Here is a 144179-nt window from a genome sequence, read left to right on the forward strand (position 1 = left end):
AAAATACTTCCCAAAGGTCAGTGAATACCACGATCACAACACCAGAATCATGTTAAACCCAGATTCGGCTCAAATAAGGGACTAAACACATTTCGCAATTATGCCACATAAATGTGGAACGCCCTACCCAAAGCTGTAAAGGAATGTGGATCACTACCCACTTTCAAAACCACTCTCAAGGGACACCTACGGGAGACTGCAATTCAAAACTGGCCCCTGTAAATATCCTAACCCAACCCCCTCCAATGTACAGTCATTTACCTAGTATGGTTTTGTCAATAGTCCAATGTACAATTTTGCTTGTTTGTACAGTGTCTCCCCCCCCCCCCCCTCAATGTACAGTTTTGCTTGTTTATACAGTGTTTCTCCCCCCCCCACCCCAACCACCTCCAATGTAAATGACCCAGTATGGTTGTCAATATCCCAATGTACCCAACCCCCCCCACACAACCCCACCCAACCTCCTCCAATGTACAGTTTCTACGTCAAATGTATATACTCCCTTTTCTTGACTCCTTCTGTATCACAAACAGTACTGTATTTGCAAATATGGTATGTCATAAATGTATAGATGTAGCAGTACTGACTTTCTGTATGTCATGTATGTCATATATGTCCTGATGAATTGAAAATGGGGGACCCTGATGTAAACAAGATGAAAGTCTTTCTCTGGCCTGCATCCCCTTAACAATTGTGTGTATTGAGCTGTACTGTATTGTACCCATTCTGCAATCTGTTAATAAAGTTTTCAATCAATCAATCAATCAATTCAATCAATGGTATCTGTTTACTAACCAAGTTAACCTGAACCAAGCTAACCTGAACCAAGCCAAACTTACCTGAAATAGTAACTGCAGTCACACAGGAGGGCCTTGTGGGCATTCAACTCAGTGCTGTTGACTTTAATAACCACATCACATAACCTTCCCTCCAGATGCAGCTCATTAAGGATTGTACAGGACATTGTTTCCTTTTCCATATGGGGATTTTAAATTGTATCTACAGAATATATTCAAGCTTACAAACAAGTAGCCGGAAACAACAAGTGATATCTTCACTTGGTCTTCTGAGATCTGAGACCTTCTGAGAGAATTTTTAATATACTGTACACAAATGTTCTAGAATGTTCTATTATGACATCATACTGTGACATCACAAATGTTCTAGAATGTTTGATTATGACATCATACTGTGACATCACAAATGTTCTAGAATGTTTGATTATGACATCATACTGTGACATCACGAATGTTCTAGAATGTTTGATTATCATACTGTGACATCACAAATGTTCTAGAATGTTTGATTATGACATCATACTGTGACATCACAAATGTTCTAGAATGTTTGATTATGATCATACTGTGACATCACAAATGTTCTAGATTGTTTGATTATGACATCATACTGTGATATCACAAATGTTCTAGAATGTTTGATTATGACATCATACTGTGACATCACCCATGTTCTAGAATGTTTGATTATGACATCATACTGTGACATCACAACGGAACATGTTTGAGGTCATTTGAATAATATAAATAATATGTTGACATTAAAAAAGAACAAATAAAATGATAAAAAAAACTACATAAAACAATGATACAAATTATAATAAAATATTTAAGTAAAATGAATAGAAATAAAGAAAAATAAGACAATGAAATAAAGATAATAATTCATTTAAAAGCTATTTTAAAAAGGTAAGTTTTGAGCAGTGCCAACCGAGTCTGCTGTCCTAACAGACTTGGGGTCTGTAGGGTAAGCAGGCACTTATTCCCTCCGCCCTGAACATTTATGGAGATGTATGGGCCTTTTAAGTCAGTGATAAAAGTGTCTTTCAAGGATAAGTGAGCTCCTGCACTGATTATTATAGTTCAATATTCAATATTTGATCACCAAAAAACCCAAAAAAGCATAAAAAGGACCCTCCTCGCCCAAAAAGGGCCCCCAAAAATAGCACAGGCCCAGTGCCCTTTTCAGCATTTGAGCACCTGCCCCTCTAAAGTCCTGTGCACGTCCCTGCTGCTGGTCACAGCTAAAATAATAAACGAGATGAAACGGAAGATAAAAATAAAGCGAGAATAATTAGTTAAAACGATTAACATGCTGAAATAGAACGGTTTGTGGTCACAGTTCTTAACTGTCCAACAGTTATCTTGGGTAGCATTTTTACGCACGTGAATAGAAGGCTACAGGTTGGTTGGCGGGTTAAGAACGGAAGACCTCCACCTCACACACACCCTCTATTGGCTGCAACTAAAAGATCTGGAAAACCGCTTCATCAGGTTATCTGAAACTGATGAAGGTCCTTGTACTACCCAACTGTGTTTGAGTACACGGATTACAATATCCATTCAAAGAGAGTGCAGTGCTGGTTTTTAAAGCTGTACTATGTTGTCGAGGGAAGGAAATCCTGAAGCGTGTAGAAGAAAAAAGTATAGTAGATTTTCACAACTGAATAAACTAGCTGCCCTGAGATGAAAATATTCATCTCAAGTTTGATTGTTTGCTTACAGTTTCCCGTATTGTTTACATGTGCTGGGCCTACAACTTTAGTTTCTAATACATATATTTACTATACAAAGAGGTATCTTCTAGGCTTACATGTGTAGTTCACACTGTCTCAAAAAGATGTATCTTTTTATTCCCAATGACCTAAGATGATGATTCTAATACTGAGAATGTCCAAATGATTGTTCTATGAATATTCTTTTTTTAATCTTTTAAATTACAGAGGAGCTTTGAGACACACTTAGGCTCATGCATACCCTGTTGTATATGTGCATGCTTCCTCATACGCTAAATGTACACATTCAACAATCGGAACACACCAACACACACACACACACAACCTCGTCTTGAAACCAAGAACTCTCCTCTCAATCTGCAGGGACTTTAACCTAGACGAGGCACTAGATGGCGCCAATACCCAGATCTGCTGTGAGCTCAACAAGTCTCTTACCGAGAGGAACTATCCAGCGCTGAGCCCAGCACTGCAGGCCACTCTTAAATGGTCTGTGACATCTTCTTGTCTGACTCTGGAGAAGACGGTAAGCGCATTTCCTATAATGTTGGCGTGTTCCTTTAATATGCATGACATGTAGCCTATTAACCATGGTAAATGGCTGCATTTATATAACAGCTTTTATCCAAAGCGCTTTACGATTTGTTCCTCACATTTTACCCATTCATTCACACACCGATGGTGGAGGCGACCATGCAAGGTGCCAACCTGCTCATCGGGTTAGGGGTTAAGTGTCTTGCTCAAGGACACTTCGACACACTGCCCGGGAGGTGCGGGAATCGAACCGTGAACCTCCGGATCTACCTCCTGACCCACTGTCGCTCACTCACCTGGCTTCTGTGTGTGTGTTTGTTTTTGTGCATCCAGGATGTGGACCTGAGGAAGACGATGGACCAAGACCACCAGGATCCAGCGGGCCTACAGCCACTACTTCCACCTGACCACCAGGGGGCCTACAGCCACGACTTCCACCTGACCACCAGGATCCAGCTACCTTCCACCTGACCACCAGGGGGCCTACAGCCACGACTTCCACCTGACCACCAGGATCCAGCTACCTTCCACCTGACCACCAGGGGGCCTACAGCCACGACTTCCACCTGACCACCAGGATCCAGCTACCTTCCACCTGACCACCAGGGGGCCTACAGCCACGACTTCCACCTGACCACCAGGGGGCCTACAGCCACGACTTCCACCATCGCCAACGACAACTTGGACAAGGCCTTGGAGACGCTACAGGCTGCTGTGGACAGACTGCTCCGAGCCCCAGTGGGTCCCGGTCAACTGGGTGTACTGAGCGACCCGTGACCCCATGGCCGACCTCTCTTAAACTCAATCAGCGCCAGACCCGAGTATAGTCGGGTTTTCGTTATTTCTTTTATTCAATATTTCCATTCATTACAGGCACACAGACTCGGGGTTAACATGGGGAATCATCCTGAGAATGCAGTTAGCGGTTCAACCATGCAAGGTGCGGGGTCTCTTTGTCGGGAGGAGCCGGAATCAAACTGGGAACCTTCCGATTACCGGACGGCCTCTACCTCCGGGGCGACTGCCACCACTTTGTACAGGAACAAGTGAAATAATCTCACCCTTTTGGTAAATTTTCTCTTTCTTAAAAAAACAATAAACTAATTATTTTAAGACACATTATTTAATAGAAATAGATGTTTCTCTAGTGGATGGGAGACGTCACCTCAGTCTCCGGCAGCACAGCTGTGTGGCAGCGCAGTTTAGCTGCTTGTTCTGACCGCCTGTCAGAGTCTCTTATCAGCGTTACACCACGCTTATTAAAAGTACCGGAATATTTAATGGTATATAACATTCAGTTTTTGGTTCGATTTTCTTCATGTTTTTATGAAGGCAAAATAAAGTGTTTTTTGAAGTACGTTGGTCTCTGTGCCTGCTCACACAAATACCACAAAAACAACACAACTAGAATTAAATATAAAGAGAAATATAGAAATAAAGTAAATAGAAAATGTAAAACATGAAACAAGTGTAATTATATATAAAGATGTTTTGGAGGTATTGTGTTATTGGACTGAAGAGTGATTTACAGAAGATACAGTAACAGCAGCGTAATAAATACAACATTGTTTGCAGGGTTTAACCCTTTCACTGCGACAATACACAGAAGGTTAACCCTTTCACTGCCACACAACAGCAGGGTAGTTGATAGTAAAGGGCTAACCTTCTGTAGTGTGCCAGTGAAAGGGTTAAAAGAATATCTTTGCTGTACAGGATGTACCGGTGCATCTCAATGAATTAGAATCTTGAGGAAGTATATTGTTTGCCTCCATGCCACATTGATTCATGCAGAAGGAGCTCTGACCAAGTATTGAGTGCATAATATACTTTTCAGTAGGCCGGCATTTCTATAATGTATATATTTATTTACTTGAACTATGTAATATTCAAATTGTCTCAGATACTGATTTTGGGGTTACAGTTCCACCAGTGTGTAAACTTCAATGGAGGAGCTTTTGTCAGGTCACCATTTCTGATGAGTCACAGACGCCGGTGGCGTGTATCGCTTCCGCAACGGAATTCGGTTTCCGGGTTTGCCTGATTGGCCGCGACCGCCACCGCCACGTGACCCACGCCGCTACACGCCTCTCTGCCTCTGCCGCTGCCTGTGTGTTGACGCGCGCGCGGCATGGACTTCACTGCCGCTTTCCCAGAGCGCTCTTGTTTAATAATATTGTCGCGCCATCTTCTGAGTGCAGAAACGCTGCTGTTTAATGCTGCTGTCGCTTTTCACATAGTCATCTTGAGTCAAGAATCACTTTTCCCACTTCAATGACAGAGCTGCTGTTTAATGCTCACTTTTCCCACTTCAATGACTGATTGATTGATTGATTGATTGAAAACGTTATTAACAGATTGCAGAATGGGTACAATACAGTACAGCTCAATACACACAATTGTTAAGGGGATGCAGACCAGAGAAAGACTTTCGTCTTGTTTACATCAGGGTCCCCCATTTTCAATTCATCAGGACATATATGACATACATGACATACAGATAGTCAGTACTGCTACATCTATACATTTATGACATACCAGATTTGCAAATACAGTACTGTTTGTGATACAGAAGGAGTCAAGAAAAGGGAGTATATACATTTGACGTAGAAACTGTACATTGGAGGAGGTTGGGTGGGGGGGGATTGGGTACGTTGGGATATTGACAACCATACTGGGTAATTTACATTGGAGGTGGTTGGGGGGGGGGGGGCACACTGTATAAACAAGCAAAACTGTACATTGAGGGGGGGGGGGGGGTAGACACTGTACAAACAAACAAATTTGTACATTGGACTATTGACAACCATACTAGGTAAATGACTGTACATTGGAGGGGGTTGGGTTAGGATATTTACAGGGGCCAGTGTTGAATTGCAGTCTCCCGTAGGTGTCCCTTGAGAGAGGTTTTGAAAGTGGGTAGTGATCCACATTCTTTTACAGCTTTGGGTAGGGCGTTCCACATTGATGTGGCATAATTGCGAAACGTGTTTAGTCCCTTATTTGAGCCGAATCTGGGTTTAACATGATTTGTGGAGCTCCCTCTGGTGTTGTGATCGTGGTATTCACTGACCTTTGGGAAGTATTTTGACATGTACATGGGTACCTTGGTCGTGTAGTGTATCTTGTAGACCAGGCCCATTGCAAGTTGCTGTACTCTGTCGTCTACTCTAAGCCATCCTAGGTTGTCAAAGTGGGCAGGGGTGAGGTGGGTTCTAGGAGTAAGGTCAAGCAGTAGTCTGACCAGTTTGTTTTGAGATGTTTGTAATTTTGTTTTTAGCGCCTTTGAGGTGCTTTGGTACCATGAGGTGCAAGCATAGTCGTAGTACCCCTGAATGAGTGCTCCTGCCAGAGTCTTCAGGGTATTCTTGTTTACCAGAGAGGAGATCCGGTACAAGAATCGAGTTCGTTGGTTGACTTTTTTTTATTACATTGGATGCCATTTTGTCACAGGAGAGATTAGCCTCTAGGATGGAACCCAGGTAGGTAATTTCATCTTTCCTTGTTACAATATTGTCACCCACTGTAACTGAGAAGCCGTCGGTCTTGCTGAGTTTGTTATTTGAACCGAAGAGAATGGACTCTGTTTTGCCCATGTGTAATGATAGTTTGTTATCAGCGAGCCATATGCAGATTCTGCCTAGTTCCGAGCTGACAGAGCTGCTGTTTAATGCTATTGTCGCTTTTCACAGCTGACAGAGCTGCTGTTTAATGCTATTGTCGCTTTTCACATAGTCATCTTGAGTCAAGAATCACTTTTCCCACTTCAATGACAGAGCTGCTGTTTAATAATATTGTCGCGCCATCTTCTGAGTGCAGAAACGCTGCTGTTTAATGCTATTGTCGCTTTTCACATAGTCGCCTTGATTCAAGAATCACTTTTCCCACTTCAATGACAGAGCTCTTGCTTGTTTAATAATATTGTCGCGTTGTGGAAAGCAGGATGAGAGCGTAGATTTCAGTGTGTATCATTTAATCATTTAAAGGGGAACTATTTTACTATTTCTTTCACTATTTGGGCACTTTTACACAATTCCTGTGAGTCTATGGAACACCTCTGTAATATATATATTTTTTTTATTCATTGTTTTGTATTTCTAATCAAGTCCTCAAAAACAGCATTTTTCTACCTCAAGATCTCGAGCTGTTTTGAGCCTGGGCTCCTAAACCACTGTGTGTGGCCGTGTTCGCCTGAACATTAACATGCAGCGGTGACTATATGACATCACATATAGGCACATTTTCAAACGACTCAGTTCAGTGAGGGTGAATATTGTGAGAGGAGAATTGGAAGAATGCGCCAATATGAGAATTTTGAGACATAGATCATATTAATATAAGTTCACATAGCTAGGAAACAATGCTAAACACTCAAAAAGGCCATTTATAAGATAGTTCCCCTTTAACATTTGAAAGGCATACATTGTTGTCATACAGAAGTACAGAATACTTTTATCCAAAATGCTCTACTGTTACTGTTAGAGACTGTGCTAGACAAGATAAGTATGAAATAAAATAGTATAGCATGTAAAATAGAAGTAAAAATAGAGGTCACAGTGTTCAGTATAGACATATGTACAATGTTCGATGCAGAATAGAAGTAACTGAGTTACCATACAATATACTATGCAATGTACTAATATACAATACGCTATAGTGCAAAGCAGAAATGGGATGAGGTACAATTTACAGTAAGGTGTACGAGTTGCAGTGCAAATACTTCTTACTGTTGCGCTCCAGAGACTGTTACCATACAATATACAATATACTATGCAATGTACTAATATACAATACGCTATAGTGCAAAGCAGAAATGGGATGAGTAAGAAGCATTTGCACTGCAACTCGTACACCTTACTGTAAATTGTACCTCATCCCATTTCTGCTTTGCACTATAGCGTATTGTATATTAGTACATTGATGATGGTGGACTTCTTCAGACAGGTGGGGATGACAGCCTGTTCTAAGGACAGGTTAAAGATGATATTCCTGATATTCACTTTTTTAAAGATCCGCCTCACCTCATGCTCTGTTACCCTGAACACTGAGTCTCCATCAGCAGACCCCCCCCATTGCCGTGGCTTGTAGGCTGGTGTTATTCACAGCCTCAAACATCGCATAGAAGGTATTGAGATCATTTGCTAAGGAGATGTCACTGTTCAGTTTGAGGGAGGTGCCTTTGTAATCTGTCATTGTTCTGAGGCCCTGCCACATACCTCTAGAGTCAGCCTGTTCAAACTGAAGTTCAACTTTATCCCTGTAACACCGCTTTGCCTCTATTACCTATCCTAGTATCCTAGTTACACTGTCCTCGTATCCCTCCTAGTTACACTGTCCTCGTATCCCTCCTAGTTACACAGTCCTCGTATCCCTCCTAGTTACACTGTCCTCGTATCCCATAGTTACACAGTCCTCATATCCCTCCTACTGTAGTTACACTGTCCTCGTATCCCTCCTTGTTACACAGTCCTCATATCCCTCCAAGTTACACAGTCCTCATATCCCTCCTACTGTAGTTACACTGTCCTCGTATCCCTCCTTGTTACACAGTCCTCATATCCCTCCTAGTTACACAGTCCTCATATCCCTCCTAGTTACACAGTGAAAGGAATTCCCTCATAGTTCTTTTATTGAATGTCGGCGAGGCGAACAGAGAGACGAGACAGAGTCAGATGGCATTCTGCAGAGTTTTACTGAACCGTCACAGCACAAGTAGACCACAATCCGGACCACGCACCTCCGCACACCGAGCGAGCCAGTGCCAAGTGGTGGTTTCGTCAATACATCGTCACATCATTTATACATTTCTCGTCAGAATGGTGTGTGTATATCTCTCGGTGTGTATCCATGAATGTCTGTGTGGTGTGTGTGTGTGTGTGTGTGTGTGCTGGTGTTTGCTTAGATGGGGAAGAGGAGGGGCTGTATTCCTCTGCTCTCCTTATCAGATGGTGTGTGTATTTCTCTCGGTGTGTATGCATTGATGTCTGTGTGGTGTGTGTGTGTGTGCTGGTGTTTGCTTAGATGGGGGAAAGGAGGGGCTGATTCCTCCGCTCTCCTTATCAGATGCTTTTCTGTGTGTTCATGTGTGTTAGTGTGCTAGAGTGTGTGTGTGTGTGTGTGTGTGTGTGTTGGTGTGTTAGAGTGTGTGTGTGTCGGTGTGTGTGTGTGCTAAAGTGAGACACTCTCGACAGCACAAAAAGGGGGGGGGGTGTGTATGTCTCTCTATGTGTGTGCATTGATGTCTGAGATGACGGCATATAATTTGTGTGTGTGCATGTGTGTTGGTGTGTGTGTGTGTGAGTGTGTGTGTGTCGGTGTGTGTGTGGGCTTTTGCATGCTTCTGATATCATCATGCACCTGTGTCTAGAACTGTTTCATGGAGCCCTTATGTTTACACAGAGACCGTTTAATCGGGCCTGTGTTTACACAGAGACATCTGACGTCAGTGTACAGTCTGAATATATATAAGATATTGACAACAGATCAATGAATTAAAACTATCAATCCCCCTTTTGACATATAAATCTATATGTCAACACAACAATTCATTGTGCACCCAACAATATGACACAACCATCACCCGTGAAATACTAATTACAATCACACAATATAAATTCATAGAGGAATGAAAACACAAAAAAAATAACAATAAACTGACGTTGATTTAACCCCAACCAGGACCTGTAAAATATGGAAATGATGCTTGACCGCTTTCGCATGATGTACATGCCTGAAATACTATGTAAGACAGTTCAGACAGGTCAGTGTTATTCTGCACAATATCAATCATATTTCAAGACAGTTCAGTTTTAGTTCAGTCACATTTTGCATAATTTCAATCATATTTTAAGACAGTCCAGTTTTAGTTCAGTCACATTTTGCATAATTTCAATCAATTTATACTTTCTCATCTATTATTCTAATATTCTTATTTCAATTAATTATTTAAATTCAGTAATTTATTCAGTTGTTGAGTCCACCATTCAGTTGCTGTGTGGAGTCCACACAGTTCACACAATCCCCCTTTGAGACTGTGAATCTCACAGTCTCAACACCAATCCCCCGCAGGCCATCAGGCAGAGAGCGCTCCTCGTCAGTCAGCCATCACCTCCCCCAGAGGACACTGCATCATACTGAATTCAGGCCGAAGTCCTGTTGCCGGCCCCTCCCCCTCAATCCGGCACCAGCCCTACATTTTCAGGCGAGCAGCGAGCGACAGCTCGTGACATCGGCCGGGTTTCATTTCCACCCCACCACCGGCGGAGAAGGGCCTCGGTACGGTTCCCAGCATGACCACAGCGTCCCCAAGGAAGCGACAGCTGACCGTTCCCCATCGCGTCCATGGTCGCTCAGCCACCCGACAGCCCGTGGAAGAAACACAGAACACAGAACACCACATAGCTTACTTAACAACCAGTACAATGCATCCAGACTTATTTATGAGAAAACCCATTGATTGAAATACATAAAAAATGCGTAAAGAACCACTCAACTTTCAGATACACAGTTGGGGCATATCAGCGTCATACTCCGTCACCATCACCCAAACTCACAAATGAAAAAGAAGAACACATCAGAGATACATAAAAAATAATGCAATGATTTTCAATGGTTGCAATCTCTATGCCGAAGGATCATTAGAAAATCAGACTAAAATTCACATAAAACAAATCAAAACAAAACACACATTGTCCCATATCAGGGCATTCCCAACGCAGACCTAATCTATTGAGCATACATTAGTCTTTCGAGTATACAATATCCTAATGAGTATACATATTTTAATGAGTATACAGTATCCTACTGAGTTATACAGCATTCTATTGAGGTATACAGTATCCTACTGAGTTATACAGCATTCTATTGAGGTATACAGTATCCTACTGAGTTATACAGCATTCTATTGAGGTATACAGTATCCTACTGAGTTATACAGCATCCTATTGAGGTATACAGTATTCTACAGACCCACCCGGGACAGCTGTGTCCTCTGTGCTGAGCTTGAGAAGGGAGAGAGAGAGAGAGAGAGAGCTTGGGAGAGAGAATAGTCAGGTTGAGCGCGAATGTAATAGGGAGAGGGGGCACTGGTCAGACAACGGCCACAGGTCAAGCAAATGTTAAGTGCCCCACTCAAAGGGGCTGTGCACGCCTCTCGCGCCCCTCCCCCTTCGGCCCAGGTTGTCGTGCGCCGGTTCACCCTGTCTGGGCGATAGGTACGGAGCCCTGTTGGGACATTCTCGGGACCAATGACCAGGCATAGAACACGAGAAACAATTTTCAATATTCTAATGAGTATATAATATAAAATAAAAACAAAAAAACAATAATATCTTGTCTCCTACCACACCTCATACAACCTTCTAATACCTTCTCATACCACCTTCTCATACCACCTTCTAATCGCTTTGACCCTTTTAACCTCCTTCCAGTTAAGAGTACCCTCCTCCCGTTCGGATGCACTCCCTCCCCTACTTAGATGCACCTCCCCCCGTAAGGTTTAGGCAGTCCGCTACGACGCAACAACCAGCTCCTTTCTTAGGACTGCCTTGTCCGACGCCGGCCCCTCTCCCCCAACAGAGATGCAGGTCTCCACTTCCGGCGGTAAGGTCTCCTCTCATGAACGGAAAAAGTCCCCTTATTTTACCTTCAGGTGCAGTTTAAGGCTGGGTCCCTTTCCAATCTTAGGAGAGACAATCCAGATTCCTCTGAATTGACACCTCTCATTACACCTACTAATACCTTCTCATACCACCTACTAATACCTACTAATACCTTCTCATACCACCTACTAATAAACCGTGACAGTATTATTTATATAATTGTATTATATTTCCTGGTCAGAGTTGTTATTAGTTACACCATGAGAACGTTGAGGATTCTCTTCCCCTTGCAGTGTATGTAGTCTCTGTAACAAAACAACTTTGTTATGTATTTTGGTATCGTCTAATTACATCATGATTAAAGTGATGATGGCGATTATGATTTTTTAGAGTCGTGACCGACCAGACGGTCCACGTGGGGAACACCATAGAAACATGCAGTAATTGACTCCTCTATCACCACTCAGTCAAAAAATTCAAGGAAATATGAACCAAATTAAAACCATATATACGCTCCACACCCATACTCCAGGAACCATGACAAACAAAACCTATCACTCAAATACAACAACCTTCCACACCGGTACCAACACACACACATGTTTTAGTTGGAATTTAGTATCGTATTAGGCAAACAAACAGTGCCTAATACGCAGGGCTTCCTCCCTTTCTACCCCTAATCTCAGCTAATTCCAGTCTACATCCAGTCTACACCCACTCCCCCTTAGGCCTAAGAGAGAGGGAACACAAGATAGATTAATGGGGATTGAGGGGGGAAACGTAATCACCCTTCCTTCTCCTGCCCCATTTCGCAACATACCTTCTTTAAAAAATGCTACGTCACGGATTGACATCGACACAAATCTCTCTGCGCCCATTGATTGTAGCTGAGCTATAATGCCTGACCTAGACGTAAGGCCCATAGCCCCCAGTGGGGCTATCGGGTGTACGCCCATCGGGTGTACGCGTCGAGTAGTCCCCTCGGCACTGCTATCAGGAGCCATCGGACTCTCCATAGCCACTTTTACCTTGAAAGAGAGAGAGAGAGAGAGAGAAAAAAAAAAACGACCAGTAGACAAAAGAGAGCAGGCGACAAAAAAGAACAGAATGTCCATATTACATGTCACCTTATACACTCTTAGAAAGGGGAGGGGTGTGTGTGTGTGTGTGTGTGTGTGTGTGTGTGTGTGTGTGTGTGTGTGTGTGTGTGTGTGTGTGTGTGTGTGTGTGTGTGTGTGTGTGTGTGTGTGTGTGTGTGTGTGTGCGTGTGTGCGCGTGTGCGCGTGTGCGTGTGTGTGTGTGTGTGTGTGCGTGTGTGTGTGTGTGTGTGTGTGTGTGTGTGCGTGTGTGTGTGTGTGTGTGTGTGTGTGTGCGTGTGTGCCGAAAGGAAGGATTTTGCATGTTCTGCTACATGATGTAGGGGGAGGAGAGACACAGACTTCTAGGCATATTCTTCATTAAGGCCTTTAGATATATAGAGGATATTCGTCATCAATGAACTGAAAAACCTATCAGAGAGAGAGAGGGGGAACGCGAAAGAGAGAGAGAGAGAAAGAGAGAGAGAAGGAACGAGAGAGAGGGTGAGAAAGAGAAGGAGAGAGAGAGAGAGAACGAGAGAGAGAGAAAGGGAGCGAGAGAGAGAGAGGGAGAGGGAGGGAGAGAGCGTGCGAGTGGGGGAGAACACTCTGAATGGGTAGAGAACGAGAGAGTGAGAGAGAGAGACAGAGAGAGAGAGAGAGAGAGAGTGTTCAGCCGTGTTGTTGTAGAAAATGTTGTATCAATATGAAGTGTCTTTAGCAATGCAGAGTGCAGACCCATGTGATATTACGTGTGGTCCCGCACCGTTTACAGCAAGCGGCACCAACGAAATAATAATGATAATAACGGTGATCATGTGGAAATGAAAACGGGGACCCTGATGACGAAAGCTCCATCACTGGTCCGCATCCCCTTAACAGCACTATACCGTATTTCTGTGAACATGCTCGCCTCTACCAATATCCATATTTGTGGTAACAACGCAGATATCGAGTGTATTTCTGTGAACATGCACGTCTCTGAAGCGCTTCCACCCCTCAAGCCGCGCGCCCGTGGGGGGAGCGACGGCGGTGTTCAGAGCGGTTCATGCAAATAAACTAACCCCCACCTATATTTAATCAACTAGGTTGTCAATGCATAGTCTGAAACTGCAATGTGGAGAGAGACCTGTTCCCTCGCGCCGCGGCCGCATCCCTCTACCACAGAGCAGCACACTAATGCAATATGGACGATATTTATTTTAATAATAATATGTTGGCCTCCCTACCACTTATTCATTTTAACATAATGATAGTGGCCTCCTTATCAACAACATAACGCACTGGGTTTGTGTTCCGTGATGAATATTCATATATCCACTTGACTCGACTGGAGACATGGCTTCACTCATCATATGGAACTTCATACATGTGTTACACATTATTAATTCAACACACATATCAGCAACCATGAATAACTTTTTCGTACCACTTTCCTTCTAACTAATAGTGACCGTGACGACGGGGGCCACGTTGGAAAGGTGCTAACCCCTAACCAGGGACTTTAACCCGGGGACTCTAACCCCCCTAACCAGGGAACTTTAACCCGGGGACTCTAACCCCCCTAACCAGGGAACTTTAACCCGGGGACTCCAACCCCTCTTTCAGGACTCCAACCTCTCAGGACTTGACTCGATAAAAAAAATAAAAATAAAAATAAAAATAAAAAACTGCATGAAGTCCTATGTACAGTGTGTGGCCACAGATCTCGCAGACGCAGGCATATTTCATTCAAATGACAAACCTATTTTAAATTTGGAATTTCCAATTGCAGAAACTTGGTATTCTGCTCACCTTTCGTCATTGAAGAAACAGCCCCGGGGTCCGTCATCCGATCTGCCGCACACAGCCATTCAACGTCAGTCCGTCCCAGGAGAAATGCACGAAACGGACAAGAAGACAAACAACAACAAAAAAAAAAAAAAAAATACAGATTATGATCTACTCATCCTGTGCCAACTCTGCAGATAATCTACTCGGTCTCTGCTCACCTCTTTCCGATCACCAATCCCGGTCGAGCCCCCATTTGAAAGGAATTCCCTCATAGTTCTTTTATTGAATGTCGGCGAGGTGAACAGAGAGTGAGACAGAGTCAGATGGCAGTCTGCAGAGTTTTACTGAACCGTCACAGCACAAGTAGATCACAATCCGGACCACGCACCTCCGCACACCGAGCGAGCCAGTGCCAAGTGGTGGTTTCGTCAATACATCGTCACATCATTTATACATTTCTCGTCAGAATGGTGTGTGTATATCTCTCGGTGTGTATCCATGAATGTCTGTGTGGTGTGTGTGTGTGTGTGTGTGTGTGCTGGTGTTTGCTTAGATGGGGAAGAGGAGGGGCTGTATTCCTCTGCTCTCCTTATCAGATGGTGTGTGTATTTCTCTCGGTGTGTATGCATTGATGTCTGTGTGGTGTGTGTGTGTGTGTGTGTGTGTGTGTGTGCTGGTGTTTGCTTAGATGGGGGAAAGGAGGGGCTGATTCCTCCGCTCTCCTTATCAGATGCTTTTCTGTGTGTTCATGTGTGTTAGTGTGCTAGAGTGTGTGTGTGTGTGTGTGTGTGTGTTGGTGTGTTAGAGTGTGTGTGTGTCGGTGTGTGTGTGTGCTAAAGTGAGACACTCTCGACAGCACAAAAAGGGGGGGGGGTGTGTATGTCTCTCTATGTGTGTGCATTGATGTCTGAGATGACGGCATATAATTTGTGTGTGTGCATGTGTGTTGGTGTGTGTGTGTGTGAGTGTGTGTGTGTCGGTGTGTGTGTGGGCTTTTGCATGCTTCTGATATCATCATGCACCTGTGTCTAGAACTGTTTCATGGAGCCCTTATGTTTACACAGAGACCGTTTCATCGGGCCTGTGTTTACACAGAGACATCTGACGTCAGTGTACAGTCTGAATATATATAAGATATTGACAACAGATCAATGAATTAAAACTATCAACAGTCCTCATATCCCTCCTAGTTACACACTCCTCATATCCCTCCTTGTTACACACTCCTCATATCCCTCCTAGTTACACATCCAATATCGGCCATATTGGTCCAATGAGCATAACTGAGCCGACGCATACGGTGGTCATGTATAATAATAACAATAATGGTCACATGCTTAAATTACTTTTCATGTTTGTGTTACAGAATACACTATACACAGATGTGGATTGGACTGCAGACAAGGCTATCACTACCACTGCCCCTCCCCCTATACTGCCAGGCAACAATTCTAACAAAAAGAAATGCTTCGTACCATATATTATCATGCAAGCCCCTGCCCAGATGTGGATTGGACTGCAGACCAGACTATCATTACCACTGCCTCTACTGCCAGGCAACATTTGTAACAAAAATAAAGGCTTTGGTCCATGACCGTCCATATATCATCATGTAAGAGCCCTCCCCTCAACTGACTCTGCCAGCTCCTCAACCACCTCTGCCATCTCCTCAACCACCTCTGCCATCTCCTCAACTGACTCTGCCATCTCCTCAACCACCTCTGCCATCTCCTCAACTGACTCTGATTTTGTGGTGCAAAATATACTTTATTATATGCGTATGACGAGACATCATCAGAAATATAATGTTGACATGCTTGGATTCCAAGTCGCTCAAAGTACCATGTGCACGAAGAAAGACAGGTTGAATAATCTGTCTGAATCTGCTGTCTTGCATCTGATTGGTCTTGATTTTACGACCTAACTACGATAGCAACTAGCTATCACCTCGTATTTACCATTGGTCACACAATATATTTTCGAGTGGGCGAAGTTGACGCGGACCAACGGAATACTCCAAAAGCTTTTAGATATGTGGCCGCTAGGGGGCGGTATGACGCCAAAAGATAATGTGGAAAGTTACAAAGTAACTTCACAAGAAGAGAGGAGATGCCAGCGTTTTGGTGAGATTGTGGACATGGATGAGCTGATACTGATAGAGAAAGGTCACACAGTGCCTTTATTTTGTCTGTTGGACAAGCTCCAAAGACAAGACTATGATGAATTGAAAATGGGGGACCCTGATGTAAACAAGACGAAAGTCTTTCTCTGGTCTGCAGCATCCCATTAACAATTGTGTGTATTGAGCTGTCTCGAGCCGGGGCACACTGTTTACATTTACATTTACATTTAGTCATTTAGCTGACGCTTTTATCCAAAGCGACTTACAAGTTCTGTACGACAAGCCATCAGGAAGAGCACAACTCTATCAGCTGAGTAACAATGTTCATCAAAGTGTTGAGTGCTACAGTGTAGGTTAGTTTATTAGGACAAGTGCATGACAGTATGGTTAGTTACACTGTTGCCTCCAGCCCTTCACCTTGGCCGCCATCCCTGTCCAGTAATAGCCCCGCCCCATTAACCCTAGGGTCCCGCGTTCGCCCAAATGTCCCCCCAGGACATGTTGAATCTCGTATACGTGCCGCCGCAGCGCCCCCGGCACCATCAACTGTAGTTTCTCTTCTCCATCTCGAGGGTCACTAACTCGCCTGAATAGCACCTTATTCTTCAGACGGAACCGTTCCCACTGCCCGTAGAGCTTACGCATGAGCGGGCTCACCTCTTGCACCCCTTCATCACCGCCTCCCGTACGGGCCCCACCTCCGGGTCTTCCACTTGGAATTGCCGTATCTCGTCCCAGCTATATCCACCGTCTCCCTTCTGGACCGCTATCTGCCTTGCGCCGACCACTGGGAACCCCGCCGGATCGGTCCGCTTCTCGGGGCTCCGGCGAGCACGGACGGAGGCCGGTCGACCCCGCGCAGCCCGGAGCAAGCAAGCCCAAACTCCTTCCGCCGAGATCGTTACATAACCTTCGCTGTTGACTTCCGGCGGCTCCCGTGGGCTCACCTCTTCAGTTGGCCTTGCGACCAGGGCGGGGGCCTGCGGCGGGCACGAACGCCTTCCGCTGGGATCGCTAGAACGTCCTTTTCTGCGTCCACTACCTCTGGTCCTGGTCTCATTGGAATGGGCGACCGGGCACCAGCGCGTCCGTCGGGCCGGCCGCCTTGGTGGCGTATCATCCGGCACGTCACCACACCTCCCTCTCCGGCCCCTCGTCTGGCGGTCGCCAGGTCGGACGACCCGCCGGCTGCTGTGTGGGTGGCGCCCTGTACTTGTGGGAGAGGAACCTCACCGCCTGGTGCTTCCGTCGGGCGTGGTTCTCCCATCGCGCTGGGGCACTCGCGGCCGATATGGCCGGGCTGTTGACAGGTGTAGCAGATCAGTCTCCCATCCTCGCTCCGGCGGGGTAGTCTGCGCGGGGTAGAGGGCACGTCTCCCCTCCGTCGGCTTCCGGCGAAGCCTCTCTGGGGCGTGTCTCGCTCCTGTTGAAACGCCTGGAAAAGCTGCTCCAGGCTCGCGCCCAACCGCTCCTGGCCGGCGAAGAGCTGTCGGATGGACTCCTGGAGTGCGGCTATGTCCAGAGGTGGCTCTCGTCTCTCCACGACGACGGCGTGTATCATGCCCCGGGCGGCACCCCTCGCGGGGGGCAGGACCACCTCCTCTTCGGACCAATCGATCGCCGCTTTCAGTACCTGGGGGAACGCCCGGGTCCCGTCCTCCCTCATGTACTTCCTCATTTCCCGCCTTAGGGTCTCGTCTCGGAGGCCCACCACAAACTGTTCCTGCAGCAGGGCGGCGGCGGCGGTGACCTGGGTGGGCGCCCGACGTCGTAGGCGACGAATCCTCTCTAGCAGGTCGTAGGCGAATTGTCTCACAGTCTCCCCGGCGGCCTGCCTCCGGTCGTAGAACTCCCCCAGGCGGACACTGACAGGGGCCTTGTCCCCATAGGTCTCTTCGAGGAGCGCGAACAAGGCTTCTGTGTTGGGGGCGGTTCCCTCTGTCAGGAGGCGCACCGTCTGTTTCGCCTCGCCTTTCAGGTGGAGCTGTACGACCTCCACTTGTTCCTCCGCCGGCACTCGACTGGCACGGAGATGGGTCCTCATTGCCTGGATCCAGTCCTCCACAGGCAGCTCTCCCCTCTCCTTTTCTCCTCCAAACTCGCTGCACTTCCGCTGGACGTACACCACCGGGGGGGCCGCAGGGACTCCACTTGTGCGGCCAAGGTCCGCATCGTCTCGGCTTCCTCTCTTTCCTCCTTGAGAAGGGCCGGTGAGTCACCTCGTCGCTCCGCTGAGGACGACTCTGCTCTGACCTCCGGCTTCGGGGCGTCGCTCTCCAACATCGTAGGTCTCTTGGTCGTCACGTTCGAGGGAGTAGGTTAGGATGTTGATCCTGTTCGTGACGCCAAATGTAGCAGGCTGGATTATCCCTGCTTCGTGGGAACGGGTGTGCACAGCCACTGGGTAGCGAGACACAGTAGAACTCCGTCTGACTGCACCTTCGTCTTTGGGCCTGGAGCGTCAACTGGAGGCCGGCAGTGGGAGTGGATGGGGCCCGGGATTTACCAACCTGGTCTGGTACTCTGGTCTTCCTCGCCTTTCCGACCCAAATATAATATACTTCAATGTGCTTGACTCATCACCCACATCTGGGTTAGTACCAGGGATAATACCTCTCTCAGGCTTTAATTATATGGTAGTGATAATACCTCTCTAAGGCTTTACTTATAATACAACAGGTCGGTAACCTCCCCACAGGGGAAGGGTTAATTAGATGGGAAAATATTATTAAAGAACAAACACGTTATCACACTCAAAGAAAATGAAAAAGATGGGCCCACTTTACCAAACAAAAGTCCTATACTAATGCCGGCATGTAATGTTTATGGGGTACCCCTATGAACTGTAGTTAGAAACATTAGCTTCGCCCGTAGACCGCACCACACTGTGTACTGTGCAATAGGATCCTGAGCACCGAAGCGCTAATGTACTCAACCAAGATGGCGGACTTGCCGCACCACCACCGTCCGGGTGGTAAGATGGCGTCGAACGCTCTCGTCACAGGAGCTAGCAAGCGGTGTGGGGCAGAGGGAGCAGTAGCAGGCTGAAGGCGCGTGCTGGGTGATGGCGACCTCTGCTGGACGGGACGAACTCCCGTGCTGGGCTGACGACCGCCGGTGCAGAGCAGATGTAGAACGCCGGTGAAGACAGGCTGCTGGCTGCCGGTGCTGGGTTGACGCGCGATAATAATCTGGGCCCTACCTTAACTGAAGCTACTCTGTGGGTCCTAGACAGCCCTCCTGCTAGCCGAAACATACAACGACGCAGGGTGCCTCTAATCACCGGTCCTCTCCAAGCCACGCTGGCTGGGCACCTCACTGGAGGGGATAACGTTAACATAAGCCAACTCTTGGCTATACCGCCTTCTTCTGGGATAACTCGTTGTATCACTAGGGTTATTCAGTGGGGACATGCAACACGCTACTACGCTTATATTTCTAGTATAACCCGTAATATATTCAAGTTCAATACGTTCACCCGTGTGGTCCACAACAGGGCTCTTTCAAGACACGACCGACCAGGTCCAAGTCCAATGTCGAAGAGGCTGGCTCTCCCCACTTCCGTTTCAGTTGACTTGCTTCTCCACTCCTCTCTCGTGCGCTCCGCCTGCCACCTGCCGCCCCCTGCTGGTACCGCCAACTAGCCCCACAGGAAGAACTGAGTGGATTGAATGAGTCAGTTTACTGTTTATAATCCACATTCCAGCCGGTGAGAGAAGGAGAAACTCGCGTCATTGTTCGAGAGAATATCAATGGAAACTAGTTAAGATGTCTTTGTGCACAAAGGGGAGATAAAAGGCAAGTCAGCACTTCTGAATAATAGTCACATATTCAGGGTGCTACATTAGGATGGGGTTTGGCGGAGCCCAATAGCAGAACACAGGAGGAGAGAGAATGGAGCGTTTTAGGGTGGTTTTAATGTTATTCCCCAAGCAGACAGGTTACAGAGAATGCAGAAATGTGCAACAGGTACAAGAATGTATAATCGGCGAGAGCAGGAGCACTCCTTGTGCAGCATGGGGCAACAGACACAGGAATGTACAGTAGGTGAGAGCAGGTGCACTCCTTGTGTAGTACGGGGCAACAGGTACAGGAGTGTGCCGTAGATGAGAGCAAGTGCACTCCTTGTGCAGCACGGGGCAATAGGTACGTGAAGGTGTAATAGGCAAGAGCAGGAGCACTCCTTGTGCAGCACGGGACGTCCAGGTAGGAGGTGTACTGGAGCGGTGGTCCTGCATGGGCATATAGAGAACAAAGATTAGGACAAGGTATAACAACAAGGACAGGGTTGCAAGGCTAAGGTTCGTTGTCGTACCTAGGAAGTTAGGTTAACACTCCGACGAGGGTAGAGCAGGATCTGCGGGCTCAAGTATCCTCTCGCTGATGAGGGAATCCGTCACAGCCGTGTTGATTGATGTACTGGCAGCGTGGGAATCCGGGGATGTGTGAGAGGATGAGGGGTGAGGGAAGCTTCCGCCGTGATGGTGAGGAAGGAGGAGGAGAGGTGAAGAAGGCTCTCGCCGTGATTATGACACCATATTGGTAGACTATAGTTTGAGGTAGGTAGTTATGATTATATCGAAGGCATAGATTGAGTATATGCAACAGAGTTTAGAGTTCATGGTAGCAAAGCCTATATTGTGTAGGTTGATAATCTTTGACTGAGGTATTATTTAAACTTGTTAGTGTTACACAGTACAACCAATAAAGGTAAATAAATGTATTAACTTAATCTATGAGAAAATGTGTTTTATACCATAATCTTTACCGTTTCCATGGTAACTATTAGATACCATGTACTAGTACCCATAAACCTTTGTTGTTGCTTATCTTTATAAACCTTGCCAATCTTCCAATCACAAGAGCACTACTCTGACATCAGTATTCTTGACATTCTAGTTGGTTATTGCAGCATTCACCATCGTATTTGTTTTCATTTTAGACATCAATAAAACGTTCAAAACATAAAAACTACGATGTTTTAAAACAAACACGTCAGGTAATCATGAGTATATATAATTCCATTTGTGTATTATGTCTGTTTTTACTATTTTGGTTTCATAACGTCGTCCTCAGCGTGGCAGAGTTCGCCCGAGACTGATGGTCCAATACAATTAACCCTTTCCTGGAAATATGTAGTTTTGCATCAGGTACACAGTCTTGTACCCATGACTTGTCTCGTTTTTCCTCAAATGTAAAATGGCAGATCTAATTTAAGTATGCTCAACTCTGCTCCTGTCAAATGTCAGACCAAGTGGAACCTGATATATATCTATGAGTGGAACCATATCACAGAACACATCCTAGCCTTCTACAAAAACCTAAGGTCCGCAAGGACGACTTCAAACTAGAAATGGTAACAACAGATGAGGTGCTCAAAAAACTGAGTGCCCTCCAACCTAACAAGGCCACTGGCAGTCTGGCCATGACAATATCCCCTCCAAATTCCTCCGAGACTCAGCAGCCACCATCACCCGTCATCACCCACATAATAAACCTCTCCATAAAACAGGGATACATCCCCAAAGACTTCAAAATTGCGAGAGTGACCCCCCTGCACAAAAAAGGCAGCAAATTAGACCCAGGCAACTACCGCCCTGTTTCTATTCTTACCTCCATCTCAAAAGTCATGGAAAAAATAGCCTATGAACAGGTCGAAAAGTACCTTGCGGAAAAAAACCGAATCTACGAATTCCAATCTGGCTTCAGAACATCCCACTCCACTGACACATGCCTTCTCTATTTGAATGACCACATCAAACAAGAGGTGGACGCGGGCAAATACTGTGGCATGGTCATGCTGGACCTCCAAAAGGCCTTCGACACTGTCAATCACACCATTCTGATTGACAAGCTAAAAGCAATTGGTTTTGATAGTTCATCAGTGAGCTGGATGCAATCCTACCTGGAGGGGAGAGAACAGATGGTGGAGGTAAACAGCACACTATCCCCCCCCCTCACAGTGAGCTGTGGTGTTCCACAAGGAAGCATATTAGGACCGTTACTCTTCCTAATTTATGCAAATGATATGTCATCAGCTTGTGACTGCAACTTGTTCCTGTTCGCGGACGACTCAGCCCTGCTGGTCTCTGACAGGGACAAGTTGCAGGTTGAAAAAGCCCTCAGCTCTGAACTCGGCAGAATCTGCACATGGCTCGCTGAACTATCATTACACCTGGGTAAAACAGAGTCCATTTTTTTTGGATCAAATAACAAACTCAGCAAGGCCAACGGCTTCTATTGTCACAAGGAAAGATGAAATTACCTACCTGGGTTCCATCCTAGAGGCAAATCTTTCCTGTGACAAAATGGCAACCAATGTAATAAAAAAAGTCAACCAACGAACAAAATTCTTGTACCTGATCTCCTCTCTGGTAAACAAGAATACCATGAAGACTCTAACAGGAGCACTCATTCAAGGGTACTACGACTATGCTTGCACCGCATGGTACCAAAGCACAGCAAAGGCCCTAAAAACAAGACTACAAACATCACAAAACAAACTGGTCAGACTGCTGCTTGACCTTACTCCTAAAACCACCTCACCCCTGCCCATTTTGACAACCTAGGATGGCTTTTAGAGTAGACGACAGAGTACAGCAACTTGCAATGGGCCTGGTCTACAAGATACACTACACCACTAAGATACCCATGTACATGTCGAAATACTTCCCAAAGGTCAGTGATTCCACGACCACAACACCAGAGGGAGTTCCACAAATCATGTTCAACCCAGATTCGGCTCAAACAAGGGACTAAACACGCTTCGCAATTATGCCACAACAATGTGAAACGCCCTACCCACAGCTGTAAAATTATGTGAATCCCTAGCCTCCTTCAAAACCGCTCTCAAAGAGCAACCACGGGAAGCTGCAATTCGAAACTGGCCCCGGTAAATGTACAGTATCTTCCCCCTCGAATGTATATATTTTCTTTTATGTATGTTTTATGTATATATTGTCTTCTATTTTACAGTACTGTATATTTGTATATCTTGTATGAATGTCTGGATGTAACAGTACTGTATATCTGTATGTCATAAATGTCATGATGAATTGAAAATGGGGGACCCTGATGTAAACAAGACGAAAGTCTTTCTCTGGTTTGCATCCCCTTAACAACTGTGTGTATTGAGCCATACTGTATTGTATTGTATTGATTGATTGATTGATTGATTGATTGATTGATTGATTGATTGATTGATTGATTGATTGAAAATGTTATTAACAGATTGCAGAATGGGTACAATACAGTACAGCTCAATACACACAATTGTTAAGGGGATGCAGACCAGAGAAAGACTTTCGTCTTGTTTACATCAGGGTCCCCATTTTCAATTCATCAGACATACATGACATATAGACAGTACTGCTACATCTATACATTTATGACATACCAGATTTACAAATACAGTACTGTTTGTGATACAAAAAGAGTCTAAAAAATAGACTCTTTTTGTACCCATTCTGCAATCTGTTAATACAATTTTCAATCAATCAATCAATCAATAAATCAACCAATCAATCAATCAATCAATCAATCAATCAATCAATCAATCAATCAATCAATCAATCAATATAAACGCTCTACATTGAGAAACACAGGCACAAAATGTGTCAGGAACCAGGCGGGTCTTAAAAAACTATCACGTGACTCCCCGAGTCTCTATTGGTCCATCGAGCATCTCACTGCACAGTACGCGCTTTTGATATCGATCCGCCGCGGAGTAGAGACCAGAGAGCGCGCATCAGATGATCGATTCTGTGGAGCAGCGGGTGAACGTTGTGTTGACACCTGTTGCAACGCCACACGCAGACGAAGAAGAAATAAACAAACAAACAAACAAACGTGAATACTTTGAAAAGGAGAAGGCAACAACAAGACTTGTTTGTAAAGACCTCAACCGCAGTTTATGGGAGTCCACTGCCCCCTTGACAACATGGATGTCGTTGACTACAGAGACGGACTAAGAGTTTCAGCTGGTAAAATGAAGTGGTTTGACAAGGAGGTGAGCCACGGACCAGGGACCCTGATGTAAACAAGACGAAAGTCTTTCTCTGGTCTGCATCCCCTTAACACGTGTGTGTATTGAGCTGTACTGTATTGTATTGATTGATTGATTGATTGAATTGATTGAAAACTTTATTAACAGATTGCAGAATGGGTACAATACAGTACAGCTCAATACAATTGTTAAGGGGATGCAGACCAGAGAAAGACTTTCGTCTTGTTTACATCAGGGTCCCCCATTTTCAATTCATCATATATGACATACATGACATACAGATAGACAATACTGCTACATCTATACATTTATGACATACCAGATGTGCAAATACAGTACTGTTTGTGATACAAAAAGAGTCCAGAAAAGAGAGTACATACATTTGACGTAGAAACTGTACATTGGAGGTGGTTGGGTGGGTGGGGTGGGGGGAGGGGGACCCATTGTACCCATTCTGAAATCTGTTAATACAATTTTCAACCAATCAATCAATCAGGAGGAGGTGAAACTTGTGGAGGTCCTTCTTAAAGGAAGGGCGCCCTGGGGGTTCACCCTGAGAGGGGGTCGCGAGCACCGAGAGCCCCTGGTCATCACAAAGGTAACCTAACTGATTGATGATGATGATGATGATGATGATGATGATGATGGTGTTGTTGATAATGATGATGATGAAGGTTGGGGTGGTTTTCATAATGATGGTGATAACATTGAATCTTTCTAACATACTAGAAGCTACTCTGAGAGTCTTAATCATGACTGCATTTTCTAATATTCATAACCACTCAGTATTTATCTACTGGGTTTTATCTAAGCAAGCCTATAACTGAATGGCAGGATAAAAGCCAAAACACAGACCTACGGCTGGGCCATATGTCCAGCTTACTAAGTACTAAGTAATTACTATTTATTAATTTGTATAAATTAGTTTACATTAGTACAAATGTCATTATGTTATGATAAAATATTGTCATGGTGCTATTTCATAAAACATTTTCTTTTATGTTTTGTATGTCTTATTTTAATACTGCTGCAAGGAATTCGTTTTGATTAATTTAGAAATATATGTATATATATATTTTATTACAATAAGTATATCAATGAATAATGATCTTGTAAAAATCTACCTTTGCATGGATCCATGACTATATATATATATACCTTCATATTCAATATACCTTCATATTCAGTAGACCTTCATATTTGACATGCCTCCCAGTCCTGCATGAATCCAGTACAGAACTATTCTCTAAGGAAACCTCTACTCTGTCAGCTCAGAGGGCTGAGAAGATGCTCTTATGTAAGAAATCCTAGTTGTACCAGGAACTAATGAGGAATGTTGAAGATGAGTCTCCAAATATACTTAATTTCCCCTGACAGTCCTTTGGGAACCCAATCGTGCCTGGTCCTGGATCAGAAAGACGACTTGTGTACACAGGTGGAAAGTAAAAAAAAAAGTAGTACTCAACAGTTCTGCGGCAGGGCTGGGTGTTAAAAGAACACAGCAACATTTTGGGAAATTGGCTCACCGTCTTCTCCAGAGAGAGACAAGAAGATAGATTTCCTCTCTGTGCATTCAGTAGAAAGCTATCTGGCTGCATGTTAGCCTAGCTTAGCACAATGAATGGAAGTGGACATGACCGGTTAGCGGTTAGCCTAGGCATTGTCCAATTAACACCTCTCCCGAAGGCTAACCGGTCCTGTCCGCTTCCATTCATTGTGCTTAGCTAGGTGGTTTACAATTGTAACTTGTAAGGATTCCTGTTATGGAAAGAATCCATACCTTTGTATGGATCCATATCGTCATCAATGATATATGCAAATTGTAAAAGAAATATATATATCTAAACATGTTTCTTGCAGCAGTATATTTCATAAAGAATTTGTCATGAAATTATCATGACATCATATTCTGACCATATCGCACAGACCTATTTTGAGGTACTCACTTTTACCACTATGAATTGAAAATGGGGGACCCTGATGTAAACAAGACAAACGTCTTTCTCTGGTCTGCATCCCCTTAACAATTGTGTGTATTGAGCCGTACTGTATTGTACCCATTCTGCAATCTGTTAAATAAAGTTTTCATTCATTCATTCATTCATTCATTCATTCATTCATTCATTCATTCATTCATTCATTCACTTGAGTTTTAGGAGACTGACTGTTTAGCCTCTTATTATTATTATCATTATTATGGGGTGACGTGACAGTGACTCAGGAGGTAGAGTGGTTGTCTGGTAATAAGAAAGTTCCCGGTTCAATTCCGGCTCCTCTCGGCAGCGTGTCGAAGTGTCCTTGAGCAAGATACTTAACCCCTAACTGCTCCCGATGAGCAGGTTGGCACCTTGTATGGTTGTCTCCGCCGTTGGTGTGTGAATGTGTGAGTGAATTAATGAATGTGAGGCATAAGTTGTAAAGCGCTTTGGATAAAAGCTGTTATATAAATGTAGTCCATTTACCCTTTATTTCTTGGTAGCTTACTTGTTGCAGTTGGCCACAAAGTATGTTCTCTGCTCAAGTAACAGGCAGGTTGGGCTTAAATTATTAATGCCAGCTCTGGCGTTTCCACCAGCCACTGCAGCTGTTGTTCCTGGACTAGCTGTTGGATGTGATAGTGGCTCTTAATTCTCCACCAGCCACTGTAGCTGTTATCTATATCTGTATACAGTATATCCCATACCTACTCTTACTAGTTATACCACTGGCCAGTACTGTATGGCTTACTACCATAGTGTATTTATATACCTGTATCACTGTACATAATTATACTGTATACGTAACGTACATCAGTTTAGCATATATTATTCAGTAGCTTGTTTTCGTGCATTTGTGATGGTAACCTTGTGCGGGAAAAGGCCTCTGTGTGTGTGTGTGTGTTTGTGTGCGGCTTGCAAACTCTCCTGTACGTTTTAGGATTGATTTTAAGGTTTTACTGTTTGCTTTTAAATGTCTGAACGGCTTGGCTACCTCTCGGACCTGCTGGAACCTTATGTTCCTCCAAGGTCCCTCAGGTCCTCTGATCAGCTCCTCCTGGCTGTTCCCAAGTCCAGGCTGAAGCTTAGGGGGGACCGTGCTTTTGCAGTGGCAGCCCCAAAGCTCTGGAATGAGCTGCCACTGCATGTTAGGCAGGCCCCCACTCTGCAGGTGTTTAAATCACGCCTCAAAACCCATTCATTTGCTTTGGTTTTTAAACAGTTTGAGAGACCTGCCTTTTTTATGTGACATAATTGTATATGTTTTTATTGTGTGCTTTTATGTTTTTATCATTTTATCTTATGTTGTACAGCACTTTGGTCAACTTTGTTGTTTTTAAATGTGCTCTATAAATAAAGTGGATTGGATTATGACATTATGGCAGGTCCTCCCAGGGTTATGGTTTGTATTGGGGTTAGTTTATGGTCAGGCCAAGGGTTAAGTTTAGGCATGTAGTAGGAATAAATACTATATTTATAACTTGAATTAGTATAGTTGTGTAAATAAAGACTGATGAAATAATGCACTATATTATGTGGTTATCTACCTGCACCTGTGCCCTGTGTGACCTGCTTCTGTAGTGTTTTAAAACGGACGTTCCACATTTCTTAAGAAGGACTATCTGATTTGTCACAAAACTGTGAGACCTGATTCCCACTCCAAATATTAAAGCATTTGTTAGCAATGCTAGTGGAAGTCAATGGGGTCATGAAGAAGTAGGTCTCAGAAAATCACCAAATGCTAACACATTGGAGCCTGCACACTGAAGTGTGTGTGTGTCGTCCGCCCCCCCCCCCCCCCCCCCCCCCCCCCGTACCTCCCAAGGTGGAGGAAGGCAGCGAGGCTGCAGTCAGCCTCCAGACTGGAGATGAGATGGTTTCCATCAACGCCGTCCCCCTGAGTGGATCCCGACAGGACGCCATCTGCCTGGTGAAGAGCTCCCACAAGACCCTGGCCCTGGTGGTGCGCAGGTAGGTGAGACCATGTCCACTCTGGATGTGGTGACGGAACGTCTGGCATCTTATCTATCCTGGAATTCTGAGATGTGTAATTTCAGACTGGAACGCATTTGACAAATTGGCCAAAACGGAGTACCATGCACTCAGGTCTCGACTCTCTGAACCTATACTCTTGCAAGCATTGCAGGGCTTGACATTACTACTGTCACCCGCTAAATGCAGGTAGAGGTTGGCAAAATAAATTGGGTTTTTGGGCCTTTCTTTGCACAAAAAGAAATGCACTTCCCGTGGTGAAATGGACACCACCATCGTGTTTGCCACCAGAAACCACTTGTTTGATTGCCCTGTATTTTCCTTTGGAGCCTTGGAAGTATTAGTAATCATTTTTGGAAAGTTGTGTGTCAAGAGAGGTTTTCTCCTATCCCAGCTGCTCCGTGACCAGCAAGGTCTCCTTTACATTTTCAAAAGCCTCGAGAAAGCTTGTCTTAATCACGAGTTATGCATGTCAAATGTATTACATTTTCCATCGTGAAATCGATTACCAATTTCCATTTTAAATTCATAATTCTAATTAATTTCACATACCTATTCTCCTACCTAATAATTGTTTTCCACTAGACCAGAGTGGAAGCGAGGTGAGAGATGTTTTGTGTTCGTTAGGGATGTCCAATATTATCGGCCTACCGATATTGGCATTATAATGTAATATCGGAAATTATCGTTATTGGTTTTTAAAAAAGAAATATATATATATATTTTTTTTTTAATTTACATTTATTTAACGCATTATTCTGGTGATAGGGTTAGAAGGGTTAGAACATGTGGGCTAACGCAAAACCCTTGCGGTCCCCGGGTAATGTTAAACTTTGGAACAGTTGATTTTACCGCAAGGCTGACAAGTGGCATTCAAGTAATATCTACCATAGTCCTCTCTCTCATCTGACTTGTTTTATTAGTTTATTCTCCCTACAAAAGTTATCCCGCCTCGAATATATAACAACGCAACACTATCACATTGTCCACGACAAGGCAGGCAGACGGACAGGAAGAAACCATTCTCTTAACGAGGCACTTTGGCGTTCTCTCTTCCAAATAACCCAACCACGCAACTCTCTTCCAAATAACCCAACCACGCAACTATCGACCCATCCATTCATGAAAGGAAGTTGCACACTTTATGATCCTCCTTACTGCGGGAATATGCATGAATATTAATGTTTTGTAAGAGTGGTATTTTGCAATATAACGGGACAAATAATTTCCATTTTATACCGTGATGAATATCAATATATTTCTAGGGCGTTCTGTCTCATCTCAATAAACTCCAGCTAATCGAGTTTAAATGTATTTCCTTAGAAATCGTGCCATTTGTCGCTTGATTTATGAATCGTTTTCAAATAAATGCTAGATTATCGATAGTATATGTGTCCTCATGCAAGAGAAGCGGGGTCTGAAAAATCGCTTCTCCGTAGGTCGGCGCGAACCTCACACACACACACACGCACGCACGCACACACACACACATACACACACACACACACACACACACACACACACACACACACACACACACACACACACACACACACACACACACACGCTCCGATGGCGGTGATAGGAACATCTGATTACCCCAAGATTCGTAACATAAAGGCCTTACCTCACATCTGATGTCATGCAAAAAGATTAATCCAATTCCTGATCGCCATTCCAAATATTGATCGCGTTTATTGATCCAACGTTATATCCAAAAACACATAATCCACGCTGCTCCCAGTCCCCCCAGTCAATGCAATAGTATCCAGCTGCATGCCCGAGAAGTAAAACCTGGACCGGACTTATTTTTTTGATGCACAGTCCCAGCCAATCCAATCCAATGATGTGCAATACCATCCGGGAGACGATAGGCGGCGGTATTTTCCCTTTGCGAGCTCAGACCCATTCCCAATGATAACGTCAGGATGGATGGATGAAAAATGAATGGATATCGCTAATAAAAGAAATATGGATTAAAACCCGAGATTTCTCGGGTTTGGTGCCCAGAGCATGGCGAGTTAACCCGGACTATATCGGGTTTGGCCTCCAGTGAGTTAAACAAGTCAAGAAGAAACATCACAATAAATCAAGAACAAAACAAAAACACCATGAAGTCCAAAACATTTCAAATGAATGCAACACTCCCAGCCATACCCCACGCGTACCCTGACACGTAACAGAAGTAGGACGCACACCTCTAAAGTTACCCTATTTTTACTAACGTTACAACTAACGCAGAGTTAATTATCGGCTTGAGCTATTTTTAGGTGGGTGGGCTTGAGAGCCGAGGTGGGAGCAGGCATGCGTTGGTGATTTCAAAGCTGGTTGCACGCGTTTTATTGACGTCACGTGCACGCACGTGCATAAATGTTCCCTCGCGTGCGCACAGGATGTATCCTTCAATATATAAAGAAATTATATTGTCAACAGATATGGTGGAAAAACAAACAATGTTTTAAATGTAATTGTAGTTACATTGTTAATTTAGTTTGTATTTACTTTTCTAGTTTAAGTTCATTCAATTAAAGAAATAGTTTTACACACAAACACAAAAGCAAACTTAAAATAATCTGACAACTTGTGTTTACTTGAAAATTATACTTGGTGATCATTTGATTCATGGCACTGAATCCCCTTTCACATTCCGCAGTGCTGCATGGAATGACTTTTGTGCATAAGTATTTTACTGTGTAGTGGTGGTTGGATAGGATGGAATAGACACAGAGCTCCCTGCCCCCTCCCCTCAGGTTTGGTGTGAACGATGGTCTGACTCAGGCAGAGCACCGTTCACACCAAACCTGTGCATGTGATTGCCATGAAATGGGTTGCATTCCATGCGCTATTGTTATGCTTATACAAGGTAGCCAGGTATACGTGACGAGTCGAGTGCAGCGCGTTCTTGAGCGTGCACGCGCTTCTGCTCACAAAAGCTGGTTGCCCGCCGTGCAACCCCATCCCATGAGCAACGCATCACTGGGTGGGAGGGACTAGTGGGGGAAAGAGAGAGACAGAGGGGGAGAGAGAAACGTTTCAAAAGTCAGCAGTATTTTGATCCACTTGATAAAGTGAACTTGGATGAAACCGAATAATACCACGGCTTGAGTCGAGTGAAAACAGACGACTTGCAAGCTTTTAAAAGCGAAAGTAAATAAAAACACAAGGTAGAATTGAAGGCTAAATATTGGGTCCTCCTCCAATGGTCCATGAAAGCAGACTGATGCATTTCTATTCAATAAAAACACAATGCAGGTGCACGCTTGCTCTGTGTCACACTCCTCCGTGTTTATTTTTCATTCCAGCACATGGGAAGGAAGTAAAATAGCAATAGAAGCTATAGAGTAAAATATCTACCGATATTTCTCTCCCACGATATATATCTCGTCATATCAAACAGCCCTGCTCCCTGCCGTTTAGTTCCAGTATGCTGTCATACATAATTTGCTCTGTGTAAGTTGTTATACTTTAACCTTTCACTACCACACTACAGAGACGGTTACCACACTACAGACGGTTAACCGTCTGTAGTGTGGTAGTGAAATGGTTAACCTTCTGTAGTGTGGTTGTGAAAGGGTTAACCATTTGTCGTGTGGCAGTGAAAGGGTTAACCTTCTGTATTGTCGCAGTGAAAGGGTTAACCATTTGGTAGTGTGTTAGTGAAAGGGGTAACCTCCCTTGCAGCGGGGAGCGCCCCCCCTAACTGTACGTTCAAATACAGCGGCAAGCGAAATTCAAATGCCTTGCAAAGTCAAACAGAATTCAAACGGAACCGAACTGCTCCTTTCGGATCACTGTGTCCGGGAAGCACAGAGCGCCATTACAAAATAATTGTGTTGCAGGAGTGTCGCACATGGTTGGGGTAAATCCCATCTTTATCTCCTGCTAACCGTTTACAGACTAATATACTTTACTACAGAAAACCTGAAGTTCTCTCTATCTCTCTCACCCCTTCTCTCCCTCAGTGTGTGTGTGTCTTATCTATCTCTCTCTCCCTCTCTCTGTATGCGTCTCTCTCTACCTCTACCTCCTCTCTCTCTCACTATCTGTGTGTCTATGTTGCCTCCCCTCTCTGTTTCTCCCACCCAGGGGAGAGAGTACTACAGGCTGTCTGTAGTTTATGTCTGTAATCTGTGTCTCTGCTGCCCTGTCATGACAACTCTTCTTAACTTGGTTGGCCGTCACCACTGATAACAGGCCATATACAATGGTGATAACTCACTACCTTTGAAGAGAGACTGGTTACAAAGATACTACTAGCTACTACATGTGTGTATCTATTCGAATTGTACACGGTAGACAGACATGTCTTATTTCATATCATGGAGGAGGGGCTGAGGCAGGGTTTGGGGCCGGGGCAGGCTCTGTTTGGGGCAGGGTTTGGGGCTGGGGCAAGCAGGGTTTGGGGCCGGGGCAGGCTCTGTTTGGGGCAGGGTTGGGGGCTGAGGCAGGGTCTGTTTGGTGCAGGGTTGGGGGCCAGGGCAGGCTCTGTTTGGGGCAGGGTTTGGGGCCGGGGCAGGCTCTGTTTGGGGCAGGGTTGGGGGCTGAGGCAGGGTCTGTTTGGGGCAGGGTTGGGGGCCGGGGCAGGCTCTGTTTGGGGCAGGGTTGGGGGCCGGGGCAGGCTCTGTTTGGGGCAGGGTTGGGGGCTGAGGCAGGCTCTGCTTGGGGCAGGGTTGGGTGCTGGGGCAGGGTCTGTTTGGGGCAGGGTTGGGGGCCGGGGCAGGCTCTGCTTGGGGCAGGGTTGGGTGCTGGGGCAGGCTCTGTTTGGGGCAGGGTTTGGGGCAAGCTCTGTTTGGGGCAGGGTTTGGGGCCGGGGCAGGCTCTGTTTGGGGCAGGGTTGGGTGCTGGGGCAGGCTCTGTTTGGGGCAGGGTTGGGTGCTGGGGCAGGCTCTGTTTGGGGCAGGGTTGGGTGCTGAGGCAGGCTCTGTTTGGGGCAGGGTTTGGTGCTGGGGCAGGCTCTGTTTGGGGCAGGGTTGGGGGCTGAGGCAGGGTCTGTTTGGGGCAGGGTTGGGTGCTGGGGCAGGCTCTGTTTGGGGCAGGGTTGGGGGCTGAGGCAGGGTCTGTTTGGGGCAGGGTGGGGGGCCAGGGCAGGCTCTGTTTGGGGCAGGGTTGGGGGCTGAGGCAGGGTCTGTTTGGGGCAGGGTGGGGGGCTGGGGCAGGCAGCGTGGGCCTCTCACTGCCCGTTGGCTCTGGAGAAGAAACAAAAGGTGCATTGTCCAGGCTTCCCTCGGCCACCGCTGTCATTTCAGAGGCAAGATAATGAGTCTTAAATGAGAGAGAGAGAGAGAGAGAGAGAGAGAGTGAGAGAGAGAGACTTAGGAGGATGAGGGGAGCTTAGAGGGTGGTCTTGGGACACACAGCGCCTCTACCGTAAATGTAGCCCTGTAGAGTCCAGCCCTCATCTGTCACGGTCTGAGTCAGGTCAAGCAGATAGTGAGTCAGGTCAAGCAGATAGGAGAAGATCTGGAGTTTCTTATAGAAGAACGTCTCCCTGCATAAAGGCCCGTCACGTGATGCCTGGAGAGTGGGACTTGCACGCTGCCATGTTGGAAGACTGAAACCAATTAAAGAAATCGCTGTGCAGTTGTAGAATGTGTTGAATTCATTCGAAACTTGGGAGAAAGCTTGACGTTAGAGCTCCAGCCTCCACTCAGACTTGGTAATAACATACCAATTAATTGTGGGCCTCCGTTACGGCATTATCTTCAGCCGTGTCTCAATTCAGGGGCCGTATCCTTCAACGTCTGCATGTGAAGACCGTATGCGTCATAGCGGTGCGACCAAGGCTGTCTCGTTTCCAAGGGGCGTTAGAGGTGATGATGATGTTGACACGTTTAATCGTCCATTGGATATCGAGGGATTCAACTGAGGGTAATCAAGTTTAAATTTTCAAGTGCGATTTTGGCTTCCCACGATCATCAGCTCGTGCTGAGAGGGAGGAGGGAGCCGTGGCACGTTTCTGCTGTTATTTGGTAACTTATTTGATACTTTCAAGGAGTTGAACTTGGAACAAGCTCAAATACTCTGCAAGATTTGTCAAAATAAAAAAAAAAGTGTAATAAACGCATACTTTTAATTATGATGTTCTCAAATCAATGAGTTTGTTCAATAAATGTTTAATAGTCATGATTTCAATATCAATCAAAATAATTGTGATCATGATTTTTTCCATAATCGAGCAGCCCTATGATGAGTCCAGTTATTGTAGTCTCATCTGCGTATGTTCACAGAGTCGCCTTTAGATACAAGATGTACGAAAAGAGTCACGGAGAGAGGTGAGGTATATAGGTTTTGGTTGTACGTGGCTGTAATCTTCTTTACTATTGAAATCAAGGTCAATATCAGACCTTCTCTTACACCTTAAAGGAACACGCCAACATTTTGGGAAATTTGCTTACTGTCTTCTCCAGAGAGAGACAAGAAGATAGATACCAGTTTCTTCACTGCGTTCAGTAGAAAGCTATCTGGCTGCATGTTAGCCTAGCTTAGCACAATGAATGGAAGCGGACATGACCAGTTAGCCTAGGCATTGTCCAACTAACACCTCTCCCGAAGGCTAACCGTAACCGGTCATGTCCGCTTCCATTCATTCTATCTTCTTGTCTCTCTCTGGAGAAGAAGATAAGCTGAGACTTGCCCAGCGATCCGTTTTGTTCGGTTAGGCTTGGTTAGGTTGATCATCCAGAGCCCATGTTGATTGTGGTGTTATGCACTTGCCAACATCATAATTTTATTCGATTACGACGAGGGAGATTCTGTCCATTCGACTAGATTCCGTTTAGGTTCTTATTGTCATGGTTTTTGCCTTATTTCACCTTTCTGTGAGCGACAGCTGTCTATTTTTGCTTTATTTCACCAGAGGCTTGTGGAGGGGACTGAAGACAATAACTGACTACAAAGTCAGCGCCCCCTCAATGGGGAGCGACGACGCCTCTCTTGCGGACAAACACAACTCCTTCTACGCTCGGTTCGGTGTAGACAGTGTCGCCGCTAGCCCTCTGGCTAGTGACGTCACTGGCGCACCGGCTGTTGTGGAGGGGGGGGGGGGCAACCGCGGGGGGGCGGGGGCGCTCTCTCGTTGTCGGAACACAGTGTGAGAAGAGCATTTATGCAGGTGAACACCAGGAAGGCTGCTGGCCCAGATGGTATAACAGGACGCATACTAAAGTCCTGTGCAAACCAGCTTGCCCCGGTGTTCACCGCCATATTTAATCAATCCCTGGCGGAGTCAGTGGTCCCTGCCTGCTTCAAGATGTCTACCATCATCCCTGTACCGAAGAAACCCTCCCCAACATGTCCAAATGACTACAGACCGGTGGCACTCACCTCTGTGGTCATGAAATGTTTCGAGAGGCTGGTCAAGGACCACATTTGTGCCTCCCTCCCCAGTGATATGGACCCTATGCAATTTGCATACAGGACAAACAGGTCCACTGACGACGCGGTCTCCCAGGTACTGCACAGCACTCTCTCCCACCTTGACCGTCAGAAGGGGGGCTATGTGAGACTGTTGTTCATTGACTACAGCTCAGCGTTCAACACCATAGTCCCCACCAGACTGGTGGACAAGCTGATCGAGCTAGGTCTGAGCTCCGCCCTGAGCGCCTGGGTACTGGACTTTCTGAGTGAAAGACCCCAGGCGGTCAGGGTGGGGGGTCAGACCTCCAACACCATCACCCTGAGCATCGGGTCCCCCCAGGGCTGTGTTCTAAGCCCCCTGCTGTACTCACTCTACACACACGATTGTGTGGCCAAGTTCAGCTCCAACTCCATAGTGAAGTTCGCAGACGACACAGTGGTGGTGGGGCTGATCTCGGACAACGACGAGAAGGCCTACCGGGAGGAGGTTGAGGTACTGGAACGTTGGTGCCAGGACAACAGCCTGCTCCTGAACATTGGTAAAACCAAGGAGCTGATCGTGGATTATAGGAGAGGACAGCAGGAGACACACACACCACTGATGATTAACGGGGCTACCGTGGACAGGGTGAGCAGCTTCAAGTACCTGGGGGTCCACATCTCAGAGGATCTGACATGGTCAACACACATAGACACAGTAGTAAAGAAAGCGAAGCAGCGCCTCTACCACCTGAGACAGTTAAGGAAGTTCAGAGTATCGGGGAAGATACTCCAGTCCTTCTACTCAGGAGCTGTAGAGAGCATCTTGACCGGAAACATCACTGCCTGGTATGGAAACAGCACGGCACAGGACAAGAAGGCCCTACAGAGAGTGGTGCGCTCAGCTGAGCGTACCACGGGTATTGCGCTACCTACCCTGCAGGTTCTATACAACAAGAGGTGCAAATCCAGAGCCTGCAGAATAATGAAAGACCCCCACCACCCCAATAACAGCCTGTTCCAGCTGCTGAGGTCAGGCAGACGCCTGCGAACCCCAGCTACTAGGACGGAGAGGCTTAGGCTCAGCTTCTTCCCCCAGGCCATCAGAGCCTTGAACAATGAACATTGAGAGCCACAGAAACGGAACTATCCACACACAAGCACCAGGCCACGTGAGCGGATCGGCGCGGCCGAGAAATCCGCTCTTCGCTCTTTAAAGCTTGGTCCGCTCCGCTAATCGCTCATGTTGACCCCGCCCCCAAGTCGCTCTCCGCTCGCTCCCCGCTCACCTTGAATCGAGCGCTCCCCGCTCCCCGCGCCAGATCGCTCGTCAGTTTTTTTTTTTTTTTTTTGGAGCATGGTGTAAATTAGCTCAAACTACAACAGTCTACACCCCCTGGGCCCCTTAACAATTGTTTGTATTGAGCCGCATTGTAATTGTACCCATTCTGCAATGTTAAATAACGTTGTTTATCCATTCACTAGCTCTATTAAGCGATGATAGGCTAGCCGAGCCACAATGCTATGGTCGCTGCCATTAACGTTAGCATGTAAGCTAACGTCAACAACAATGGCGTCGATACTTTTTCTAACAGGAGTGAGTGAAGGAGGAGGAGTGAAGCCTGAACAGGATATCACAGGTTCACCCTTCTCATTGGTTGAAAATGGCCTTCATGTTTGTACATCGCCATCTGTTGCTTTGGCATTGTACTGCATGTATATTACATCAACAGTGTTAAACCACTGTGAGCGACCTGGAGTGGATTGGAGCGGAGGAGAACTCTCGCTCCGGACGTCGCGCCGACTCATTTTAAAACCCACTCCTCGCTCACGTCAAAACCGGCCGCTCCGCGCCCCGCGCCGCTCACGCTCCGATCCGCTCACATGCACTGACAAGCACACACAAGCACACACACGACACGCACGCTGAGCACGCTCACACACTAGCAGCCACTTTAACACTCATGCCGCACACACGCACACTTATGGCCAAGAGGAAAGGCCACTTTAAATTAGTATTACTACAACAGGAACAGTGTATTGCACTACTAAAGCTACCTAGCATGTCCTATATGCTCTGTAAATACTATGTACAGATACCGAGATGTCACACCATGTTACCTGTTTATTGCACTGTTGTTTTTATTGGATTCTATTATATGTTGTACCACTGTATTTTTATTGGATTCTATTATATGTTGTACCACTGTATTGCACATCGTCGCGGGCAAGACCAGCCGCATTTCATTGTATACCTGTATGCCGTGACAATTAAAACTCTTGACTTGACTTGACTCTCTGTGAGGGATAGCTGTCAATCCCTGTTCCCTGTGGTTAATTGCCTCATGGGTCGGCAGGTGTGTGGGCTTGATTGCACCTGATGCAGTGCAGCTGTGCCTATGGCCATGTGGAGTCTATTTAAGTTTGGAGATCGCAGTGTCAACTGCTTTTTCATTTCCTAGTGTTGGTTGTCCTTTTGGTCACGCTCACTATATTGAAGTGTAGTCTCATCTCTGATTCAGAATTGAGCTTTATGGTAGTCATTCTTATTTTAGGCTACTCACGTGATCCTACACATAAACTCCCTTAGTGGAGGTTTATTGTTTTACTTTTTCAAATATAAACTCCTTTATTAGGAGGTGTCCTTGTGGCTTATTTACTTTTATACTATACCTCTTTATTGAGAGTAGTCCTGTTTTTTGGGACTTGATTTATTTTCTTAATTACTCACTAAGATTTCCACCTGTAAAGGTTGTTTTCTGTTGTTTAATTTTTCCCCTCTCCTAAAATATCTGCGTAAGCAGTCTAGTGGTTGTCCGTTTCATGGATCATTTTTTTTTTGGTCCACTTTTTCTCCCATTTTCTATATTTTCTCCCATCCCAATTTCGTATCATCCAATTCAACCCTCCCCTGTCACGAACGCTGTTTCTTGCCTCCCACAAGCCGGCTGCAATGTGGACTAAGTCATACATAGCACAAGTCCCCTCCGGTACTTGAGGTAACAGCAGTCGCATCTTTTCACCTGCGCAGCTCGATCTCTCAGTGGCGAGGAGTAACGCGTGGGAGGCTCACGCTGCCCCCGACACTTCCTGATTCTACTGCGCAGGCGCACAAACCGACCTGTAGGAGTCGCTGTCCACAACGCCCGATCCCCACCCATCAGTTTCCCACCCCCTAATACGGCCAATGTGTATTAGTATGAACGACCAGCTAAACTGAAAGCAATGTGGAGCGCTGGGCTCGAACAGGCGAGCCCAGCGTCTCCGCATTCGTGGCGAGCGCCTTGCCCACTACGCCACGTAGCCGCCCTGTTTCATGGATAACTTTAAGAATCCCTGTTATCTGCTCATGACCCACACACACACACACACAGCCCTCACACTTATAATAATAATAATGCAGGACTTTGGAGAAGTCTTTATTTGGCATGCAGTGACACACATGCGATGGGCGGCAGACACACAGGAACACACGCATGCAATTGTTGGGTCGCCAATGCGATTGAGTCTCTGCACTTGACCCATCCCGTCGTCCTTCCCCCCCAAGGGCAGCCGGGAGCAGATAGGGGCGTCGGCGAGGGACCACTCCCCGGGGACCAATCCAAGTGCTCCTGCCCGTCTTCGTCAGGGACGCGACAGCGTTAGCGATCTGTTGTGCATGTTTTTCCATTGGGTTTCTCTTATTGGGGGGAAACCTTGCGAGCACGGGGAGAACAGGCAAACTCCACACAGAAAGGCCTGGGAGATACCCCACCTGGGTACCTGGCATCGCGGAAACCTGGTCCCCAAGCGGGAATCGAACCCTGGACCTTCTTGCTGTGAGGCGACAGTGTTAACCACTACACCACCGTGCCGCTGTTCAACACGTGTCTGTATATGTCGAACTGTCTTCGGATGTCGGGCGAGCAGAAAGCCATAATCGTATTCCTCCGAAAACAAACAACGGTGCATAAGCGACGTTCCAGAGCGTTGCATAGCATGCGCTCCTCTCCAGCATGATAGCAGCATGCTTGTCTGCTGACCGGCAAATGGCAACACAGTCTTAAAGGCTGAATCCAATTACCAGATCCAAAGCCTCAGGCGTGGGCTAAGCTCATACAGAGCAGACTAGGGCAACAACAAAGAAAGGCGGGGACTCCTGGCTGTGTCGTTTACACACCTTTACCGTGGGAAACGCCTCCTCTAACTAGGTTAAACGAGAATGTTCAGGACCGCACACTTTGAGGAGTTTGAGGGGTTCGGCTGATGAATTGGCCATCCCCCCCACCCACCCACCTTTTGGAGCTGCCACATTTCTGCCCCCCACACCCCCCTTTTTGTGATGAGGAGTGGTATATTCCGTGTTGCCTAGGTGAGTTGACGGGAGCACATTCAGGATAGGCCGCCCCAGCTGAGCCAATTGTTTTGTGGGTTTTTTGGAAAGGCTGGTCAAACAAGCATAGAGTGGGTTGGGGTCTCTCTCTCTCTATTTCTCTCTGCCTCTCTCTCTCTCTCTGGACATGTTTGGATTCACAAGATAAAAACGCCTACAAAGAGACCTTGTTATCAGGTATTTGCTTCTCTTCAATCTAACTGAAGCTGTGATGAAATCATTTTAGATTTATTGACCATTGTTAGTGGGATAGATTAGATTGGGTTGGCTGTAAATAAATAGTTTATGATTTTAGAATTGACACGAGCAACAGACCTGTTTCGTGGATGACTTGAAATGGTAAAAAAGAAAAAGAAAAAGATTGAAAACATTGACCTAAGAGATAGTTTGAAGAAGATTCATGTTTATCCTGACAGTTCCTACATGATTGACAACATGATTGACAGCCTTCCACCAATGTGTTTCTTTTTAACTAAAAAGCAAGTGTGTGTGTGTGTGTGTGTGTGTAAGTAACTGATCCTTCCGCAGCAGGTGAAACGTGAGGTTAGAAGAGAAATTTGGCTCTGTGTGTGTCCACGTGTGTGTGTGTGTGTGTGTGTGTGTGTGTGTCTCTACTCTGGCAGCTGGACTGGATTAGCAGTGAGCTAACGGTTCAGACAGGTGTGTGTGTGTGTGTGTGTGAGTGATTGGATTAGCAGTGAGCTAACTGTTCAGACAGGCATAGTCGCGTGATTACCAAAGGTAGCCGCATTTCTGGCAGACGCTCTCTGATTGGCCGACGCCAGTTTCTACACTGGTTAAGCTTAGGCACTCTTCGAAGTTGGTTAAGGTTAGAGTTTGTCTTAGAGCGTGACGGCAAGTTCTTTCGACGGTTAAGCTTAGGCACTCTTTCGAAGTTGGTTAAGGTTAGAGTTTGTCTTAGAGCATGGCGATAGAACGCCAGGTAGTTTGCAGGCTGTGTTTGACGTGGAAATGGGCAAAGACACAGCTCGTCACGCTATTGGGCACACATGTCACATGACCAGAAACGTCTGCCAGAAATGCGGCTACCTTTGGTAATCACGCGGCATAGTCCCTCTAGTTTACACTTCTTCAATTGACCTATCTCAAGCCCCGCCCTCTGTTCTTGATTTTCACAGGTTTGTGTGTAAAAGGGGGGGGGGGGGGGGCAGTAGATGTGTGTTAAAGGGCAACATCACCCGAACCCCACAGCTACTCTCTCATGAAGCCAGAAACCAGGGAAGTAAGACTCAGACTTGTGATGTCATCCGGTATAAAGTCTGGAGCTGCTCCATAGACGATGCCTGGGAGACTGGTTTTGTGGACCCACAGAATGTTTGTTTGAGTTTCTATACCCAAATGAGCTTTATTCTATAGCAGTGTTCTCAGAAAACAGTAAAGGTATGTAATGTATACTCGGAACATCTCTTCCAATTCACTGTCTATGGAGCAGCTCCAGACTTTATACTTGATGACATCTGAGTGTTAGCACACTAGTCTTAGGATGAGGGAGATAGTTGTTTGTTTTCACTAATATCTTTTAACTCTTAGACCACAGGAATAACATGTTTGTATTCTTAAAATGGGTGTAGTTCCTCTTTAAGGGATCGCTATCCCGGCTAATTGTGAAGAGCACTGTGTTACACTTGGTTGCACATTGATGTTATATAGCTATAGAATATAAAAATTTTATCATCAATGTTAAAGCCAACTGCCTAGAATTGTATTTATTTATCTAATTTAAGAAGAGTGGGATGTTTACTCACCAACTATTTGTTTTTCTTTATTGAGACAGTAGGAAGGATGAGAGGGGGACAGAGTAGGGGAGACACAGGAGAGAAGGTTCTTTATTGAGACAAGGGGGAGACACAGGACAGAAGGTTCTTTATTGAGACAGTAGGAAGGCTAAGAGGGAGACAGAGTAGGGGAGACACAGGACAGAAGGTTCTTTATTGAGACAGTAGGAAGGCTAAGAGGGAGACAGAGTAGGGGAGACACAGGACAGAAGGTTCTTTATTGAGACAGTAGGAAGGCTGAGAGGGGGACAGAGTAGCGGAGACACAGGAGAGACAGTTCTTTATTGAGACAGTAGAAAAGCTAAGAGGGAGAGAGAGTAGCGGAGACACAGGACAGAAGGTTCTTTATTGAGACAGTAGGAAGGCTGAGAGGGAGTCAGAGTAGGAGAGACACAGGATAGAAGGTTCTTTATTGAGACAGTAGGAAGGCTGAGAGGGAGACAGAGTAGGGGAGACACAGGAGAGAAGGTTATTTATTGAGACAGTAGGAAGGCTGAGATGGAGGCAGAGTAGGAGCGATACAGGAGAGAAGGTTCTTTATTGAGACAAGGGGGAGACACAGGACAGAAGGTTCTTTATTGAGACAGTAGGAAGGCTGAGAGGGAGACAGAGTAGGGGAGACACAGGAGAGAAGGTTCTTTATTGAGACAGTAGGAAGGCTGAGAGGGAGACAGAGTAGGGGAGACACAGGAGAGAAGGTTCTTTATTGAGACAGTAGGAAGGCTGAGAGGGAGACAGAGTAGGGGAGACACAGGAGAGAAGGTTCTTTATTGAGACAGTAGGAAGGCTGAGAGGGAGACAGAGTAGGGGAGACACAGGAGAGAAGGTTCTTTTTTTCTTTTTTTTTTATATATTTTTATTTAATTTTTTGGAAGAAAAGGCACAGGTACAGGCATACAATGCACATAAAACATACATTTAAATTATTTGCCAATTACATGCATTGGCTTGCCCCTTGCCTCATTTAAAATAAAAACTCCTACCCCCTAACCCCTGCACCAACCACCGTTGACAAAAAAAAAAAAAATAAAAAAAAAAAATAATAATAATAATAATAATAATAATAATAATAATAATAATAATAATAATAATAATAATAATAATAATAATAATAATAATAATAATAATAATAATAATAATAATAATAACCCCCCCCCCCCAACCCACCCCGTCATAGGCCGGAGAAGAAAATTAATTGAACAAAAATGTCAACAAAGACCAAGAAAATAAAAAATAAAAGGAATTATACAGATATAATTAGTTATGTCCTGCTAGCTATATAGTGAAGGTCCTAACTTGATAGAGAATATGGTTCCAGCTATCTATTGTTTGATAGCTTGCACCATTTAATCTAGCTGTAGAAGGCTCCATTGTTACAACATCAGCTAATAACTGTTTCCAGTGATTAAAGGGCAGAGAGTGTGGAGCTTGCCATCGCAGCGGCAATTTTTTTGCAGCAGTACTTCCTGCCAGCCAAAATCGTCTCTGACCAATACTTAAAGCTAAAGAATCATCATCATTAAGGAGAAGTAATTTGGGACAACAGGGAATATGTTTTTGTAATACTTTAGATAGATAATTAGTTATCTGTTCCCAGAAACTTTTAACTGTGGGGCATTCCCACATCATATGTGTAAAAGTACCAGTAGTATTTAGAGAACAAAGTGTACAGTTTGGTGAAATAGCACGTCTCATTCTATAAGCTTTCTGGGGGGTTAAATATGTTTTATGGACAAAATTGAAATTAATCTGCTGATGATTTGGGTTTCGTGATGCCATAGTAATATTTCCCCAAACTCTGGTCCAATTGATAGAGTGATGGTGTTCTAATCCCAATTCTGTGCTCCACGATTGGATAACAGGTATTAACGAAGTGCATCTTTGTGATAGATCTTTATAAATTATAGAGACTTGTCCTTTGGAGAGACCTGCAGTTTTTTTTAGAGAAAGTAATTAACGGGTGAGTAGTTGGTTTGGTCCATGGAACTCCATAGGCTTGCATAGCCGAACGGAGCTGTAAATATAAAAAAAAGGAAGTGCCAGGTAAGTTATAAGACTCTTTCAGATCTGAGAATGTTCTTAGACCATTGTCCTCCATAACATCGCCAAGTACATGTATGCCACAATTGGACCATGATTGAGCTACAAAACTGCGGCCTCCGCTAAGCAAAAAAGGGTTATGAAATAAGGGAGTCTGTTCATGCCACTTAGTATCCCATTTAAGTAACTTTTCATATTTGCGCCATAAAGATATGGCATGCGCTATTATCGGACCATAACGTAATCTACATTGCTTTAGTGAAATATCTGTGAAGACAATGTCTTGTAAATGAATCGGCGCCACAATATGTTTTTCAATATTAAGCCAGGGGGCCTCAGAATTTAAATTAAACCAACTCAACAGAGGACGAAATGATAACGCTTGAAAATATAACTTAAAATTTGGCACAGTTAAACCACCAGATTGCCGCTCATTTTGTAAGGTAGTAAGTTTAACCCGAGCTCGCTTGCCTCGCCATATACATTTTGAGACTGCTCTAGTCTGTAATGGTTCTATTGTAGTTTACAGACACAATTTTTTCAATTGAAGGAAATATATCAATACCAAGATATTTAAATTGGGTTACAACCGGGATCTCATGGTCAAGCACAGAGTTAGGAGTGGTTCTTAGGTACATTAGTGCTGATTTGGTCCAGTTTATTTTATAACTTGAAATTGAACTGAATTTTTCAAAAATGTTCAGGAGGCTTGAGAGTGACTGAGATACATTCTCCATATATAACAAGATGTCATCCACATAAAGCGAAATATGATGATCAGTAGAATTTACAGAGATTGGCTTAATGTTTTCTGATTGCCGTATAGCTTGGGCTAAAGGTTCAAGGGATAAAATAAACAAGCTTGCAAGAAGGTTCTTTATTGAGACAGTAGGAAGGCTGAGAGGGAGACAGAGTAGGGGAGACACAGGAGAGAATGTTCTTTATTGAGACAGTAGGAAGGCTGAGAGGGAGACAGAGTAGGGGAGACACAGGAGAGAAGGCTCTTTGTCACTTTGCAATTAGCTAGCATTCATTAATTTTATTTATATGAATATAAATATGTGCCCACCTGATTTCTTTATGTATTCTATTGAAGTAGGCGGACCCAATAACTCAATAACCTTTGGAAACGTTTGTACAAATCATGTCAGGACAGATAGGGAGAGTGGCATGTCACCCCAGGGCAGATAGGGAGAGTGGCATGTCACCTCAGGGCAGATAGGGAGAGTGGCATGTCACCCGAGGACAGATAGGCAGAGTGGCATGTCACCTCAGGACAGATAGGGAGAGTGGCATGTCACCTCAGGACAGATAGGGAGAGTGGCATGTCACCTCAGGGCAGATAGGGAGAGTGGCATGTCACCTCAGGACAGATAGGGAGAGTGGCATGTCACCTCAGGGCAGATAGGGAGAGTGGCATGTCACCTCAGGGCAGATAGGCAGAGTGGCATGTCACCTCAGGGCAGATAGGGAGAGTGGCATGTCACCTCAGGACAGATAGGCAGAGTGGCATGTCACCTCAGGACAGATAGGGAGAGTGGCATGTCACCTCAGGGCAGATAGGGAGAGTGGCATGTCACCTCAGGGCAGATAGGGAGAGTGGCATGTCACCTCAGGGCAGATAGGGAGAGTGGCATGTCACCTCAGGGCAGATAGGCAGAGTGGCATGTCACCTCAGGGCAGATAGGCAGAGTGGCACGTCAGGGCAGATAGGGAGAGTTCTGCCCAGTGCAGGGAGGTTATCTACCTCTGACACACCGCTAAGCCCCAGCTGTGATTACACAGGCACTTTTCATTGTGCCGCGGGTCGTTCAGGCCCTCTGTGTGGAGAGAGGGTTGTGTAGCTCGGTGGGTGGGGGCCGTACTCATCCACCACGGGCTGACGGTGTTGGGGGCTCGCTATACTAGCAAGCTGGTGAGTCAGCGCTATGTGTCACAGAGCAGAGCAACACACCAGCCCCCATTCACTGACCATCTGACCTGTGTGACTGGAGCAAGGCATGGGGACTGAGGGAGTGAGTTAGTGAGCAAATAACAAGAGGATGGGTGGATGGATGGATGGATGGGTGGGTGGGTGGGTTGGGTGGGTTGGGTGGATGATTCATTGATCTGATATTAATGTTTTCATTCCCAAATGTGATACTGTATATTCATTTTGGTAAAGAAATTAAGTTGACCGAATTTCATTGCTTTATGATAAGTATTTTTATGCCAGGGATATTTTTTAAGGGGAAAAAACAGTATTATTATTATTATTATTATTATTATTATTATTATTATTATTATTATTATTATTATTATTATTATTATTATTATTATTATTATTATTATTATTATTATTATTATTATTATTATTATTATTATTATTATTATTATTATTATTATTATTATTATTATTATTATTATTATTATTATTATAATAATTATGAAATACATGTTGACACACAGGACAATATGGCTCTAGTGCAATATGTTATGTATATCTGTACAGTGTCGGCCACACTGAGCTCTACAGAGAGGCAGCCGCAGCTTTTTGGGGGGGGAAACTGGTCATAGAAATCCATCCTCATTCACTCGGTTAACACTTTCAGAGACCAAGCTTAATCTTGATTTACCGGTTGAATGCCCACCATCCACTTCAATGTTAGCGTTAATAACGCCTAATCTATGTTTAAAATTATGGCTGTGTCTAATCTGCCCGTCGCTTATCAATGACTCGTTTTCCAGTCAACATTGTCGAAGCGGATTGTTTTTTTATCGGTTCATTTTCGTTTTATAGCATTTTGAAAAGCCCTCGTTTTCAAGGAAAATATAAATATTCCATGATAATCGCCCTTTACTGGAATATTCTAGAATACACAAAAACGTTGTAATTTTTCGGCCTATTTATGAATCGTTTTCAAATAAACGCTAGATTATCGATAGTATATGTGTACGTATGCACGCTATATAGGCGATCTGAAAAATCGATTCTCTGATTTCCTCAAAGCGATCGCCCACACACACACACACACACACACATAGGGCGAACGCTGAGATCTCAGCGAATACAACTCTGATTATCCCAAGACTTGTAAAATAGATTCCTTACCTCAGATCAGATGTTCTCCAAAAAGATCATTTCAATTCCTGATCGCCATTCCAAAAATCGATCGCTTTTATTGATCCAACGCTACATACTGTACATATGTATTCCACGCTGTTCTGAGGGTCCACAATGAATCCGATCGGCTCGGGTTACATGCCTGAGAAGTAAAATGTGGATTCCGGATTTTTCTTTTCTCATCCATTTTCATTGAGTCCATTCCAAAAGGGAGCATTACCATCTGGGAGACGATAGGGGGCGGTTTTTTCACATCTGAGCTCATGACGCGAGATGACGCACAAATGAATGTGGACTGTTCCATCAGAGGGCGGAGCTTCGGTGGTAATGTGAGTGGCTACAGACCGCTGCACTTAAATATAAACATTAGTCTACCTGGAGACTCAATGAGGTAATTGTAGATGTCGCCATAAGATGCGTCTGGCCATTTAGTGGGATAATTTTTTCAATATCCTGTTCGGCTGAAAGGACACTGGCCACCGAAGCTCCCCCCTCTGATGGAACAGTCCACATTCATTCGTGCGTCATCTCGTGTCATCCAGACTCCATGGGCAATCTGCGCATGTGCATGCGGAATAGGTGCTTTAAAATGGGCTTTTTCTCTGCCGATTTAGTTCTGATCGATTAGGAATGGGTTGCGCCGTGTTCAGGAGATTGAGGCGCATAAACGTCTATTCGATCATGTCTCTAGCACCCCCACAGCCGTATCTGCAACCACTTACATCACGGCTCTCATCCACATTCATTCATTTGCTCCCCCCGCAATCTCCTCCCGATTTCAATGTAACGCGGAAGTGTAGTGGTCTATTGGGCTGATAAAACGTGATATGATGTTTTGGGCATTGAAAGTGTTAATACTGCAGTCTGCAGTTGTTTACACTATCAACAAGCAACTACACCAAAATGTCCTCCCTCCTCCGTCGCCTGACCTGGATAATGCAGCACACATCACTGGCCGCCATAACACAATCTTCAGAGCTTCAGAACCTCACCATCAACAGCGCACCTAGACCAGTTGTTGCGTCTGACAGATTTTGTACTGTATGCGTGTGTGTGTGTGTGTGTGTGTGTATGCGTGTGTGGTTATGTGGCCGGCATGCTAGGCTATGTGATGTGATGTGATGCTGTGTCCAGCACTGGATTACACCAGCTATCATTCTAAGTTTGGGTATGAGCTATAATAATACAATGCACTCAAGTGTGTTATACATGGTTTTCTCTTTTGAGGTATTATTTACATTAAAAGGGCTTGCTTGCTTGCAAAGTTAAGTCTTTCCAATTCATTTGTTTAGTCCCCATTTTTTGTAACCCTAATGAAAGCATCATATATCTTTCATTCTAATATGTACTGTGCCAGCCAAAATTTTGTTGGGGAAAATAGGCCCTCCCACATTTATTTAGGTTCCGCCCCACAAATATTTCTGCCTGCGCCCCTGCTTTACCTCTCTTTGACAACACTCATATTGCAAACTCCCAGCTACAGGCTGTCTGCTACATGCTGTCTGCTACATGTTGTCTGCTACAGGCTCCCAGCTACATGCTGTCTGCTACATGCTCCCAGCTACATGCTCCCAGCGGTTCTCAATGTGGGGTTCAGGGACTCCCAGGGGTCCTTGTGAGGTATCCAAGGGGTCCCCGGCAAAATGGGGAATTTGAATTGCACTAATGATTCCTTCACCAGAAGAAAACGCAATGGAAGACACATGAGAATGACTTCTGATGTCACCCTATACTCTCCACACCTGCAGGCAGTTATGGAATTATCAACTAAATCATATCCAACAACAAATATCTTCTCAGATTGGGGTCCCTGGGACAACATGTCATCCAATGGGGGTCCATGGCCTATCGCAGGGGTGGGTAACTTTGTATATGGTGAGAGCCACTAAATTTCCACACTCAATCTGGGGGGCCGCATTGTTTATCGGCAGTCCCGCCAGTAGTACCCCATCACTCAAATAGCCCATAATAGTCACAGATGTGATAAATAAGGCATAGATATAATTTGTTGTAACTTTGTTTTTATTCCATTTCAAACGCATTTAGTAATGCTTAATTTCAACTTTATGAATTTATAAATACAGCTGAATTTGAAAGTATTGCTGTGTAACCCAAATATATACAAAAATGACAAATTATAATTAAGGCTTCTATTAAAATAAATGTATGAATTTAAAGCCCACTGCTAAACAAACACAAAGCAGCATTCCTGCTGCATTTCACTACAACAGTAAATCAAAAGTGCAATAATAAATTATGTTAAATTTATAAACTTTTATCCTGCTACTAAACAAAACATTCCTGAGTGCCTCCCATTTACCCTTTATCAAACTGGCATGACATTCACCCTCCCCCACAGTGCGTCAATAATGGTTCTGTCTTTAATGAGACACTTGTGGTCTCTCCTGTTGGTGCACAATAGAAGGAATGTCAACTTCAATGTTTGTGCATGCGATCTGCATCAGATGAAATAACGTAACATTTTTGTGTGCACTCGCGTACTTCTGCTCAGAAAAGTGCTGGGACATCGTGGTACCGCGTGGCATGACCACTGCACCCCTGATTATTAGTGACCCACAATAGATGGAAATTATGTTAGCGAACTTACCTGATGTATAATGCAGTGCAGCATTGGACACTCAAGGCCACTCTGCCTTAGAAGCCCGGCGAATCCTGTGTGTTTTCCTTTCATTGCGGGTGCTCCATCGGTAACAACAGTGGACAGTTTATCAAACCCACCATATTGCTGCACGGCACTTTCAACAGTGTTGAATATGTCCACACTAGGGCTGACCCCTATTAGTCGAATAGTCGACTAATCGATCGAAAGGAGCCATAGTCGACTGCCAACCTCTTAGTCGAATGCAAAAAGAAATTAAAAATTTAATTTCTTATTTTTATAAATATTGGCCTGGGGCCGCATGGAGCATCGGTGAGGGCCGCCAGTTGCCCCTCCCTGGCCTATTGTATATCAATTTGGTAGTCTGTGACGTGAGAAGGTTTGAGAACCACTGGTCTAAAGGACCATATCAGTCTTTTTGACATGTGGGTTCCAAGTCATTCTGGCCTTGATACAAAATTCCAGTCACCATTCTTTCTTTCATAATCTTTTACCGTTACTGAAAATTATTATTTATTTTCTGCTTATTCACCACTGCCACTGGCTTCCAGTGGACATACACTGAGGAAAGTCACCACATCTGACTAAAATGCTATGTTAACATCTCGTGTCACTTGTTTACTGAAAGGGTTTGTCATTGTGATGTAATACAGTATCTTCCTTTTCAGGCCCCGTATTAAGGCACAATAAAGCAACTTTTCAGGGGGAAAAGCAAAGACTTATCGGGAAGATAAATGCACCTCGGATGTTAGCAGCATTTTAGTCAGATGTGGTAACTTTTGTGGGTTTATGTGGTGTTTAAGACACATTTTCAGATACAATGGAAGCCTAAGGCAGTGGTGAATCAGCAGATATTATTTTTCAGTAACGGTAGAAGAAAAAGAAAAAAAATGTTTTGTATCAATGCTAGAATTACTTACACCCCACAAGACTGGCATGGTCCTTTAAAACCCTCTAAAGCCTACATAGACAAAGGTTTCCCTGGACATAGTGTTATATTTGAGCCAATTCCAACCTTGTTCTTTGAGTCAGTATCAAGTGTTATACCTTTTATGCGTTTATACCTTTTGAGCGTTGAGCAATGCCCTCCGCTGATGACTTTGGTTCTGCTTAAACGGGTGTGAACGTGAGCTGGTTCGCCAGAAAGCACCGTGGTTCTGAGACTCTAGAATGGAACCAGAGCCAGAACCAGAACCGTGTCTGTCTGAAAGTGGTAACTGTGTCCTTGAGAGTTTGTTAGCGATGCAGCTGGATGTCAATGTTGTTGTTTTCTCGAAATTTCTCTGATAGTTTGGATTTTCTTTTAGTTTGAATTTTTACGGTAACACAATTAATGACAATCCCTGAGTAGTGTGAATGAATGGACTGCATTTACATAACGCTTTTATCCAAAGCACTTTACAACTTATGCCTCACATTCACACACCGACAGCAAAGGCGACCATGCGAGGTGCGAACCTGCTCATCGGGAGCAGTTCGGGGTTAAGTGTCTTTGCTCGAGGACACATTGACATGCTGCAAAGAGGAGCCGGAATCGAACTGGGAAACTTTCTATCACCAGACAACCGCTCTACCTCCTGAGCCACTGATGCCCCTCAATGAGGAACATCTGGTTAACATGCTTCTCACAATCCCAGAAATAGGCATTCATGGTATTCTCATGACGTGTTTTGCCAACCAGTGTGGCACAATGAATGACACAGCTCATTCCCACGGTTGGCATTTAATGATAATCACCTGCTATTTGATCACAGTCACTATTGTTTGTGACCGAGATGCCATGAAACATAACATGAGGGGATTGTTGTCAGTGGGAGGTCCAATGAGAGATTCGTCTCCCATTTTGTGACAGCACAGCTCCTGACAGTGTTTCAAACACCTTCTTTTAAAGTGTAGACAATGAAAGGATCACAATCTGATAGTTTGTTCAGTGTAGCCCTAACCCTAACCCTACCAACCATATGAAACAAGACACAACAAATACAGTGACAATAATAATAGGCAAAACTTTACAGGACAATAACAGCAATAATAATAATAATAATAATAATAACAACAATAATGACAATAGAATAGAAATAATAAAAATAATATAAACAGAATATAAAATGATATTGCCCCCCCCCCCAGGACCCCTCAAGGCCAGCATCCCGACCACGCTTTGCTGCTAGATCATGGCTTTTACACTCTCAGCCGCTGACGCCCACAACCCAATGTTGGATTCTCTAACTCCAATCACCCGAGCAGTGGAGATCTCCAAATGAATCACATTGAAGAATGTTAAGGCCCAATTGATCATCGTAAGTTTTTCTGGGTTGTTTCCATTCTCATGACTATCAGTTTTTTGGCTGCTGTAACTCCCGCTAACATGAGTATTTTTTGTTGTATGGGAGCCGGTAGCTGGGAGATATCATTCGGGAGTAGTGTTGTTGCGGATAGTGGAATTGTCAGGTCACATATATCCGAAAGCTTAATGGTTATGGTTTTCCAAAATCAAGCCACCAGTGGACATGTGCATATAAGTGCCGGTGGCCCCCAGAGCGCACAGGGTGCACCGGGAGTCAGCCACCAAACCCATCATACACAGTTTCATAGGGGTGAGATATGTTCTATGAATATAATTAAAGTGTATTTGTTGGTGATTGGGGTTACGGGAGGCCAGTGTAATATTAGTCCAGACATCATCCCAATCAAACTCAGGGTCCAGTTCTGGAATGTCCTCCCGCCAAATTAAATCTAACCTATACGTGGACCTGAGCAAGAGTGTATATAAATCTGAAACGAAGCTTCTTGAGTTAGTTCTGTCTCCGATGAGTCTAAAAAAAAAAAGGTGTGGATGTAGTGGCTGAGCCCATGGAACCCAATGCGCCCTGACTGCCGCCCTTAGCTGTAAATAAAAGGAAAAGAAAATGCGCCGGGAAGGTCATACAAATCTCTCAGGTCTTGAAATCATAAACAAATCATAAACCTACCAACCACTGTTAAGGAAAGTCTCTATTCCAACTAGACCCCACGTTGTCGGGGTACTTGGATGTGTCGAAAAAACTAAACATAAATGTAAACAAAACTGAAAGAACTAAAACTAAACTGAATTATAAATGATTCGGTTCGATTCCCGCTCCTCCCTGGCAGTGTGTCAAAGTGTCATTGAGCAAGACACTTAACCCCTAATTGCTCCCGATGAGCAGGTTGGCATCTTGCATGGTTGCCTCTGCCGTTGTTGTGTGAATGTGAGTGAATGGGTGAGGAACAAATTGTAAAGCGCTTTGGATAAAAGCGCTATATAAATGCACCATTGACCATTTACTTCAGAATAATGCTACTAGCCTAGCTTAGCACAAATGAATGGAAGCGGATATGGAACACTAGCCTAGCTTAAATCTCCGGGAGAGGTGTTTTTGGCCAACAGCCAGGCTAGCTGGTCCATATCCGCTTCCATTAATTTGTGCTTAGCTAGGCTAGTTTGCAGCCGGATAGCCTTCTACTGAACACACACAGAGGAAATCAGTATCTATCTTCTTGTTTGACTTTGGAGAAGACAGACGGTACAACCTTTTCCCATAATATTGGTTCCTTTAAACCACATTTCCTGAAATAGTAACCACTAGGCCAATGGAGCACCACTAACTGTTTTAACATTTCAAACCTTTATTTCAACTCGTGAGACACTGAGTTTACCTTAATTTATAGCAATGACAATCTTACAAAATTATTTCATACATATAGGCACAATAAATAAGAATAAACAATAAAAAGGTCAACACACAGTGGTCGGAGATCATACTTTTAAATGCAGCAAAAGAAGGAAGAACCTTCAGCTTCAGAGTCAGTTGGAGGGCATTCCAGGTGTTGGAAGCGTCAAAGGAAAAAGCAGTTTTTCCTAGTTCAGAGCAAACTCGAGGAACCCTAAGAACCATTTGGACGTGTAGAATAGGTTCCAAGATTCCATTCCAGCAGTGTTGTGATGTAAGAGGGAAGTTTACCAATAAGGGCTTTAAAGATGAACAAATATATGCCTTTAAACCAGAGAGGGCCATCCAAGCTTTTCATTTTTATTTTTTTTTATTTTTCTCCCATTTTCTATTTTTCTCCCATCCCAATTTCGTATCGTCCAATTCTACCCTCCCCTGTCTCGAACGCTGTTTGGCCATGTCTCCCACAAGCCGGCTGTAATGTGGACGAAGCCATACATTGCACGAGTCCCCTCCGGTACTCGAGGAAGCAGCCGTCGCATCTTTTCACCTGCACAGCGCGATCTTTCAGCGTCGGGGGTCTGCGCTTTGGAGGGACGCCGCCCCCGTCGCTTCCTGATTCTACTGCGCAGGCGCACCAACCGACCTGTAGGAGTCGCTGTCCACAACGTCCGATCCCCACCCATCAGCTTCCCACCCCCTAATACTGCCAAATGTATTAGTATGAACGACCAGCAAAGCCGAATGCAATGCGGAGAGCTGGGCTCGAACCCAGCGTCTCCTGCATTGGTGGTGAGCGCCTTGCCCACTGCACCACCTAGCCGCCCCATCCAAGCTTTTCATAAAGGACACAGTGGTGGATATGATACTGTATCTGTCACCAGTAAAATAAAATCTGAGCATCATTCAACAGAACGTTGACGTGTTTACCTCCAACCTCTTGTCTATCCAATCAGAGTTCCCAGTGAATCTTTGGATATCTGGGCCCATAATCGCAAAGCTTCCCAGAGGAGTACTGATCTGGGGTCCGTGACCATGAACACTTCACTCTTCATGACCTTATTCAAACAGACTGAATCTGACTCTAGATCAGTGACCAGTAAACACTTGTCTTCATGACCCTATTCAAACTAACAGACTAAATCTCACAGAAATGAAAGGTATAGTTCAGAATGTTGCCCTATTTCTTACTTACCAATGATTACATTAATCAGTAGAGTCCTTCCTCAGCACAATTCATGCTGTTCCTCATACTAGCTCAGGATGGTTAGCCACAAACCAATGCAAAGTCAATGGAGTCTAGCTCCTGTCTTAACAAGCTAACTGAGGCTCACTGAAATCTACTTTGTGTGCACCGTGGAGTAAATATCAGTGAGCCACAGTCAGCTTGTACAGACAGGAGCTTGACCCCATTGACTTTGCATTGGAAGTACGAGGAACAGCATGGATTGTGCTGAGAAAGGACTCTACCTATCAACATCATCATTGGTAAGTAAGAAATAGTGCTAGGGTTCCAAAAATCACAACTATCCTTGTAACCTTCTCAGCGGTAGTAGTACCCCGAAGGCCTGAGCCAATGACAACAGCCCAAACACTAGATTAGAGCAAGGACACGAGCCCAGGACAATAACTCCACCCCCTCGTCACAAATCCCCCCCATAATCCCCAAGGAAATCGGCTATGGACTGCTACAACAGCCTTGAACACACTTCTGGAGCCACAGCAGCGCAAGGTGGGCTGTGCGTGTGTGTGTGTGTGTGTGTTGTGCACAAATGTGAAAGTGTGTGTGCATGTGTGCGTGTGTGTGTGTGTGTGTGTGTGTGTGTGTGTGTGTGTGTGTGTGTGTGTGTGTGTGTGTGTGTGTGTGTGTGTGTGTGTGTGTGTGTGAGAGAGTGAGCTTTGTGTTCATGGAAGGGGTTATAGCCAGAAGGTATGGATATGCTAGATTCCTAAAGTCCTCACCTCTCTGGTGTGAGATGTGAAGCGTTGACATGTTTCTCTCCCTGAAAGGGTTTTTGGAAAAGGAATGTACTCTTTACGGAGACACAGAGCGCTCTTCTTTTCCTCCTCTCCTGCCTGAGTCTTGGAAGATTGTACCGATTGCGTTAATTCAGAATTTTAGTCCCTGCATCTTGAGTTTCCAGAAAGTGGTATGTTGCCATGTTTTCTTGGGGTGACGTTACATTTAACCCGTGTTGTTGTTCTTATTTGCTTTCACTTGGCGGCGGCTTGTCCTCGAATTTCAGTTTGTGTCTCGTGGGAGAGACACTGCAATCGGAAAATCTCAGCTCACCCAGTTTTGTCTGAGACACAGAAGTCTGTCGATTTCATTGGAGATGCTGGAGTGGCAGTGTTTGTGTACAGATCTGAATCGTGCTTTAACTTCTTTCTTTTCGGTTTGTGACACCTCCTGTTGAATGTTAGGAGTCACACCAGTCACAACTAGGTCAGCTCTACTGCAGTTTCATGTTTGTTATTTTGAATGAGACTGAATTCACTGAAACCAGAGCTCCCTTCCTCTTTTCCTGTGAGGAACCAAGACAGTCTCTCTCTCTCTCTCTCTCTCTCTCTCTCTCTCTGTATCCCTCGCTGTATCTCTATCCGTCTCTGTCTCTCTCTGTCTCTTTCTCTCCTCTTCTGTGTGTGGAATATCTGTGACAGACCAGCTGTATCCCTTGACAATAGGCCCTCACGCACAGAATGGCTATTTGCATTTCTATTGTAAGCTCTGTTTAGAGGCAGCAACATAGTCTTGTTTGTCTGGCTCTCTCTCTCTCTCTCTCTCTCTCTCTCTCTCTCTCTCTCTCTCTTTTCCCTCTCTCCTCTACTCTCTCCTCTACTTTCTCCTTTACTCTCTCTCTCATGTACTCCTCATTATTCCATGTATTGATTTGAAGAGGCTCTGGGGGTTCGTGGCAGGACCTCTGGAAGACGTCAGTTTGGGTCCAGTCTGCCAGGGAGAAAATACTTCCCTGCATTCCTTCTGGCTGAAGAATGTCCTACAGTGTCTCCATCGTGGGTTGGTAGAGTCTCTTCATTTCAGCCTTAAAGGGGCACTTCACCAAAAAAACTATTTGTTTGATGATGAAAAACCGTGTTTTTATTTTGTTATTGGTGTATATGTGTGTATGTATGTATGTATGTATGTATGTATGTATGTATGTATGTATGTATGTATGTATGTATGTATGTATGTATGTATGTATGTATGTATGTATGTATGTATGTATGTATGTATGTATGTATGTATGTATGTATGTATGTATGTATGTATGTATGTATGCAGTGGTGCAGTGCTGGTATAACTCGGTATAACGGCGTTATACCTCGGTCACTGAGGCTGAAGTACGCGCAATCGCTTTTTACATGGCATTATCCAACCGGACTCCCGGATAAGCATGCAGCTGCAGAGCCGCAGAGCCAGCGGCGCTCTCTGGGCCGCGCGCTGACGGCCGCGCTGTGAGGCAATAGTATCCAGCTGCAGGACGAGAGCAGCCAAAAAAAACTGTGCATGCGCGCGTTTGACCTACTGTCAATTTGCCACTGCACCACTGTATGTATGTATGTATGTATGTATGTATGTATGTATGTATGTATGTATGTATGTATGTATGTATGTATGTATGTATGTATGTATGTATGTATGTATGTATGTATGTATGTATGTATGTATGTATGTATGTATGTATGTATGTATGTATGTATGTATGTATTGTATATATGTATATTTGTACTCCTGTTGGGGCCTCTTGGACCAGATCGACATTGTAAATAAGAAACCTGTTTTATCTGGTTAAATAACATTTTAAAAAATTTAGGTTGCACATAATCTCACACACATCTAAAAACTATTTGCACAAATTCATTTAGTTTGACAGTTATTGAGAGTGAATGGGTTTTTGAATATGGCCACCAGTGTTGTCATCAGGGTCATTGAATCCTTATGTTGTGTTAATTACAGCTCAATGAAATTATGTAGATGAAAAAATAGCCCTTTTCATTTAATTGAGCTGTAATTAACACAACAAAAGGATCCCAGTCCCCGATGACATCACTGGTGACCATATTCAAACTCATGTACTGAAAGGGGGTAAAATAGTTGTTGGTGCACGTAGTTTCCACTAGGGGAGCCCTCAGCGCATGTATAGAAGTGCTTCCCTGTATTGCGCAGAGAGAGTTCGCTCATCAATCGGACTGTACTTCACGTGGACCTCAGATGAGCAAAAAAAGGGGGTAGTTTTCAATTTAATAAATAAGAATTGTTTTGTGATTACAGAGTGGTTACATGTGCAAAATAAATCAGCAGAGTTTTTTGGTGAAGTACCCCTTTAACACTTTGAGCGCCACACCTGGTTTTCCGTTTTACCGGCTGAATGCCACCATCGGCGCCAATGTTAACGTTAATATCGCCTAATCTATGTTTTAAATGATGGCTATGTGTCTAATCTGCCCATCGCATTATCAAAGACTATTTTCCAGTCAGTGCTGTCAAGGCAGATTGTTTTTTTATCGCGTCGTTTCCGTTTCAGAGCAGTTAGAAAAGCCCCCGTTTTGATATAAAAAAACAGCTCATTCTGGAGCATTCTATGAAAATCGTCTTTTAGTGGAATATTCCACAACGTTGATATTCGTCGGCCTTTTTATGAATCGTTGTCAAATAAACGCTAGATGATCAATATTATACGTGCACGCAAGCACATTACGGCCGCGCACGGATAATCGCTCCGTTGATTTCCTCACGGACTTTTACAGTGAAACCGAAAGAAGACATTTCACAAAACAGCTTATAACTTCATCAAACTTACTCTGATTATCCTAACACTGATAACATAGAGTCCTTACCTGACATCAGATGGTATCCAACTGGTATATTCCAATTCCTGATCACCATTCGAAAAAATCGATACGTGTATGGATCCAACGCGATACTGTAGATCTCCATGATCAGCGGGGATCTGAGGTTCCAGAATGAACTGTGGTAACCCCGGCTGGATCAGTGAACTGGAAAATGTGGAGTACCGGATTTTTTTCCCCATTCATTTTCATTGAGTCCATTCCAAAATCACTTATGTCATCTGGGAGACGACAGGGGGCTCTTTTTTCCACAGTGATCGCCGGCGCCCCTCGGCTATACTCGGGTAGGCTCGGGTGATGCAATAATTTTTCAGATCGCTAAAAAAAAAAAGAAAAAAAAAAAAATCAGAGAAATCTCGTGAGTGGCTAGCAACCACCTATAAAAAAACCAGAGAAATCTCGTGAGTGGCACGGAAAGTGTTAAAGTCCCAATTCTGAATTATTCCTACCATTTTAAGTGTGGGATATATTCACATAGCCAACATTCTTGAAGAGTTTGATCTGTAGATGGGAAATTATCTATTTGGAACTTTTTCAATCCATGGTAAATTGGAATATATAGATCTGTTTTTTATTCTAATGTAAACTTACAAACATTACCAACATAACCTAAACCTTTTTACAGCCACATAATACAACAAATACAATTAAGAAAACTGTTGTTTTACCTGTTGTCTTTCTCATGTCCCATGTATCAAGACCTTCAGTCAAACAACTAGAGAACCAAACACATCTCCATTGCTGTTTTCTTTTTACGTCTATACATTTGGATCACTGATTGGGCCTTTAAACTGTAAGATATCCATGTAATTCAGATGTAAAGAAAGCTGATGGCAGGGCGGGATGCATGATCTAATTTCTGTAATGGAAAAGGTTAAGAAGCTAAGCTCACACTACACAATAATCGTTTTTATCTCAATTATCTTGTTGTCATGATCATGGGAAGCCAAAATCGTGATTGAAATTTAAACTGGATTAATCGCCCAGCTCTAGTGTATAGGATTCTACACATAGGCTACTCCAGCATTTGTTTCCAAGTGGGCAATATTTCTTGTATTTCTGATAGGGCTGCACAATATGGACAAAAAAGCATATTGCTTCATCATTTAACAAGATCGCAGGTTGCAATTTGACTCCTGGTATTGTTTGTTCAAGTCTTTAAATGTCTGTCTTTAAAGTCTACATTACCTTTGTGACCCTTTAAAGGTCAGAGTAACTGCCCGGTTTGACCTTTCTTTGACCTCCATACCAGAAAGATGAGAATCGTTTAACTTTTGTTTGACTGATTATTTTTCTCAGGGATTAAATTGATCATGTAGTTTTGACTGTTGGATTGATTTTCACTGAGATACACCTAAAAATGGCCAAAAGCCGGGAAATGTCAGCTGTGATACTTTTTAGAGTTATAGTTTTGGACGGGGAAAACGATGGTGAAAGGAGTTGGTGACTACAGCACCACGTTACTGTCTGACACGTTGCCACTAGTTTCTTCTTTAGGAGCCCAGCCAGGTTCCTCATGTTTCCTGAGTATTTATTTAGTAATCCACACTGCTGAATTATTCCAGAGAGGGGAGTAAATATCCTCATTGTCTTTTTCCTGGCTGCTTGCCATTTTCTGCCTGGTGCCGCTACTTAGCACTGTTTGAATGTTTAGGAAGGAGGTGCTGCTAGCTAGTGTCACTGTTTGAATGTTTAGGAAGGAGGTGCTGCTAGAGCGTCACTGTTTGAATGTTTAGGAAGGAGGTGCTGCTAGAGCGTCACTGTTTGAATGTTTAGGAAGGAGGTGCTGCTAGCTAGTGTCACTGTTTGAATGTTTAGGAAGGAGGTGCTGCTAGCTAGTAGCACTGTTTGAATGTTTAGGAAGGAGGTGCTGCTAGCTAGTGTCACTGTTTGAATGTTTAGGAAAGAGGTGCTGCTAGCTAGTGTCACTGTTTGAATGTTTAGGAAGGAGGTGCTGCTAGCTAGTGTCACTGTTTGAATGTTTAGGAAAGAGGTGCTGCTAGCTAGTGTCACTGTTTGAATGTTTAGGAAGGAGGTGCTGCTAGCTAGTGTCACTGTTTGAATGTTTAGGAAAGAGGTGCTGCTAGCTAGTGTCACTGTTTGAATGTTTAGGAAGGAGGTGCTGCTAGCTAGTGTCACTGTTTGAATGTTTAGGAAGGAGGTGCTGCTAGCTAGTGTCACTGTTTGAATGTTTAGGAAAGAGGTGCTGCTAGCTAGTGTCACTGTTTGAATGTTTAGGAAGGAGGTGCTGCTAGCTAGTGTCACTGTTTGAATGTTTAAGAAGGAGGTGCTGCTAGCTAGTGTCACTGTTTGAATGTTTAGGAAAGAGGTGCTGCTAGCTAGTGTCACTGTTTGAATGTTTAGGAAGGAGGTGCTGCTAGCTAGTGTCACTGTTTGAATGTTTAGGAAGGAGGTGCTGCTAGCTAGTGTCACTGTTTGAATGTTTAGGAAAAAGGTTCTGCTAGCTAGTGTCACTGTTTGAATGTTTAGGAAGGAGGTGCTGCTAGCTAGTGTCACTGTTTGAATGTTTAGGAAAGAGGTGCTGCTAGCTAGTGTCACTGTTTGAATGTTTAGGAAGGAGGTGCTGCTAGCTAGTGTCACTGTTTGAATGTTTAGGAAAGAGGTGCTGCTAGCTAGTGTCACTGTTTGAATGTTTAGGAAGGAGGTGCTGCTAGAGCGTCACTGTTTGAATGTTTAGGAAGGAGGTGCTGCTAGCTAGTGTCACTGTTTGAATGTTTAGGAAGGAGGTGCTGCTAGAGCGTCACTGTTTGAATGTTTAGGAAGGAGGTGCTGCTAGAGCGTGCGTCACTGTTTGAATGTTTAGGAAGGAGGTGCTGCTAGAGCGTCACTGTTTGAATGTTTAGGAAGGAGGTGCTGCTAGCTAGTAGCACTGTTTGAATGTTTAGGAAGGAGGTGCTGCTAGCTAGTAGCACTGTTTGAATGTTTAGGAAGGAGGTGCTGCTAGAGCGTCACTGTTTGAATGTTTAGGAAGGAGGTGCTGCTAGCTAGTGTCACTGTTTGAATGTTTAGGAAGGAGGTGCTGCTAGCTAGTGTCACTGTAACTGAGGGGTACAATTCCCTGACTGTATTGATAAGTATGGTATTATTAAACCACTACCGCTTGTACTTTAACTTCTGGCCATCCAGTACATGATATAGATATGATGAACACTTTCCCACCTGATGAAACGAAGTCCACACAAATGTATAAATCGAATATTTTATATAGCAAAGGGTATATACAACGTTCACTTAATGACATTTATGATTTGAAATGCACTTGTAAGGCAAATGAGTATTCGTAGGTAAATCAACATTGAATGTCCAAGCTCTGGTTACGCAGGGAGCAAGTATACAACCTGGTTCTTTAGGGAACTATAGCGATGGTACTTAAATGATTATAGCTGGATACACTAAAGGGGGGGGGGGGGTCCCACTGGTTGTAAGACAGTAGGGGGGGTTAGGAGAGCCGCTGGCGGTATCCCATCTGGCCGACGATTTCTTGGGAGAATTCAGAGTGCTGAACACGGTGCCCACAGAACCTCGGTCCGCAGATGAATACAGCTGGGCCCTCTGGTGGACGGTAGCTGCCGGTCCACAACGAAGAGACGTGAGGCGACCTCACTCGGGGTAGAGCGCCGTCTCACCTGGACTCCTCTCCGGGGGGTAGTTCCAACACTCAGCAGTGTTGGCCGTTATCCATGGAATAATCAAAGCACCCAAAGCATGTAGATAATCCAAGCCGTGGAAGGCTCACCGTCGTCCGGGTAAAGTAATCCAATGTACAGGTCCACTCGTCCTGGCCCGGAGCTCCTCGGATGCAAGCACCACACGTGGTCTGCCCAGCCTGGTTAAGACTCCAGATAACGTCAGGAACGATGGGGGTACTGCTCACTTTATAACTCTAACCGAACAATGCACCATACATAATAGACTATTATTAGCTTAATAGAAATACGTCCAACTCGACGGTATAGTGCCAAACTATGACAATTCAACTATTAATCCACACGATGTCTCAATGCCTATTCTGAGGCCAAGTAGGCCTTACTGCACCACACGTGCGTCGTGGGTGAGGCTTCGCGTCTGTTACTAGGTTGGAGGGTAAAGGACTAATGGACTACAAAGAAAATTCTACTTTACTTGCGCCATATATATATGCGCTGTGAACAAATAGTACCATTCGTATTTCGCCAGACGTATTCCTACGCGGAACCGGGCTTGTAACGACATGTTTGTCGGCACGATTGAACTTGAACCAAGGGGCATGGCTGCTGGCGCCAGGTTCTCGTCCAATGGTAGAATGAAACTATTATGGGCTGTTAGTAGACTAAAGGGATATTCAGTGCATATTGTACAAGGAATATACAGGGGATATCAAACGATATACAAATACTATTAAATATATATCCATAAATAAATATATATATTCGGTTTAATCTGATCCTTCACAACAGCCGCCCCCTAATTAGTCCCACCTAATTAGCTAAGCAGAGACAGATTAACCGCACTGTCTACCACTCAAGGTCCGCTGTAAGGGTCAGTCAACTCACAAAGTCATGGGGTCATGGTCGTCATCGATAGTGTCTGGGAGTCTGGGCAGTTCTATTAGCCTCGCCACAGGTCGTGTGTAAGTTCGCCCTTGGACGAGCACTTCAGCTGCTCGGACCTTGCCATCGGCATCGGTGATCACTTTGCTTACGCGGCCAGCCGGCCACATAGCTCTGGGTAGTGACTGGTCGATAATCATGACGACTGTTCCTTCTGTCAAATTGTCTCTCTCTTTTACCCACTTCTGGCGGGTCTGTAGAGACGGTAGGTAGTGGAGTAGGAAGCTGTTCCAAAACTTGTCAGCTAGCACTTGACTGTACCTCCACATTCTTCGGCCGTTCGCTTCTTCAGGCCTGTACATTGTCTGGGGTAGCGCGGGGTCCAGCCGCCCCATTAAGAGTGTGTTGGGGGTGACTGGGTCGACATCTGCTACATCACTGGAGACGTAGCCGAGGGGCTTGGAGTTCAATACTCCCTCGATCTCCGTGAGGACTGTCATTAGGACTTCTTCCGCCACAGTCTGGGCCCCAAGCACGGCGTACAGGGCTGTCTTTATAGAACGTACTTCTCGTTCCCAGGTTCCACCGAAGTGGGGTGCGTTCGGGGGATTAAACTGGAAGTCAATCTGGGATGGAGCGAGGTGGGTCTTAAGTTCTGGGCCCATAGCTTGGAAGCTCTCTCTCAGCTCTCTTTCTCCGCCTTTGAAGTTTGTCCCGTGATCAGACAACAATGTAGACGGTTTTCCTTTCCGTGATGTGAATCTTCGGAAGGCCATAAGGAATGAGTCTGTGCTCATGGTCGGAAGGAGTTCGATATGTATCGCTCTGGTGGTCATGCATTTGAATACAATACCCCACCGCTTCTCGGTTCCTCTTCCTCTCTTTATATACAACGGGCCAAAACAGTCCATGCCTGTGGAGTGGAATGGCTTGTCGCCGAGTCGGAGGCGACAGGGAGGTATGTCAGCCATCCGGGGTATGCTGGGCTGCGCGCGCCACTTTCGGCAGTCTAGACAGGTTCGCTGGAAGCGTCGCACCGCTTCTCTTCCTTGAAGTATCCAATAGCGACGTCTGATCTCCGCGAAGACTCTCTCTGCTCCTGCGTGGTGTACATCCTCGTCGTATTTCTTTATGATCAGCTCTGTGACCTTGTGTCGGCTGTTCAAGACTATCGGGTACTTAACGTCATCCGGTAGATCGGGGGCTCTCCGCAGACGACCACCCACTCTGATGAGATTATGGGCGTCACTCTCGGGTGCCAGGTGGAGCAGTCTGCTGTCTGATGGGACGGGCTTTCCTCCCTTTAGACAGTCTAGCTCATCAGGGAACGAGTCTCTCTGGGCTCGTTGTAGTAGAAGAAGTTCTGCTTCTTCGTAGTCAGCTGCTGAAATGTCAGTGGTGGACTGAATCTCTGGGTGGTGCCACAGGAATGTCTTTAGCTGTGCACTCTGTAGGGTAATGCAGTCATCTATGTTGGGGTCTGTGGAGGCGACTGTGCTCAGTCCACAGAACATAGGTTTCTTGTTCTCAGCCTCCTCTTGCTTCCCGTGGGGTGGGCGTAGGCCACTCTTCTTCCGGGAGCTTGAGGAATTCTGGTCCGTCACTGTAGATGTTGCGACGGGTGAGGTCATCCAGGGACATTCCCCGGGTGATGACGTCAGCTGGGTTGTGTTTGGTGTCCACATACCGCCAGCTCGCTGCTTCTGTTAACTCTGACTCCCACGAAGACCTTGTATCTGCATGAATCAGACTTGATCCATGTGAGTACTGTCGTGGAATCTGACCACAAGATTGTTCTGTGCACCGGAATGGTGAGTTCACGTTGGATTAACGTGGCTAGATGCGCTCCTGCTAGGGCTGCGCAGAGCTCTAGACGCGGGATAGATTGTTGCTTTCGTGGGGCTATTCTTGAGCGAGCCAGGATGAAAGCAGTGTGTATCTCTCCTCCCCTCTCTTGGGCACGCAAGTAGGCCACCGATCCATAGGCTACTTCGGAGGCGTCACTGAAGACGTGTAGATCCATCTTGCATGTCTCTGGCCTCACCGTGGGTGGGAAGTAGCTGCGGCGTATATTGACGCCTGGGAGTGAGCGGAGTTCCGTCTCCCACTCTCTCCATGTGGAGGCAAGGTGTGCGGGTATTGGGTCGTCCCAGCCCTGGTCCTTGTCCCATAGTGCTCGTACAATCATCTTTGCCCTGGTGGTGTAAGGTAGAATACATCCCAACGGGTCATATTGTCTGGCGAGTGTTCTGTACACACTCCGTCTGGTGGTCGGTATCGCCGTCGACCTTCCCTGCTCCGTGGTCAGGGGTTTGTGTCTATAGTGGAGCGAGTCTGTTTTGAAGCGCCAGACTAGTCCTAGTGTCATTTCTTGGGCTTCTCCTGGGATTGTCGCCATCCAGGTCTCGCTGCTGGCAGCCTTGTCCGCGGGGGAGAGACTGCGCAATACGTGCGGGTCACTGCTGGCCCACTGCCTGAGATCAAAGCCGCCTTTGATCAGGGATGCGCGTAGCTTGATTAGGAGAGCCTCGGCTTCTTCTTGAGTCGAAACGCTTTGTAAACAGTTGTCCACGTAGAAACTGTTCTTCACACTGTGTCGGACCTCTTCATCTGCTGCTGGGTCCTCTGCGACGTGTTTCTGTAGTGCAAATGTAGCACAGCACGGGCTGCATGTGGTTCCGAAGGGGAGTACTTCCCACTGGTAGATGGCTGGGTTCTCATCTCCGATCCTCTCTCTCCATAGGAACCGCAGCAGGGGCTTGTCCTCCTCCACTAGTCTCACCTGCAGGAACATCCCTTTGATATCCCCGCTGATAGCCACCTTGTCCTGGCGGAAGCGTAGTAGCACGCCTAGTAGAGAGGGGCCGAGTGTGGGGCCGGGCAAGAGCTCTTTATTCAGATTTTGGGATCCGATCTGGTAGCTGCAGTTAAACACAATGCGATCCTTGCCGTTGTGGTGGACCTTGTGGTGCGGCACGTACCATGATTCGGTCGTCTGATCGGCCTCTTTAATGTCAATCTTTGTCACGTGTCCCGCTGTGATTAGCTTCTCAATCTCAGCGCGGTACACACTCTCTTGAGCGGGGTCTTTGGCTAGGCGCCGCTCTGTGTTCAATAGATACCGCTCCGTGGCGTCTTTCTTTGCGTAAAAGGTGGGCATTCCCTCTCGCCTCAGGAGTGGAGTTGCGTATCTCATCACTCCGCCGACTGTGACTCTCTTTGTCCCTTGCTCGAGTAGGTTGATGGCGTAAATGTCTTCTTTAGAACGAATGTCTTTCTTTTCGTTCTTAAAGGGCATTGTCTCTAGTGTCCATAGCCTCTCGACATGCTGCAGGAGAGTGGTGTCTTCTTCTGTCGTTCTGGAGTGGAGGCAGCTAGTGGCTGCTGTTCGGTTGAGAGATTTAGCGAGGGGGCCTTGTAGTGTCCACCCTAGGCGGGTCTCGACTGCTGCAGGACAGCCTCGGGGTCCTGTATGGACCCGGTCAATCGGGACGATGAGGTCTGCATGGTCGGAGCCTATCAGCAGGGTCGGGGTGGCGCCGTCTATGAGCGGGATAGGTAGTTGACGCAGGTGCACATATTTATCCATCAGCTTGGCGATGGGGTAGGTGTACTGCGATAGTCCTATTTCTTGGCTGGTGAAAGCATTTGTAATCCTATACCGTCGCTCTGGCTGCCCGCTTGCTGCGATAGTGAAGGAGACATTCTCGCCCTTTATCGTCTTTAAATCTCTTCTTATTGTCCGAATCGTCATTTGGTTCTCGCTCCCCCGCAGTCCCAGCTGGGCTGCAGCGGACGTGAGCAGAAGGGTCTTCTCTGACCCGTCATCAAGGACGGCGTAAGTGTCCATGACTTTATCTTGGTAGCTCAATGTCACACGGACTACCTTTAAGAGCACTTGGGCGCCGCTGCTGCTGGCGGGGTCAATATACATGACACTTGCCTTGGTGCCGCTCGATGGTGCAGGTGCAGGCCTTCTTCTGTTACTGTCGTGTAATACATCTAGATGGGCTCCGTCGCACCGACTGCACCTTTTCTTTAGGCGGCATTCGGCTGCCATGTGACTGCGCGCACATCGGTAACAGCGCCTGTTGGACTTTATCCATTGACTCACTTCTTCTGCATTCATCTTTGTGAACAGGTCACATTGTGACAGCCAGTGTTCTTTCTCACAGTAGGGGCACACCATCTTCCACTTCTCTTTTCTCGAGGGGGTACTGTGGCTCTTACTGCTCGGTACTGACTCTGATTGGTGCATGACAGTCACCGATCTTCTTCCATCGTTTATTCTCCTGGGTCCCTCTCTGGAGCTTGGCGTGCTCCGCACGAACGTATCCAGTCGTAAGCTGCTGACTTCTCTCGCCAGGAAGTCGGCTAGATCAAGGAGGGATGGTTCGGGACCGTTAGGATCACGGTGGTCTCTCTGCCGCCTAAAACGCTCTTGTCTTGCGGGTGGCAGCTTCTCTAAAATCCTCTCGACGTTAGAGTTGGCGTATAGCTCGTGCATGCCCTTTTCCCGTTGCGCTCCCAGCATCCCTACCAGGGACTGCACTTTGATTGACAGGTCGTCTAATGAGCGATTGTCTGTTGCTGGGGGTAGGCGATCAATATGCCTTATCTCTTGGATTACGTAATCCCATATACGTCCATATCTCTGGTCCAGCGCTGCTAGAGCCGCGGTGTATGGGGTCGTAGAGGTGGCATAGGCTAGCGCTATATTGTGCGCTCGCGGTACTTTCAGGTGCTTCAGTAATATTGCATACTTGTGGCGTTCATCAGCGACATCCACCATCATTGTCTCTAAGCACATCCGGAGCTCCGTGTACTGTGCTCGATTCTCATAGGTGAAGTCTGGAAACGTCGGCGTGGCAATGTATGACGCCGTGGATGGCTGATACATCGGCGAGCGTTGGGGGAGAGACCTCCTAGGCGAGTCTCCTCTTGCGCCTCTCTGTGGGCTGGTACCGGCAGGGTACCATGGCCCGCTGGTCCAGGTGCTATTCCTCGGGGCTGGTCGTGCGTCGTGCTCACCCGTGAATAGAGTCGGGGGTCTGTAGCGCAGCGCCGCGGGGGTATAGCCTGGGCTGTACTGGACCTCCTGGTCCGGTGGAGTACTGTGCTGTCGTCGGGCTTGGTTCTCCTCCTCTCCCTCTTCTTCTTCTATCAGGTCCTCTAGATCCTGTAGTCGTTTATTTAGCTTCTCCGCAGTGTATGCCGCTCCTTCCTTGTAGCTGGGTCTCGCTTGGACCGGTCTGGGAAGGGGGTCTGCGGGGGGTATAGGCTTGGTCTGTTGGTCAAGTTCAGGGTCGCTTGCTCGGTTAGGAGACGCTGCCCTTGACTGTTGTCTCGACGAGTTCCTTGAACCCCTGGCGGAGGGAGAGGGTGTTGCCTTGAGGATCAGCTGCTCCATTAGCTGCGCTTGTAACTTGTCGCGCTCGGCTTCGCGCTTGGTGAGATCTGCTTCTCTTTGGGCACCGGCAGCGGCGCGCTGGGCGTCGGCCCGGTCTCTTGCCATATTCTCTTCCGTCTGAAGGCATCTCATCTCCAGGCGTATGCGCTCTTCTTCGCTCCGTTGCTGCGCTTGGAGTTGTTCGCGCTCGATAAGCATCTGTGCTTGGAGTCGATCGCGTTCGCCCTGAAGTCGATCGCGTTCACCCTGAAATCGATCGCGTTCGGTAGAGGCTGTCAGGCTGACGAGGAACGCCTGTTGTAGCATCCTCTCCGCTTCGCTGGGGGAAGACGGTTGTAGAGGTGAGCCGCTCCTGGGCTTGGTCAGTTACATTAGAACCCACTAGGGCCTCTGTGGTCGGGGAAACCTGGTCGTTAAGGTCAGACATAATTTTACTTTCTACTTTTACCGCGTTTACCGTTTGTTGAAGGCTAGGTAGTTGACTGACAGCGTAATCCTCTAAGTACTGAGGTGGCTGTCGTCTGCGCTGCGGGCGTTCTACGTTAGGAGGACCGTTTCGTGGAGTGTTCATCATAGGCCATTTCAATATTAATAACACTATATTAATATTACACTAGTTACCATCCGGCTCGAAGGACCAATTGTAACTGAGGGGTACAATTCCCTGACTGTATTGATAAGTATGGTATTATTAAACCACTACCGCTTGTACTTTAACTTCTGGCCATCCAGTACATGATATAGATATGATGAACACTTTCCCACCTGATGAAACGAAGTCCACACAAATGTATAAATCGAATATTTTATATAGCAAAGGGTATATACAACGTTCACTTAATGACATTTATGATTTGAAATGCACTTGTAAGGCAAATGAGTATTCGTAGGTAAATCAACATTGAATGTCCAATCTCTGGTTTACGCAGGGAGCAAGTATACAACCTGGTTCTTTAGGGAACTATAGCGATGGTACTTAAATGATTATAGCTGGATACACTAAAGGGGGGGGGGGTCCCGCTGGTTGTAAGACAGTAGGGGGGGTTAGGAGAGCCGCTGGCGGTATCCCATCTGGCCGACGATTTCTTGGGAGAATTCAGAGTGCTGAACACGGTGCCCACAGAACCTCGGTCCGCAGATGAATACAGCTGGGCCCTCTGGTGGACGGTAGCTGCCGGTCCACAACGAAGAGACGTGAGGCGACCTCACTCGGGGTAGAGCGCCGTCTCACCTGGACTCCTCTCCGGGGGGTAGTTCCAACACTCAGCAGTGTTGGCCGTTATCCATGGAATAATCAAAGCACCCAAAGCATGTAGATAATCCAAGCCGTGGAAGGCTCGCCGTCGTCCGGGTAAAGTAATCCAATGTACAGGTCCACTCGTCCTGGCCCGGAGCTCCTCGGATGCAAGCACCACACGTGGTCTGCCCAGCCTGGTTAAGACTCCAGATAACGTCAGGAACGATGGGGGTACTGCTCACTTTATAACTCTAACCGAACGATGCACCATACATAATAGACTATTATTAGCTTAATAGAAATACGTCCAACTCGACGGTATAGTGCCAAACTATGACAATTCAACTATTAATCCACACGATGTCTCAATGCCTATTCTGAGGCCAAGTAGGCCTTACTGCACCACACGTGCGTCGTGGGTGAGGCTTCGCGTCTGTTACTAGGTTGGAGGGTAAAGGACTAATGGACTAAAAGAAAATTCTACTTTACTTGCGCCATATATATATGCGCTGTGAACAAATAGTACCATTCGTATTTCGCCAGACGTATTCCTACGCGGAACCGGGCTTGTAACGACATGTTTGTCGGCACGATTGAACTTGAACCAAGGGGCATGGCTGCTGGCGCCAGGTTCTCGTCCAATGGTAGAATGAAACTATTATGGGCTGTTAGTAGACTAAAGGGATATTCAGTGCATATTGTACAAGGAATATACAGGGGATATCAAACGATATACAAATACTATTAAATATATATCCATAAATAAATATATATATTCGGTTTAATCTGATCCTTCACAACAGTCACTGTTTGAATGTTTAGGAAGGAGGTGCTGCTAGCTAGTGTCACTGTTTGAATGTTTAGGAAGGAGGTGCTGCTAGCTAGTGTCACTGTTTGAATGTTTAAGAAGGAGGTGCTGCTAGCTAGTGTCACTGTTTGAATGTTTAGGAAGGAGGTGCTGCTAGCTAGTGTCACTGTTTGAATGTTTAGGAAGGAGGTGCTGCTAGCTAGTGTCACTGTTTGAATGTTTAAGAAGGAGGTGCTGCTAGCTAGTGTCACTGTTTGAATGTTTAGGAAGGAGGTGCTGCTAGCTAGTGTCACTGTTTGAATGTTTAAGAAGGAGGTGCTGCTAGCTAGTAGCACTGTTTGAATGTTTAGGAAAGAGGTGCTGCTAGCTAGTGTCACTGTTTGAATGTTTAGGAAGGAGGTGCTGCTAGCCAGTAGCACTGTTTGAATGTTTAGGAAGGAGGTGCTGCTAGCTAGTAGCACTGTTTGAATGTTTAGGAAGGAGGTGCTGCTAGCTAGTAGCACTGTTTGAATGTTTAGGAAGGAGGTGCTGCTAGTGTCACTGTTTGAATGTTTAAGAAGGAGGTGCTGCTAGCTAGTGTCACTGTTTGAATGTTTAGGAAGGAGGTGCTGCTAGTGTCACTGTTTGAATGTTTAAGAAGGAGGTGCTGCTAGCTAGTGTCACTGTTTGAATGTTTAGGAAGGAGGTGCTGCTAGCTAGTAGCACTGTTTGAATGTTTAGGAAGGAGGTGCTGCTAGCTAGTGTCACTGTTTGAATGTTTAAGAAGGAGGTGCTGCTAGCTAGTAGCACTGTTTGAATGTTTAGGAAAGAGGTGCTGCTAGCTAGTGTCACTGTTTGAATGTTTAGGAAGGAGGTGCTGCTAGCCAGTAGCACTGTTTGAATGTTTAGGAAGGAGGTGCTGCTAGCTAGTAGCACTGTTTGAATGTTTAGGAAGGAGGTGCTGCTAGCTAGTAGCACTGTTTGAATGTTTAGGAAGGAGGTGCTGCTAGCTAGTAGCACTGTTTGAATGTTTAGGAAGGACGTGCTGCTAGCTAGTGTCACTGTTTGAATGTTTAGGAAGGAGGTGCTGCTAGTAGCACTGTTTGAATGTTTAGGAAGGAGGTGCTGCTAGCTAGTAGCACTGTTTGAATGTTTAGGAAGGACGTGCTGCTAGCTAGTGTCACTGTTTGAATGTTTAGGAAGGAGGTGCTGCTAGCTAGTGTCACTGTTTGAATGTTTAGGAAGGAGGTGCTGCTAGCTAGTAGCACTGTTTGAATGTTTAGGAAAGAGGTGCTGCTAGCTAGTGTCACTGTTTGAATGTTTAGGAAGGAGTTACTGCTAGCTAGTAGCACTGTTTGAATGTTTAGGAAGGAGGTGCTGCTAGCTAGTAGCACTGTTTGAATGTTTAGGAAAGAGGTGCTGCTAGCTAGTGTCACTGTTTGAATGTTTAGGAAGGAGGTGCTGCTAGAGCGTCACTGTTTGAATGTTTAGGAAGGAGGTGCTGCTAGCTAGTAGCACTGTTTGAATGTTTAGGAAGGAGGTGCTGCTAGCTAGTAGCACTGTTTGAATGTTTAGGAAAGAGGTGCTGCTAGCTAGTAGCACTGTTTGAATGTTTAGGAAGGAGGTGCTGCTAGCTAGTAGCACTGTTTGAATGTTTAGGAAAGTGGTGCTGCTAGCTAGTAGCACTGTTTGAATGTTTAAGAAGGAGGTGCTGCTAGCTAGTAGCACTGTTTGAATGTTTAGGAAGGAGGTGCTGCTAGCTAGTGTCACTGTTTGAATGTTTAGGAAGGAGGTGCTGCTAGCTAGTAGCACTGTTAGAATGTTTAGGAAGGAGGTGCTGCTAGCTAGTAGCACTGTTAGAATGTTTAAGAAGGAGGTCCTGCTAGCTAGTGTCACTGTTTGAATGTTTATAGGAAGGAGGTGCTGCTAGCTAGTAGCACTGTTCAAGTTCAAGTTTCTTTATTAGTTGTCATACAGAAATTCAGGATACTTTTGTATGAAATGCTTCTTTCTGTTTTGCTCCTGAGAGTGTGCTAGGTAAACAAATAAGATAATTATAAAAAGTATAATAAGTATAAAATAGAAAGTCAAGTACTTAAACAAGTGTAAACAAGACAAACATTTTCAATATACATATGTACAATATACAATGCAGAGTAGTTACAGTACAATATAAATGGGATGAGGTAGCTCGGTGGTGTACCTGCGGCACGGTGGTGTAGTGGTTAACACTGTCGCCTCACAGCAAGAAGGTCCAGGGTTCGATTCCCACTTGGGGACCAGGTTTCCATGATGCCAGTTACCCAGGTGGGGTATCTCCCAGGCCTTTCTGTGTGGAGTTTGCATGTTCTCCCCGTGCTCGCAAGGGTTTCCCCCCCCCGATAAGATAAACCCAATGGAAAAACATGCACAACAATAGATCGCTAACGCTGTGGCGTCCTTGACGAAGACGGACAGGAGCACATGGATTGGTCCCCTGGCGCGGCTCACGTTGACGCCTGTCTGCTCCCGGCTGCCCTTGGGGGGGAAGGACGACGGGATGGGTTAATCGCAGATACGAATTGCATGTGTGCCGATTGATGACCTCTGAGCAGGTCCTAAATTATTATTATTATAGCTTGTGGTGCAATATACAATGCAGAGGTTCCAATACAGTATAAATGGGAGGAGGTGGAAGGAGGTGCTGCTTGTTCCAGGTTCTCACTTTTAACTACAAACCCTCCCAAGAAATAAGGGGAAAAGAAAAGGGGAAGCAGAGTCAATGAAATAGGAGTAGATTCACCAAAGGATTTTAAAAGACTATCCGAAATGAACTATACTGTATGGAGCTCTGATACTAAGGATCAAATCAGACATAGCAAGATGGATCCTACTGCCTTTTCTAGGTCTCAATTAAAATGAACATACTACCAAGGTTACTGTATCTCTTCCAGACACTGCCTGTAAAGGTCACAGAAACAATTCAGTGGGACAAAATTATTTCAAGATGTATATGGCAGGGGAAAATACCTAAAATTGGACTCAAAACAATGAAACTATGAAAAGATAAAGTGGGAATGGCCATCCCCTGCCATAATGATTGCTATTAGGCAGCTCAACTAAGACCATTGGTGTGTTGGTGTAATCCTGACTATAATGCAAAATGGAAGGACATAGAAAGTGACTTGGTGAGAGGAGTACCGATTCAGGCACTGATTGGAGACTGGGGCCTGATGAAGAACCTGACCGAAAACCCATGGATCAAATGACCACTCAAGATATGCAATGAGATATTAAAAATGTGAGACATGAGGGAAGGGTGTTGAGAGAGACACAGACTTCATCCCCAACGGGTGAGTCAGATGGTACCAACGGAGGGAGAATGGATGGAAGTGATCTATGAGATCTGTGTGAGGTTAAGGTTGAGGAGATGACAGAAGGAAAGGTTTGAGGAGAGGTGGAGGAGATGGCGGGAATTGGTGAGAATCATATGGAGAACATATGGAAGAGAAAAGAATAATGAATGAATTTTGTTTTGTTTTTTCCTTTAAATTTGTGTTATTATTTCATTTATTTTGTTATTTTTTTGAGTGTTGTTTCTGTTTGTCTGTTTTGTATTGAAAAATTGGAAAAGAAAAAGATTGAGCACAAAAATTTGTAGATATTCTTTTATTATTTTATATTCTAATATCAATATATATTCTATATATTGTCCAGCCCCCCCCCCCCCCATTTCCGACATATGACCTCCTACAGAAGTGGTTGAAGACAGATTTGGTGAGCCTCGTGAGGGCTTATTTGTTTGTGGAATTTCCTGAGGATTAGGTGCATTCCATGCCCTGTTGACCAGAACCAGTCTTGATAATAGTGGTTTTATAAAACAGGCTAAGTACGTGCAGTTAGGACTCAGAACAGCATTATATGATTCATGCTTATCCTTTGTCTTAACACATTGAGTGCCAGCAGGGGGCGCACTATTTATCGCTTGAATGCCAGCATTTTGGGACTGATTTTCCGATATTTCATGATTTTCGCAGAGCTATTTCTATATTCTATATTATGGCTATGAGTCTAATACGCCCGTCGCTTATCAATGACTTGCTTGCAGTCAACATGTACGAAACGGATTGTTTTTTCATCTGTACATTTCCATTTTATACCGTTTTGAAAAACGGAAGTCTTTGGAAATTTCTAGATTATTTTTTTTTATTCCGCAGGAATCGCCCTTTAGTGTAATACACACAACACGTTGTCATTTTCCGGCTGATTTATGATCGTTTTCAAATAAACGCTAGATTATCGATAGTATATGTGTACGCTAGAGAAGCGGGCTGAAAAATCGATTATCTATGACCTGGTCAGCACTAACGTCATATACACACATACACACATAGGGGACACGTTGTGAAATATGTGAAAAAAACATCCGATTACCCCAAGACTGGTAAAATTGATTCCTTACCTCAGATGTTCTGCAAAAAGATTATTCCAATTCCTGATCGCCATTCCAAATATCGATCGCGTTTATTGATCCAACGTTATGTACTCGAAACTAGGGCTGTCTTAAATTCTTCGAAGCTTCGAAGCTTCATTCGATGGCACGAGCTTCGAACATAAAAAAAAATCAGTTTACATTTAAAAAAAAAATTATTATAATTTTTTGCCTCAAATCTTGCGCCTCCATTCCAATGAAACTAAAGTAAGCGGCGCCTTCAAGCCTCCATTCCAATGAAACGAAAGTAAGCGGCGCCTCGACTCCACTTCTCTACAACAAGCACGTGGAGATTATCTGTGTTGAAAACAACAAGGACATGTGCAGCAGACATGTCGATGAAGAAGTCATCAGACGTGTGGTTACACTTTAAAATATGCAAAGACAATGCCCAAAAAGCAGAGTGCCAGATATGCCAGAAGAAAATGGCATATCACAACTCTACAACAACTTTGTCAAATCACCTAAAAAACGTAAGTATCGTTGTACACGACGGCGACGCCACACAAAACATTAATAAGGCTATGCCTATGCTGCTATGACTAATGTGTTACCAAGTTGGCTAATTTAATTGTAATCATCTGCTTTTGTAGGTGCATTGTCTGATATAATTATAAATGATAAATTATAAATTAAATATAATATAATTGTTTGCTTGATAGACGAAGGTTGCAACATAATTATGTAATGTCATGTCGTTGGCTGTGAGAGCAGCCCCACTGCACCCAGGCAGTGCAGCCGAGTGAAACCTTGTTGGCTGCGTCACAGTCACGAAAGGGGCTACTTAATTAATGAATCCAATCCACTTTATTTATAGCACATTTAAAAACAACAAAGTTTACCAAAGTGCTGTACAAGTCCCACAACATAAGAAAAAAAATAATATATATATATATAAATAAATATTATAATTAACACTTTAAGTGCAGAAAACATGTTTAGGCGTCTTTCCTAGCCATGCTAAAGTTGCCGAGGACGCCCTAACTCGTCTTAATATTAATATTTAAAAAATCTGTGATCGAAATCATATTTTTCCTCCACAGCCCTGAGACACAGTGCTGGCCTCCTCTCAAACCTCTAGCGGTTCAAGAGCGCCATCTGGTGGCCGATCGGCAGAAGCGCCAAACAGGAAGTCATGTGGATGAAGTGGTGATCGTCCATATTACTTCCGGGCACTCTCTATAGGTCCCGGGACTCGATCTCGACACAATACATAGCGATCCGTTGCCAATAACTCGATAAACAACATGATTTGGACGTATATACTATTATACAACCTGGAAATAGATCGCGTATTTCTACATCCCATAATATGAATATTTCAGTTCCACGCTCATCGTCCAACGGCGCGAGGAAGATACGGTAAGATTCAGCGTTATTTTTGAACGTGTTCGATATAAACTGCTCTGATGATCATATCACCCACACTAGATGAATGATATAACACTGCCCACGGAATTATAAGCGATCCCCCGCCCATCCGGTCATCATCAGATGATACGTAGAAACTTCTAGAAGTACGTCCAATTGACATTTTTGATCTCGCACAGATTCCTACCAAACTGTATTTAAGCATTACATCACACGCAGGAGTGGTTTGTGACCAATAAACCATGCCTAGGGGTGGTTGTTAGGCCCGAGGCGCAGCCGAGGGTCGTTAGACCCCCCTAGGCATGGTTTATTGGTCACAAATCACGACTGCACGTGGTGTAAAGCTTTTATACAACTGCCAGATTCATCCAACCTTATTTCTATACAATAAACACACATTAATCGAAGATTTATTGAAAAAACCATCCGCCAGAAAAAGTAGTTCCCACAACTCCATGTGGAAGCAGCTTGAAGTGCATCCAACCAAACTAACACATCCAACTGTGTATTATTGGAATGATTGAGAGAAGTTGCCTCATGTGGAAGCAGCTTGAAGTGCATCCAACCAACTAACACATCCAACTGTGTATTATTGGAATGATTGATTGAAAATGTATTAAAACGTTTTCTTTGCCCTATAGGAAAAAAACGTTTTCTTCGCCCTATTTTTTTATTTATTTCTTTTAGCCTAAACTTAACCAGTTGGAAACCAGGGGTACAGTAATAAAATTAGCAATCAACCAATCAATCAATTCAATAGACCATGCTCACTTAAAACAGCGCTGCTTCTCTCTCAGTCTGACTCCCCCGCTGTTGCAGACAGGAGTGTGTGTGTGTGTGTGTGTGCGTGTGTGTGTGTGTGTGTGTCACAGTGTGTGTGTGCGTGTGTGTGTGTGTGTGTGTATGTGTGTGTGTGTGTGTGTGTGTGTGTATGTGTGTGTTTGTGGGTACGCCAGCGTCGGACAGTGTGAGAGAGAACGCTGCAGTCGGAAAGTAGGAAGGAAGAAATTTAAATCAATCAATTAATCTATCAATCAATCCGCGATTTTTCTTTTGTTCTAGATTGAGTCAAGACCCATCAATTACATCATCCAACATTGTTTAAAATACTAACACATTCCCCTTGACAGAATCGCTTCATATTTAGTCGTTATGGTGCTTTCAACATAACCATTTGTTCTCCGCGATCCTGTTTTCTCCCGGAGTGAGCCGGGGAGGGTTATGTGATTTGGTTGTGGGCGGGTCCTGAGCCCAGGACCGTGGATTGTTACCAATAAAGACGTGTGAATGGCCAATCAGAATCGAGAAATTTGCATGCCGTTGTATAATTCATCATCAATATAATGCATTTGGGGCTATAAATCACGTTCTGGAGAAAGCTGCAGAAAGAGATGAAAACATACTTTAGACCATATTTTACTATGAATATGTGAATTAAAAAGTTTAACGTTGCTACACAATGAACAATACATATAGGACCTTGAATGGGCCCTAATAATGGCAATCTAGCAATAGAATTTAAAAAGTTATAGCCCTGCAAAGAAGGGGAACTTCTCCATGTTAAATAGAGCTGGCAACGGATGGTATATCATGAATTTAGCCTTAGGCAATCAAAGTGTTAATATATATATATTTTTTGAAGCTTCGAATTAAAATCGAAGCTCGGCCCTGAAGCTTCGATTGTCAAAAAAAGCTTCGAAGGTCAGCCCTACTCGAAACACATAATCCATGCTGCTCTGAGGGTCCCCAATGAATACAGTAGTCTCGGGTGACATGCCTGAGAAGTAAAATGTGGAATCCGGAGTTTTCTTTTCACATGCATTTTCATTGAGTCCATTCCAATGGGTGCAATACCATCCGGGAGATGATAGGGGGCGGTATTTGCCCTTTTCGAGCTCATAGACAGTCCCAATGATAACGTGAGGCTGGATTGATGAAAAATGTATGGATATCGCTAATAAAACCAATAACGATTAAATAACGAGATTTCTCGTTGTTGGCACTGAACGCATGGCGGCCAACAACGAGATTTATCGTTGTTGGCACTCAATGTGTTAATGCCAACAGGGTGTCAGAGTTCGGGAGTGAGTCTCTGCTCTTAGCTTGTGAATCCATCCTCCTTACCTCACATTAAAATGTGCAGCTTGAATGTGTTCTTATTGGCTAGTTCTAAATAGAACATACCTTGAAAGTGTTCTTATTAGGGTGGCCGGCTGGCGCAGCGGACTAAGCGTCTGCCCACCACCACAGAGACAGTGGGATCGAATCTAGCTGTGGTGCTTCCGGGTTGGCCGACCGTCCATACTAACACAATTGGCAGTGTTAGAGGGTGGGAAACCCGGCGAGGGTGGGTCCTGGTCGTTGTAAACAGCGACTCCTACAGTTCGGTCGGGGCGCCTGCACAGCAAGGGAAGGATCTAAGAGAGGTAGTGTGACCTTCCACACATTACACTCTCCCAGTGAGAGTCCGCGCTGCCAGGTGAAAAGAAGCGGTGGGCTGGGTACACATGTGTCGGAGGAAGCATGTGATAGTCTCCGCCCTCCCGGACCGACGGTAGGGGGTAGAGTGTGCAACGACCAGGAAGGGGATTGGGAATTGGCATAACGACTAACATTGGGATAAAAAAAAAAAACGGAAAACAGAAGGTGGAAAAAGATAAAAAAAAAAAATTGTAAAAGTGTTCTTATTGGCTAGTTCTAAATGGAATGTACCTTGAACGTGTTCTTATTGGCTATAGTTCTAAATAGAATATACCTTGAAAGTGTTCTTATTGGTTAGTTCTTCCTCTATCTCATCTGATTCTCCACGAGTCCTGTGAATATGCTGTAACCTGTTAGTTGGCTTGCGATGGCTTGACCACCGTAACACCAGTAACCCCTTCTCCCCCACACATGAGGTCATGAACTGTAGTGTGAGGATGTGGCCAAGCGATGGAAAAATATATTTTGAGACAGACTGTCATCCCCCGATGGTTGATTTTTATTTTCTTGTTTCTTTCGTTCCCCAGTGGAAAAAACAGGCAAAAAACGTATTTAACTAAATTAAATAAGAATACAAAACGATACTTCTCCTACAAACTAAATATCGCCCAACAACGAGGCTTTAGCACAACTGTGTGTCTCCTTCTCCTTCCACCTTTTCCCCCTGAGAGGAGCTTCTATCCCAGCTTCTATCCCTTATCCTGGAAGCTCCTCCTACAGAGACAAACCAACATTTTAAACAATACAGACATTATTTTACAAATTAAATAATTCTGTACAACATGGTTACAGCACTCCATACTGACCTACCATTATGAAACACTAAACAGTGTTTAGGGCACTGTATAAGTCTATTCCCTTCTATTATGAAGAACCCCCCCCCTGTACTCTACCACACTTGGTACCTTCCAAATCTCCCCTCCAGAAAAGGCTTTGGCCTCTCCCAGTTCTGGTTAGGCAGCCAGAGATTCTACCAGGAACCAAGTGGGAGCACAGACAAACCGGGTATTTGATCATTTAAATAAACATAACATGTTATCATTTAACAGAATGTTTTTGTCTTGTGCATGGGTTTTACTAATATACCTACATACAATATACAAACAATGCCAAAGGCCTAAGCTAAATGTTTGGTACTATGACCACATGTGGGGACCAGGGCTAAACCAATTAAGACTGCCAGTGCCAGGCAACTCGGAGAACCCATTAACCACACACAATCCACAACTATATGCCAGCAAGATGTTATACATAGAAGAGTGGTGTGTGTATGGCCAATGTGCATCCCTACTTATAGGGCATGGGGTAGCCCCATGACATGTAGTTTTACCATAATTGTGTAATGAGGAAATGGATCACTGCGGTAGATTTTATGAAGAGTGAAATTATAATTTACTGCATCTTGCGGTGACATGTTTTTAGAGATGTTTAAAATGCATTATGATCTCTGCTAAAAGGCTGGGAATCATTCAGTGATCTCTGCTAAAAGGCTGGGAATCATTCAGTGATCTCTGCTAACAAGGCTTGGAATCATTCAGGGGAAGGGTGCGCTGCATTTACAACAAGACAAAAGGAGAGCATCGCGGCATGTGGCACAATACTTGTTTTATCTCTTATCTTGTTTTCATGATCGCGGGAAGCCAAAATTATAATTGAAATTGAAAATCGATTAATCACCCAGCCCTACTTTCATTTAACTTCCGGTTGTGTCTCCCTTCCTCCTCTACCCAGGAGTGTGAAAATGGTGGACATTGTATCACGCAGCACAATGCCGTCAGAGAGCGAGGTCCATGTGGCCCGGAGCTTCCTCACCAAGATTTTGCGAAGCTCGATGAGGTGACGTGTATTTATACTAGCCATCCCGTCCACCTATATCCCCGTCCACCAACCACCCATCCACCAGGCTCCCATCCACCGATATCCCCGTCCACCAACCACCCATCCACCAGGCTCCCATCCACCGATATCCCCGTCCACCAACCACCCATCCACCAACCACCCATCCACCAGGCTCCCATCCACCAGGCTCCCATCCACCGATATCCCCGTCCACCAACCACCCATCCACCTATATTCCTGTCCACCAACCACCCATCCACCTATATCCCTGTCCACCAACCACCCATCCACCTATATCCCTGTCCACCAACCACCCATCCACCTATATATCCCAGTCCACCAACCACTAATCCACCTATATCCCCGTCCACCAACCACTCATCCACCGATATCCCCGTCCACCAACCACCCATCCACCTACATCCCCGTCCACCAACCACCCATCCACCTATATCCCTGTCCACCAACCACCCATCCACCTACATCCCCGTGCACCAACCACCCATCCACCTACATCCCCGTCCACCAACCACCCATCCACCTATATCCCTGTCCACCAACCACTAATCCACCTATATCCCCGTCCACCAACCACCCATCCACCTACATCCCCGTCCACCAACCACTCATCCACCTATATCCCCGTCCACCAACCACCCATCCACCTATATCCCCGTCCACCAACCACCCATCCACCTATATCCCCGTCCACCAACCACTCATCCACCGATATCCCCGTCCACCAGCCTCTCTTCCACCTATATGCCTGTCCACCAACCACCCATCCACCTATATCCCTGTCCACCAACCACTAATCCACCTATATCCCCGTCCACCAACCACTCATCCACCTATATCCCTGTCCACCAACCACTAATCCACCGATATCCCCATCCACCAACCACTCATCCACCGATATCCCCGTCCACCAGGCTCCCATCCACCTATATATCCCAGTCCACCAACCACTCATCCACCGATATCCCCGTCCACCAGCCTCTCTTCCACCAACCTCCCATCAACCGTATTTGAGTTTGAACCCAAGTTCAGTTGTGCTTTGTAATCCCTCCACCATCTCATATTATTGTTTGTGTGTGCTAGTTTGTGTATGTGTTGTGTGATAGTTGTGTGTGTGCGCTAGTTGTGTGTGTGTGTGTGTGTGTGTGTGTGTGTGTGTGTGTGTGTGTGTGTGTGTGTGTGTGTGTGTGTGTGTGTGTGTGTGTGTGTGTGTGTGTGTGTGTGTGTGTGTGTGTGTGTGTGTGTGTGTACTGTATGCTAGTTGTGTTCCTTTCTGGATTGTTCTGAAGTATCTGTATCAATGTCACGTTGGATTTATTTTCAACATAAACACACCTTCTTGTGGATGTTGTGTTGTGTTGGCTTTGTGTTGGGTTGTGTTGTGTTGGCTTTGTGTTGTGTTGTGTTGGGTTGTCTTGTGTTGGGTTGGCTTTGTGTTGGGTTGGGTTGTGTTGGGTTGTGTTGGGTTTGTGGTAGATGCATGTTATAAAGTCGACTGTGTTCCAACTTTCAGTTACCATGTCTGCGTTTAGGTGTGTGTGCGTGTGCGTGTGCGTGTGCGTGTGTGTGTGTGTGGGCTGCACAACAAGGTCTCATCAGAAAATGTAAATAAAGTACTAATCGACCACAGGAAAAAAGGTACCGGTACATAATGTATGTTATAGCCATAAATAATATTGAATATTGAATCAGCAAAAGTCCAAAACAAACGGCACAAACCAGGGCCCTGTTCCTCGTACCTGGCTAACTGAGTTAGCCGGATCATTTTCAGGATAACTTGACATAAGCCAGATCTTTCGGTTCCCCGACTTGCGATTGTCTAAATCACTATGGCAACAGATCAGAAAGTTTGAACCTGGTCCAGAACAGGGTTTAGTTCAGTTAGCTGGATAACCTGGCCACGCCCTCGCAAAAAAAAAGCCAGCTCCCTTCCTCACAGTCTAGATCCCATTATTATACCATTCTGAATTATGTTTTTGTGCTTCGTTTTTCTAGAGCGGGCTTTTGAAATGTAAAATAATACACGTAAAATGCTGATAATAAATCATATTCAGCCTATGGATTTACTTTGTCCTAAATAATGCACGTCATAGTTATACGGATACGGCGCTCGCGAGTCGCAACACACACTATGTGGTTATTTTAATAACGGAGCATTGCAAATGTGAATCCCACAGGGGTTATTTTTAATGAATGAATCGGAAGTTTGGCTCTGATTTGTTTCATATTCTCCGCTGTGGATGTATTTGCTTAACGGAGCGCCCGGATTGTGTTTCATTCAAGCATAAATTGAAGCGTCTTTATGTGTGGATTGTTGACGGATTTCATGACGTGGACGTGACTTGAGAAAATGAATGAGCAATTGCAAGCCTTTGACGTTTTGATGAATGAATTTGAGAAAATGCATTTTTCTGTTCAAGCACTGTTATCTGATCATGAACAAGAGGGTGATGAACATGCCTGGTGTCACTGGTATCAATTTAATGTATGTACTGTATGGATGATGTCCGAAACAGATTAAAACCTGATTAATAGTGAAACTGTATAGCCTCCAAGCCTGTCTGACACGTTATTTCGGGGGTCGCGCCTTGAAAACTTTGGGACCCATGTATTTATATAGTACATGATACCTAAGCACATACAGTACAGATATCCTCATAAGCATATATTAATTCGTATCAATTAGATATACTCTTTGGGCTTGTTTTTATCTACTTATTCTGAAAGAGTTTAACTAATTATTTTCGCTAGCAAGATATCATTCGATTATTCATTCCATTAAGCCTACTACTGCCAGCAGGCACATTTAAAGAAATATAATCTGATTGATTGGGGTAATGAGGGACAAAAAAATTTGCCTATAGATTATGCATTTAACTTGTCTGCGAGCTATTGAGCCATACTGTATTGTACCCATTCTGCAATCTGTTAATAAAGTTTTCAATCAATCAATGCCGTTAGAAAATCAGGATTTCTGCGATCGACACCTGCTGTCTTTTCAGGTGAGGCGGCCGCGCGCAATTATCCTGAGTATCAAGTCTGGTTCGAATTAACAAGACTGATTCAGCGTTCGAGGAACAGGGAAAGCCTGGATTCAAACATCTGGTTAATTGAATCTGGGTAATGGGACTTTTGATCGACTTAGTTGAACCAGGTATGGGGAATAGGGCCCAGGAGTTGTACCAACAATCATTGCAGTCGCAGGCGAGCGCTCTCACCGCAATCTATCTAGCTATGATTACAGAGTTGGTTAGTTTTAACATTTGCTTAAATAGTTATGGCATAAAGTTAGGGTTAGGGTTCAATCCATATTCAAAAGGTTTACATTTGAATATGTAATATGTACTTATTTGTAATACATACACACGTTACATTTTTTATATACAGTAATATGTACTTTATTGACATATTTTAAGCAAGATCGGGGGTGTGTGTGTGTGTGTGTGCGTGCGTGCGTGCCACTCATGACATTGAACATCGTTTTCATCACAAGTGTAATATATATATTTCTTTTTTTTAAACTGACTATTAATAATTCTCGTTCTCGACATGCATCCCAGGAAGAATCGATTCAAAGGGTACATGTGTGTTTTGTGTTGATAGTGGATCATAAATAAATAGACTGGTTGATAAGATGATACAGAATCCCTACCAATGTTTGTGTTGTGTTTTTATTTGACTGTCTTTAGTGAAAAGCTAGAAATGGTAACACTTTATTTTGTTCCCTACTAGGGATGCAACAATAGGGAGGTGTAGTCTGACGTCACTTTAGTTTCCTGCGCGGTCTACCCGTATAGGGATTTATCATTGGGAAAATGTATTATCGACTATTGTAATAATGTCAATTGTTCTGCCTCATGAACATTGGCAAGCTTTCCATTTTTGCACAAAATGAGTTCCCTTCTATCACTAACATTATTGTTTAAGCATTTGTGGTTTAAATAAAATTAGTTATAAGGTTGTTTAATTTGTCATTAAAAAAGAACTACACTTACCAGTCATTCAGTGCAGCCAGGAGTCTACGCTGTGGTGACGTCAGTCAGCAGCGCCGAAGTGAAGTGTAGTTCCTCAGTGAATGAAAACATTGTTATTTTGCTACTTTTATGATTAATTGTGAATTGTTTCATGTTGAGCTATATATTGTGGATGAATACACACAGAAAGGTACACCATGCCAATGTTCATGCTTTATTTGTTTTAAACTAGACGATTTAGAAATGTGTCCATTGAAAATACATTGCAATTTCAAGTGAGGTGGACCGTGCGGGAAACAACAATGACATAACCACTACACCTCCCTATAGACCAGGAAGTAACCACTACACCTCCCTATAGACCAGGAAGTAACCACTACACCTCCCTACAGTCAGCCCACGGTTCAATACGTACCTCCGTTTTTGGGATTATGTTTTGGTTCGGTTTAGGTTCAGTTTCGCTACACATTTTGTGTGTAAGGAGGACAAACAAATGCTACAGTTTGCTTCCAGACAGACAGTGATGTTGCTGGGTGGTGGTCCAGTGTTGCTGTCTGTCACCCCAACATCTGAGCAGTGATTGGATATTTACTCACAGGGAGGGGCTTCCTCATCCCAGAACACACACAGACAGACAGACAGACAGACAGACAGACAGACACACACACACACACACACAGCCAATTGGGAGAGAAATACAATGCATGGAAACTAGTAACACAAACTTTAATTGCAAAACTGAAAATGCCACAACTCACAGGTGCGTATTGAACTGTGGATCGCATACCATAGGTACATTATTACTGTATATTGAGAGCCATGGCATCCCTCCCTACATCTCACCAATAGTGTGTCAGTTGTCTGGATAATATCAAAAGTACTTAAAACATACTGTGCATTGGTAGACAGTCAGTGTCATTGGGGAGTTTAAACAGACTTCAACACAATGTGTAAGTTGTAAGTAGCGGGAACAGTTAAAGTCAGGGTTAAAGGGATAATTCAGTTTTTTGGAACCCTGGCCCTATATGCTCCTTAAAGGGGCACTTCACCAAAAAACAATGCTGATTTTCTTAAATATTTTTGTTATCAATTTATTATAAAAAAAAGATTCTCCACATGAAACAAGACAACACAACACAGCAACAATAACAATAGACAGGACTTCACAGGACATAGTACTAACCATAACAACGGTAATGATAATGGACAAAACAAAAATTTATAAAACAGAATACAAAAATAAAATTGCGTTACCGTAGACACCACAAAAGACATTTGCTGATGCTCTATTCTTTTTTCACATAATCTCACACCCATATCCAAAAACTATTTTGCACATTTACATTTAGTTACTTTAAACATTTATAGAGAGTACCAGCTCCATGCAATTATGAAAAAATAGCAATATCTTGTCTAATAGGGACTGCTACCTTATAATTTCATTCAGCTGTAATTAACACAAGGATTCAATGTCGCCAATCACATCACTGGTGGCCATATTCAAACTAATTTACTCAACTGTCAAACTAAATGAATGTGTGCAAAACAGTTTAGAGTTGGATGTGTGTGAGCTATGCAAAAACAATGCAAAATAAATCTGCATTGTTTTTTGGTGAAGTGCCCATTTAATAAAATAAAGTGTTACCCTAAAGATTTGTCCTAAAAACATGCTTCCGTGTGAATAGTCTTTTAACGTGTTTTGCTCGGCTCTCCGTCCCACAGGAAGACTGACCCTGTGTCAAGGCCTCACTCCTGGCACTCCTCCAAGCTGACAGAAGAGGAGGCAGAGCCCACTGAGAGTGGCCCCAGTCCCACACCCGTCTGGCAGCCCAAACATGAAGCTAGGTGGGCTAAGGATCTCAGGCAGGACACCCACTCTGTGTCTCAAATGCAAGGAAGCGTCCTATATAGGTAGCGTTTCTAGGTAGGAAGTTGAACATTTTAGGCTGTCTCAAACGCGTCCTAACTACCCCGTTCCCATCGTTTTCATTCGCTTACATGTTGTGACGCCTGGCTTCATAGCGCCGACTGTGGATGGGCTTTTGTGGTTTTTACTCAGGGGTGTAAAAAAGTACCCAGAGACAGTATTAGGGGTGTAACAATTCACTCCAACGTCGTTCCGATTTCAAATAGATTATTTAACGATTCGATGTGTCATAAAACCTGATATTTTGACCATGCTTTGGTTTGGCTTGATTCATTTTGATTAGTTGTCGACTGATATATTGGTTTGCCAATACATCAGGACGATATTGGCCATTTTAAAAATAAAGTTTTATCAACGCAGTCTCATCAGTAAACATAATACAATACTAATCTACAGGGAAAGATTTACAATGTAATATATTATAGCCATAAGTAATATATTTACATATTGTATAAGTAATATGTATTGTATCAGCAAAAGTCGTATGTACCAAACAAGACAGAAATAAAGTTAAGGTTAGTTTAACGGTAAAGGTTAGGGTTATGATTTAGGTGAGACTGTAAGAAAAGTGTGTAGAGGTAAAAGCACTCACCTACTAATGTAACGCCCTGGGTTCAATCCCCAGCAGGCAAACTTTTACATTTTCTGAAAAGAATACTGAAAAGTTTGAATAATGTACACATACATACACATTGTACACAATACGTAAATATATTACTTGTACATTATGTACCTTTTTCCTGTGGTCAATTGGTACTTTATTTACATATTTTCAGTGAGAACGGGCTGGTTTTATGGTACCATATGACATATGAGATTATAAGGAACCCTGCTCCCTAAATAATTTTATTCACTTCAATTAATATCGGTTAGCAATTTTACAAATCAATGCAGCTGGATTATCATATTCATATTGATGCAATTATAATGTGTCAATCTGATGTTGTTGGTGTATTGTTGGGGACATGGGCTGGTTTAACAAGCGAGTACTGATGTAGGCGTAGTTTATGAATCCTCGACCAATGTTGTTTGACACATTCTTGAGATGGGGGGGGGGGGGGGGGGGCCTGATGGTAGAGCTTGGAAACATTTAAAAGTTTATCTTCTGGTGTTATTTTCTAAGGCCCTCATCGAAAGATCTCTCCAACCAAGGGGACCACTGTGACCTGCGTCAACTCTGCAGCCAGTTCAGCTCAGTGACTAACATGGAGAGAATAGATCATCCCTCCTATCCCTATGCCCCGGCCCGCCTCTCCCCAACAAAGTTCGCCGGCAGCCCTGAGACCCTTTGTGGAGGGTTGGGCAAGAGAGACTCTGGCTTCAGCTGCTTCTCCAGCAGCTTCTCCAGCAGCCCCAGTCCTCCTGTACCCGACCCTGGGAAAGGTACGAGCACCGAGAACATCTTCTACAAGGGTCTCCAGAGTGAGGGGCCTCGGCCTCCAGGCGAGCATCCCAGGTACCTGCAGCCGCCACTGGGGAACGGAGGCTGGGAGGGCCCTCGGGCAGAGGAACAGCCCGGTTGCGGGTTCTCCAATGCAGGTAGGGCAAACGTTTGCCCCGTGTGGCACTTGCCTGAGAGGAAGAAGTCTCCGCCTCCCCCGCACCCGCCCCTGCGCAGCGACAGTTTCGCCGCCACCAAGGTCTTCCCTTACTCGGATGGACCTGGCGGTCGTCACACAAAGAGCCAGGGCAGAGGAGCAGACGGGCTGAGTGAGGCCAACGACCACGGCGCCCACAAACCCCACCACACCACCCCCCACAACGAGAAAGGTCCGGAGGCCAGACGGAACTACAACCCGCCACCCAAAAAAGGCTTCCTCCACCCTAGCACAGCAGCCGACTGCAATCACAACCAGCTCCACCCCAACAAACTCTTCTCTCTATCCAGCAATGATGTGAGACAGACACAATCTTCCTTTGCCTACCTGCCCAACCATCAGAGGCAATACAGCGACGAAAGCCCTTTCTACCTTCAGACCAGGTCGGTCCCAACAGCCAAGCCTCAGAGTGTGGGCAGCTACTACCGCAGCCTCCAGGATCTCCCCACCAACGCCTCTAGCCGTAAACAGGTGAGGCACTCCACTGCATCCCTGACAGGCTCCGGGGCTGAAAACGGAGGACACAGCAAGTACTACAGCATTACAGCCAAACACCCAGGCCACCAAGCCGAGCCCCAGGTCAGGCAGGGGAAGGCAGAGGGCTGGAAGGGGGACATTGAGACGCCTCACTGGGCTAGCGGCTCCATATGCTCCCTAATGCCTAAGTACCCTCTACCTCAGTCTCAGCTACCTTACGCCAACAATAAGGAGCGCAATGGACTTTCCATGCTGGGAAGTGGTCTGCTACATGAGCGCTCAGCCTCTGGACTGTCTGGTAAAAGCAGCAGCAGCTCAGAGGACAGCCAGAAGAGAGACGAGAGACATTCTAATGACATCAAAAGGCAGTCCCTGAGTCAGCACAATAATGACCATAAGGTCGGTCCACCAAGGCACCAGGACCCATGGATGCCTCAAGATGACCACCGAATCTCCCCGCAGAAAACCCCGCTTCTCCACTCTCTGACCCAAGAGAGCCGGAGCCTGGCTGAGAGGCAACTAGCCACTAATGTCGCAGGGAGTGCCACCGTCACTCAGGATACAGCTGACCCTGCGGCTTCCGGAAGTGGGAAAGTGGGCCGCCGGAGTGACCGCTACGCCACCGCCCTCCGCAACGAGATCCAGTTGAAACGCGCCCAGCTGCAGAAGAGCCGCAGTGCAGCCACTCTGACCTGCGGCAGCGTGGAGGAGGAGGAGGCGTGGAGGTCCACGGAAATCTCCACCTCGACCACCTCCTCCTCCACCTACAAGGACCACGTGAAGGAGGCACAGGCCAGGGTCCTCCAGGCCACGTCTTTCCAGAGACGAGACTTGGAACCTGCTGGAACAGAGACCCCGTTGGGGAAACCGGGCTCCACCACCAGTGGACACCTCTCCCGCATCGGAGGCCGCAAGCGATTCCCCCTCAACAAGAAGATGCACTCCTTCTCTGAGCCGGACAAGATCGACAAGGTGGGGGTGGAGGCGGAGCCCCGAACGGGATCCTTTGGAGAGCGGAGGAGGTTCTTTGAGGACAAACCGGCTTTCTCCAGACCCCAGCCCAAGCCGAGCCAGGCGGACCCCGGTGAGGGGGACAAGGCCCGAGGGAGGGCTCTCTCTGGAGAGCCCCAGAAACGCCACCCCAGTTCAGGCTCAAACTCGGACTGCCTCAGTGCAGAGCGTAGTCGGGCGTTGCTGGAGCAGCAGAGGTTGGGGACCTTCGCTGAGTACCAGGCCTCGTGGAATTTACAGAGGAAGACCTCGGACGCCAAGGCCCAGGGGAGGTACCACTCGGCTGAGAACATCCTGGAGACGGACACAGACGAGAAGGCAGTCTGCATCCATGAGAGATCCCGGTCCTCTCCCTCTGCTGACTTCTACGCACCGGTAAGCCCCAGCCCATATTGATTTTTTATTTTTTTTTACTTACATTTTTATTAACATTTATAGACAAACAACACTTACACAAAAATGGAACCCATAATACAACATTGTTAAACAGACATAAATAATAAAGTACAAAAAATATAATACAATTGTAATACCCAAGAAAATAAAAAATAAAATCAGAAAATGCTAACTAAGTCAAAAGTGTGTGACATGGGTTCAGAGACCCTCCTTGAACCTCTTTCCTCCTTTACCCTTCGCCCTCTTGTGATGCATTTGGTTCTTCCTCTGTGATGTCGTTTTCGTTCCCCTTGTAATCCTCCCACTTTCCCCATCTTTCTCCAAATTTCTCTTCCTGTAACCTCAGCATGTGTGTTATCCTCTCCATATCCTGTATCTCCTCCACTATTCCTACCCATTGTGCTATTGTCGGTGGGTCTTCTTTGTACCACAGTCTTGTTATTGCTTTTCTGGCCGCTATCAACATTATCTTTATTAAATATTTGTCCCCCCCCTTGTATTTCCCATATTGATCTTTAAAGGAACACGCCAACATTTTGGCAATTAGCTATCGTATTCTCCAGAGAGAGACAAGAAGATAGTTTCCTCTCTGTGCATTCAGTAGAAAGCTATCTGGCTGCATGTTAGCCTAGCTTAGCACAATGAATGGAAGCGGACATGTACAGGTAGCCTTCGGGAGAGGTGTTAGTTGGACAATGTGTAGGCTACCCGTACATGTCCGCTTCCATTCATTGTGCTAAGCTAGGCTAACATGCAGCCAGATAGCTTTCTACTGAACACACAGAGAGAAAACTGGTATCTATCTTCTTGTCTGTCTCTGGAGAAGACTGTAAGCTAATTTCCCAAAATGTTGGCGTGTTCCTTAAGTGTTAAATTGAGCGATCAGAGAGGTGGACAACATGAATGTCTCCGTGCAAATTCAAAAAATGCTGTTATTTCCTGTTCTTGTGTTTCTAAAGCAGCAGGATGTTTTGCATGTTTTTTCTTTTACCCGTTCTGTTGCAGAGTATCCCTGTTCCATGGAGAGATCCTGTTGAACCCTCCAATATGGAGCCCAGACATGGCCAGCAGAGCAGTTCTACAAGTACCAACAGGTGAGAATTCAACCAAACATCTCACCTCACTGTGTGTGACATCCAACATGTTCTCTGAACACTTAAAGGCAGGGATGTAAAGTACTTGAGTAATTGTACTTTGTTACAATACTTAAGTACTGTTTTTTGGGATTTGCACTTTACTCAAGTATTATTAGATTTGTATACTTGTACTTTTTACGTCAAATGTATATACTCTCTTTTCTGGTGTGTGGGCTGGATTTGGCATTTGGCGAGGGGTTGCTACTGCTGGCCACTGCTGTGGCCACACTTCAGGCTCTGCCAAGACTCCCACATATCAGACCTATTATGCATCTGATCTGAGTGCAGCCTTTGGCCAAAGAAAGCCGTCTTTAGGCCAAATACTAGTTGAATACGTGTCTGCCTACAGGTTTGGGATATTTGAGAGGTTACTGTATGTGAACAATTAATCAGGTTTGTTTGTTTTCTGTAAAGTGTCCCATCACTATATATACCTACTGACTTATTTACACATCAGATTCTGTAGCTGGTCTGTTAAAGGAACATGCCAACATTATGGGAAATTACCATCTTCTCCAGAGTTAGAAGAAGATGGATACCAATTTCCTCTGTGCGTTCAGTAGAAAGCTTTCCAGCTGCAAGCTAACCTAGCTTAGCACAAACAAAGCGGATATGAACCAGCTAGTTGGCCAAAAACACCTCTCCCGGAGATTTCAGCTAGGCTAGTGGTCCGTGTCCACTTCTTGTCTGACTCTGGAGAAGACAGTAAGCACATTTCCCTTAATGTTTGTTGGTGTGTTCCTTTAAGCTCAAAGGACTATGACCTCCTTTTCATTGTACGTCTTATTCCGACCCGTTTCCCACGTTGGTGGGATTCATCTGGAGCGTGATGGTTATCTTTGTTTAAACTTGCACAGTACACCCAGATAGATGTACGTAAACGTGTGGTACAATAGGATGAGTGATATGGCTGGTGTCACCTCACCCCGTGCCCTCTATCTACTACGCACACTGATACAACACTCACAGTATCTATTGCCTACATGATCTTTTACCATGATAAGTGAAATCGAGGGGTTATGCTTTTCAGTGCTATGTTGATATGGTATTGTTTTCAGATGATGAGTATTAAAGCCCCAATCTGGATTTTTTTTTTTATCTGAGTTTGATGTAAATAATTATTTAGCTGAATTATGGCAAGAATGTCCCCAACTGATATGGCTGCTGGATTATGGCAAAAATGTCCCTAATTAATGGGGCTGCTGGATTATGGCAAAAATCATCATCTTTATTATTTTGGTCATTGATTTTGGAAACATTGTGCATTTATTGAACTTAAAACGAAAGAAATATATAATAATAAAAAAGAATAATGTGTCTTTTTAACAGTAGATTTCCTTCAACATGCCCTGGCTTAAAAACAGGTTGATTATCTTGTTTTCATAATCGTTGGAAGCCGATTGATTAAAAAAAAAAGAAAAAAACGGGACAGTACATATTAATGAACATTTTCATGTAAATATGCCAGATTATAGCCAGAGGCTAATTTCCACCTGTAGTCCCTTTGCAGGTTGATGTTAACAGAGCAGACAATTACAAATGTACATAAATGTCATAACCACAAGAACAGACAACAGTACATGTACAAGTTACTAAACTACACAAACTTCACAACCATAAACATCTGACAATAAATGAAACAAACAATGACAACACAATATGTGTGATGTGGGGAGACAAAACGCTAAATAGGAAGATGATTCTTTTAACCTCTTAAGCCCGATCGCCCGGTGCCGGTACAAGATTAATATCACGTCATAAATAGATCAATACAGTCCGTATTAAGTAATGTTGCGTTTCTTTTTCAAATTTAGCCAAGAGTAAAGACCCTAACCCTATCAATACAGCAGTCAAAGTGTATATTTTCAGCACTACGTTTGTTTGTCGTTAGAATGTCTCGCGTCTATAATAATAATAATTGATATTCTCCGTTGGTTCATTAAAATGTACTCAAGCATAGTAACAGACACAATATTTCGGACACTGTGAATACATTCCCTGAGGTCCATAGATGTCCCTAGTTACCAGGAACATGCAAACGGATCTTGTAGAACTTAATCTTCCATTTACTTGGGTATGTACTTTTAGGCGCATTTTCTGAAAATATGGCTAGGGCTTAATAAGAGGTTAAAGTGCTTTAGGTACCAAGTGTTAAAGTGCTAATGTGCTAATTTTATTGCACTTGAATTGTAAAGGGCTGGAATAGATTGCATGTTCATTGTAGATTGCACATTGCCCTTTTGCACAGAAGTGTCAGTATTGCACAAGCTATTGCAATGGATAAGCATACATAGATGTAGCTACTGTATGTACGCATTTTGTCAAATGTCATATATACAGATTGTAATCATATACGTACTATTGTAATTAATAAATGTATCATCAACACATAATGTAGTTGCAGCATACATGTATCAAGTGCTATGCACATAAAATAGTTATGGGATCAGTCCATGCACAAGAAAAACAGTAACCCCAGTTGAGTTTCCCCATCCTGCCGCCTGGGACAGTTAGTCACTGGGACAGTTCAAGTCACTGGGACAGTTCAAGTCACTGGGACACACAATGGCCCACGTACTTTCTACTACAGTTTAAAAGTTATTACAAGCCTTCAGACTTTTAAAGGTGGAGTATGTGGGGCATTCTCTTATAGATGTTACTACCCTTTAGTACTGACAACACTGTTTGGCCATAAGTGGTGTGTCTATAGGTCACCTCACAGTCCCCTCTCAGGTCGCTTTCACACAGGGGCTGTTTGGTCCGGACTATCGGACCAGAATTCGATAGTCCGCTTTTTGGGGTTTGTGTGAATGCGCGTCAAACTCGGTCCGCGGACCAAACACGCGAACTCTGGTCTGACCAAAAACATAGGTCTCGGTTCGCTTCATCGGACCAAATGCGGACCAAATATAGGAAGTGCTTATTATTATTATTACCGCGCGCGGCATTCACTGCAAAACAACACTATCTATCTATATAACTGTGCATCTTGGGTCGAAGGAACACCCGGCTTATTATTATTCTTACCGCACGAGCGGCATTCACTGCAAAACAACACTATCAGTCCGCACACACAGACGCGCGCGCGCGCACACACAGGCTCGCAGCCACACACACACATTTCCACTCTCTATTGTCCAATAGACGAGCGCCCTTTTCGACCGCGTGACATTGTTCAGATAGTTTGGTGCGCCTGACAAATTGCTGTGTGAATGCAGACGAACCAAATGATGAATGCAACAATGTTGTAACTTCACCACCAGAACCGCACCGAGTCCACCAAAACTATATGTGAAAGCACCCTCAGAGTGGCCCTGGTGGTGGTATAATGAATTAACTTTGGAGGGGGGTACAAGTCCATTCAAGATCTTATACATGGAACACGCTTATTTAAAGTTTGTAAAATGATCAAAACTCATTAGAGTTTCCTGTCGAATAATTTTTTTTTTTTTTTTAAGTGATTCAATTGGTTTGAGTATTGTTACTGTACACCTGTGGGAGACCAGTTTGTGAAACAATACTCAACACGTAGATCATTGAATGCCTGAACATTCTTGCCGCGTCTACTGGCAGAGATGACCTGATTTGCCAGAAGTTACTCAGATTGAATTTCACCGTGTTTGTGACTTTCTTCCACATGATTTTTAAATCAGAGCGTAGTGTCTAGATTAGAATGACACCAAGGTACTTACATTCCTGCACTTATGTCAAGCTCTACCCCCATCAGGAAAACATTAGAGTGCATTATCTCTGTTTGTGAACATCATACATTTTAGGTTTTATTTTAATAATAATTTTAATAATTAATAGACATGAGTTGGTGACATTCTTGCACATGACTGACTTTCCATTATTGAAACACTGGCATGAATGCTGTGGCTGGTCTGGTCTGGTCTGGTCTGATCTGGTCTGGTCTGGTCTGGTCTGGTCTGGTCTGGTCTGGTCTGGTCTGATCTGTCCTGGTCTGGTCTGGTCTGATCTGGCCTGGCCTGGCCTGGCCTGGCCTGGCCTGGCTTGGTCTGGTCTGGTCTGGTCTGGTCTGGTCTGGTCTGGTCTGGTCTGGTCTGTTCTGGTCTGGTCTGGTCTGGTCTGGTCTGGTCTGATCTGTCCTGGTCTGATCTGTCCTGGTCTGATCTGGCCTGTCCTGGTCTGGTCTGGTCTGGTCTGATCTGATCTGGCTTGCCTAGTCTTGTTTTAAATCATTTGTATTTTTAACACTTTAACACAGAGTTTAGGTCTGTTTTTCTCCAGTGTTTACAAACATTACCAATGTCGTAAACTAACCTTCACAGTCCAAATAAATATAGCAAGTGCAACATTTACCTGTTGGCTAATATGCTCAGTCAAGACACTAGTGGATGAAAACACTTCTCCATTCCTTTTATTTTATTTATTTTATTTTTTCTGTCTCTGCCTATCTCTCTGTCTCTCTCTGCCTCCCTCTCGCTCTCTGCCTCTCTCTCCTCCTCTGTCTGTCTCTCTGTCTGTCTCTCTCTTTCTCTGTCTCTCCCTGTCTCTCCCTGTCTCTCTCTGCCTCTCTCTCTCTCTCTCTCTCTCTCTCTCTCTCTCTCTCGCTCTCGCTCTCGCTCTCGCTCTCGCTCTCGCTCTCGCTCTCGCTCTCGCTCTCTCTCGCTCTGGCTCTTATTACTCTCGTGGCCCATGTCCCCTGGCTGGACTAGTAAACATTGTCTCACACTCACCTGAGGAATGTTTTCCCTAAAGCTTTTTACCTAAGTCAGGTTCACAGGCGGGAGTAGCAATCGCTACCATGGTAACCACTAATGAGGATCAAATATACCTCTCAGTAAAACAGGTTGATGATGATGATAATAAACCTCTCAGTAAAACGGGTTGATGATGCTAATAAACCTCTCAGTAAAACGGGTTGATGATGATAATAGACCTCTCAGTAAAATAGGATGATGATGATGATGATGATGATGATGATGATAATAAACCTCTCAGTAAAACAGGATGATGATGATAATAATCCTCTCAGTAAAATAGGATGATGATGATGATGATGATGATGATGATGATGATAATAAACCTCTCAGTAAAACAGGATGATGATGATAATAATCCTCTCAGTAAAATAGGTTGATGAAGATAATAATAAACCTCTCAGTAAAACAGGATGATGATGATAATAAACCTCTCAGTAAAATAAGTTGTGATGATAATAAACCTCTCACTAAAACAGGTTGTGATTATAATAAACCTCATTAAAACAGGTTGATGATAATAAACCTCTCAGTAAAATAGGTTGATGATGATGACTAGGACAGGACTATAAATAGTGCCTGTCAAATGAGCCATACTATTGTCGCCATAGCTATAATAATATAGAACACACGTTGGGTCCGCAAACATCGTGAAAATTGTCAATAATGCTGGCGCCAGGCAGTACAGATGGAAAAACAGCGTGGCGCTCAATGAGTTAAAGGAACACGCCAACATTTGGGGAAATTAGCTTACCGTCTTCTCCAGAGAGAGACAAGAAGATAGATACCAGTTTCCTCTCTGTGCGTTCAGTAGAAAGCTATCTGGCTGCATGTTAGCCTAGCTTAGCACAATGAATAGAAGCGGACATGTACGGGTAGCCTACGTATTGTCCAACTAACACCTCTCCCGAAGGCTACTGAAAGAACCACTAAGCATGTTAGTTGATTGCTGCAACGGTAGGACAAAGGTAGAAGATAACACACACAGGTGGATCTGATATAATTATAAGATTGAGACCAAGTCAGATTTCAGAATATAACGAAGGATGATTTATTCTAGTCACACAGGTAAAGGATTCCACTGCAAGTGGTCTTACGCAGGAGGTCCACAGATGGGATGCAGTGCAGATGGAATAATGAGCAGTGACTGACAGCAGATTTTATACACGTAAACTCCTCCCATGAAGTAGTTTCACTTTTCATACGTACTGACCTCTGATCCAACCTCACCCAGTCAAAACGTCCCTGAGATCCAGTCCGATCTGGTTTTAATAAGATACATTTTAAGAATGTTCTCAGGCGGTCAGGTGGCGTAGCGGAGATTGCGTTCGTCACCAATGCCGGAGATGCTGGATTCGCGTGTTCGAATCCAGCTCCCGGCGTTGTCACCAGCTTGGCTGGCCGTTCACACTAATACAATTGGCAGTATTAGAGGGTGGGAAAGCTGGCGGGTGGGTCCTGGGCGTTGTGGACAGCGACCCCTACAGTTCGGTCGGGGTGCCTGCTCAGCAAGGGTAGGATCTGGAGAGAGGTAGTGCGGCCTCCCACACGTTACACTCTCCCAGTGAGAATCTGCGCGGCCAGGCTGGCTGCCGGCTGGCTGGCTGCACATGTGTCGGAGGAAAACATGTGACAGTCTCCGGTCTCTCGGACCAACAGTAGGGGAAAGTGCGCAACAACCAGGAAGGGTGGGATGGGAGAAAAATCGGAAAAAGGAGGGGGAAAAAGATTTAAAAAAAAAAAAAAAAAAAATCTCAGGCGTTTGAGAGCCTTGAGGAACAATGGTTCACTATACGGCTTGAGATGGGAGTGCAGGTGTTCCGAATAATCTCAGATAAGGTGTTTCCCAGTAAATTTCCAATGGGTGAGATTCATCCATAGACGCTTAAAGAAACAATTCATCTTTATAAGGTCGAATTAAATTCATTAATTTACTGTCAAATACCTTCAGGAAATTGGCTTACCGTCTTCTTCAGAGAGAGACAAGAAGATAGATACCAGTTTCCTCTCTGTGCGTTCAGTAGAAAGCTATCTGGCTGCATGTTAGCCTAGCTTAGCACAATGAATGGAAGCGGACATGTACGGGTAGCCTACGCATTGTCCAACTAACACCTCCCGAAGCCTACCCATACATGTCCACTTCCATTCATTGTGCTAAGCTAGGCTAACATGCAGCCAGATAGCTTTCTACTAAAGGCATAGAGAGGAAACTGGTATATGAATATCCTGATGAATTGAAAATGGGGGACCCTGATGTAAACAAGACGAAAGTCTTTCTCTGGTCTGCATCCCCTTAACAATTGTGTGTATTGAGCTGTACTGTATTGTACCCATTCTGCAATCTGTTAATAAAGTTTTCAATCAATCAATATATATCTTCTTGTCTCGCTCTGGAGAAGACTGTAAGCTAATTTCCCCAAATGTTGGCGTGTTATTTTAAGATAACTTATTGTTAGCAGTAGACAGTAGTGGGCCGCATAGGATAGCGTTGAATTCTAATGTTCCTTTTGTAAATGACTAATTCACTTGTCTGTCATTTATTATTTATTAACAGTAAATATTGTATATTAACTTGACCGATTGACTGATCGTCAAGTGATTTAGTTTACAGATGATTTAGTTGTAAGACAATTGAACACTGTGTTTGAAGCTGTACTTGGATGTAAGTCTAATGATGAAGTGATGGATATATTGAAAGATGAAAGACTGGAAAACAATTAAGGATTTATTTCAGTAAGGGCTATGACCTGATAAGTATCTTGCTTCCAATTTCCTTTTAGTTTCATTATTATTTTATCGTACTTTATTATTTTTCTTTTCACAGCACATTCTTTTTCATTGTTATTTCTTTGATTATTTAATTGTTCGAAATAAACTATTCATTAATTTATTGATTCATTCATTAATTCATGTGTCAGATTGGTTAGCTTTACTGATTGATTGCTGTATTTTGACATGGTGGTATTTCTCTGCCTCTTCCAGAGGGCAAAGTGAGGGCAGATTACGATACCAACCATCCCCACTCGACCAGCAGCCACAGCCCTCTCACTGGACTCCCAGGAGCGACACCACCCAGGCCAGAGACGCTCCGCTCACAGGCCTCTCCGACCACAGGCCCCAGCCGGAGCTTGCCAGGCCCTCCCTCGCCGTGGTCCCTGCGGGTGCTCCCAGCCACCACAGCCCCAGTGCTGGCTCCAAGCACCCAACACAGCCTTCCCAAAACAAGGCCCCAAGGCCCCATTTAGGCCTCAAAACCACATCCTCCTTCTCCTCCCAGGAATTCCTGCCTGGCATCCAGGCAGAGCCAGCCACGATTCACCAGCCCCAGCACAGTCCTGATGCCCAGCAAGACGCCACTGCCCAGGGATGTCCTGGCTCCTCAGCGGGCCCTGCCCAGGGATGTCCTGGCTCCTCAGCGGGCCCTGCCCAGGGATGTCCTGGCTCCTCAGTGGTATGTCCTGGCTCCTCAGTGGGCCCTGCCCAGGGATGTCCTGGCTCCTCAGTGGGATGTCCTGGCTCCTCAGCGGGCCCTGCCCAGGGATGTCCTGGCTCCTCAGTGGGATGTCCTGGCTCCTCAGCGGGCCCTGCCCAGGGATGTCCTGGCTCCTCAGTGGGATGTCCTGGCTCCTCAGCGGGCCCTGCTCAGGCTCTATCTTCCTGCCTCCAGAAGACCTACGGATCTTCGGACGCCTGCAAAGAACTAGGAAAAGTGGAGGGCAGGGCACAGCCGACCGCCACCACCAAGCCATTACCACCACCCTCCTCCTCCTCCTTCACTCTCTCCTCCAGGACACCCTCCTCCTCCTTGACTTTCTCCTCCAGGACAGATCTGTCCGTTCCCTCGGCAGATGGAGGGCGGTCTCCCTCTCCACAGTTTGCCCCACAAAGGCTGACGGACAAGCCACCGCCAGCCACCGCGTCCACACAGGAGGACGACGCCCCAGCCAGGTAAGCAGCTTATAACTCTCTCTCTCTCCTCTTCTCCTCTCACATCATTACTTTAAGCTTTGTTTACCCATGCCACCATTTTACGACTAGAGGCCCGTGCAAGGAGTACAGGCTTGAGATGATCTCAGTAAAACAGGTCAATGATCATCTCTGACATGGGAGGCAGGAAAAATAGGGTCTGAATGTCATTAATAAATAGATAAATACATTTAGATGATTAGATGCAGTTTAAATTAGTTTTCCCCCCTTTCTGAGCCACCAACTGCCATGATAATAATAACAATAATAATAATAATAATAATAATAATAATAATAATAATAATAATAATAATAATAATAATAATAATAATAATTATTATTATTATTATTATTATTATTATTATTATTATTATGAATACATGTGTTATTTAAAAGCGCTTTTCAAAGACACTTCACAGAAAAAGAGACAAGTCAAATGAAATCAAAGGAATATAGGAAAAAAGTCACATTGTAGAACAAAACCCACCACCACCATTGAAGCGGACATGGCCGGTTAGCCTTCGGGAGAGGTGTTAGTTGGACAATGCCTAGGCTAACCGGCCATGTCCGCTTCCATTCATTGTGCTAAGCTAGGCTAACGTGCAGCCAGATAGCTTTCTACTGAACGCACAGAGAGGAAACTGGTATCTATCTTCTTGTCTCTCTCTGGAGAAGAGGATAAGCTAATTTCCCCAAATGTTGGCGTGTTCTTTTAAGCCATATACAGACCGCTATGACCTTTTGTTACAAACTCCTCCCCTGCCTTAATCCTTCCCATCTTTCCTTTGTCAACATGATTTGATTTGAACTAGACACCCTACACACCCTCAAGACCCCTACACTTGCTACACTGCCTGAGACCCACACCTATTTGGGCTCCTCAAAGCGAAGCAGGCTATTTTCGGTCCTCGCTCCACAATGGTGGAATGAACTTCCCACCACAGTCGGGACAGCTGAAACCTGCCCAATTCTTTTTATAATTTCTTTAAATTTTTTTTTTTTTAATAATAAACCTTTCTGTCTTTTACTATTATGTACTTTTCTACTAAGTAATCTACTATGCCTATATTGCTACCTACTATGATAATGTCTATACTACGTATGCACTGACTCAAGTCACTTACCCTTAGCCGCCAGAGTTGTACTTTTCCTGCTGACTTGTTGTACACAATTTGTAAGTCGCTTTGGATAAAACATTTGCATTATCTTCAGAATTTTGATAAATATTCTAAAACATTTCATTTTGAAAACAGAGGGAGGGGGGGCTTGATTTGATGTCCTATAGTATGAATAACGTTGTTGGTGAAACCATGCTTGTGTTTGTGGTGAAACCATGTTTGTGTTTGTGGTGAAACCATGTTTGTGTCTTGTGGCGTCTCAGTAACACACCCACCAGGCCTGGGAATGGAAGCAGTGAGGTGATGGAAGTGAACAGTGCGGTGAGGAAAGTTCCGGTGAAGATCGTCCACGCCGAGAGCAGCTTGGAGCGAGAGGGCCGTGGCTACCTGGCCCACAGCGAGGCCGTCTCCGGCGTGTCTCAGGGGCCCCGCCCCCCCCAACTCGCCTGCTTAGGCTCCGCCTCCTCAGGGCACCCGGCCTCCCTGTTCAGTGCCTACACGCGCCAGGGCCCGCCGAAGGTGGAGAGTGCTCCAGGCGGCCGTGGCCCGTCACCCTCCCTCCCCGGGACTGATCACGGAACCGTCTCCACGGGCGCCCGGCGGTCAGAGGAGGACGCCAAACGAGAGGAGCTGGCGAGGGACATCATGGACAAGGACAAGTCTCTGGCCGACATCCTGGACCAGAGTCGCATGAAGACCACCATGGACCTGATGAAGGGCCTCTTCCCCCAGGGAGAGCATCTGCTGGAGGGGGCCCTCCAGCGTCGGAGAGGTTCCACCAATGCCGGCGCCAAACAGCCTGAGGAAAGGTGGGCTATACGTCTGGGTTCTGACTCAGTGGTTCTCAGCCTTTTCTTCTGTCAAGAACCCTCAGAGTGATACACATAAAGCTGCAGAACCTTAAAGGAACACGCCAACATTTTGGGAAATTAGCTTAGCGTCTTCTCCAGAGAGAGACAGGAGGTTAGGTGTGTGTGTGTGTGTGTGTGTGTGTGTGTGTGTGTGTGTGTGTGTGTGTGTGTGTGTGTGTGTGTGTGTGTGTGTGTGTGTGTGTGTGTGTGTGTGTGTGTGTGTGTGTGTGTGTGTGTGTGTGTGTGTGTGTGTGTGTGTGTGTGTGTGTGTGTGTGTGTGTGTGTTATATTATATTATGTGTGTGTATACGAGTTTGTGTATATATTGATATGTGGGACTTCGGACTACAGGAAGACTAGCTGGTGCCATCAGCTAATGGGGATCCTTTTTAATAAACAATAAATAGATACCAGTTTTCCTCTCTGTGCATTCAGTAGAAAGCTATCTGGCTGCATGTTACCCTAGCTTAGCACAATGAATGGAAGGAGACATGACCGATTAGCCTAGGCATTGTCCAACTAACACCTCTCCCGAAGGCTAACTGGTCATGTCCGCTTCCAATTTTAGCTTTCTACTGAACGCACAGAGAGGAGACTGGTATCTATCTTCTTGTCTCTCTCTGGAGAAAACGATACGCTAATTTCCCAAAATGTTGGCGTGTTCCTTTTAAGATTCTGTCTCAGGAAACGCCACCTGAGAGGACTTGATCACTCTTTCAAATTCACTTAGATGCATCTTGCTGATCAGTCCTTTCTCCTCACAGTCCAACTTCAGGCACAAAAAGATAGTTGTGATTTCTGGAACCCTGTTTGTTACTCACCAAATGATGTTGTCGTACAAGCCGACCGAGACTCACTGAAATCTACTTTGTGTGCACCGTGGAGTAAGTCGGCTTGTACAGACAGGAGCTCGACCCCATTAACTTTGCATTGGTTTGTGTGGCTAACTATCCGGAGCTGGTATGAGGAACAGCATGGCTTGTGCTGAGAAAGGACTTTACTGATCAGGACTCTACCGATCAGGACTCTACTGATCAGGACTCTACCGATCAGGACTGTACCGATCGATCAACAACATCATTTGGTGAGTAAGAAACAGGGTTCCAGAGATTGAGTCTGCTCAGCCTTGACATCGCCTGCCCCCTAGTGGTCAAATGGCAGACCGACTACAATGTCTCTACTGGTAGATGTTGGCTGTTGAAACCCCGTGTATCCACCAACCACCACTGTGGCTGATTCACAAAATGTGTCATGTCTTGGCGCATAGACTAACAAGCACGGTCTATCTCATATGATAACCCATGATGTGTGTGTGTTTGTGTGTGTGTGTGTGTGTGTGCTCTCATCAGGCGTGATGAGGATAGGGTGTGTGCCTCAGCCTCCCTGGTGCCCAGCTCGTCCTACTACAGCACGTCTGCTCCCAAGGCCGAGCTGCTCATCAAGATGAAGGACATGCAGGAGCAGATGGAGGACGAGGACTGCGAAGACGAGCTGGACGTTGACCTGGCCAGCAAGAAGGTACACTGTCCCCTAGGGTTTCTGCAGGGTTAACGGTAGGGCTGGGCGATATGGCCTAAATATGATATCACGATATTTTCTGACCTTTCGGCGATACACGATACGCATCACGATGTTTTTCTTTTTTTCCCCAAAATTCATTATGAGGCTTACCAAGACAGTATTTGAGTTTGCAAGCTAACATTAAAGACAAAATAAAATACCCATGCATTTAGCATTTTTATATTATATATTAGATTTAGATTATTGGATTATTAGATTATATATTGCATATATTTAGCAATGAGATATTATATGATTTAGATATGAAATATGATGAATTGAAAATGGGGGACCCTGATGTAAACAAGACGAAAGTCTTTCTCTGGTCTGCATCCTCCAGTCCGCTGTTGACTGTTGTTGTATTGAGCTGTACTGTATTATTTGTACCCATGCTGCAATCTTTTAATAACGTTCTCATTCATTCAGTCGGCAAACAGAATCATTTTGATTGACAGTCGCGTCTGCCAATTACGTCACATCGCTTGCACCCGCCCTGCTGTTCTTAGCACCAATCGGAAAGCGCGTATTTATTTTTTACTTCCGCCATTGGAGAGCTCAATGACAATAACAATGGCAGCTCGCCGCGGCCGACGTTTAGCTTTTAGCTCCGCAGAAGGACTAAACGACTGGAGGCATAATGATTTTACTTCAACGGATGTTATAATAAAAGCCTTTCCATACATCTGTCTGATTGAAAACGTTATTAACAGACCGCAGAATGGGCACAACTGAGTCAGCACGGGCTGAGATATGAACGAGCTTGCTATATCTAGGTCGACCTCGGTCGGCACTATGTAAATACGCTGATGTTATTGAAAGTGTAACTATATAGAGACCTCTGAACAGGTCCTGCATTATTATTATTATAACGTTAATGCCACAAAACGAATGCCTTTGTTATCATAAGTAGTCACTTTTGATGCAGTAGTGTGTGTGTGGGGCGGCGCTGTTCAAAAGTGTCAACGTGTGGACCAGATTGACGCGACACAAGCCTCTTGGGCAAAACATCACGATATCCACGATACGTTTAAAAAGTGTATCGTTAATGAACTGTACCCGATATTTATATAATATCGTCATATCGCCCAGCCCTAGTTAACGGGTTAACCTACTAATACCACGGCCATCTGTAGTGTGGTTGTGAAAGGGTTAACCCTTTGTCGCGTGACAATGAAAGGGTTAACCTTCTGTATTGTCACAGTGAAAGGGTTAACCCTTTGGTAGTGTGGTAGTAAAGGGTTAACAGGTTAAAGCCTGGGTCCCGTCTCAGACTGAGTATTAGGGATGGGTACCGAATTCGGTACTTTTGAGGTACCGAACCGAAACACGTCGGTACTACCGAGTATCGAATCAAGTGAGAAACCGAAAAAAAAATTAAAAAAAATATTTTTTATTAATTTTTTTTTTACTTTTCTCTTTTCATGTCAACGTTCACACGCACAATATATGCTTACCTAGGATTTGACTTGATTCAACAACAAAGCAGTCGGAGCAATGACAAGCCGAAAACTGTCGAAATTGTAGTTATTTGAAGTTTGGATTTTTTTTTACGACTGAGGTAGGTAAATTTAATTTCGACAGTTTTCGGCTTGTCATTGCTCCGACTGCTTTGTTGTTGAATCAAGTCAAATCCTAGGTAAGCATATATTGTGCGTGTGAACGTTGACATGAAAAGAAAAAAGTAAAAAAAAAAAATGAATAAAAAATATTTTTTTTTATTTTTTTTTTTATTTTTTTTTTAAAGTACCGAAAAAAGGTACCGTTGGGTACCGGTATCGATTCACAGGTATCGGTTCAAATGTGAAAGGTACCCATCCCTACTGAGTAAGGAATCAAACACTCAAGCTGTCCCAAGTAAAAACAAAAACAAAAAAAGCATACTTAACACTTTGAGCGCCAGCTATTATCCTCATCCTGTAGTCAATGGGCCAGCTTTCCATTGTCCATTTTCACGATGCGTTTGCAGAGCTATATCTATATAATTTTGTATTGCATTTTCCATTATTCATACATCAGGGGTCTCAAACTCAATTTACCTGGAGGTAGAGTCTGGGTGAGGCTGGGCCGCATCAAATATTCCACAAAAAAAGGGTTTCAAGTATTCAAAAATAAAAGTACAACTGATCCAATCTTCTCACAAACTCACTAAAACCTCACAAACACCAGCAACTGCGCATTCTCAGTGGTGTCAGTGGACTCATCCACAGCTATGGAAATGCACTGTGCATTTTTTTTTATTCTATAACAAAGCTGTTTAATCAAATCATCAGCCAGTATTTCAGTTATTCTGGTTGCTGTGCTATCTGAGGAGGATTTGCTTTTGTTTGCCTTCAAACATGGTCTCCATCACTTCAGTCATACATTATTTTATTATGTATGCATCAGAGAATGGCTTCTTGTGTTTAGCCAACACCCATGCCACTGAGTGAGGACTTGGTTGCTTTTTCTGGTTGTGACATAGCTTTAACAATAATTCTGCTTGCAGCTTGATATGATGATTTCATTCCATTTATTTTTGTGGTTCTTAGCACAGAATTTTGAGGAAAGGCTGCATAAAAATAACTGTTTTGTTTCGTAGTGGCGTTTCAAATATGCCACTCTTCACAAGAGCTACCGTTTCTTGGCATAATTAGGCACATTAGTTTGGTGCTGGGAGGATGCACGCATATTTTTCAGTCCATTCAGCATGATGAGCATGCCATCTTTTTCTACTAACTGCCTGCTGGCGAAACTAGGCTACTAGCTACATTTATCTCACGGAGATACTGTAAAACTGGGAACGAGGTTACTAGCTACAGTACCTGCAGATTAGACTACCTGTAGATGCGCTGTCAACTCGCTCTGACTCGGACCCGCTGAAAGAGACAACACTCATTCCGTGAAAACCTGCCCTACTCTGCTCTGATTCGCAGACTGTGGGTGGGGGGGAAAACTAGGCTGGTAAAGCTATGCCTCCTAAAGTGTTAATCGGAAATACAGAAATACCGGCTACAGGCTTTCCGGTTTCCGGGCACCCCTGGCCTGATCTGTTTATAGTCCCCAGGGAAACAAACAACAAGCAGACGCTCGTACATCGAGGGAGGCGATAACGAGGTTGTTTCTGGGGGGAGTGCATTTTCAGGGGCGGGACTTCCTATCCGATTCCCACTTTCGGCCGTAGTGCTTTACCAGGCTTTATCTCTCGAGATAAAGCTGGGAACGAGGTTAGGGAAAAACGCTGACGGGACGCTGAATGTGATTGGACCAGAGTAGCCAGACACACACAGACAGGCAGAGCACTGCTTGCAGAGGAGACAGCGGAGAATTTCGAGAATGCCTGCCATACGCACTGGATATATTTTCCTTCCACTTGGTATCACTCTGGAATCACGTTTCAACCAAGTCACTAACGTAACGTTGCTGTCATGAGCCTGCGCTATGGTAGCCTACAAGTGATAAAATAAATAAAACATCCAACTCGCACAACGACTCGGCAAACAGTTGCGCGCGGGCCGCACTAACACTAAACTTTGATGTCAAGTAGGGGGCAGCAAAATATCATCCAGCGGGCCGCAATTGGCCCGCGGGCCGCGAGTTTGAGACCCCTGCTTTACATGTTTTCCACATCACATCATTGTGATACAAAACTAAAAGGATAGGAAAGCCAACCTGAAAAATAAAAAAAATTAATAAACAAAAAAAAACTGAAATAAAGTCCAGCACATTCCTCACATTGATCATATAATCAGTCGTTACATGTTAAGGTTACACATGACATATCTACTGTATAATTATAAAATGTACAGAGAGTATAAGCTGGACCTAAGATATCCTGACTTTTATTTACCTATCATTCTCAAATATGAACCCCAAGTCTTTTTGAACACATGTAAGCTATTATTAACTTTGTGTATAAGTTGCTCAAAAGAGGCTAATCTAGCTCATCATTCCACTCTCTGAAGTTGATTTTCTCTGTTGATTTCCAATGCCTCAATACTATCCTACATCCTGTTATGAGGGCCAGCTTTATCCAAGAGCATAAATGCGAGGATAGTTCAGCCTCCACCGGCAATATGCCCAATATACATAATGCAGGCCCTTCAATGAACCTCGTTTCCAATATGTAGTTGATATATTTAATAATAGCTGACCAGGAGTCCTGAACCATCTCACATTCATATAGCATTCATATATATTCTATATTATAGCTATGGAGACAATACTATGGCTCATTTCACAGTCACTATCTCTCGTCCAACATGTAAACAAATAATTTTTTTCATGTATACGTTCGCGTGTTATCCTGTGGTGAATATTGTATAGTTTCAGAGTGATCCGGGTTAATTCCTGAAAAGCTTTGAGTTATGGAGCGCTATGTGAATTTTGCTGAAGTCGTTTGCGTTGCTTGCCTGGACACGTTACTATTTCAAAATCAAGATATATGTTTCATCATGAATGCATCAAAAGGGGGGGGGGGGGGTCGTTTTTTGATGCTCTGATCGTCAGCAACGGCATACGTTTTGGAGTATGTTACATATGATCGTTGCGATCGATGTGAAATCATTGTTGGATCAAAGTAGGCTTGATGTCATATAGTCCTTACCTTTACTAGGAGGTATCCCAAAATGAATATTCAAATTGTCTGATCACGATTTCAAGTATTGATGTACATCGGGTCCCTGACATGAAATGGCACAAAATATGCATCAAGTGTGTTCCAAGCGTTCCAAGTTGCTCGAATGAACCGTTTCACTTGCCTGAATCCAAATTCTCCGCCTGGATCATATAATATGTAACACACAGTGTGAAATAAGGTTTCAAAGGGTAGGCGATACTGCCACCTAGCAGGATTCGGCCGGCATTGCACTCTCGAGGTCTCAGAATGAGTTCCAATGGTAACACAGAGGTCAGTGAGAGTGTATAGGATATAAAAATCGAAAAAACAATCTAAAAACGTAATATTACGTTTTTGGCGCTCAACGGTTGGCGAGTAAACATGTAATATTACGCGATTGGCCGTGAATGAGTTAAAGGTGCTATAAATAACATCTTTATGTACAGTAGAGTAATCATTTTCTTAAAATAATATATCCACAGAAAGGTGCAGAATAAAAGTGTTGCTTCCCCCCCCAAATAATTATTGATTAATTCATTTATAATTGGAGGGTCCAAAATGTATGTTGTTTACATGTTGCAGGCATGTATTCCCTCCTTACTTCCCATTTCCCCATGTAGAATGCACCTGATAAATTACATGCTGGAGCTCTAGTGTGGCATCTAGTGGCTGAATGTTATCTATACGCAGTGGTTCCCAAAGTGGGGGTCACGACCCAGCCACCGCGGGGGGGGGGGGTCGCCAGATGATTTCCAAAAGTATTATAAAAAGAAAATTGTATGCAGTCAGGCCACTGAACTTAGAAGCAGGCCAGCCCAGTGTTTCTAGTTGCAGCGGCGCAATAGTTAGATAACCTAGGTGGGGAACAACCAGGAGATCACTGCAACTCACACAAGTTGGAGAACTATCTCTCTCTCTCTCTCTTGCTCACACACAAAGGGAGCCACATGTGATTGGTGGAGGCGGGACCCTTACAAAAAACAAAAAAGCGTACAATAAGTACAGTGTTGCTCGAAGGCATGTGAACCCCCCCAGGAACAGCCAGTCCCCAAACACCCCACACATCAAGGAGGAGGAGCAGAGGTCTCTCTGTCAGCATGTACCTGTATAGGAGGAGGAGCAGAGGTCTCTCTCTCTGTGTCCTTGTCTTCATTATTTATAAAAATAAATATAACCATAACATGTAATTAATTAGCAATAAATACGCAATGCTATGCAAATATCAACAATCATGTCAAGTACAATATAATAAAGTGTAAACCTCTCTCTCCTAAATCACATTATTATCCCCCCTCCTGCCCACCCTATCTCACTCTGTCTCAATCCCTCTCACTCTTTCCCCCTCTTTCTTTCTCTTTCCATCTCCTACTCTTTCCCTCTCTTTTTCTCTCACCATTTCCCCCCCTCTCTCTCTCACTTGTTCCCTCTCTCTTTCTTTATCTCTCCCTTGTTCCCTTTCTCTTTCTTTCTCTCTCCCTCCATCTCTCTCACTCTCACATGTTCCCTTTCTTTCTTTCTTTCTTTCTTTCTTTCTTTCTTTCTTTCTTTCTCCATCGCTCTCACTTGTTCCCTTTCTCTCTTTCTCTCTCTCCCTCCCTCTCCATCTCTCTCTCTCACTTGCTTCCTTTCTCTCTCTCCACCTCTCTCTCTCCACCTCTCTCTCCACCTCTCTCTCTCTCCCCCCCCCCTCAAACAGCAGGAGCTGATCTCCAGCCTGGCCCAGAAGCTGGAGGTTCTGCGGGAGGCGCGCCTCAGCCTCCAGGAGGACGTGGAGGACAACGATGCGTTGGGCCGCGACGTGGACGCCACGGTGCAGCGCCTCTGCCGAGCCAACCAGCTTGACAAGTTCCGCATGTTCGTGGGCGACCTGGACAAGGTGGTGAGCCTGCTGTTGTCGCTGTCGGGGCGGCTGGCCCGCGTGGAGAACGCCCTCAACGGCCTGGAGGACGAGGCCCCGCCCGAAGAGAAGGTACGAGCAAAGACTTTACTTTTTTATTTGTAAAGTAAATTCAATTGACTCCGTTTTTAGTAAAAATCTATAGATTTTTTGTACATTCAATTGACAGTTTTTTTTTATCTTGACATAATGTAACAATTATGATCTTAGAGATATTACCACAGTGAACTAATGGTGTAAAAGAATATATTTTAATCACAATGTATTGAAGACTGTGATGTGTCGACAATCGTTCCAATAGTCAAATCATAACCCCTAATAATCGCAACTGAACACGCCGACATTATGGGAACTGCGCTTACCGTCTTCTCCAGAGTCAGACAAGAAGATAGATACCAATTGCCTCTCTGTGCGGTCAGTAGGAAGCTATCCGTCTGCAAGTTAGCCTAGCTTAGCACAAATGAATGGAAGCAAATACAGACCAGCTGCCTCTCCTGGAGTTTTAAGCTAGGCTAGTGGTTCGTATCTGCCTCCATTAATTTGTGCTAAGCTAGGCTAGCTTTCAGCCGGTTAGCTTTCTACTGAATGCACAAAGTGGAAATTGGTATCCATCTTCTTGTCTGACTCTGGTGAAGACAGTAAGTGCATTTCCCATAATGTTGGCACGTTCCTTTAACTGTGATATCCCCCAGCAATTATTTAGTTCACTCATCATCACCCACCATCTCCTCCCTCAGCGCACGCTGACGCAGAAACGCAAGCTGCTGATGCGGCAGCACGAGGACGCCAAGGAGCTGAAGGAGAACCTGGACCGGCGGCAGCGCCTGGTCTCCGGCGTCATGGAGGCCCACCTGGACGCAGAGAGCCTCGCCGACTACCGGCACTTTGTCAAGATGAAGTCTGGCCTCATCATCGAGCAGCGCAAGCTGGAGGACAAGATCAAGCTGGGAGAGGAGCAGCTCAAATGTCTGGTGGACAGCCTTCCGCTGGAGCAAAGGGTGCACTTCTGAAGACCACCAGTCCTCAGGCCATGGCTTGCAATGGTGTAAATAGGTTTCTCTGTGATTGCTATTATGCAGCTGAGTGACGCAGTCCAGTAGAGGGCGACAGTGAGACGCTATAGTGACACCGTCCTGTAGAGGGCGACAGTGAGACGCTATAGTGACACAGTCCAGTAGAGGGCAACAGTGAGACGCTATAGTGACACAGTCTTGTAGAGGGGAAACAGTGAGACGCTATAATGACACAGTCCAGTAGAGGGCGACAGTGGGACGCTATAATGACACAGTCCTGTAGAGGGCGACAGTGAGACGCTATAGTGACACAGTCCAGTAGAGGGTGACAGTGGGGCGCTATAATGACACAGTCCTGTAGAGGGCAACAGTGAGACGCTATAATGACACAGTCCAGTAGAGGGTGACAGTGGGGCGCTATAATGACACAGTCCTGTAGAGGGCAACAGTGAGACGCTATAATGACACAGTCCTGTAGTGGGCAACAGTGAGACGCTATAATGACACAGTCCAGTAGAGGGCAACAGTGAGACGCTATAATGACAAAGTCCAGTAGAGGGCAACGGTGAGACGCTATAATGACACAGTCCTGTAGAGGGCAACAGTGAGAGGACGATATAAGTGTTTGTCTGCGTCCATTACACAGTTTGTTAATCTCATTGACTGTTCCCAACACACACACACACAACTGGAGCTGATGTGTTGGAGCTCTGGGACCTCTGATATCTGCTCTGCTGGAGTTAAATGAGCTCCTTAGAGAGGCTAGTTATTGAGTTAAAGGTATACCCACCCATTTTAAGAAGTCTATCTGATTTGCCATGAACTTGTTTCAGTCTGTCCTGAAAGCAGCTGTATTGGTTTTTGAGATGTTGAAAGTGGAAAATAATTAGATTTTGCATGCCGATAGTATATCGATACAGTGACGCCAAATATGTTTTGCTTGACAATCCCATTTTACTACAATAAAAATTATTGGTATGAGGTGAACAGACTAAATAATGTTATGTTATGTTATTAACTCAATCAGGGTCGTGGCGCCAGGGAGCGCTAGAACGCCATCGCTTTAATAAATGGGGAGACTGCGAGATTTGCGAGTGCTTAAAATATATCTTATATTATAGCTATGGGTCCAATACACCCGTCAATTGCCAGTGAGTTGCTTCCAGTCAACATACACAAAAGAGATTGTTTTTTCATCCGTACATTTCCGTTTTATACTGTTTTGAATATGAGTATAGTTTTGGTGATTCTTAGTGATCCCAGGAAAAGACGCGATAATAGCGTTTTAGTGGAATACACTAAACACGTTGTCATTTTTCGCCTGATTATCGAATCTTCCTGAAATCAACGCTAGATTATCATTATTATCCTTCCTTGTGCATACATGAAATGGCCCTCGTAGCGCGGCACCCCCCCCCCCCCCCCCCAGCACACACACAGCACACAGACAGCTTCGATCGCGGTAGAAAGAAATATCAGATCAACGCAAGATTGGATATATAGAGTCCTTACCTGGTCTCTGATGTAATGCAAAAATAATTATCCAATTATCTGATTGTCGTTCGAAATACTGCTTGTGGAGGTCCATCCCACATTGTCCGGCATTGCATATGAAGGGGGGGGGGGGGGGGGGGCAGCATCGCAGATGTAACGTTGTAAGCGCTCATCCTGCCGGAGTATTTAAACCCCGCCCGCACGGCTCAGATCGGCCCAGAAAAGAAACTACACCATTTCTAATAGAGTGCAATACCGACTGGAAGGCGCAGGCGGCGGTATTTGCCCTTTTGCAAGCTCAGACCCATTTCCAATGATAACATCAGGCTGGATGGATGAAAAATGTATGGATATAGCTAATAAAAGAAATAACGATTAAAACCTGAGTTTTCTCGTTATTGGCGCTGAACGGTTGGTGAATTAACCAGACTTTTCTCGTGACTGGCGCAGAATGAGTTAAATAAAACAGATGATGATTCCCACCTTTACTGTTGACCCCATTGACTTCCACTAGCATAGACAACAAATGCTAATCATTTAAACTTCCAACACCTTGAAAACCAGGCTTTTCGGACGGACCAAAATAACTCCCAGTTTGTACCAAACCGGATGGGCCTTTTGAAAGAGGCGGAGTGCCCCTTTAAACAGAGTGTGTGTCAGCCAGTGCGGGTCAGTGATGTTCCACGTCGGTTTGGTGCTATGCTCATCGTGAGGTCAGTGACCTTTGAAACTCTCCAATGTGACTGAGCGTGTACTTTATATATCATGCGTGTTTAAAAGGTAATATTTTCTAGTAATTTATTCTAGCTTTTTTCAATATTTACTTATGGAAAGGAGCAGGATTCGCCCTTTGAACTTAATCTCACCTGTTGACGTATTTGCTTATTTTTTCTCAAATGAAATTATTCTAGAATATATTATAGGACATATACATTGATTCTGGTTAACTGCAGTTCTATCCTCTGAATGACACATTTGTTCCTGCTGTTTGTATTATGTTCTTATTCCCCTGCACCGCTACTGGTACCATGGCAACGACTGTCAAAACTACCCCTTTTTTTCTTTTTCTTTCTTTTTTTTAACCCAACTTCCTACATTCTTTGAACGTTGTTCCTTTTCTACTTTGTACAAAAATGGGATTTGAGTAGCGGGTTGGTATTTTCTATTGAATCCAAATGTTGTTGTTGTTGAAATTGCGATAAAATAGTTAGCACTTTATTCCTTCTGGCTTGCCCTGTTCACAGGCTTCTCTCTCACCAGTCTGAAGATGTGTCTTCAGGTAGCCAGCTCACCACTGTGATCTTTCAAAGAATTGTATGGATTGTGTACCTCAATATATACAGCCCCCCCCCCCATACATGACATATGCAGTGTACTCTCACTATCAACTTGAACGCAATAAACCATGAAACCCTAATAAACCATTACACTCTGGTGATTATGTCCTTGGTGTTCTTCATACTGTAGAATTATCACTAGTCAGTTTGTTAAGGAATTTCACACTTGCTGTGCCATGGTGAAATCTTCCTCTACATATTTCTCTGAGATGAGATATCGTAGTAAATACTGTAGGAATTCACAGATGCTCCAGAACAGGGGTACCACGATTTCTATATATTTTTTTGCATGGAGGGGTCTGGAAAACATAATTAATGGTGGGCCTTGGGCATGGATTATCCCACCAGTGGTCCCCTTGGCAAGAATCAAATCAAATTTATTTGTAAGGCTCGACAACACACGTTAATGTCCCCATGGGCCGGACATGTCTTCTTTAACTCATTCACTGCCAACAATGAGTATACTCGTTATTTGATCGTTATTTCTTTTATTCGATATTTCTATTCATTACAGGCACACAGACTCGGGGTTAACATGGGGAATCATCATGAGAAATGAGAATGTAAAAGTGCAATACCGTCCGCATCACGCTAGACGGCAGTATCGAGCACCCTTTATACCCTTGTATCTTTCTCTGTGGGACAGCCACACGTCTCCGGTTTCATGTTTCCTTGTCGGGCAAGGGCAGCCGTTCTGCCGGTTCCATCGAAGCGTGTCAAATATCTCCCATTATGCCATCGACCAAATGGACATTGGATATACCAGATGGCGATCAAACAATTGGAATATTATTTTTGGAATACTCCCGATCACAGGTAAGGACGATTTGACGTACATTTTTTTATCCTGCTATGCTTTCATACCGTTCGGGCTGATAACCGTTTTTAGTGTTCAATGCGAATGCCGTTACTGACAATCAAATAATCAGAAGCGACCTCCCCCCTTTCATGCATTCATGATGGAACATAATAGTTATGATATAGATTTCATTTTATTTACATTTAGTCATTTAGCTGACGCTTTCATCCAAAGCGACTTACAAGTTCTGTACGACAAGTCATCAGGAAGGGCACAACTCTATCAGCTGAGTAACAATGTTCATCAAAGTGTTGAGTGCTACATTGTAGGTTAGTTTATTAGGACAAGTGCTTGACAGTAAGGTTAGTTAGGGTTAGATTTAATAAAAAAAAAAAATTAATTCAGATAATGGTTGAAGTGGGTCTTTAGTCGACGGCGAAAGATTGGACGGGTTTCGGCTGTCCTAACTGGGGTGGGTGGTTCATTCCACCATTGTGGGGCAAGGACTGAGAATAGGCGACTTCTCTTTGATGACCCTCCCGAAGCTTGGATAGGAGTAGGTCTGAGGTGGCCAGAAGATGCAGAGTGTAGGGGTCTTGAGGGTGTGTAGTTAGAAACCATTGACCGGAGGTAGGCGGATTTCGGGATAATAGCGTATACAGGCAAGAAACGGCAACGTCTATAGTGGAATCGACGTATAGGGCTTTAACTCAGGATTTCATGAATTACCCTAGATCGCTCTAAAACCATACTTATATTCACCACGGTATAACACGTGAATGTATGGATGGAAAAATGTATTCTTTCTCACATATTGAACGATAGGTGATAGTATGTAGTACTATGGATCGATAGGGCCATAGTATTGTATCCATAGCTATAATATAGAACAGGGGTCAGCAACCTTTACTATCAAAAGAGCAATTTTTTACCCCTCCCACAAAATTAAATTCCTCTGGAGCCGCAAAACCAATTTACCCTTAAAATGAAGATAACACAGTGTATAACTTTATATATAGTTATCCCCAAGCATACCCCACATCTAGCATAAAACGCCTGACAATTGCATACCCAAATAATTTGCTATTTATTACACTTTATACTTATAGCACACAGTTTGTTGCATTAATGGAATTATAAAGCAACAAAAAGAAAGTTTTTGACTTTGTATTGCTGTTTTGACCTGTTATAACAAAGGAAAACCTCTAACTCTTATGAAGAGGAGAAAAAAGGCTGGCTGTGTAGACCTATTTTTAAATAAAACACAGAAGAGGAGACAAAACACTGGTGTCTGTAGACCGACTTTGAAATAAAACCCTTAACTATTCAGGTATATTTGAGTCATTCCCTTATTTGTGAAACATTTATCAAATAAAAAGTAGTCCACTTTGAAAAAAGACTACCATGTGTAGACCTACTTTGAAATAAAACCCTGAACTATGCAGCTCTATTTGAGTCCTTCCCTTATTTGTGGAAAATCTATAAAATAAAAAGTAAATTTTTAGTTGTTCGCAAATTTCTCACCATATTAGGCATCGTTAGTCGTGAAAGCAAATTAATCTGTCCACGCTGAATTAAACCCTCTATTTTCCTCAGACTTTCCTTTTTTTGGATTTATCCATGGTTAGCTTACTGGGGGGGTCGGAAACTCAAGATTAACCACTTTTAGGTGACTAAATATTTTTGTTGATGAAATATTTTTTCATTTCAGTGTCACAGTATGACATCGATTTCCAAAATAAGAAAAAAAATAATAATAATGTTTTTATTTATTTTTTTGACCAGGTCAAAGCTGACCAGGTCGCAGCTGATTGGCTAAAGAGCCGCATGCGGCTCTGGAGCTGCAAGTTGCCGACCCCTGATATAGAATATAGTTATAGCTCTACAAACAAGGTGACTCAGTCCTATATTTTAAAGCATGGCAATGTGACCACAGGGCCAAGGCTAATCCCCGGCGCTGAATGAGTTAAACAAGGCAAGAAGAAACATCACAATAAATCAAGAACAAAACAAAAACACCATAAAGTCCAAAACATTTCAAATAAATAAAATAAATACAACACTCCCAGACATACATACCCCACGCGAAGGTAAGGAAAAACTCACTAAAACCTAGCAATAGGAAAAAATGCACCACAGGCAATGTGGAGGAGAGAAACCTTAGAAGGGCCATTCAAGGGGGGATCTCCCTTCTTAGATGTCGGTGATAGTAGTGTTGCAATAAAACAGCCGAAACAGTTGGTAAGCATGCACTCATATGTGTAATGAAACACAGATAAGTGCATGCAATAGCAACTAAACATTTTGAAAGATAAAAAATAGAGCTGATGGCGGATCTATTTGACGCATGGGGGCGGCGCAGAGAGGGTCGCATCCTCCCGGTCATCACGGGACATCCAACATTCCGGTCATCACCATGAGACAGCCACAGACAGGGAGACGGGACAGGCCTTAGACAGTTCGCGTGATTGTGATGGGCGGACATAGCAATAGATACATGTCGTAAGCATAATTATGTGAATAGAATAGATATATGTAGTAAGCATATTATGTGAATAGAATAGAAGTACTTAACCCAGCAATGAACTCAACGTCTAAACCACGTTGACAGACCACGGACAGAAGACGGTAGGTGTTCTGGGCCCCTCTGAGGACAGACATAACTAGAGGGTCCGTTTTGCTTTTGTGACGACCCCCACTCTACCTGCAAATGGGGGAGTGCTGACTCAGAGCATGGTGGAGTGGGTCGTTAGCCCAATCTGACTCACCTGGTGTATTTATGTTCCCTGTCTAATTCCCTCTGGTCTGCTTCTCCATCTCCTAGGAACAGGTTGTCCAGCACCCCCTTTTGATCCTTTTGACATTAGAATACTAATACTCACACCACACGCACCACAGGAGCACACGTTCTCACTCATCCACACACTGCATTCACCACTGATTCTGATACATCCATATTCATTGTTTATGTCATTATTCTTTGGTTATAGGTTTAAATAAATTATTTTGTTACATTGCTATCACATGTGGACTCCCTATTTGTCACAATTGACCCGTTTGTGACACTTTCAACCCTGCTCTAGAAATGCAGTCCCCGACCACTCCTATTTCCCCGAGCCTTTTTACCACCCGTTTATTCCTCTCCCCTCAAGATGACGTTTAACTGATTGATTGATTGATTGATTGAAAACTTTATTAACAGATTGCAGAATGGGTACAGTACAGTACAGCTCAATACATACAATTGTTAAGGGGATGCAGACCAGAGAAAGACTTTCGTCTTGTTTACATCAGGGTCCCCCATTTTCAATTCATCATAACATATATGACATACATGACATACAGATAGACAGTACTGCTACATATATACATTTATGATATACCAGATTTGCAAATACAGTACTGTTTGTGATACGAAAAGAGTCCAGAAAAGAGAGTATATACATTTGACATAGAAACTGTACATTGGAGGAGGTTGGGTAGGTGGGGGGGGGGGGGGGGGGGGGGGGGGGGGGCAGGGGGGGGGGGGGACACTGCGAAATCTATGTACTCTGCGAAATCTACTGTGTAGGAGGGGTGGGTGGGGGACACTGTACAACTGAACAAGCAAAACTGTACATTGGAATATTGACAAGACCATACTTGGACATTTACACCCGGTTGTATAACTGGATAATCATTTACAGTGCACAGGGTCTTGATGGGAACTGTAATTAGGTTACGGGTTGCCAGATGAGGAAGTGGACCTGTGTATTGTTGGTAAAATGCTCCTTCCTCTACAAAACATATCTCTCTGGACTTCCTTTCTACCTAGACAGGTGACGAGCGATCCGTTCACTGGTGTTTCTCTGGACCCCTGTAGCCTGGGAGTACAAGGTGTGTGTCGTCTGAAGAGATATTAAATTCATCCTCGTAAGTTATAATCACTATTCAACACTGCATTCATTATTGATATTTTGTTTATTGCATAGCTGTGGGTCGTGGTCTGTTTTGAAAGAAGGCCGTTGCATTATTTTTAGGCATTTGTATTATTCTATGTTTTGTAGATGTCCTTTTGTTCTTGTTGTGTACATTTGGGACGACGAATAGCCTCGTCCAAAGATATTTACACTGACAAAAGAAATCTAGCAGTTATTCTTAACACATTCATGGCTAAAATGTGCCCGAAGGTATGGACTCTCACCTATCTCGATGTGATTTATCTAGAGATATCTACTGCACAAATGTTAGGTGTTAATGAAGCCAACATAGCAGTCTGGGTAGCTGTGGTGGATAAGATAAAGGAACGCATATAAATTTGGAATTTTCTGATGTTGAATGAAGTAGTGGATGTATAGCCCACGTGGGGGTCCTGTGGGGGGGGGGGGGGGGGGAGCCCATGTATTGTATTTATTATTTGTATGTCTTTTAGTCTACTTTCATTCTGATTTAATTACTGGACTGTCATTATTGTTATTATTATTTCTGTTATTGTCCTGTGATTTATCGTTGATTATTACTGTTACTGTATTGTTTGTCTTGTGTGTGTGTGTGTGTGTGTGTGTGTGTGTGTGTGTGTGTGTGTGTGTGTGTGTGTGTGTGTGTTTACTTCCTCAGAGGGAGCCAGACCCACGCTTTGTTTGCCAGGTATCCTGGGAGACGAAGGAATGGTGTGAGAGAGAGAGAGAGAAAGAAAGAAAGAGAAATGGAGACAGATCTCATCCTGGATCTATCAGGTGAATCTCATGGGAAGAGAAATAATGGGATCGTCGAAGAGGGCAAACGGTCTAATCTGAGCTGCTGATGGCTGGATCAGTGACTTTAATAACTACTGCTCTGGGTGAGCCTTGGACGGGGAGTGGACTGGACTGCTGATAATGGTTTACTTAGTCCACACGGCCCACCGCCAAGTCGTGGGACTGTGGTTGAGCGGTGTCGGCTGGATCCTCACCGCCATGACCCTTGGACTTATCCAGTGGCGGGTGTGGCGTGTGGCCGACCAGAGTGTCATCACCTCGGGCGTGGCGTGGATAGGCATCTGGCGGGTGTGCTTCCACAGCCACGCCGTGGTGTCCCCCGGTTTCCAGGCCATGTACTGCCGGCGCATCGGCCTGGCCGACGCCTTCGCGCCGCCCGAGATCGCGGCGGCACAGGTGCTCATGTTCCTTGCACTGATCGTGGGGTCCTGTGCCAACGCCGCGGGGATCTACGCCCTGCGGAACGTCTACTTCGGGCTGAGGGACTCGCCCATCCGCGCCGCTTTCTCGGCCGCCGGCGCTCTGTGCCTGCTGACGGCCACCGCGTTGCTCGCGCCTCTCCTGTGGAACCTGAGGTCGGTCGTCACCAATCAAACGATCGACTTCCCCCAGGACTTCCACATGCCCCGGGCCCCCGAGTCGCAGTGCGTGGGGGTGGGCATCCTGGTCGGGATCGTGGCTTCGGCCCTGATGGTCGTCTCTGGGATTATTTTCTTGACCTACAGGTTGCCCGCCAGATCTGCACACGGCCTAAAGGGAAGAGACAACCTGACGTTTCAGTCCGATGAGCATCTGTGAAGCCGTTTGCTGCTATTTAAAAGCAGAGGTCTAGCTGAGTTTCACTTGAATGTGGAAGTAAAAAAGTTTACCAAAGGGCAATGGCAGTGATGGAAAGTAGGCTTGCCTTGCCCCCTCTTTTATTCTGTTGATCTGGTCTTCGAGTAAGGCTTTGTTAGTAAATTAGCTGTTTTTGTTTTGTTTCATGCTGAATGAGTTATTACTTGAAGAATGACCAGTGCTCGATTTTTAAGAAGTCCCTCTGCGTGACTGCATGTGTGAGAGACAATTTTACAGATGTGTCGATTAAATCAAATGCACATAGCATGCATGTACTATTTGACGACGAACGCGATGGTGGTCTCGCGTCAACCAGTCAACCAACAAACAAGATTTTTGTACAGGATCTCCTCTGTGGTAAATCAGAATACCCCCCCCCCCCCCCTCACACCCACCCAACCCCCTCCGATGTACAGTTTCTTCCCCTTCTGGTGTATATATTTTTTTATGATCTCTTTTTCTTACACAGTACTGTATATTTGTATGTCTTGTTGTATGTCATAAATGTCTTGATGAATTGAAAATGGAGGACCCTTATGTAAACAAGACGCAAGTCTTTTTCTGGTCTTCATCCTCTTAGCAGTATTGTAAATTGTACCCATTCTGCAATCTGTTAATAACGTTTTCAATCAATCAATCAATGCCATGTTCTATTTGACGACGAACGCGATGGTGGTCTTAGTTTCCGTGTTGCCAGGGTTGCATTGTAAAACTAAGACCACCATCGCGTTCCTCGTCAAAAAGTATGTGCCAAATAATATTCAATGTGCCAAAACAACTGCAGAGGCTGGGAAATATTTTTTATTATATAATTGTTTTTGTCAAATTCAGCTTAAAGCTGCTGGTGCTTCTGGGAGTCTGTGGAAAACCTTTGTTACTTACGCGTACGGGCTTGAAAAGTGATGCAGAGCCTGTGATGCAGAGCCTGCTCTATTTCAGCTGGGCAGGTAAACTCACTCTTGCTAATTTCTCCGAAGTTGCCTACTGCAGTTTTAAAGGAACACGCCTACATTTGGAAATGCGCTTACTGTCTTCTCCAGAGTCAGACAAGAAGATAGATACCAATTTCCTCTCTGTGAGTTCCAATAGTATGCAGCTGCAGAGCCGCAGAGCCAGCGGCGCTCTCAGGGCCGCGCTCTGACGGCCGCGCTGTGCAATAGTATCCAGCTGCAGAACGGGAGAACAAGACACTCTCAGGACCGAAGACACGTGACGGTCACTGTACCCATTCTGCAATCTGTTAATAAAGTTTTCAATCAATCAATCAATCAATCCGGGCCTGTGACGGTCACTGTACCCATTCTGCAATCTGTTAATAAAGTTTTCAATCAATCAATCAATCAATCCGGGCCTGTGACGGTCACTGTACCCATTCTACAATCTGTTAATAAAGTTTTCAATCAATCCCATTCTACAATCTGTTAATAAAGTTTTCAATCAATCAATCAATCCCACACGGTGCAATACTCCAATTCAGCCATTGGGTGGGACGGTCACGTGACCCTGTGACGAGGGTCCTGAGAGTGTCTTGTGGGAGGAGCCTCGTATGGGTCCTGAGAGTGTCTTCGGTCCTGAGAGTGTCTTGTTCTCCCGTTCTGCAGCTGGATGCATCTCGTCAGAGCGCGCCCTGAGAGCGCCGCTGGCTCTGCGGCTCTGCAGCTGCATGCTTCTCATGCGTTCAGTAGAAAGCCATCCGGTAGCCGGCTGCAAGCTAGTGTAGAAGGGTGGATTATCCCTGCTTGTGGGAGTAGTAGTACACAGACACTGGGTAGTAGGATACTATAGTATTGGACCTATATGTACCCCCGTCTTTGGCCCGGAACGTCGTTCTGGAGGGCTTGCAGCTGGAGTGGATGGGGCCCAGGATTTACTAACCTGGGGACTGGTACTCTGGTCTCCCTCGCCTTCCAAGGCGGTCAGCAGTATCTCCCCACACACCCTCACTTCCCCCAGTACCTCCGACAGCCCTCCCACACCCAGTGACTGTCAGTTCAATAGTATTATTGGGCTTCCCTTTAAGCAGTACCCTTCCTTGACCACCTGTATAGACCCTTCAAATGCTATTCTGGGAATGGGGTGTAAGGGTTAAATAATTATGCAGTCACAATATTTACCCAGGGGTTAGAATAGCAAATGGAAAATGGAAGAAACAGACACACAGACAATGATCCCAATAAGGTCTACTTTTACTGAAGCCTGGGCATGTTATCCATTACAATTAACACTGTCATTTATTCATACATGGCACCGGGTGCTCTCACTGTTATAATGTAGGGGAAGCTCTTCCCACCATAGGCACCGCGTGCTCAATACATTAAAACACCCCGCTTGTACTAGGGGAACCCAGGCATAAAGTAGAGAAACATTGGGAATTCAAATAACCAAATAATCAAATAATCAAATAACAAAATAAAACCAAGTAAATGTGGGCCCACGTTACCAAAAGAAAACCTAACCTAAGCCGGCTTAAATTGTTCGGGGTACCCCTTAGACACTGGTTGTTAGCGTTCACTTGAATGGACGTTGCTGTTGATACACGTGGTACCGTTAGTACTTAGCCAAGATGGCGGACCCACCCTTGTCACCACTCGTCCCGGTGACAAGATGGCGTCGGCGATCCCGCGAGCACAGCCAGCAGGCTGGGCGAACAGCATAGGCAGTGGTTAGCTGGAGGAGCGTGCTGGATGGCGTCCTCTGCTGGTGGGAAGAGGCGTCCTCTGTACCATCTGGGAGACGTCCACCGCTGGCTGTTGCTGGCTTGCTGCTGTCGCGCAAGCTAATACTGTTGCTACCCTAAACACAGCTAAACTTCGGGTCTGAATGCACCCTCCTGCTATATCGGTTGTACTACTAACGCAACGTGGCTGGCTATACCACCGGTTCTTCAGCGCCGCACGCCCGGTAGTCTACTCAAGTCAGACGGAGCCGCTAGCAGCATACTAATACACCGCACACAGTAACTACTATAACCCGCTAACATTAGACGTTAGTCTCGTTAACTCTAGACGTTAGTCCTTCGGTTCTGTATCTCTTACTCCCACACTATCGCTGATACTTCTAGGATAACCCGTCACTAGCAAGTACTTCTCATCACCCGCTGCTCGTTCCAACGGGGCTCTCCTTCATAACTTCTTCAACGGGGCTATTCCAAAGCACACGCCCGCTGTGACTGCGACTGTTCACGGCCAAGTCCAATGCCGAAGAGAGCTTCCTGGTACTCTCGCTTCCAGGTAACTCCCTCTTCCTCGTTGCTTCTCCTCTCTCCTCCGCTCCACCTGCCACCACTGCCACTCCGCCCCCTGCTGGCAACCTCCACTGGTCCCACTCAAGGACCGCTCCAGAAAGGGAAAAAGGGCTCAATGTTATTGTTAGTAATCCATACTGCAGCCGGAGAAGAGTAGCACCTCACCTCGTCGTTAGACTGGGCGAGCTATCCAAAGGAACACTGTTAAGCTATCCAAAGGAACACTGTTAATCACACATTATACACACACAGGGAAAGTAACAGTTAGTTAGCATTTCTGAATACTTTGTAGAATATTCAGGCTGCTACACTAGCCTAGCTTAGCACAAATTAATGGACGCAGATATGGACCACTAGCCTAGCTTAAATCTCCGGGAGAGGTCTTTTTGACCAACAGCCAGGCTAGTGGTCCATATCTGCGTCCATTCATTTGTGCTAAGCTAGGCTAGCTTGCAGCCGGATAGCTTGATAGACTGTCCTAATGGCAAGAATTGAATAATGACACAGTATAAGTATTAAAGCAGACCAGATGATTATTATTATCAGTCTGTTTATAGAATGTATTATTGAATACTTAGCTGACTGACCCAGCAAAACCCATGCTGTGCCTCATACTAACGCTGGATAGTTAGCCACAAACCAGTGCAAAGTCAATGGGGTCAAGCTGCTGTCTATATTATAAGCTGACTGAAGACAACTGAAATCTCAGTTGTACATAGGAGCTTGACCACCATTGACTTTGCATTGGCAATGGTTTGTGGCTAAATATCAAGTGTTAGTATGAGGAACAGCATGGATTGTGCTGAGAAAGGACTCTAACGATCAACAACATGTTGCAAATATAGGTCTAGGGTTCCAAAGATCTGAACTATCCCTTTATGACAAATGTGTTGTTGTTAATACTAATAAATAATTGTCTTGAAGATGTTTTGTCTGGTATTTCTCTCCCTCTGCAATAATGTCACCAATAAGTATATTGTTTACCATTTACATTTAGTCATTTAGCTGACGCTTGTATCCAAAGCGACTTACAAGTTTTGTACAAGTCAGCAGGAAGGGAACAACTCCTGCTATCAGCTGAGTAACAATGTTCATTAAAGTGTTGAATGCTACAGTTGCTTTCTGCATACTTGCTCCATGAAGGGGGACTTCACCAAAAAACAATGTTGATTTTATTTTGCACATAATCTCACAAACATCCAACAACTGTAAACAGTTTTGCACACATTAATTTAGTCTGACAGTCATTGAGAGTAAATTTGAATATTTGAAATTTGAAAAAGTTTGAATATGGCCACCAGTGATGTCATCAGGGACATTGAATCATTGCGTTGTGTTAATTACAGCACCATGAAATTATAGTAATACCTTGTCTTAGGGACTGCTACCTTATCATTTAATTCAGCTGTAATTAACAAGGATTCAATGTCTCATTTACTCTAAATAACTGTCAAAATAAATGTACGTGTGTAAAACTGTTTACAGTTGTTGGATGTGTGTGTGATTATGTGCAAAATAAATCAGCATTGTTTTTTTGTGAAGTTTCCCTTTAGGGAGCAAGTATGTAGAAAGCAACTGATAAACCGTAAGCTACTTATTGGTGACATTTACCGTATTAATATTTACCAACGGTGTAAACAGTAGCTTTGAGCACCGTCTTGACTGTATCCTATCTTGTCGGATAAGATCAGATATTCATTTATTGATCCCCTTGGGGAAATTCAGCGTCATAGCAGCATTTGGGAGGGGGGAGGGGAGGTACAGGTATGGGCAGTGTAATAGTAGAAAGACATAAATATAGCCAAGGCAATACAATTATATCTGAATATAAAAATATGAGAACAAATAAACAAAACAATAATTAACTGAATATAAAATATGAGAAAAATAAACAGTGTGAACAAAGGTGCAGATGAGGGTCTGTATGCCCGTTATATTATACGTTACAATAAATATAGGCATTAGGCAGTAAATAATTAGAATCTGAATATATACTATGAGTAAGAGTAAATGTAAACAGTATACACAAGGTACCCTAACTGGCATGATATATGTCGTAGTCCGTGCAGGTTTTGGTGGTTAAGGATCAGACACACTTAGATGCCCCCGGGCCCCCAATCTCTCCAATGTGTCCCCCAAATATAGCTTTGTCTCGTTTTCATGTGGCAAGAGCAGCACAAGATAAGATAAGAGATTCCTATATTGATCCCCTTGCGAAATTCGGGTGTCAGTATGGGGGAGGGGGGAGGGGAGGTACAGGTATGGGCAGGGTAATGGTAGAAACTGAAAGACATATAGGCAATATAGCGCTTTGAGTGTCTAGAAAAGCGCTATACAGTAAATGTAATGAATTATTATTATATACCGGATCCCTGTGTCATAATTGTTACAATATAGTGTGACATTCCACTAAACTTATGCAGGTCTTACCTCTCTGTGTGTGTGTGTGTGTGTGTGTGTGTGTGTGTGTGTGTGTGTGTGTGTGTGTGTGTGTGTGTGTGTGTGTGTGTGTGTGTGTGCGTGCGTGCGTGCGTGCGTGCGTGCGCGTGTGCGTGCGCGTGTGCGTGTCTGTGTAGTGTGTAGAACTCCCCTGGTGGTGCAAGTGTCGCTTTTAATGCCGAGTTTCTTTTGGTTTCACGTGCGCGTGAGAGAGAGATCAACATATTTGAGAGATTAATTTGCAGTGGATATTTGCACACGATGAGCCTAACTGAAATAGCAGAGAACACCTGCATTCATGCTTTTTAAATTTAAAAGAGGTTTTCAAGCCTCTTGAAGTATGAGTATATACGTCAAATGTATATACTCCCTCTTCTTGACTCCTTCTGTATCACAAACAGTACTGTATTTGCAAATCTGGTATGTCATAAATGTATAGATGTAGCAGTGTATGTCATGTATATGTCATGTCAGTGTATGTCATGTATGTCATATATGTCCTGATGAATTGAAAATGGGGGACCCTGATGTAAACAAGACGAAAGTCTTTCTCTGGTCTGCATCCCCTTAACAATTGTGTGTATTGAGCTGTACTGTACTGTACCCATTCTGCAATCTGTTAATAAAGTTTTCAATCAATCAATCAATCAAGCCCACTTTAGAAAAGTGTTCTTTAGTTGCAGTGCTTGGCCTGCTCCACTTGGTGGCGACAGAGAGCTCTATCTTCACCCTGCTTGGATAAAGCAGTGACTCTCAACCTTGTTGGTTTGTGGCTACAGAAGACGGAGGGACGACCTCCAACATGGTCATACACAGAGACAGAATGGTGAACTTTGACCCCTGAAGACGGAGGGACGACCTCCAACATGGTCATACAGAGACAGAATGGTGAACTTTGACCCCTGAAGACGGAGGGACGACCTCCAACATGGTCATACAGAGACATAATGGTGAACTTTGACCCCTTGAAGACGGAGGGACGACCTCCAACATGGTCATACATAGACAGAATGGTGAACCTTGACCCCTGAAGAAGGAGGGACGACCTCCAACATGGTCATGCAGAGACAGAATGGTGAACTTTGACCCCTGAAGACAGAGGGACGCCCTCAAACATGGTCAGGCAGAGACAGAATGGTGAACTTTGACCCCTGAAGACAGAGGGATACCCTCCAACATGGTGGAGGAGGTGTAGGTGTGTAGGAGGTCAGAAATATTCAGGGTTAAGGTCAAGAGGAGACTTATAGGTGAGGAGGAGAACTATGGAAATAACACAGAACTTTACCGGAAGCCAGTGGAGGTGCTGCAGGGTGGAGGTGATGCAGGGTGGAGGTGCTGCAGGGTGGAGGTGATGGAGGGTGGAGGTGATGGAGGGTGGAGGTGCTGCAGGGTGGAGGTGCTGCAGGGTGGAGGTGATGCAGGGTGGAGGTGATGGAGGGTGGAGGTGATGGAGGGTGGAGGTGCTGTAGGGTGGAGGTGCTGTAGGGTGGAGGTGATGGAGGGTGGAGGTGCTGCAGGGTGGAGGTGATGGAGGGTGGAGGTGATGGAGGGTGGAGGTGATGCAGGGTGGAGGTGCTGCAGGGTGGAGGTGCTGTAGGGTGGAGGTGATGGAGGGTGGAGGTGATGCAGGGTGGAGGTGATGGAGGGTGGAGGTGCTGCAGGATGGAGGTGCTGCAGGGTGGAGGTGATGGAGGGTGGAGGTGCTGCAGGGTGGAGGTGCTGCAGGGTGGAGGTGATGGAGGGTGGAGGTGATGCAGGGTGGAGGTGATGCAGGGTGGAGGTGCTGCAGGGTGGAGGTGCTGCAGGGTGGAGGTGATGGAGGGTGGAGGTGATGCAGGGTGGAGGTGATGGAGGGTGGAGGTGATGCAGGGTGGAGGTGCTGCAGGGTGGAGGTGCTGCAGGGTGGAGGTGATGCAGGGTGGAGGTGATGCAGGGTGGAGGTGCTGCAGGGTGGAGGTGATGCAGGGTGGAGGTGATGCAGGGTGGAGGTGATGGAGGGTGGAGGTGATGGAGGGTGGAGGTGATGGAGGGTGGAGGTGATGGAGGGTGGAGGTGCTGCAGGGTGGAGGTGATGGAGGGTGGAGGTGAGATGCTGCAGGGGTTAGTGTGAGCAGTAGAGTGGCAGCAGACAGTAGAGTGGCAGCAGACAGTAGAGTGGCAGCAGACAGCAGAGTGGCAGCAGACAGTAGAGTGGCAGCAGACAGCAGAGTGGCAGCAGACAGTAGAGTGGCAGCAGAGTGGCAGCAGACAGTAGAGTGGCAGCAGAGTGGCAGCAGAGTGGCAGCAGACAGCAGAGTGGCAGCAGACAGCAGAGTGGCAGCAGAGTGGCAGCAGACAGCAGAGTGGCAGCAGAGTGGCAGCAGAGTGGCAGCAGACAGCAGAGTGGCAGCAGAGTGGCAGCAGAGTGGCAGCAGACAGCAGAGTGGCAGCAGAGTGGCAGCAGAGTGGCAGCAGAGTGGCAGCAGACAGTAGAGTGGCAGCAGAGTGGCAGCAGACAGTAGAGTGGCAGCAGAGTGGCAGCAGAGTGGCAGCAGAGTGGCAGCAGAGTGGCAGTAGAGTGGCAGTAGAGTGGCAGCAGACAGTAGAGTGGCAGCAGAGTGGCAGCAGACAGTAGAGTGGCAGCAGAGTGGCAGCAGAGTGGCAGCAGAGTGGCAGCAGAGTGGCAGTAGAGTGGCAGCAGAGTGGCAGCAGAGTGGCAGCAGAGTGGCAGCAGACAGCAGAGTGGCAGCAGAGTGGCAGCAGAGTGGCAGCAGAGTGGCAGTAGACAGCAGAGTGGCAGTAGAGTGGCAGCAGAGTGGCAGCAGAGTGGCAGTAGACAGCAGAGTGACAGTAGAGTGGCAGCAGAGTGGCAGCAGAGTGGCAGTAGAGTGGCAGCAGACAGCAGAGTGGCAGTAGACAGCAGAGTGGCAGCAGACAGCAGAGTGGCAGTAGAGTGGCAGCAGAGTGGCAGCAGACAGTAGAGTGGCAGCAGACAGTAGAGTGGCAGCAGACAGCAGAGTGGCAGCAGAGTGGCAGCAGACAGCAGAGTGGCAGCAGAGTGGCAGCAGACAGCAGAGTGGCAGCAGAGTGGCAGCAGAGTGGCAGCAGAGTGGCAGCAGACAGCAGAGTGGCAGCAGAGTGGCAGCAGAGTGGCAGCAGAGTGGCAGCAGACAGCAGAGTGGCAGCAGAGTGGCAGCAGAGTGGCAGCAGAGTGACAGCAGACAGCAGAGTGGCAGCAGAGTGGCAGCAGAGTGGCAGCAGAGTGGCAGCAGAGTGGCAGCAGAGTGACAGCAGACAGTAGAGTGGCAGCAGAGTGGCAGCAGAGTGGCAGCAGAGTGGCAGCAGAGTGGCAGCAGAGTGGCAGCAGACAGCAGAGTGGCAGCAGAGTGGCAGCAGAGTGGCAGCAGAGTGGCAGCAGAGTGGCAGCAGAGTGGCAGCAGACAGCAGAGTGGCAGTAGAGTGGCAGCAGACAGTAGAGTGGCAGCAGAGTGGCAGCAGAGTGGCAGCAGACAGCAGAGTGGCAGCAGAGTGGCAGCAGAGTGGCAGCAGAGTGGCAGCAGAGTGGCAGCAGACAGCAGAGTGGCAGCAGACAGCAGAGTGGCAGTAGAGTGGCAGCAGAGTGACAGCAGACAGCAGAGTGACAGCAGAGTGGCAGCAGAGTGGCAGCAGAGTGGCAGCAGACAGCAGAGTGGCAGCAGAGTGGCAGCAGAGTGGCAGCAGACAGCAGAGTGGCAGCAGACAGTAGAGTGGCAGCAGAGTGGCAGCAGAGTGGCAGCAGAGTGGCAGCAGACAGCAGAGTGGCAGCAGACAGCAGAGTGGCAGCAGAGTGGCAGCAGACAGCAGAGTGGCAGCAGACAGCAGAGTGGCAGCAGAGTGGCAGCAGAGTGGCAGCAGACAGCAGAGTGGCAGCAGACAGCAGAGTGGCAGCAGACAGCAGAGTGGCAGCAGACAGCAGAGTGGCAGCAGAGTGGCAGCAGACAGCAGAGTGGCAGCAGACAGCAGAGTGGCAGCAGAGTGGCAGCAGAGTGGCAGCAGACAGCAGAGTGGCAGCAGACAGCAGAGTGGCAGCAGACAGCAGAGTGGCAGCAGAGTGGCAGCAGAGTGGCAGCAGAGTGGCAGCAGACAGCAGAGTGGCAGCAGAGTGGCAGCAGACAGTAGAGTGGCAGCAGACAGCAGAGTGACAGCAGAGTGGCAGCAGAGTGGCAGCAGACAGTAGAGTGGCAGCAGAGTGGCAGCAGAGTGGCAGCAGAGTGGCAGCAGACAGCAGAGTGGCAGCAGAGTGGCAGCAGAGTGGCAGCAGAGTGGCAGCAGGCAGCAGAGTGGCAGCAGACAGCAGAGTGGCAGCAGAGTGGCAGCAGAGTGGCAGCAGAGTGGCAGCAGACAGTAGAGTGGCAGCAGAGTGGCAGCAGAGTGGCAGCAGACAGCAGAGTGGCAGTAGAGTGGCAGCAGAGTGGCAGCAGAGTGGCAGCAGAGTGGCAGCAGAGTGGCAGCAGACAGCAGAGTGGCAGTAGAGTGGCAGCAGACAGTAGAGTGGCAGCAGGCAGCAGAGTGGCAGCAGACAGTAGAGTGACAGCAGAGTGACAGCAGAGTGGCAGCAGAGTGGCAGCAGACAGTAGAGTGGCAGCAGAGTGGCAGCAGAGTGGCAGCAGACAGCAGAGTGGCAGTAGAGTGGCAGCAGAGTGGCAGCAGAGTGGCAGCAGAGTGGCAGCAGAGTGGCAGCAGACAGCAGAGTGGCAGTAGAGTGGCAGCAGACAGTAGAGTGGCAGCAGAGTGGCAGCAGAGTGGCAGCAGAGTGGCAGCAGACAGCAGAGTGGCAGTAGAGTGGCAGCAGAGTGGCAGCAGAGTGGCAGCAGAGTGGCAGCAGAGTGGCAGCAGAGTGGCAGCAGAGTGGCAGCAGACAGCAGAGTGGCAGCAGACAGCAGAGTGGCAGCAGAGTGGCAGCAGAGTGGCAGCAGACAGCAGAGTGGCAGCAGACAGCAGAGTGGCAGCAGACAGCAGAGTGGCAGCAGACAGCAGAGTGGCAGCAGAGTGGCAGCAGAGTGGCAGCAGAGTGACAGCAGACAGCAGAGTGGCAGTAGACAGTAGAGTGGCAGCAGAGTGGCAGCAGACAGCAGAGTGGCAGCAGACAGCAGAGTGGCAGCAGAGTGGCAGCAGACAGCAGAGTGGCAGCAGACAGTAGAGTGGCAGCAGAGTGGCAGCAGACAGCAGAGTGGCAGCAGACAGTAGAGTGGCAGCAGAGTGGCAGCAGACAGCAGAGTGGCAGCAGACAGCAGAGTGGCAGCAGAGTGGCAGCAGAGTGGCAGCAGAGTGGCAGCAGAGTGGCAGCAGACAGCAGAGTGGCAGCAGACAGTAGAGTGGCAGCAGAGTGGCAGCAGACAGCAGAGTGGCAGCAGACAGCAGAGTGGCAGCAGAGTGGCAGCAGAGTGGCAGCAGAGTGGCAGCAGACAGCAGAGTGGCAGCAGACAGCAGAGTGGCAGCAGAGTGGCAGCAGACAGCAGAGTGGCAGCAGACAGCAGAGTGGCAGCAGAGTGGCAGCAGACAGCAGAGTGGCAGCAGACAGTAGAGTGGCAGCAGAGTGGCAGCAGAGTGGCAGCAGACAGCAGAGTGGCAGCAGAGTGGCAGCAGAGTGGCAGCAGAGTGGCAGCAGACAGCAGAGTGGCAGCAGAGTGGCAGCAGAGTGGCAGCAGAGTGGCAGCAGAGTGGCAGCAGACAGCAGAGTGGCAGCAGACAGCAGAGTGGCAGTAGAGTGGCAGCAGACAGCAGAGTGGCAGCAGAGTGGCAGCAGAGTGGCAGCAGACAGCAGAGTGGCAGCAGACAGTAGAGTGGCAGCAGAGTGGCAGCAGAGTGGCAGCAGACAGCAGAGTGGCAGCAGACAGCAGAGTGGCAGCAGAGTGGCAGCAGACAGCAGAGTGGCAGCAGAGTGGCAGCAGAGTGGCAGCAGACAGCAGAGTGGCAGCAGACAGCAGAGTGGCAGCAGACAGCAGAGTGGCAGCAGACAGCAGAGTGGCAGCAGAGTGGCAGCAGACAGCAGAGTGGCAGCAGACAGCAGAGTGGCAGCAGAGTGGCAGCAGAGTGGCAGCAGACAGCAGAGTGGCAGCAGACAGCAGAGTGGCAGCAGACAGCAGAGTGGCAGCAGAGTGGCAGCAGACAGCAGAGTGGCAGTAGAGTGGCAGCAAAGTGGCAGCAGAGTGGCAGCAGAGTGGCAGCAGAGTGGCAGCAGAGTGGCAGCAGACAGCAGAGTGGCAGCAGAGTGGCAGCAGAGTGGCAGCAGACAGTAGAGTGGCAGCAGACAGCAGAGTGACAGCAGAGTGGCAGCAGAGTGGCAGCAGACAGTAGAGTGGCAGCAGAGTGGCAGCAGAGTGGCAGCAGAGTGGCAGCAGACAGCAGAGTGGCAGCAGAGTGGCAGCAGAGTGGCAGCAGAGTGGCAGCAGGCAGCAGAGTGGCAGCAGACAGCAGAGTGGCAGCAGAGTGGCAGCAGAGTGGCAGCAGAGTGGCAGCAGACAGTAGAGTGGCAGCAGGCAGCAGAGTGGCAGCAGACAGTAGAGTGACAGCAGAGTGACAGCAGAGTGGCAGCAGAGTGGCAGCAGACAGTAGAGTGGCAGCAGAGTGGCAGCAGAGTGGCAGCAGAGTGGCAGCAGACAGCAGAGTGGCAGTAGAGTGGCAGCAGAGTGGCAGCAGAGTGGCAGCAGAGTGGCAGCAGAGTGGCAGCAGAGTGGCAGCAGACAGCAGAGTGGCAGTAGAGTGGCAGCAGACAGTAGAGTGGCAGCAGAGTGGCAGCAGAGTGGCAGCAGAGTGGCAGCAGACAGCAGAGTGGCAGCAGAGTGGCAGCAGAGTGGCAGCAGAGTGGCAGCAGAGTGGCAGCAGAGTGGCAGCAGAGTGGCAGCAGACAGCAGAGTGGCAGCAGACAGCAGAGTGGCAGCAGAGTGGCAGCAGAGTGGCAGCAGACAGCAGAGTGGCAGCAGACAGCAGAGTGGCAGCAGACAGCAGAGTGGCAGCAGACAGCAGAGTGGCAGCAGAGTGGCAGCAGAGTGGCAGCAGAGTGACAGCAGACAGCAGAGTGGCAGTAGAGTGGCAGCAGACAGTAGAGTGGCAGCAGAGTGGCAGCAGACAGCAGAGTGGCAGCAGACAGCAGAGTGGCAGCAGAGTGGCAGCAGAGTGGCAGCAGAGTGGCAGCAGACAGCAGAGTGGCAGCAGACAGCAGAGTGGCAGCAGAGTGGCAGCAGACAGCAGAGTGGCAGCAGACAGCAGAGTGGCAGCAGAGTGGCAGCAGACAGCAGAGTGGCAGCAGACAGTAGAGTGGCAGCAGAGTGGCAGCAGAGTGGCAGCAGACAGCAGAGTGGCAGCAGACAGCAGAGTGGCAGCAGACAGTAGAGTGGCAGCAGACAGCAGAGTGGCAGCAGACAGCAGAGTGGCAGCAGAGTGGCAGCAGACAGCAGAGTGGCAGCAGACAGCAGAGTGGCTGCATCATTCATCAGTGAATACCATGCATTATGCGCGGCCTCAAAGCACCTCACCAGAAATGACGCACAAAGAGCTTTGTGAATCTGGCATCAGCATCTCGTGTTTTGGAACTCCTTTTTGGTGTTGTGCACGTGTCCATGTGTAGCAGATGTGGAGCCTGGTGGTGGCAAGTGTGTGTGTGTGTGTCTGTGTGTGTGTGTGTGTGTGTGTGTGTGTGTGTGTGTGCATGTACATGCACATGTGTGTAACTGTCTACATTTCTGTGTATCTGTCTATAGTCTTTCTGTGCAGGCTCATTGTGTGTGTGTGTGTGTGTGTGTGTGTGTGTGTGTGTGTGTGTGTGTGTGTGTGTGTGTGTGTGTGTGTGTGTGTGTGTGTGTGTGTGTGTGTGTGTGTGTGTGCATGTACACGTGTGTGTGTGTGTGTGTGTGTGTGTGTGTGTGTGTGTGTGTGTGTGTGTGTGTGTGTGTGTGTGTGTGTGTGTGCACGTGAGCATCACAGTGGGGCTTGTTGCCCTGGCTCAGGGGTGTTCTCAGAGCATTGTATTGGGCGGTGCACCAGCCGGGAACAAAGGGCCTTTTTCAACTGAGTCATTATACTCCTCGCCTCTGCATAGGAAGTCATGAGAAGATCAATAGAGACCTGCTGCTGCTGTTGTTGCCACGAGAACAGACACACCCCTCTAGTGTGGCCACGCCCTCCTGGTTTACAGTTCGTCTCTCTACATTTACATTGTCATTTTGAGTGTTTTCATTTGAGGGAACTTTGTACTTTTACTTAGTTACTTTGAAGAAAAAGATTTTGCATAGAAAACATGGCAAAAATGTATGAAGTCAACTTCAATAGGACGTAATCAGAGCAGCATAACTGGACCACACACCACTGTAGATACTTAAGTACATTCAATATCGAATACTTCTCTACTTTTACTTAAGTAGAATTTTGGAGGACTTTAAAGGTAAAATCTGTAATTCTGTCAAATAGCAACCTCTCTAGGCAGAAGAGCCCTGCTTGGTATTGCACTTTGTTTACATGTTTTTGTTTTGGTCTGTAGGTTGTAGTTGAGTAGGGGATAGGGGCAGGGGTTGCTTCTGCTGGCCACACCTCAGGCTCTACCAAGAGAGGTCTGGACAGCATACATTTTAGAGTTAAAGACATTAGTAGCCTTAGCTACTAAAAAGAAAATCTGTATTTACTGATTTAGATTATTCAGAATAAGGTGAACATACCTGACCTGCATGAATCCCACGGTGGCATTATCGAATAATATAACATATTATCATCAAATAACATCACCGTATCGCCTAAATTATTCAACCTATTTCACCTCCAACGCCAGACAGTTGAGCATAAACCTGACCCTAAACTTGACCTTTCGGTCACTCCCCGCAGACCTCCCACCATGGATGGGCGGGGACACGGCACGGGACACAGAAGGCTTACGACTCTGACTGACTCTGACTGAATGAATGTGAATGTTCACCGGTCGGTGTGGAGGTCACATGTGCGATGGCTGCTGTTTAACATGCAGTGGCATCTCGGTGTGGTCGTCTGATGTGGCACCAACCGCTGGCTGGCGATACGTAGATACTGTAGTGAGATTAGCCAATAGGGTGGCGGGGTGGAGGGTGGCGGTTATAATGACTGCATTGTAAGGCCACAACAATGGCACCTTTCAGATTGGACAACATGGACGCAGGCTGTGGGGAGCGGAGCATTTTCAAAGGCCAACCAGGTTCTCATGACTAGACCTTGAGGGAACCGTCTCTCGGAACAGAGTCTGAGCCTGGTAGAAGCTGAGGTCCAGCCGGGGTGATGGTGGTGGTAGTGGAGGTGGTGGTTAGACCACAAGGGAACCGTCTCTCGGAACATAGTCTGAGCCTGGTAGAAGCTGAGGTCCAGCTGGGGTGATGGTGGTGGTTAAGGTCAAGGTCAAGTTTATTAGCATGTCCCAAACTGGTAGTGGAGGTGGTGGTGGTGGTGGTCCAGCTGGGGTGGTGGTGGTGGTAGTGGAGGTGGTGGTGGTGGAGGTGGTGGTGGTGGAGGTAGTGGAGGTAGTGGTGGTGGTAGTGGAGGTGGTGGTGGTGGTGGTAGTGGAGGTGGTGGTGGTGGAGGTGGTTAGACCACGAGGGAACCGTCTCTCGGAACCGAGTCTGAGCCTGGTAGAAGCTGAGGTCCAGCTGGGGTGGTGGTGGTGGTGAAGGTGGTGGTGGTGGTGGAGGTGGTGGAGGTAGTGGAGGTAGTGGTGGTGGTGGTGGTAGTGGAGGTGGTGGTGGTGGAGGTGGTTAGACCACGAGGGAACCGTCTCTCGGCACCGAGTCTGAGCCTGGTAGAAGCTGAGGTCCAGCTGGGGTGGTGATGGAGGTGGTGGTGGTAGTAGTGGTGGTGGTGGTGGTGGTGGAGGTGGAGGTGGAGGTGGAGGTGGAGGTGGAGGTGGAGGTGGAGGTGGAGGTGGAGGTGGTGGTGGTGGTGGTGGTTAGACCACGAGAGAACCGCCTCGGAACATAGTTTGAGCCTGGTAGAAGCTGAGGTCCAGCCAGGGTGGTAGTGACATCTTAACTGGTTATCACTGGAAATTCTTTGATGCCCAAAACTAGTTTAAATACTTTCAGATTCCATACCGGTTCTAAAACTATAAAACCCTCCCGACCACCACACACACAATTAATATCTATTCAGAAATAAATTGAATGTTGTACTTAAGATGAGCTTAGACATTGAAATTATTATGTATTTTGGTTACTTTTGCTTACCAAAATTGTTCACTACACGTTTACATACTAAACATGCGCTTTGAATCAGTACATGAGAGCACATAAGAAGAACCAAAAACACATTGCAAGTATACTCTCAGAAAAGTACATACTTTTAACACACTTAATATACAAAAATTATCCTCCATAAAAGAAACATCCACAAACTAGAAGAGAACTTGCATTCTTCTAGAATCCAACATTTCGTAGTCCTTCTGATACATTTTGTAGCCTTTCCAATACACTTCGTAGCCTTTCCAGTACATTTAGTAGCCTTTCCAAAACATTAACGTTAACCTTTTGCTGTTTTAAAAATCTACACATCCACGAAAATCGGTATAATACAGATGTTCACTGATACCCAATAACCTCGCTACGCACAGAGGAAGAAATGCATAGTTTATGATCATGGGATGAGGAACAAAACAATCTTCACCTGTACCTCCTCCTCTTGTTAAATGTGAACAAGGAAGAATTTGAACAAATTGAACTTGAACACCTTGTGTAACAATGTCATGGTAATGGGCCCTAAGGACTGGGTGCTGCGCTACCTTCTCCACTCCCGTCATTAAGGTGTTCATTAACCTCAGCTTAGCCCGCCTGAGCGCTGGGAGGAAACTCAGCGGGAATTAAGACTTTAAGCTCCGCTTCCACTCCACTGCCCGTGTCACCTCCGATGAAACTTACATTTCCCTTAAAGGTGGAACAGCTGAGTGTATACAGGGACCTCACAAACACGCTGTGAACACTGTCACCGGCGGCCGGTCGGGACGGTCAAGGTCAAATAAAGAAAAAAGGATCCATTCTATATTTTATTCCATAATGTCAATATCTACATATGTCTTTCACAATCTTTGGACATTGGACGTTTGATACTCTGGTGCTATGGGAGTGTGTGGATTTGATACACGTTGACATACAATACATTCCTCTGTATCTCAAATAAATGATATATGATTGAAGAACATGTAAAGTGATCTTCAGCAAAGCACAGTCAAAACCAATCAATATCCAGCCAGCCACTGTAAATATCACTGTAAATATCATCTCACTGCAAGCAAATCATACATTATTTACACGATACATGCATTTTTGCCATAATTATGACTTTATCTTACATAGGGCTAATTATGTACATTGAGTTCAAAATTTTACTTGTTTATAATGCTATATACATAGAACTTATTTTATTCTCCCGTGGTGGCATAGTGACTGAATGATCCTCCTGAATTGATTTTTAAAAGTGAATCAACAAGTACATAAATGTAAAGAGCCTCCAGATTCTAAAGCAATAAATCACTCGTTACCATCACTACTGTCAATGGCACCATTGTTATTGGGACGTTTTCACTCGTTACCATCACTACTGTCAATGGCACCATTGTTATTGGGACGTTTTGATATTCAACAGTGATCACAAAACACAGTTGAATACGAACTTGTCCAGAGAGAAGACATTCTGTGACAAGAGAAAGACTCTTGACAATATCGTTCACTGTCATCACATTGTCAGACAATCATTGCACACTAGCTTGTCGCACGGTAGATAATACAGTACTAACAGCAATATGAGAATGTACAAATAATCAATTGGATCCTCCATCTATTGTCTCTTTGGCTCAAACGTGTCAATTCCTGTATGATGACTGACTTCTTTTTCATTTATTTTTGCAACATTTAACAAACATTTGACTGATTGAACACAAGAGTATGAAATGATAAGCAGCTTGAATGTGGTTTTGCCCCCAGGACAATTCAGGAAGTGTATTTACCTTCAAATGCAAAATACTGAAAAACCTCATAGGAAAAGGTTGTATCATCCAACCTGTTGACAAGCACACAGGAAAGAGCATTCTATCATCAGCAAGTCAACGGCAATCGATTGAAAGTGAATTGCCCCCCCCCCCCCCCCCCGAATTACCCAGGACACATTGTTAGAAAAGCATAATGCCAAAAGCTTTGGATAAAGCATCGCCGTTGAGAGGTGTGGAGCGTGAGGAAGTGTTTGGTTCCTCAAACGTATTCCAGCCTTGTCCTGTGAGGGGAAGTGTCTGAGCGCATCCTCACCAGAGGGATGGGAATGTTCACCGGGCAGTTCTCCTCTTGCAGACACAGGCAGGAAGCGAGCAACAGGAAGCCGGCCACCAGGTGCAAGAAGCCCGCAGTCCAGCCGCAGAACAGTGCGTCCCCGAACTCCCAGCGTGGCACCACGGCCGGCAGGCTCTTGTCAAAGAACCTCACCACCGTTAGGTGGGCGACGTACGACACGGGTATGAGCCCCAGGATGCCCGCCGCCAGGGAGAGCATCCCCCCGATCATCTTCATCACCCTCTTGGCCTTCATGCCGTCCAGCCTCTCGTCGCAGCTGTTGACCATGTACATCCCCGGGATGGCCAGGGCGAGCCCCAGGAGGCCCGTGCCCACCGTGGCGCACATGAGGATCCGGGCCAGCTTGATGTCCGGCGGCAGGCCCAGGAGACTGTCGTAGGGCCGGCATTCCAGGGAGCCCAGGTCCTGCACCACGCAGGTCTCCCACAGGCCCAGCTCGTAGCTCTCGGCGGGGAGGAGGTCGGTGCTGAGGGTGAGCCAGGTGGACATCATGGTGGTGGCCAGGGAGCAGATCCAGGCCCCCGCCGAGAACGCCACCCCCAGCAGCTCCAGGGCGCACACACTCGGATCCATGGTCGGTGGTGGTCCCCCGGACACGCTCTCAACTCCGACCCCACAGAGTCCTCCCTGGTTCTCCTTCCTTCCCCTCTCTCTCTCTCTCTCTCTCTCTCTCTCTCTCTCTCTCTCTTCTCTCTCTCTCTCTCTCTCTCTCTCTCTCTCTCTCTCTCTCTCTCTCTCTCTCTCTCTCTCTCTCTCTCTCTCTCTCTCTCTCTCTCTCTCTCCCCTCACTTGCAGTTAAGAGGATAGGGGCATCACTATTCTATCCCAAACACCGTCCTATCAGGCCTGGCTGGTCCTCAAGCGTTGACTTCAATCTCCTTCTACGAAATCAGCAGCTCTAGTCAAAACACACACACACACTCACACACACATCTTCTCCCAGCTGAGAGAAGACGAGTGGTGTTCTGACGAGCCCTCTGCAGCCCTCCCCTCTCCGAGGCTCGGGGGGGGGGGCAGCTACTTTGCCCACTGGTCAAAGGGAGAAAGTGAGGGGCCGGCACAGAAAACAACAGCATCATTCAGCTCTCAACAGAGAGGTACTGGCGGATGCTGTTAAAATGTAGACAGGATGTTATCAATATGCTGATTTCTTTCACACGCACTCACACACACAGAGAAAAGGCTTTTTAAGTTTATAGAATTGCTCACCCCCTACCTTCCGTGCCTTTGCCTTTTCGGAGTAACTGAGGGCCCCCCTGCAGTGTTCCCGGGAGACAGATGCGTCATGTCTGTGTTTTTTTTTATGTGTCTTGTTTTTTTTTACGTTCATGGAAGTAAGGTAAGAAAGAAAGAAAGAAAGAAAGAAAGAAAGAAAGAAAGAAAAAAAACCTGCTCATCAAATCGTTTAGTGTCGTATGAACTGAGGATGCAGCAGCAGAGATAGAGACCTGTAAAGGGATAGTTGACATTTCTTTTTAAATGTCTTTTGCCACAAGCTGGCAGTCATTTCATTCCATCTAAAGGGCATGTGGGGTTTGGGGTTATAGGATAAGCTCCATTGAGAGAAGGAAGGAAGGAATGTTAAAGGAACACGCCAACATTTTGGGAAATTAGCTTACCGTCTTCTCCAGAGAGAGACAAGAAGATAGATACCATAAAAAACCGAGAAGTAGTGGAGGAATAGGACTACCAGATATCCACCAGTATTACATAGCATATAACTCAAGATACCCCTTGCAGTGGGCTTACAATAGTGTGAGACAGATTGGCAGCTGGGAATGGCTTGAAGAACAAATTATAGAAGAACATAACAAAGATCTATCTCTTTCAATGTTGTGGTATAACCCAAAAATCACTCCCAGACTGGACAATCCGCTTTTAGAATTTACATGTGAAATAGTGAAAATCTTAACGCCTGACCTTTAGTGGATATTCCGTACCATCATGTCCATTATGGAAAAACCTGTTGCTCTCTGCAGGAGGTAAAACCCTAAAAGATTATGTATGGCAACAACATAATATAACACAGGTGGGGCAAGTGATCGAAAGGGGAAATATGATACCTTTTAATGAACTTAAAACACAGTTTGTGCTGAAAGACACAGAATTTTTATCTTATTTACAAATACAATCAGTTATTAAATCATTGTTGTCTAAAGGCATGGCTATAGGAACAAACAGAGTCTTGGAAGAGACATTAAGGGGAATTACAGGCAGGAAAGGCATTGTCTCTGCAATGTATAAACTATCATGTTCAACCACCCCTGATACCAGTACCCAAACTAAAGTCCAATGGGAGCGAGACATGGGTATACCCATATCTGAAACACAATGGGAAGCAGCACTTGGGAATAGTACTAAAATATCTAAATGTGTTAGATATAAAATTTTACAATTAAAGATACTACACAGGGCCTATATAACGTCCTGTACATTGAATAAAATGAATCACACCCTACCCAAATTGTGCTGGCATGGGTGTGGAGTAGAGGGTACGCTCATGCATTTGCTGTGGCACTGCCCGCTTGTTAGGCAATTTTGGTTCGACATTGCTGAGGACCTGTCAGTCACTCTCCAAATTGACATTAATCCTTGCCCTATAACTTGTATATTGGGTGTAAAAATGGACACTGCTCAAGCAAAGATTGTAAATAATATTGTAGCACTGGCTTTTCTAGCATGTGTAGCAGTCTGGAAAATATGGTATATTATTCAGAACTGCTGACTGGTGTTTTATATCCCTTTTGTACACAAAGACATTCTAACTAGTTTCATTGATATTCACACGAACAATGACACAAGCGTCCCCTTCCGAATAGCACTGGAATATGGATTATAAATGACAGTACTGGATCATATTCTACAATGCGTCTCCCCGTTTTTTTTTTTTTTTTTAATCTTTTTCCCCCTCCATTTTCCTCCGATTTTCTCCCATCCCAATGTTAGTCGTATGCCAATTCCCAGTCCCTTCCTGGTCGCTGCGCACTTACCCCCCACAGTCAGATCATCTGGGAGAGTGGAGGCTACCACGTGCTTCCTCCGACACACGTCCAGCCAATCACCGCTTCTTTTCACCTGGCAGCGCGGATTCTCATCGAGAGGGCGTAGCGTGTGGGAGGACCACACTATCCCCCTCAAGTCCTATCCGCGCTTAGCAGGCGCCCCGACCGAACTGTAGGAGTCGCTGTTTACAACGACCCGGACCCACCCCGCCAGCTTCTCCCACCCTCTAATACAGCCAATTGTATTAGTGCAGACGGCCAGCCAAGCTGGTGACAACCCCGGAGCTGTGAGCTGGATTCGAACAGGCGAATCCAGCTCACAGCTCCGGGGTTGGTGACGAACGCAATCTCCGCTCGGCCACCTAACCGCCTATGCGTCTCCCCTTGTGACTGGCAGGCGGGACCAGCAGGGGGCGGTAGCAGGCAGAGAGTGGCGGAGAGAGTTGGGAGGTGATATATGGAGGAGACAAATGGAAGGCGCTCTCTTCGGCAGTGAACTTGGACAACGAGCAGTCGCAGCTAACGGGGGCACTGGAGAGCCCTGTTGCTGAAGTTATGCCAGAGGGCCCCGTGAGATAGCAACGGGTGATAACAAGTACTGGCTAGTGGACACGATATCCTAGCAGTACCAGCGATAGTATATGAACAATTAGTGCAGAGTCAGGCACTAGCAATCGGGTTATAATAGTTACTGTGTGCGGTATAAGTAACGTGCGGTTAACCGAGTATCCAAGTCCTTAACCATCGAGTTATAGTAGTTACTGTGTGCGGTATAGAGTGCGCGCACCAGGACGAGCGTGGGCCAACAACCAGTCTGCTCTGGCTGACTTCGACCAGACCTGCAACCGGCTGCCTGCATTCAGCCTGCTCCGGCTGACTTCAATCAGACCTGCACCAGGCTGCCTGCAGCTTACGGGAGTTCCTCCCATCCAGCAGGGGTCGTCATCGCTCAGCACACTCTCTCAGCCGGCGCTGCCTCTCTGCTCAGCTCCGCCTGCTAACATCCTCGCCGAGAGCGTTCTACGCCATCTTGCCTCCCGGACAACAGTGGAGTGGCGAGGCGGCCATTTCGGATGAGTACAAATTAGCATTGATGCTCCCGATTTATTATACAGTACACAGTGTGGTGCAGCCTGCGGGCGAAAGTAACGTTGCTACTACCATTCCATAGGGGTACCCTGAACAATATATGCCGGCATTAAGATAGGACTTTACTGGTATTTTGTGGGCTCACTCTTTTGTTTTCGTTCCTTTTCTTTGAGCGTGATAAAATGTGTGTTTCCTAATATTTCCCATTCGGTGAACAATTCTCTTTCCTCCCTTATGTTCCCCCTTCCTTCCCCATATTACCGACCTGGAGCAGTATATGTAATCCCTTAGGGAAGGTGGATACTGTGTCCGGCCCAGACGTGGGCAGCACTTAGTCCGGGTACCGTGAGAGCACTTGGTGCCTAGGTGTAATTATATAATTGATTTATGCCAGTGTAATCATTGTGTGTTGATACCCATGGTGCAATAATCACCAGACGTAGCTATGTTGTAACTAGGCCACGTTACAATAACACTCATACGGAACAGGAGCACTGTGTGTGTGTCTTTTCTTGAGTCTGATTCTAATCCTTGATGTGGGTAATATATCTGTTATTAACCCCTTCCTGGTCAACCTTCCCTTTTCCCATTGTAAGGTTTCTGGTGTTACAGAGGGAGGGTACTGCTTGCGGGGGGAACCAAGTTATTTATTTACCATTCGGTCATTAGGTGTGGGGGGGTGCTAGGGGACAATCGGGGAGAGTGAGGGCGTGTTGGGGAGTACTGCTGACTGCCCAAGAGAGAGGGAGGAAGACCAGAGTACCAGACCAGGTTTGTAAATCCTGGGCCTCACACACCCCACTGCCAGCCTCCAGTTGACGCTCCTGACCCCAAAGCCGGAGGTGCAGCTAGCCAGAGTTCTACTGTGTCTCGCTACCTATTGACCGTGTACCACAGTTCCCACGAAGCAGGGATAATCCACCCTGCTACACATGCAAACCGATTATTTTAATGAACTGGAAAGAACGCAAACCGAACTGCTTCAGTTTGGAGAACTGGCGCAAGAACTTCATGGACTTGCTATCAATGGAACAGGCTGCTCTATCTCTTCAAGAGAGTGATAGGCCCGATGGCCTTCAAGGTCCCTGGAACTTTATTAGATCACTATCTTGAATATGTTTGTGTACTGAACCTTTGTAACACTCTGCAACCCCCCCCCCTCACCCCCTTGTTATTATTATTATTATTATTATTATTATTATTATTATTATTATTATTATTATTATTATTATTATTATTATTATTATTATTATTATTATTATTATTATTATTATTATTATTATTATTATTATTATTATTATTAATAATAATAATAATAATAATAATAATAATAATAATAATAATAATAATAATAATAATAATAATAATAATAATAATAATAATAATAATAATAATTATTATTATTATTATTATTATTATTATTTTTGTCTTAGTTTGTCTTGTCATGTATGTATTGTCTTGCTTGTGAAAAATAAAAACTTTAAATATGAAAAAAATAATGAATGGAAGCGGACATGACCGGTTAGCCTAGGCATTGTCCAACTAACACCTCTCCCGAAGGCTAACCGGTCATGTCCGCTACCATTCATTGTGCTAAGCTAGGCTAACATGCAGCCAGATAGCTTTCTACTGAACGCACAGAGAGGAAACTGGTATCTATCTTCTTGTCTCTCTCTGGAGAAGACGATAAGCTAATTTCCCAAAATGTTAGCGTGTTCTTTTAAAGATCCCCTCCAGATGTATTTTAAACCCTCAACATGGTCTATATTGAATAACAATTTGTACAAATATTGTATACAATTGTTCAATAAACGATTGAGAATGGCTTCGTGTGAAAAAGCCGCTCCGGTGTTAAGTTCTGCACAAATAACAATCTGTATAGTCAAAGTCCCAAATAACAATCTGTATAGTCAAAGTCCCAAATAACAATCTGTATAGTCAAAGTCCCAAATAACAATCTGTATAGTCAAAGTCACAAATAACAATCTGTATAGTCAAAGTCACAAATAACAATCTGCATAGTCAAAGTCACAAATAACAATCTGTATAGTCAAAGTCACAAATAACAATCTGTATA

The 144179-nt window shown here is 45.5% G+C and overlaps 2 protein-coding genes across 2 annotated transcripts; both read left to right on the forward strand.

Moving 5' to 3' along the window:
- Window positions 1-24571: 24571 nt before the first annotated feature.
- LOC311227837 (protein Shroom2-like) lies at window positions 24572-110820 on the forward strand (the record flags this gene model as incomplete). Its single annotated transcript, XM_084313675.1, has 11 exons — window positions 24572-24640; window positions 25134-25235; window positions 28439-28584; window positions 86278-86400; window positions 87606-89943; window positions 90970-91058; window positions 98807-99772; window positions 101172-101717; window positions 103109-103277; window positions 109610-109882; window positions 110548-110820. 11 exons carry the CDS (start codon window positions 24572-24574, stop codon window positions 110818-110820), a joined length of 5094 nt encoding a protein of 1697 aa, XP_084169801.1.
- A 7449-nt stretch (window positions 110821-118269) lies between these two features.
- On the forward strand, window positions 118270-119987 carry LOC311227922 (claudin-34-like; the record flags this gene model as incomplete). Its single annotated transcript, XM_084313789.1, has 2 exons — window positions 118270-118365; window positions 119050-119987. Exon 2 carries the CDS (start codon window positions 119310-119312, stop codon window positions 119985-119987), a length of 678 nt encoding a protein of 225 aa, XP_084169915.1. The 5' UTR covers window positions 118270-118365; window positions 119050-119309.
- Between the last annotated feature and the right edge of the window lie 24192 nt (window positions 119988-144179).

This window comes from Notolepis coatsorum, assembly GCF_963971535.1.
Source record: "Notolepis coatsorum genome assembly, chromosome: 1".
Classification (NCBI taxonomy): domain Eukaryota; kingdom Metazoa; phylum Chordata; class Actinopteri; order Aulopiformes; family Paralepididae; genus Notolepis; species Notolepis coatsorum.